This window comes from Phalacrocorax carbo, chromosome 2 (genome assembly GCF_963921805.1).
Source record: "Phalacrocorax carbo chromosome 2, bPhaCar2.1, whole genome shotgun sequence".
NCBI lineage: Eukaryota > Metazoa > Chordata > Aves > Suliformes > Phalacrocoracidae > Phalacrocorax > Phalacrocorax carbo.
In genome coordinates this window covers 60332809-60476987 of record NC_087514.1, presented here as the reverse complement: position 1 = coordinate 60476987, position 144179 = coordinate 60332809, and the positions used below count along the sequence as shown (strand labels likewise).

Genomic DNA, 144179 nt, shown 5'->3' with positions numbered 1-144179 from the left:
CAAAGTGCCCAAGCAGCTCAGCATGTGAACTTTTTTCCCCCCCCCCAGGTTTATCTTATTCCCACAATTCAACGTCTCACCTTTTCATCATATCCATCAATCTCTTCCTTGTTGAGAAACAATTCTGTCCTAGGAATCTCTTGAACTCATTTATACTCTTTCATTTATTCTTACTTCCTTGAACTTTGTTCTATGGCTTTATTATCTTTTATATGAACCATGCTCCAATTTTCTATTTACTTCTAGATCCTTAATGCTATAAAATGTTCTTCAGATTCTAAATCTGTCACCAACATGTATCAGTTCCTTTCATAAACTGGAAAGCTCAATTTTGATTCACCTCTTGAAATTTGAAGAATGTTCTGTAGTCATGCAGGTACATTTTATGTTTTCATCAAACACTCATAACAAGATTTTAAAGCAGGAACGTGTTTTCTCAACTGTATTTCCATACATGTGCCTTTCTAAGTGCATAATCAAGTCAGTTAAAACCATAAACACTGAACTGCACAGTGTCTGGTTCCCATTGTACATAGATTTTTATCCTTCAACTTAGGAAGCAAACAGAAAAGAGGTTACTAGTTATATGCAGTATAGGGCCTCATTACCTAGTCTTTTGAAGTGCATTTGCAAAAAAAATGCTCTAAATATACTAGCAATTTTAAAAAAACTCTTAATTTTGTTAAACTGAAAATTCCACTTGGCACCAAAAATGATCCCTGTCTAACTCAGATCAAGAGTAACTTACACTTTTCAAAGTGCAGTATGTCTCCCATAACACTTGTAAAATGACTGCAGTGATTGTAACAGCTCATTTCCTGGGTGGCAACTTTCCATCAGGAAATCCATCATCAGAACTAACATTGTTTGGGGACTTCATCAAAGACAGTGAGAATTAAATGCATTTGGAAAGACAATTTTCTTCCAGGGTTAGACTTTGGTCTGGATTAAGGCATTTTGTGAAGTTCTTTCTTTGCTGATTTTTTACTATTGCAATGCCCTGCTGAGGCCCACAGCAGCTTAGGGCCATCTCAAAGTCAGTCCTTTATCCAAGCTCTTGGTTTGTTTTCACAGTGATGTTAACTCAAGTTTTCAACACTCAAGCAAACTCCTTTGTGAAGTCACTGCACAGAGCATTCACAATTGCAGCATACAACTGAGCTCTTGATTTCGAACCTGGAACATCACATGGGCCAGCTAGCTGAGATTGAAGGTGCTCATTAACTTTAGTGAGAAGTCTCCAGCTGTGAATATGCATGAAGATAAGATCAAAATGAAAGTAAAAGCCTGAGTTCACACTTCAGTAGAAAAAGAGGGACTCAGATTTTTCTTCCATTTTACTTTTAAAGTCACAAGGTAAATGAACAAAACAAATCTCACAAGAGAAGGGAAGTAAGTTTAGGCAGAAAAAAAGTAGTTTTCTTCTATTTTATTGGTATATGAAAATGTTTGCTACCAGCTTTTATCTGTGTCGGTCTTGTTGGGCAAGGAATCTGTTACTGCAGTGCAGTTCTTCTAACCCCAGTAACACAACTAAAATAAAACTCACTTCTCAAGAAAACTAGCAAATGCCATTCATTTTGGGAGGTAGCGAAGGTACTTAAGTTCTGTGGTTTGGAATTAGTAACTAAACATAAGCACAATTCAGACTTCTTCTGTTGGTAGATAAGTGTTTTAAAAATTAGGAAATGGGACCTTACATAGTAAATAAGATGTGTTCCCTATGAGAGCATTTATCCAAAATTATCCCATCTTAAAAAATGAAAGTGAGAGGAAATACAGTCATCAGCTATAACATAGAAAAGAGATAATTCCTTCTCTGGATGCAGCTCAGTGAGACAACGGACACAGCCTAACTGCTTTCTGTTGCTTCAGGGAGTTGAGGTATCTCCCTTTTCTTCCCCTCCTAATCTTACCTCTGTCCTCTCCAACTCCTCCTTTCGCACTCCATCCCTGTTCTGATCTCTGTGCAGCAGTCACACTTCTCTTGTGTTCACTCTGACACATCTGCTTTTGAAGGCAAATGCACGTTTGTGAAAGCAAGGGGTCGATAAACCCCTTTGACTTGCCATAACAACATGAAATTACTTGTTTCTCTCTCTTTTGGTTTTGTTTTTTTTTTTTCTGCCAGATTTAGTTTATTGAATTGATCTACTGCACAGGCAATGCTTGAGATGGCTCAAGGTTGGGAAGGGTTGTACAGGGAGAAATATGGAAGTAGCATAGATAGGTGAGAAGGATGTTGCTATCTTCCTTTTGAAGGTAGCAAGTTATTAAGTCATCTCAGTTTCCTGTATAACTGCACCACTAGGATATGATACTCTGGAAAGGATAACAGGGAAATTCAATGCAGCAGTGCCACATACAGACTTAATTTAAGGTCTAAATTTATACATCTACCTTAAGTGCCTGAAAATGGAGATTTGCCTCTAAATATGTTAACAGATTTCTCAGAGGATGATTCAACACTCAGCAAAGAACCTAAGAGCCTGCCAACTTCTAAATCAGATGCCTAAAGTTAAACGGGATTAATATATGAATATTCATTCTAGCACAGCCCTGAGGGCCCAGTGCAGAAACAAAGATCTTGAAGTTTCTCACAGGACCCATGTTTTGTAGTCTATGAAGAAGCTGAAGGGATTATTTTTGACCTTGCTAAACAGACAACTGCAAAGGTAGGAGTCTCTTACAGAGAATACTATGCCAGCAACCAATATGCTTTTGTTGAGAGATGAACTCTTTTGCTGCAAACAAAAGGCAATGTAGCCGGCTGGCTATCTGTCTCTGTGATAGTATAGGATTTTAATGTGACTTTGCTGACACAAAACTGGAATAATGTAGAACAAATCAGTCCTGTACTGAAAATGAGGGTCAACTTATACTAATACACTTTCTCATATTATTCTCTACCCTCTCATAATGGAATAGAAAAATTATTAACTTTTCTGACTATTTCTTTGCATTTAGAAACCAAGTTCAACATGCTGCCTGTGTTGCAGACAACAGTCCAGTTGTTGATCTATCAAATACATAGATCTTTTTCCTGCTAGGTTAAAACAAATTCTAAATCTATTACTTTATATGGATTTGTTTTCCTCCTTGGTAGGTGCATCATATTGCTCTAGACTATAATGACCTGGCATGTATCTTCATTTTTGTTTTCACATAGTCCCCCTGCCTTTCATTTACATGCACATGTGCTAAGCTTGTGACACTTACTTTGACTTCAACTCACCCTCCTCAAACCTCCTTTTTTCCTTCTCTCCTTTAGTGGTGAAGTTTCTCAAAAACACTTCTTTCTTCTTTCCCCTGTAGTCAAAAGAGGTCCTTTCCATTCCCTTCAGCTTTGTCGGTGCAGTTGCTGGGTAGAGCTATTTGAGTTGCCTCTCAGCAAGACCCTTTGAATTTTGTTTTGTGCACACTTGGGTTTCCTTTGTTAGAGGTTTCCCACTGTGCATTATGTGTCATAGCACAGTCTTTACACTCTTCCCCTTCCTTGTACTTGCTGTCTAAGGCCCAATAGCACTGCATTCATAAATGTTATATCTTGCAATTTTAACTACAAAGACAAGTCATTCTGGTATATATTTTGAAACTGCATAATCTGAGGGTACAGTTGCATTAGCACCAATTTGGAAATAGACTGGCATTCAGACTACCTCTTAAGTAAATAGCTGTATTTCTGTGTAAGTAAATGCTCAGATATTTATGGTTTGAGGGTACACAGGAGTTGATCTCTAACTTGATCTAAAGCCTACTGAATCAACGAAAAGACTTCCACTGGCAGCAGCTAGCTTTGTAGCAGATCCCTTGTGCAGCATCTGTCCTCCACTAATGACAAATGCCTTGTCCTGTGATGCAGCAAAGAAAAGGAAAGAGCATCTTACTTAACAGCTGACATAGGATGCATCTCTGCTAATTCAGCATTAAAAAATAACACTTTAGCATAAGACGTAAATTTATTTATAAAAGCAAGAATAAAATTACAGACCTTTGCAATTAATTTATAACTGTTTGCACTTTCTAGTCCACAGCAAGAGAAATAACAATAAATATTTAGCAAAAGAAAGTGAATCTGCGTTTAGAGCATTTTAATGTTTAAAAGAAAATTAGCATAGATCACTTCGCTCTGGCTAACACTTTTTTTATCTTCTATCTGTCTGTCCTTGATGGATGTTGTTCATGCTCTTTAGTTTACAGTAACAAGCAGGATTTTAATTTTTCTATCTTCCTTCTCTCTAGTGCCAGGCTGTGATGGATGATGTGACAAAAAGATTAATCAGTAAATTCTACAAATGAATACAAAATAAATTAGTAATATAAGAAGCAGATTTGCATTCTCCTTTGACAGCATTGCAACAGCATCTGCTGCTCTCTTGTTTTTCCCTTTTCCTTATTTAGTCTACATAATAACACTAACTCAGCACAGGGATATCTTGCCTTTTTTAAACTACATAAGTGTACAGTATTGTCCTAATATACTTTGTGCCATTATTTTTGCTGCAGTGTTTGGATGTTATATTGAAGCAGCAGCAGCTGAATGATAGGCAGCAAACTCAGAATCAAGAACTGGATTTCAAACCAACTGCATTCCACACTCTGAACAGCATTTCTCAAACACTGTGATACTGATTTGCCAGGTACCATGTTGCTCCTAAAGACTAACTGTTTGTAACATATGGATCGTGTACATCCAATTGTTATTCTTGGACTCCCCTGAAGGGCAACATTCACCTTAAAAATTGCTTTCCTCAGGTTTAGGGATGTCTGGGTTCCTAAGATGTCAGCTGCAGTTACATGACTGCTCAGAATCCTTCTGGGATCCTCTATCCTTCACGTAGAGAAAAGCCAAGGGTCCCTCATTGTCAAAATGGGCAGCAAAAGCAGTGATGGAGGACCTGAGTATAATTTTTGTATTTTCTTTCCTTATAAAGGTATTTTCCCTTGCATATAATTTCTACTTTAGAAAGGAATTACATAGTATTGCATGAGACCTCTGTTAGGCATGAACACACACACACACACACACACACAAAGATGACTGTGATTCTTTCCTGAAGAAAGAAATAACTATTCAGGAACTTAAAAATTGATGTTTATGGAAGTCAAGCAGGACTAAAATAAATTTGTACAATTAAAAAAGAAATAACTATCTAAAAATCAATAATGAGAAGAAAGCTGGATAAATTTAAAATGTTCCTTCTTACACATATCATATTTTCAGTAGTGATATCTCAGCATTGCAGTTATTCACTCTTTCTGAAAAGCTAATTTAAGGTCAATTTCAGTAGAGGCTCAGATTTTTTCCAAATAAAAGCCTTTTTTTTGTGGTGTGGAGGGAATCTTCTGCAGTCCCTTTTACGGTTCGCTTCAAGATAAGACCATGTTGTTGTTCAGCCTGGCAGGAAGCTTAACATCACCCCACTGGGATGGGAGAGGGAGTTGGGAAAAAAAAAGATAAAACTTATGGACTGAGGTAAAGACAATTTAATAGGACAGAAAAGGAAGGACAAATAATAATAATAATGATAAAATAATATACAAAAACAAGTGATGCACAATGCAATTTCTCACCAACTACTGACCAATGCCCAGCCAGTTCCTGAGCAGTGGACTCCTGGACAGGTTTTCCCCTAGTTTATATACTGAGCAGGACTTCACATGGTGTGGAATATCCCTTTGGTCAGTTGGGGTCAGGTGTCCCAGCTGTGTCTCCTCCTAACTCCTTGTTCACCCCCAGCCTGCTCACTGGTGTGAGAAGCAGGAAAAATCCTTGATGCTGTGACTCTGTGTAAGCACTGTTCAGTGCTTACACATCAGTGTGTTACCAACATTATTCTCATCCTAAATCCAAAACACAGCACTGTACCAGCTACTTGAGAGAAAATTAACTGTACCCCAGCTGAAACCAAGACAGACTGACCAAGTTAAAAAGAGATGGCAGGGCATCCTTATTCTGTAATCAATTTCCAGCCACTGGTTTAGAATTTCGGTCACTTAATCTAACCTTTCGAATTGCAAGGGTGACAGATTTTCTCCCATAATTCTTATATCTATCTTAAGGCTTTATAGTGTTACTTAGTATTGTAGTATGTGAGCATAGATAGCATCTGGTGCAGTTATAACATTTCTTTTAAAAAGGTTCTTAGTCTTAATTTAAAGACTTACATACACAGAGTTCAACAGCACATTGATTACAGGATTTCAGTGTTTAATTATTGTCAGTGTAAAAAATGAGACTCTGATTTCTAGCATAAACTTTCCTCTTCTGGCTAGTGGATTTTGTGATAAGCAGTAAAGTATTGAAACTCCCTTAAACAAAACAAATCTAGCAGCGCAATTTGTAATTTGAATGGCCAGGAATGAGAAGTGCCAGGAGGGCATATTTTGAAACTGAATTACATGCAATCCAAACACCTAAAAGGATGAAGCACCCAGAGATCAAAACTTCAACTCATCCCCTATTCCCCCAGCAAACCAAACAAACCCAATATGTCAGCACAGATTATGAGGTCTGATACAGGCTCTGAAGTTCCATTCATTTTCTTTTTATCTGTTGTATCATTGAATGGTTCAGCAAATGTGGAAGCTCCTCTTGGCAAAGGAAACCTGAAACAAATCTTTCTTGGGCCAGGAACAAAGAGATCATCATGCCTGTGTTCTCATCAGGCAATGATGATACCCTTGGGAGTCAGTAGCTCTCAAAGGGATTATTACAATATCTGTCTCAGCAGGAGTATAAGCTTTGTGAGGTTACAACTTGGGCAGTGAAAATTTGTAAGATACAGAATGGCAAAAACACATTACTGGGGAAATAAGACAAAATGGGTAAAATCTACAAATGCACAGATAAAGCTTTGTAAAGGAAAGGAAATTATTATTATATGCATTTGGGAAATTATGGTCTTAAAGTAGAGAGGAGGTAGAATGCTACTCTGGCTTAATTATAGGAACAGGCATGACAAGAGAAAGGGTATAAGTACAAAAGGTATTTGATTTTACAGAACCCTTGAAATGCAGAGGATACATAAGAGTATGCTCCTAGAAGTAACCCAGAATACTTCAGAGTAATAAGACCACGACGGCAGGGAAAGGCATTTTGTTGTTTATTGGTTTGGTCTGATACTTCTCATGTAGTCTGACAGCAATTTGTTTTCAAGTATAAGCAAAGTGCCCCTAAGTGCAATACTCATACCTGCCACAAATTCCTGAAATCATTAAATGTAAAGCTAAAAGAATTTCATTTTCAGCCAGAGCTGCTGGAGGTGCCTGGGCAAGGCAAACTTTATTTCCAAGACCTAGTCAGTCTGGGCACTTTGGTGCCAAAGGATTATCAGAGTCCCTAGGGGAAGATCATATTTTATGTACCTTAGGTAGGGACAGAGAATATCCATGTACAGCACCAGGAAACTCATGACTTATGGGATTCAAAGTCTATAAAATCTCTCACAGCAGTCCTGCACTGGTCAAACAAGGGTGCTCAATTAAGTCTATGACATAGGTTGTTTTCCTTCCTGTGGCAAGTTTCTCACATTCACTGCTGAGAATGTAGCCTAATTTGAAAAAAACTTTCAGATAAAATGCATTAAAATCAAATTATGTTCTGTTTGTAAATAAAATTAAAGCATATACACTCTTTATATTTTCACCATATGTGTCATACAGGTGTAAAAAGGAACACTTACATGTATATCTCTTTCACTTTCCTCGGAATCCAATCTTTTACACTCTGAGATACACCACAGGCATTATTCTGCAACTTTAAGGAGTGTTTCTCAGTCCATAAAGAAATTAGCACAGTTTTTGCCTTCCCCTCTATATGTTCATCACTGATCCCTCTTGATAGTGTTCAATATGAATGAGGAAACTGGGACATAATATCTGAAAACACATATAAATGTTCCAGTTTCAGTGGAAAATAACAAACAATCCAAGTAATATTTGAAGAAACACAACTCTCTTGTTTCACAGTGACTCCAAAGGCTTAGCATGAACTGGTTTTATAAATAGCAGCGGTTACTGAAAATGCCATGGAGTATATTACAAATGTGTTTGAATTACTGTATCAGTGTTGTGTAAAAGGAAATATGAATATGCAAAAGTCATGCTGGATAATTAAAACCAGAGGAAAACTTGTGGGATTCAAAACAAGTTACAATCACCTCTCCACCCATCCATTTCTGCCCCTTGAAGTTCTCATTGAGGTGAAACTAAATAAATACTAGAAATAGAGAAGAAAGAAAAACAAGAAGCATGCTCAAAGGAAAAGTTACAAAGGAAAAGCTCATATGCTATGGAAGTTTACATTTTCCACTCTTTAACTGAAAGGAAAAAGGGAAGGGAGGGTACACAAACTTCTCCACCTAAGACTTACAGGTTACTCCTAAAAATCTGGGGAGTTAAAACATACCTACTTATTAAGACTAGTTTCAACTCTGTGTTAGGAATACATTTAAGATATCTAGTCATGGTTTCAGTCTTTGTCACCAAACCAGGTAGGATACCATTTAGCTGTCACATGCTGGGACACAGCTCATTGCTAACTGTTCCTTGTTTCTACAGATTTAGCCAAATAAATTGCATTGGGAAGAAAATAATACATATGAAATATTATTATAAAAATAATACCCTTGTCTGCTAAAAACAGATTTTGGGAGGCTGAAGTTGTCCCTTACAGGGGAAGTGGTCATACTTCAGGATTTTCCAGGTTCATTGGAATAGGCAGACTTAAAACAAAAACAAACTAAAACCACCCAAAGAAGGCAAACAAACCACCAACAACACAAAGCTTTGAAGAGAAGCTTTATTAGGTTCCTTTGGATCTGATAGTCAATCTTGAAAAAGTTTGCCTTTCCCTCTTTTTAAGCGTTTGAAATTTTCACTTTACCATTGGCTGTGTAAAACGTACATTGTGTGCTACTTCTCCACTCTGGACACACAAAATTCAAACAGATAAATGAATTTGCAAAGGACCATGATGGAAAAGGATTGTCCTTTTCCTTTAGAGGTCTGAACCCACTACACATAATGAGTGGCTGGCTGGATCCGAAAGATATCCGTGAGAAGTGTCCCTTGGAGCTGTGACTCCCGCTGGGCAGTGCACAGCTCCTGGAGTTAGGGAGCGGTGAAAGAAGGGCTATGAGACACATGAAAGAGGCAGTTTCTGTCAGGTATCACACTTTAATACCAAATGCCTGAGTCCTTGTCTAGTGTTTTAACAGCTGGGAAATCCCACTTGTCATATAACTTTTCTTGGAGTGAGGAAAATAAGTCTCTTTCAGTAACACCTCCCGGTCAGGTCTGAGAAATGGGACATGCGTGACTCACCGCTGCATCCATGTATGTTTGTTGTCAGGTGAGAACTAAAGTTTTAGGAGGGTTCTGTATGGCACCCAACAACTTCACTACATTAACCTGAAGTCCAGAGGCTAAACCTCCTTTAAGCATAGTGCGCTCTTCAACACAGAAAATTAATTTGACCATTTTGAAGCAGATACCCATTATCGCATTTGGCAAATGCATGGTATGTTGATTATGTCGGGTCTCAGAATTCCAATTTTTCATACTGAAGTTTTGGCTAAGTACTTAAAAACACTGGAAATCTGTCAGTTGTAGGCAAGAAAGAGCCTCATAAAAATATCGAATTTAGTGAAGAATGTTTGTGTTCTGGATGTCAGTGGAGGTCACAAGGGGGAAAGGACAGAGTGGAACAGAGAGCTCGTGTGAATGACTTCAAGCCTCTGGGTGAGCTCAGGGCAGACCCTGTGCCTATGAAATAATTTTCTATTGTTAGTCTGCACCGAATGCCTGTAAGCCCACAGCGAAACTAGGCTGTTTTTGTGCCAGACTACTGTTATGAGGACAGTGTATGACCGCTACTCTGCACACGCTGAACAAAGAATTACAGATTTTTTTTCTTTCTCTGTGAAAGTCATCTTAATAACCATTATTGTAAATTTCTACATCAAATCAGTAGAAAAACCTCATGTTCAGACAGGTGTGTTTCTCATGCACTAGAGAACAGAAACCTTCACTGCCTGTGTCCTGAGGGTTAGAGAAGAGTTATTCCTACCCTTGGAAAAGTGACCTGCCCCTGAACATCCGAGCTGAGATTTTTCTGCCTTGGCTTTCTACAAGCCTTTACCTTTACCTGCACAATAATCCTGGCTTATTCACCCTAGTGAATAAGAAAAATGTTTCTGCATGAGAAGGCACATACCTCTGGTTTTCTCTGAGAGAATCAATTCACTCTAAGTATATAATGGGGGAGGGGGGAGATGGGGGGGGGAAAGGGAAGGAAAACACTTTTATATAAACAATGAGAGAAGTTATATACCTGAAAAACATTTTATGATCCCTTGTCTCAGTAAACTCTAAAGTACAGTAAGAATGAGTAAGAGATTAATTTAAAAGTTCATTCAAAATTATTTTATTTTAATAAATTAAATACATTACTTTCAATCCCTGCATTTTAGCATTAGCATCTGAGTGTGATTCATCTGCTGACTGTATTTCTGTGTTATTGGTTGTAGTAATCAGGCTGGTAATCTCACTTTTGGATATTGAAGGGCAGGCCATTTTGGTTTAGGTCCAGGTTACACTTCCTGCTCACTGTCTTCAGATCTGAAGGTGTGAGGCTATAAAAAAAAAAGAGTAGAAAGTACTTTTCACGGGTCATTTGATTCAGCTTTGGAGAAAAGACTGTTGTGATATTGATCACGTCAGGATCTCTTCATCTGCTCTAACCAGACCAGTTTAACATTAATTAGAGAGCATTTAAAAAGCATATTTTTAAAGGGGAATACCTGGGAGGAAGGCTAGATGAAAGAACTTAATAAAGTGTTACCTTAGTTGACATGCATTTTGAACAGTAAAGTGTGTTGTCAACCTTGAATATGATTCACATTCTGCCAGCATGTTCAGGAAGTGGTAGGTATCTTTGTAGCAAAAGTAAAATGAACGTCATTTTGAATGTGACATAAACACGTAAAACAAGTATCCTAACATACAATTTCTCTAAAGAAGCTGTCACTGCCAAAAGTCATTAAATGATTTGTTGTAAAGGAGACCCTAGAGAGTTGCTCCTCTCCTCAGGGCTCACTGACATTAATTATTTACAAAAATCTGTATATTCCAGTGAAACAATAAAGATAAGGAATATTGTCTCTGAAATAAATGGTCTTTAGGTAAAAATATGGTCTTGAAGTCCTATATACACTTGTGCAGACACTGATGCTAAGTACTTCCGAAAAGGTAAGATATAAGTTAATAAATGAATATGATATATCTAGTATGTTAAGAAGGTTTTTCTTAGTTTGAGCTGACCATTAGAACACATAACATTTATTTTTAAATGCCCTCTGAAATTAAGGGTTTTGGTTACTATAAACAAGTTATGGTACAGCTTCTACTAAATAAAATGTAAACTCCTCCACTTGGTAAGTGTTTTACCTAGCTGAAGTCATAGTGCCCCTTTAAAATCCATTAATCCATCAGTGCCTGCCAAATTCTGAATAAACAATATTCACAGACTTTTTTGATAATTCAGGTGGTTCATCATACCAATTCCGCGTGTTGGCAAGGGCCAAATGCAGACATATATCAGCTTGTAAATTACTCTTGGTAGCATGACCCTTTGCCTCAGACAAATGGGTAAACAGATAATATCTGGGCAAATTCAGTTTTGTTCTTTGTATTTGCAAGTGTGTGCTCAGCCTGACTTATTCTGGCAAGTAAATATTAGATTATACTTAACGGTGAAATTCTTGGTTTATCTTTACCGCTATTATTTTTGTGAGAAAAAAAGTGATGTAATATCTGTTAACTATGTCTCACATATCAGCTCTGTCTGTTTTATGGATTAGCACCTAAAATAGCAGTATAAATGAGGTGGATTTACAGTAAAGTTCCACCAAAACAGGCTTGCATTCATCTTCCTAGAGATTGCTCCCAGCTCCACAAAAAATAAATAAACAAAACAGAACAAAAAGCTAGTTACTGTGATTCAACTTGCAGGTTATACAAACAATAATCTCTCCATAATGAGATATTAATCTTAAAGGGGTGTTTGATGTTATCTGGATAACAAGTAATGAAAGATGGTCTTTTTTCTAACAATCTAGATGGTGGGAAAGCATTTACCGGTCTCTCAACAGCTTTTTAAAATACTGTTGGTCTGTTTGATGACTGATGTCCTTCAGTATCAAGGGTTGTGTTGAGAACACAGCATCATGTCTGCCTGCAGGTGATGCAATGAGAAAACACTGGCAGATAAGAACTAATACACAGCAGGGCAAAAACTTTGCACTATGACCCTATGAACTAAGTCAGTAACACATGTTATTTTCAGGAGTTAACAATTCTGGAAAATTAAAAATTGCAATTGAGGATATCAAAGGAAAAAAAAAACAAAGTTGCTATTATTGGTAGAGTTAGGACAGTTACTCCATGATTAGCAATGGAATAATTTTACAGTGTCACCAGAACTCAACTTTTAGTTCCCTCAATCCTACTCAATCTGCACTGATTGCAGTTCTTCCATATCAAAGCATGAACAAATTGCGCTCTCTGTTTAAAGGTTACCTGTGGTATTCCTAAAGATCTATTTTCAGGACCTTATTTTTTATATTATAAATCTATTCAGGAGCCCTCTATAAGTGTATAGCAGTCAGTCAAGCAATCTGCAGTTTGAGAGAAACAGTGCAATGGATTTGAAGTCCATGTAACTCGGTACTACAAGTGAAAGGCATCATCTGCTGGCCATCAGCCCAATAGCAAGGTGTCAGAGACGTGTCAGAATAGGCTCTCAGGCTGGAGGTGAGATTTATGCCTGAAGGGCATATCTTTACAAATGCTGAGTTAACAGAGGGCAACATAATCTCTGTGATATTAAGAAGAATATATTTCCTATTAATGGAGCAGGGACCTTGGTATTGCACATACAATTCTATTCAACCGCATCAAGACCCATTTTGTCTGCTTGAATGAAAGCTCACAGCAAGGTGTATTTTGTAAACAAAGCTTATACAGTCAAAATGAAAATTCAATTCTTACAGAGGAAAGATTTTAACAATAAGAGCTGTAAAAGTCCCCTGAAAGTGAGATTCAGTCCAATTTGACGCAATAAATTGTTTTACCGTTGAACAGAGTCCCACTAACAAGTATAGATTACATGTGTAAGACCCAGTTTTGCCTGCAGCTAATGTACCTAGAAGATGTATTAACTGTGCAGCTCTCCTGTTTGCAGGCAGTAGAAAGAATTTTATTCTATTTAAGTATGGGAGGAAATGGAGAAGTATATGAACACTAAAGCTTAAAAATAGCCAAATATTCAAAGATATTTAGTATTAGCAACTGACTTAATGTTCCAAATAGTCTAAGGAGTGCATACTCTTATCTATAAGTAAAATATGTGTTATTATTTACTGGAATACAGAATAAAAGGCAATTACATTAGCCACAGATATTAAAATGCCAGACAGGGGAAGGGGAGGTGTGCTATGTATTCTGCAGCATGCCTTCTTGGAACTGTTAGTGCTTCATGCTGTAACAGGCTGAAAATGAAGTGTAAACTCATCAGTGTAATTATTTCTTCTCTTCCTTTTGTGGAGGTTGTGCTGAAGGATGGACATCTTTAACTTAATCACTGATTACATTTGTTGCCGTATGAATCTATAAAACAAGTGTGGCAAATCTATTGCTACGCTGAGTCGTTGGGAGCCCCAGTTCCTGTTCTCAAATTTGTAGCTCTGCTGTATGAAAAACAGAAAACCCACTTTCCCCTGCTGGTGGTTTGAATTGCTCTAATTTGTTCTGGTAATGGCGCCAGATGTCACAGTATAAAAGGAAGCCCGACCCGGCAAAAAAGATTGCCATTCTGACCTTCTATTGAATTCTAGAGCTCTTGCCCTTTTTTGTCTTCTGAACAAACCCAGCACTCACAAACATGCTGAATGGAGTGGAAAAAGCAGCTTGACTCTTGTGAAAGAAGTTACAAGCAGAGCTGAGATGGCCGCTTGCCACTTTCCCTGTCAGGGTGACATCTGCCACTGTTTGCTGAGCTGCCTTTTGGGGAGGGGGGGCGAATAAACCTTCACCCCAGCAGGGCTGGCCCTCTCCCCCCATCCCTGCACCTTTGTTGCTGCTTCTCTTTTTTCCAGAAAGGTTTTTATTTTCCCTTCGGTCTTTGTCTATCTTTTAGGAGAGATGAAAACTATGTCTTATGGGGCTTTTACTTCTTCAGCAAGATCCTGACACCATTTCTTTTCTCATACAATGAGCATTTATTTTGTTATATTTACCACTCCATTTATCCTGGAAAAATGGTTTTAAACCTGTAAAAACCCCAGCAGAGTAAATCAAAATTAGTACAGCCAGATGCCTGCTTGCATTGATAACAGTCCACTTTCATGATAAAGGCAGTCACCTTCCACACGATAAAGGCTGATCCACAGCCTTCAAACCATATTTTTGGTTAACTGATCTTTGTCGCGTTCAAGATAATCTGTGTGAAATTCTGTTTTCCTGTTTGCAGGAAGAAGTAACAAAGCTTGCCAGTATTGATTTTGGATGCAAAATGATGTGCATATGTATATGTACATGGGTTTGTATTTGTGTGTGTCTATATATTTCTAAGGTCTTGGACTTACTTTATTTCCATAAATCATATTTATATAAGCCTAAACATGGCTCTGCCACAAAACCGAATACAGAGCAGGATATAGCTGTAGCTCTCACAAGCAGAGAAAGGGTCATTAAAAGAAAAATAAGAGAAAAGATTAAAAATCTTTGTCTGCTTGTAAGAACCCTTGGCAACCCAGTGAGAGCATAGATGTTGATCTGTCCTCCTAACTGGCTCAAATGCACTATTCAGCATTGTCCCGGGCAGAGGCATGCTGCTTGGCAGAGGGCATAATCTCCCAGTGCTACATGAGGCTGCCTGTACCCAGCGAGTGCAGAAAAAGAAGGAATAACCTCTACAGAGAAAAGCAAGTGACAGTCAAAGATATAATGTGCAAATCACCCATAAGAACATTTTAGAACCAGACTATATTCCTTGCTCATGCTAATTTGTATTTGCTCAATTAAAGAAACCCAACAAGCATGTACAGTGCTTTCTGATTATATTCGGCAAGCAGAATTACATGGATAGCTGTTTTGTTCCATATAAAGCATTCAAGTGGGAAGCTTTTCTTTATGCTGAAATAAATATTCTTTTTGTGCATCATGTTCAAGAGAGTGAAAAGCAAGACTAAAGCTGTCTTTGGAAAGTTAAAAGTTTGGAGACTAAAGCTAAAGTGGGCTGAAAATATAAAGGATTTGAGAAACTTAACACTAGAATCTGTCTTGGACACTAAAATACAGTTTAGCGGTGACTACTGAGTTACTCTGATCTGCCCCAGGAGATTTACTGTAGGTAAACATGGGAGGTGAAAATTTTCTACTATAGAAGAAATGTGGAGTTTATTTTATATCTTTATAACTTTATATATATCTTTATAACTTTATATATAACATATATAATGATCTTCATATCTTTAAACTTTATGTCTGTATCACTGCATCTTTTTAACACATTTCATCATCACTGTATACTTCATTAAGCTAGATCACTCATTTTGGGGTTGCTTTCAATTTATGCAGAAGAAGCAATTAAATATTCACATTTTGCGTTGTTCTTTGGTTGCTGTTCTGGTTTTAAAATGGAATGCAGATAAAATTTATGTCAATTAGGGGTTTTCTAGTTCGGATCAAAACCACAATTGATAGATTAGACAATGAAGAAACTTGGGACAAATCTAGTTATTCATTCATCTCCCTGACAATGTTGGAGTTCAAAAAAAAACCCCACAGTCTGCTGAAAGCTGGAATAAAACAGTTTGGCTATTTCATGTTGTATCTGATATGAACTTTAGTCAATTAGCAAACTAAGCTTCCTTTTCTTTGCAGAGTATTGCTGTGCATTGCTAAGCTATTTCTTTGTTTGACTTTTGTCTTAGAAACATGTAAGTGCTGAATTCAATTATTTCATCAGAATCATTCTTAATTTTACAATTCAGAAAGCACAGTAAGCTGTACATAAATGTTAAATACAGTTTTTGGCATGAGAATGAAGCTTCTTGAAATTGCACATACACACACACCAAAGAAAGAAAGAAAACTCAGCAAATATGACACTTGCTGGGCCAACAGTGCTTCCCCAGGGATTCATACTGTCTGGAGATTTCTATCCAACTGTCTTCCTTTTTTCTCCCCTCCATTCTTTTCTATTTATCATCAGTCCACCTCTTCATTTCATAGTTTACACCAGTAACTGACACCCACTAGCGACAGCAAGTTGAGGTCACTAAGGCAAGTGCTTATGTCCTGCTGGAATTGGTCATTGATCTGGGAGTGTGACACACATAAGACAGAGCAAGGTCACTCAACTTCTTTCCCTCCATTTTTCATTTCTCCACAGGTAGCTACTACTTCAAGGTTCTTCCTCCCAGTCTGTCATGTTTTTTCTTATTATACTACTGCATGAAAAATAGAGAGTGCTCCAACCTTTATCAGATATTATCTCCTAAGTATTGCTCTGCTGACAGTCCAGTAACACACACTCTACTACAAAATATCACTGAGGTACACGATTTTAAACATTTTTTTTTTAATCTAGTAACATGTGTAACTGTGGGAAAAAAATTGCAAAGAAAGAAAGAAGCCAACTCATTAGGAATAACATATTAAATCTTAGTGAAAATATGTTGTAGAGGGGTCTGTATCTGCAGGGATGACATAAATAATAATCCAATGTGAAGTAAAATTCACTCAAATACCTATGATAGTAACTTTTGTTGATATAAAGCACTTCAGGATATTCCATAAGTGCCACTAGGCTATTTATCTTTGAGCAAAAAAAGCATTTGGGAGTTGTGCAAGGACTTTTATTTAAAATGGATAAACCTGCATATTAAAAATAAACCTCATGCTCTGGCATGAGTATTCTAGTCTCAAATGTTTAATGTAAAAATACATGCATTTATGTGAATATGTGAAACAAGCTTCGTGGCTTGTTCTTTTGTTTGGTTGACTTCACACTGTTGTTTAATTCTGTGTAGGAGTGAATGGCACATTCATTGACAGGTTCCTAAAACTGTAATTTCTGTCTGACCAGGGTCTGAAGCCTCAGGACTATTTTTAAATTAATCATAATCCAGAAATGAAATAACTTCTCTGAAGGAAGAAAAATTATTGATTGTTTTATTTCACTGATTTTCAAAAACAAAGATTGGATGTAAACATAAAACTTGAGGTCGGCCCTTGTTAGACTCTCTTTCTGATCTAGAAAGGACAGAAAGCATCATGTTTTTACAGATTGTATAATCAACTCAGAATGGGGCCAGAGTTTCAAATTAGGTCCAACCGCTGTAGTCACTAGTGCAAATCAAAATCACTGTCTTTACTAGTTTTGATGCCAGGCTTTCTGATGTTGATGAAACCTTACAAAGGCACAAGAACAGGAATGAAAAAAACACATTCTGAGAAATTTAAAAGATTTCAGGGAAGCATAGAGAGATAAAGTTGTTTGTTTTCTTTTTTAAAAAAAGAGGGTGTTTCCTTCCATATTTCATTCAATGGCTTTAAAAACTACCTAAGACTGAAAATGTTTTCATCCATGCAGTATAACTCGAACTCAAAGTGATGGATAATGGGTAGAAAGATTGGTTAAGGGTAATTATTATATTGTTGAAAATTGACTTTTGGAATAAATTGTTCTGGTAACATTCTGATATTGAAAGACATGATGTTAAGACAACCTCATATGCTAGAAACCTGGAATCAAGGAAATAAAACTGGGATGGACTTTCAGGTATTATTAGACCATTCCTTTACCCAAAGACAGAATCAGCTGAACTTAAAACATTGCTGACAGATATTTGAATAGTCTGGTCTAAAAGCCAAATTTCATTACACAACTTCCCACCTGCATCTAGACCTCCATCATCCTCAAACTTCTTGCTACATCACATTGTAAACTCCTGTTTAAATCACCCCTATCTCAATGCCTATAATCTTATAACCAAGAAATAATACTTATCTATTCTGTTAGATTTTTCCCCTGGTATCTATTCTCATGCTTTCTTGTTTAGAATGACATTCTTTTTTTTTTTTTTTGTGAATGGTGAATACTTTATCCTATTCCTGCATGTTTTTTTCCTTTTTCCCATGTTCTTAACAGACTTCATATCAACAGAAGTCATGTACTGTAATATACTGTCCTATGATAATTAAGCTGTTCTTTATTAAATGCCACAACAACTGGGTAGGTCTTTCTAAATACTCTGCTTGATGAGCTTTTCCTCAGTTCTGTGGAACAATCGTTCTATCTATAACATGATCTTATTGCCTGGGTAGTTCAACATTCTGATGTGACGTTCTTTATCCATCTCTATCCATTTGAAATGTTACTCCCATTCTGATATTTTAATTTCCTTTAAAACAGCTTGTTTTTCCTGTGCTTTCAAGACTCTGACTCCAATATTTGCTTTCAATCATGTTTTGCCATGCTGCCAACTTATATCTAAATTATTGCACTGTTTATTCCTGGGATTGTGTGAAACACCACAGTTAATATTGATGTTATTTAGGTGTGTGGAACTCCCATAACAAAGAAATACATCTCTGCTTTATATGTAAAATTATTAAACTGTAACCAAAGCAAAGCAACGCAATTAAACGGGTTATAATAAATTACAGATAGAAATGATCAGGCCTGTAAATGTGTGCAGTTATAAGAAAGCAAATACACCTAGGTGGCCAGGTTTCTCAGTCTTTCCTCTGGACTAAAAGATACAGGGTGGGGGAAAAGGAAGCAGATACCTATAGCACATAGAAACAGTGTATACACATAAAGAACTCCGTATGCCCATGTTTCTGTACGGTTGTTGTGAGTGGTTTAATTCATCACAGAATCATAGAATGCTTTGGGTTGGGAGGGACCTTTAGAGGTCATCTAGTCCAACCCCCTGCAGTGAGCAGGGACATCTTCAATAGATCAGGCTGCTCAAAGCCCCAACCAACCTGACCTTGAATGTTTCCAGGGATGGGGCATCCACAACCTCTCTGGGAAACCCATTCCAGCGCTTCACCACCCTCATTGTAAAAAATTTCTTTCTTACATCCAGTCTAAATATACCCTCCTTTAGTTTAAAACCATTACCCCTTGTCTTGTCACAACAGGCCTTGCTAAAAAGATTGTCCCCATCTTTCTTATAGTCCCCCTTTAAGTACTGAAAGGTCACAATAAGGTGTTCCTGTAGCCTTCTCTTCTCCAAGCTGAACAACGCCAACTCTCTCAGCTTGCCCTTTAGGAGAGGTGCTCCAGCCCACAGATCATTTTTGTGGCCTCCTCTGGACCTGCTCCAACAGCTCCATGTCCTTCCTGTGCTGAGGGCCCCAGAGCTTGGTGCAGTACTACAGGTGGGGTCTCACCAGAGCAGAGGGGCGGAATCATGTCCCTCAACCTGCTGGCCATTTTCTGATTGTTATGCCAATAGTTCTGATACTTGTTGGCCAATTTCTGCTAGTCCTGTCTCCAGATGATGATATATCCAAGAATGTCAGTGCAGACTTATAATATGCCATGTTTCTCTCTAAATTTGTAAACCTGCTCTAGTGTCACTGTGGAAGTACTGGACCCCCGCCCTCCCCACAACAACCCTTGTATTTTCTGCCAAAGACAACATCACTTTAAAACAACAGCAATGCCCACTGTAGCTGAATAACAATGCTTACAAAATGACTAGAAATGATGTGAACATTTCTGCTTAAGAAAAATCTATTGAAAAGGTGAGTTTGCCAAATCTGAAATGCTTTGAAGAAAGATGTCAATGTTTACTGTCATTGGAAGCTTACTGAAGGCCAGAGCCTACACTTCCTCTCCGAAGCAACTTCCTCTATTATTTGCTGAGTTTCAGAGTAAGGACCCTTCGCATCATAATTTGCAGTCTGAAGGTAGGGCATATTTTGCTAGTTTTACTCCTGTTGATGTAATTTCTGTCTTTTGTCCCTCTTTGAAATATCAGTGCATGAGCACTTCCAACAGTGTGTAAAACAGAACTGGAAAAAGAATTAGTGGGGAAAAGAAATCAGAAGTGTTTGAAGACACAGAGAAACTACTTTGTGGACAATAAACGAGAGCATTCTAGGAATCTCTGAAACAGTGTTATAGTAAATGACGTATAAAATGATAATCAGAAAGTACCATGTGTATGATAAGCATTTAGAAGGAAAATAGCAGAAAAAAATCCACCATAGAACTGTAGTTATGGCAGAAACTGGATAATAGAAATAATAATACAAAAAGGTTCATTGAAATCAAAGGCGCTGCTAAGAGTGCTAGAGCATTAGATGCTTGCTTGGCTAGATTACCTTAGAAGTAATTAAAAATACTGCAACAAGAAAAGAAATAATCTTCATATTTTGCATTATATATACCTGTCTAAAAAAAAAAAAAAAAAAGAAAAAAAAGAAAATGAAAATTGCTGTTCTTTGATGAGCTAAATGGTAGTTCACTAATAAAAGATGAGATGGTAGCTATCACATGCAGCTTTTCTACCATGTAAAGCAGAACTATACATTGGTTTGGGATGTTAGTGCTAAAGTCACCGCTCACAGCAGTAATATAAATAGTCATAACACCTCATCAGTTTTTCCTCTCTAAGCATGAAATAAAATTGCTGAAGCCTGAAGTGAATCATTTATCTCACAAGATGGTAATAGCGGTAGCACCAAGAGTTACAGGAATTGAAATAAAACCTTCTGTTGTCTTAATCATTTTGTGGCTAAACACACAGTGGTGTATCCTGCTGCTTTGTGCCCGTTCTCCCTGGCCCTGGGGAAGAAAAACTGTCACACCACTGACACTGAATTGCTGCAGAGACCTGCCCTTTCCCCACCTCTCTCTGCACTTTTCCCCTTCCCGCAGGGCTGCCTGCTGTGGCATTGCTCCGCCATCCAAGTGCAGGCCATCTCCTCTTGCAGAGGGAGCAACCTGGGAGGCAGGCAGAAAGAGGGACCAGAAACCATCCCCTCACCCTGAGGATTCATGACCTTGCTGATAGATGCCTCTCTGTTACTTCAGAAGCAGAGAGCCGCCAAGGAATGTATGGGGCTAGAAGAATTAACTAATTTTTATCCAAAGTCCTGCGTGTTACCTGTGTTTTGGCAGTTTAAGAGTCTTTCAGTTATCCTCATCAAAGTGTTCACCTATGCAGCTTCAATAAGTAAAATAACTGGGTGTAAGCATGCTTTTTTTGTGATGGATGTTTGGTTAAGAGGACATGACTGTGAGCTGCAAGAGTCATTATCTATTAATTTTGCTGTTTTATTTTAGTAAGCAATTTATAGCTTTTCCAAAATCTTTTTTACATTTTCTGCTCATTAATCGAGTCCCATTTATACTCTTCCTTTTGCATTAAAAGATGTATTGCACTATTTAAAGTCTTAATTTAGCCCATATGTCAAAACTATATCTAAATGAGCCACTTACAGCACTTTTGTATAAATTATGTTATGTAAGTCTTTCCCCTCCTGTCTTTTTTATCCTTCCAGATTAAAATTCTTTACTAGAAGGTAGGAAGGGAGCAAATAAAAGTATAATAAGCAGCAATATTAAAACAAAAACTTGGGACTACGAAGTCAAGTTCAAGCTGTAGAAGATATTTTAACTGCCTCTAAAAAATGGTTCAAAACCTTGCACAAAGGTGCAAGTAAGTGAGATTGTCCCATGTAAACTGGGAAAAATCCGAAGCCTTCATTTTAATTTACATTAATATGGTTTTTCCATATAGTAGCCTATAGTTTTGAAACTTGTAATCCAGGCCTTTTTTTATCTATCTTCCTAATTTGTGTACTTAAGTTATTGCTGCTATCATCATGAAAAGAAGGTGCATACCTCCACAAGGTAATGTCTGGTAGGGAAAAAAAAAAGGCAGAAGGAGGGAAGATCAAGGCAGACCATTATCACAACTTCTTTCTCAAATCTTATCCAGTCTTCCAGCTTCTGGCAGTCCTTAACTCTGGGAAAAAAAAAAAAAATAAAAAAGGCCAAAACAGAACAACCCCCACCCTGCCTTTTGATCTACCCCAGAGTGACTGAGGCTAGGACATATTCTATCTTTAAATAGTTAGTTTTTTATGTCTGGAAACTCTTCCGGAGGTTTTGTTTGTGTGTTTGTTTTCTGGCAAGTAATTTCCTCCTGTCTATATACTAGCTACCTATGCGGTGAGCTAGATACTGGTTTAAATTTTCATATCTTTCCTTTAATGTCTCCACTGAATGGCCCATTGATTCCAAAACAGTGTATTTACAACAGAGTACAGGAAATGTCGTTCTTTTCCTTGGTTGTTTAGCAGCAGGCAGTGACATCTCCCATTGGGAGTAGTACCTTTGCACTGTTCAAATGTGCATATAACTTAGATGCTGATATTGATGTTCAGAGTAATGATGTTTGTCATCTGCTCCACTGCAGGTGTGAGAAGCTCTTTCCCACTTAAGCACTACATAATAAGGTGTCACTCTTGTGGTTCTTCATGCTTCTTTCTTCCTTCAGATAGTTTGGGGAACTTATTTTACTTTCTCTTTTTATGAGCAAATCATGAACTTTGTTAGATTATTTAAGGTAGGTACTCTATTTTTAAGATCTCAATTAACATTAATCAAGACGGGTTTTTGCCCTTAAAACTGTGAGTATTGTCAACATAGGTTTCCTTTTGCTCCCACACTATTTTGTGCTAATATATTGCTTGTTATAAGACACAATATTGCCAGTGGTTATAATAATGATCTTTAACATCTGTTCTTTGCAAATACCAACTGTTCCTTAATTTGGTGCCATATTTAAAAATAATTACCCACTTTCAGCCTTCTAATTTAATATCAAGTTATATTTCATTTAATTGTATTTTACTAGGTAGCTGATTTGGTTTCTTTTATTGTACAGTTGATTTTAAGATTATAACAGTTTACTATTTCTCTCACCCTGGATAAATTTGATGGAGAGAATAGTGCTCCATATTATTTGCTTTCATTGACAACTTACTTTCAAGCCTGGTGAAAAACAAAAAATGGCAACATATTACTGCATTATCCTGAGCAGGAATTTGGATGTACTAGAATCTGAAGGTATATGTACTACATATCTAATGGTGTTGCTCTTTCCTAGTGACTAGTCTTCTTCACAAAGCTGATTTTTCCTTTTTTTTTTTTCTTTTTCTTTTTTTACATATCTTTAGCAATACTTTGGAACACTATGTGCTTTAGCCTTTTACTATAAAGAGATTTTTTAATATAAGGCAAGGCACCTTCATGATACCTTCTTTACATCAGGTTTGGAAATCCTTCCAATCCCTGGGCTGCTGATGCATCTGATGCAAAAACAAGAAACAGAATAATTCTGAACCCAAACCTTGAATGTTATGGGTCAGATAATGAATTTTATAATTTTTTTTTTACATATTAGAACTTTCCTGGACTTATTTGCTCACATCCTAACTTACTGTCCATTTCTTCAAGAAGTGTATCCTAACCAGTCCTTGTACCCAAGTAGAGTCCTTCATACCCCTGTAGTGGGTAACATGACACACACTTTCAACTTATTAATTTTGAGGAAAGGTTTCAGTTATTCAGGCCAATGTGCATTATCACCACCACTGGAAAAAACCTGAGCTCTCCTCCAGATCTGCCCTGCTCCACAGGAAACACTTTTTGCCTTTCTTTGCCTTCAGGATAAGGTTGGAGAAACCTGAAACCACATAAGGATATGATCAGGCTTTTGATATGGATAGTTCAGAAAAAGAAGTGGGAATCACGGTCACTTAGTACAGCATTTTTATAACTTTCTTGACCAGGTTAACATTAACAAATGTTGAAGCCTGGCTCCTATTCTAGCTAGACCTTGGCCTATATTGACCTGTGGCTATTCCAATGTTTCTGCAATGACTTCCATACTGATACTGGATTTATTCCAATTTTCTGCTGAACATAACTTAAGTAAACTTGACAATCATGGACATAAACATTCTCAGAGGAAGCCATGGTCATGCACAAATAACTTTAAAGACAGTTGTAGGTGGTTATCCCTGTTAAGTTTATTGCAGTTCAGATAAAGGAGGCTGGAAATTACATTAAGTTATGAACAACATAGCTTGTAAGACTGTATAAAAGTGACCAATATGGTAGAAATGCAGTCAAATATAGTCAAAATGCATTTTATGTCTATGAAAGGCCTAGATAATTTTTTTTTCTTACAGACAAGGAAAATAGTTTGAATTAATCAAGAACTGAATACAAAGTAGACACAGATACACAATTTTTGACTTTTAAAAATATTAATGAAAAACTAAACTTCTGGTTTTCATGTATACTTATAGCTATACTTCCTGAACAGCAAGACACAGAAACTGAGATTTTAGAGATTTTTTTTCCTGTTTTTGAACTGCTAAAGTCACTGAGCAGAATATTCAAAATCTTATACAAACATATGCTCTTGGAAAATCTCCAGCTTTTCAGAGTCTCAGATACTGGACAATTCAAAGATGACAAGTTCATTGCACCGGAAGTGCTCTGGTCTAAATATACGAACTTTTGTAAGCTTTATTTTTACTGTTGATAGAAAAATCAATCTTCTGATATTTTCCTGATTATGCTTAAAATGAACAGACCGCATACAGATGATTATTTTTTTAATTTATGAATATCAGACTTAACCTTTAAAAAGGGCAGCAGAAACTGTCATTTTTCATTGAAATATTTAGAGCACATATTTTTTTGATGAAGGAACTTACTCTTTTCTCTGTTTGTACAGTACCTAACAAAATAAAAATGCTATTTGTTAGAGTTTCCTAAACAATATTACACATAATATGAAAAACTAATGATGTTATTAAACTGGTAGGGTAGAAATTCAGAATAAATTTATTTATTGAGTTTTTATATTATTGAGTTATTATATTATTTCAGAATTACATTTCTAGTAGTTTGAAGGATTTATGAAATAAAATCAAGCGGTAAAGATGTGATATGAAAGAGTGAGTTGTTTTGTGACAATGTATTGGCCTTAGAAGCAAAAAGGGCAGAAAGTCAAGTACACCTAAAAATGAAATGTCTTGTCTTTGACTTCTGGAGAATGAATATTATTCATTGTAATGGGGAATGGTAATTTTGTTACTTACAAATTATGTCTTGAACAGCTCTACATTCCCTTTCTAAATTGCTCATTTTAAGAATGATTGTAAAATTTTAGGTTGAAAGAAGTACTAAGCTACAATATGCAAACATTTTTGTTATGTGACATTAACAACAGATGAGAAAGCCTTACTACCTTGTTTGAATCTTAGGATATTATTCTGAATACTTTATTTCTGCTTCTTTTTGTGTGGGTTGAGAGAAATTGTACACTGAAACTTCCACATACCTAGCCCTTCACTGGAAGGAGCTAAATGTTGATGTAGATAGCATCTTCCCCCTCACAGCCTGAGGTGCTTTTATTTTACATTGTACCTTGTTCTTTCTTCAATGGTCTGCATGACCACATCCAACATGAATGTACTGTATATGGTATGTTTTACATGTTAAGCCAGGTTATCAGGTTGCATTCTTTTCATAAACAGTGGTATCTCTTCTCTAGTACTACCCTACGTTCATAATTTTAAGACCTCTGCTCTTATCCTGTGCCTCCCCTTCTCTATGCATCATTTCACTCTAGGGTCATAGGCAGTTCATTCTACATCAGAAAGCTGCTGAATATGAAAATCAACCAGCTACCAAAATGTACATAGCTATACAAACAAACACATATGCATGTGTATACATAGTTACACAATTTTACAAATATAAACAAAGATAAAATAAAATGAGATAAATATTAATCTGATCATTGGATAATTGTTTTTATGGTTAAACAAGCTAAAAAAATCTTCAGAGAGGAGTCCAGACAAAGCCTGGTAAGTCCTAGAGCATGTGTTGTTTTCTCAAAACAAAGTCTGTAACCAGTTACAAGCAATGATGTCATTCTACTGAGCTGGAAGGCTGTGCTTGCTTTCTTGAAAGCGATTGTCCTAAGAAGATGCGTGCATTCAATTTATAGGATCACAGACTGACTGATTAATTTTTCCAAAGGTCATTTGGCAATAGAACTCTGATTAAATTATTGTCTTGGTAGATTCCAGCATAGTAGGGTTTTTTTTTCAATTAATATAGAGCCATGTGGGGGACTCTGAAGAAATTTTTCTCTCCTGGACAGGCCTGGAGCATGTTTGTAAGACAGAGTTTACAATGGCACATACCATTTGATTTTGTTTTCTGTAACACAGTTTAAACTAATGAGCTGCAAGTCTTGAAACTGCTACTTTCTTCATAAGAAATACAGTCCAGACTGATGGTAGTAAAGATCTGAAGCAACAGCTGGATTTAATAATTTACTTCACTGAGAAACTATGGTTCTATAGAGATTGGACAATGGAGATACCAATGCTGGAAGAAACCAAGCCAGCAAGTCCATATAACATAGTGCAAAACTATATAGCTATGGTACACTGTTTATTAAGTTTAGCTCTTATACTGATTAAGTTTACCTCTTCATACCAGTTTCAGTGACCTTCCACACTCCAAACAGGTAACCTCCATCACTAGAGAATCCTTCACAGCATACAGGGGCCCTGCATACCAGGATGCATTTAGCTTTCTAGCACGCGCAGCACTCATTACCGAGATTAAGATGAGGGATAAGATAAAGAGCTATACTTATCACTACTCCTAAGTCTGTCATTCTACTGCAAATTAGATCAATTTTCTAAGCATACATACAGTTACATAAGCTCAGAAGTGTAATCAGACAGATAAACCCTGATTTTTGGTACTTTTGGTACATTGGTAACTGTGAAAGAAGCTATGCGTATATCACTCCTGGGTCTTAATTTCTAGATTTACTAACTCGGATTTCCACTATCTCATGCATCTTTGAACAGTTTTATGGCATAAACATTCAGATTTCAAATCTGCATTTGGATACAGGCATGGCATTTCTGTTGAAGAGAAAGGAAGTTTTAACCTTTACAGTTTATAGAATATTCATATATAAAAAACCAAGACATGGAGAAAATTTTTGCCTAATGGGCAAATGTACTATTTTGGGACTGCAATTTAAGCATTATTTTAATTTGTCATATTGGAATTAAAACAAAAGTAACACCAATAAATTACAGTATTACACTAATGAAAGTTTTGCCAGACTTTTTATCTTAAGTGAACACTAAAAAATGTTTCATGTTTTCCCTGTGAAATAAAGATCAAACATTTTAATTAGTTTAATAACAATAATAATATGAATGCTACTTTTAAGTTCTCTAAGGAGCAGGCAAATTTGAGACTGGGCTTATAATAAATGTTACTAGCAATCTCACAAATGCTGGGCAATTTGAGTAAATAATACTGTGTTTCTTTTGCACTTCAGGAAGCAAGGTATTTGGCCAAGGTCAAAACCAGAATGTTGAGCTTCTGTGTTTTGTACCAAACAACGAATGCAAGTCCCTCTATCACATCCTTGCTAGATTTAACTTCCTGAATCCCTAAACCCTTTCTGAAGAGTAGAGTCATCCAGTGGCAATGTTAGTTCCTTCTCCTACCAATCAGCCTCCTTCCCTGTGTGAAACCCCACAGCCTTGCTGTTTGCACAGGAGGTGGGATGGCTCAAGGCAGTGGCCTGACCACTGCACGAGCTGTTCTGCATCTGGCTGCGGGTGAGCTGGCCAGCACCCAAGGCACAGCTGACCTTGCTCCTGGGCTACCCACATCTTCATCTGTCTGGGACCTTGCTGTGCTTCTCATCCTTTCTCCTGACTGCCAGAAAAACTGGTCCTCCATCTGGCTAGAGTCCAAGCTGATCCAGTCACAGTTTGTCCATCTGGTTTATTCTTGGAAAGATGAACTGGATGCTCTTGATTTAGAATAGTAAGTCTCTCCCTACCCTCTCTCCCCCAGCCTACTTACTGACTCTACAACATATTTAATATTGGCTAGGTTTCTGCAAAATTTCGGAGAGGAGATCTGGGTACACACCCCCCACACACACACACCACCACCCCCACACCCACCTACCTCTCTCTTGTCTTTTGCTTTTTGATTCTTGAGTAGCTGGCAGAAAGTTTCATAAATACTGTGAAATTGTCACTGACAAGATTGCTTCTTCATCCTTACACAGCTTTCATGTTTATTGCCAGCTGTTTTGTAAAAACAACTCCCCCCCCCCAAATAGAACAGCTTAAAATTTTATTTTATATTTTTACTGTATTTTCTTTGTCTGTTTGATACACCACTATCAAATACACACAGATATCCCTTCCTCTGTCTGGTGGGTAAAGCCCTTTAACAACACGCATTCATAAAGATTAATTCCATATGAACATCATATTTTTAGTACCAAAGGGTAAAATACATAAACAGATGATGGCTTTAAAAGGAAGAGCCTCTGTGAATATTTTTAGCTTACTATAAAATATCTCGGTGTAACTAGGCTGATTTTTCTCCCCACATTTTATCACACAAGGTCTTGTTTGTTGGTTGATTGTGCCTCTGACTCTTAGAGGTCAATGTGTTTCCATGCTGTTACTCATGTAGCATTCATGTCAGGGTCTTCAGCTGGTCTAATTGGCATAGACTACACAGCAGTCAATGAGGCTAGATAAGTTTACATCTGCCCATCCTGCTCACAGATCAAATAGGAGCATTTTACAAGTGGCAGTTACTCAGTACTATCTCTCTGACCTGCCTTTGACATTTAAAGATAGGATGGTCTTACATTACACTGGCTATAAATCTGTGTTAGGCAATGCTATGTTAACTTTTCAGCAACAGCTATGGTAGCATTTTTTTTTAAAAGCCCACAAAATTTGATATTGTTTATGAACAATTCAGGATTCTGATGTTTAGTCCACATAAACAGACCTGCTGGTTTCTTTATGTTTCCATTGATATTAGTGCAACTTCAAACTGGTTTTTAGGCAGAAAATGCTGTTAACACTTGCATGATACACAGATATTAAACAGGAGAATCTCACTTTGGATATTACAGTGAGAAATACAGAAAAAATAAATCACACTATAAGGTTGATTTCAGATATTTTATGGAAGGTAGAGTGAATTGTTTCAGCCAAGTTATTAATTTGGCCCTCTTTTTGGGAGGGTAAAATGTTTAAACTCAGATTTTTTAAAAATACTTATTTTATTTAACTAAACCAGAAATCCTTTCAGACTGCAATAGGTATTAATATGGTGCAAGCAATCACATACCCTCTAGGTAAAAATAAAAGGAAACAAGTTAGGATTAGTGTCATTATAATGACATTGAGGTTAAATTGTGCCCAGAATGCAAATGCAAGCTCTGTATAAAATTCTATTGTGTCAAGAGTTTACCTCTGAACCTCAACGCAAAATACAGTTGGAAAAAAAGAAAAAAAAAGTAAACTTTTTTCCCTCAACATTTTTCCCTGTGAATTAGAACAACAAATAAAACGGGGGCAATTCCTTAAAAAAGAAAGGGAGGGACTGGGGGGTGGTGAGGGGAATTGGTATCAAAGAAAGCAAGGTTCTTCTAATTTCGTTTTTGCTGTCTGAAGGACTTTTTCTCAGGGTGTAAATGAAAAACCCAGTTTTTTCATTCTAGAAAACCAGAGAGCTCAAAATATTGCCTTACTGCTTTCCTCTATCCTGTACCTAGAAATCAAAAAAATGTAGAGATGAAGAGTGGTCCACTGAACATAGAGTGAGGGCACCTTGTCCTATGTCATCTTCTTAGCAACATTAATAAAAAGAAAAAAATTTGGCCTTCTGCTTTCCTCTGCCTCTTGGTCGAAGAGATAAGATTTGGATCTTTTCTTTAACCAGCAGCTAATCGCAAAGCCTTTTCACTTTTCATAGCTGTCTTCCAAGCTATCACTCAGGCTTTGCTGGTGAGACATGGGATGAAATGTTGACATTAAGAAATTCTTCAGACAGGAATCTTTCATTTTATTTTATTGTGTTCTCTTTAATTTCATTCATTTTTGGAATGGAAATGTCATGGGTATTAATTAAAAGAATAAAACCCCAAAACACGTTGACATTTCTGAAATTGAAATATTTCATTTAGCTTTGTTGAGCTAATCCAAAAAGGTTATTTTTCTGCCACTGAAATTTGTGCATAAATGTCTTTTCCAAATTAGGCTGACCTAGCCACGTAATCTATATTCCAGTTCTCTTACTAATCTCTACACGGGTTTTTATACTGAGAGGTTAAAATGCAGCAGAACACTGGGCTGATCAGTCACAGCTATAGACTTGGTCTTCATGAACTTGTGTTTAATATTTCTAATATTTATTCTACCTGCATGCTTCATTTTTTTTCTACATGAAAATAAGTATACTAATATTTACTTCACTACCTACCGTAGGGGTAGAATAGCCTTCTAACATTCGTAGCAGACTGATCATGTATGTGAAAAAGTGTATAAGGGTTACATCGCTAACCAAATGGAAAGAAATATTTGTCTTGTTATTCTTCAACATATTTTATAATAATTCATGACTGAATTCTGACTTGCACTATATATGGCTTGTATCTGACAGCAGCTGCTGTCCTCTCTGCAGGAGACAGGTGGGAGAATATGAACTGGCTACTTACAGAAATCAGCTGAATTCAGGCTCTTAGGATGTGATCATCAGAATTAGACCTTGGGCTAAAGACAGAGATGAGATGACATCCCCAATTTCATTCAATTTATATCTAAACAGTGTGTAATAGAGAATAAGGGAGTTCCATTGCTTCCAGGGATCATCTTGAAGATTTTCCTACTCTGAATTTGCTCCTGTTGGATGTATCTTCTGATGGGAATATGAACAGGAAAAGATAATAAGGTGTCTGCATATTATTTTCCAAACACAATGTATTCTATCATAACAATATTCACTGAGAAAAGGTAAGTGAAAAGTAATGGAAAAAGGAATAATATTTGGAAAGGTCTGATTACAGCATGTTGTTCAGATTCTTTTAATTAAGAAGGTTATGCACCATTTCCACAGACTTTTCACACAAACTACTACATACACACATCTTAAGTAATTATACTTTGTTGCAATTTATTAAACTTCATTCCCCTCTAGGAAGGAAAAAAAAAAAAGGAAGAAAAAATTTGTAACAAAGAAAGCACAGAATCAGATGGGAAAAATATAAAAACACACAAGTTAATCATTACGTATTGAAACAAATAAGACACAAAGAGATGTTGAAACTGATTTCAAATAATTCCATGAAAGTCTCATTGGTATTGTAGGATAATCCATGCATTTTTATATTTACACTGCCTCATGTGTAGCTTCTAGCTTCTGTTCCAGAGCTGTGATTTATAACATATTTTAGTGGGAACTGAATTTTAGTTGCAATGGAATTATTAAAGAAATGGAAGAAAAAAAAAAAGTACATTTCTTTAACAAAATGTTTCCACAGAATCCCAGAATCCCAGATTGGAAGGGACCTCAGGGATCATCTAGTCCAACTTTTCTGGGAAAGGCACAGTCTAGACAAGATGGACCAGCACCCTGTCCAGACAACTCTTGCAGGTGTCCAACGTGGCCGAGTCAACCACTTCCCTGGGGAGATTATTCCAATGGTGACTGTCCTCACTGTGAAAAATTTCCCTCTGGTGTCCAGCTGGAATCTCCCCAAGAGCAATTTGTGTCCATTCCCCCTTGTCCTCTCCATGGGACTCCTTGTAAAAAGGTAGTCTCCATCTTCTGTGTAGCTGCCCCTTAAGTACTGGTACATGGTGATGAGATCCTCTCTGAGCCTCCTTTTCTCAAGGCTGAACAAACCCTGTTCTCCCAGCTTATCCTCATATAGCAGGCTTCCCAGTTCTTTGATCATCCTGGTGGCCCTTCTTTGGACCCCTTCCAGCCTGTCCACATCCTTTTTGTATTGCGGGGACCAGAACTGTACACAGTACTCCAGGTGTGGCCTGACAAGCACTGAGTAGAGTGGGATAATGCCTCCTTTATCTCTGTGGGTGATGCCTTTTTTGATGCAATCCAGCATCCTGTTGTCCTTCTTGGCCACAGCAACACACTGTTCACTCATGTTGAGCTTCCTGTCCACCATGACGCCCATGTCCCTTTCCACAGAGTTGCTCTCCAGCCAGGTGGATCCCAGTCTGTGCTGCATTCCCGGATTATATTTCCCCAGGTGCATGACCTTACACTTCTCCTTGCTGAACTTCATAAGGTTCTTGCTGGCCCACTCTTCCAGCCTATCCAGATCTTCCTGCAGACCAGCTCTCCCTTCTGGAGTGTCTACTTCCCCGCTCAGCTTGGTGTCATCTGAAAACTTCATCGGGCTACACTTGATCCCATTTTCCAGATCACTTATGAAGATGTTGAATAACATTGGGCCCAATATTGATCCCTCGGGGACTCCACTAGTGACAGGTTGTCACCTGGAAAGAGTGCTATTTACCACCACCCTTTGGGTGCGGCCTGTCAGCCAACTCCCCACCCACTGCACAGACCACTTGTCTAGGCCATAATACATTAATTTCTCCAGGAGGAGACTGTAGGGGACCATATCAAAGGCCTTGGAGAAGTCCAGGTAAACAATGTCCACCACCCGCCCCATGTCAGCCAGGCAAGTTACTTTGTCATAGAAGGCCACCAGGTTTGTCAAGCATGATCTGCCTTTAGTGAAGCCGTGTTGGCTTTTCCCAATCACATGCTTCAATTGACTTGTGATGGCCCCAGGAGGATTCATTCCATAACTTTCCCAGGGATTGAAGTAAGGCTGATGGGCCTGTAGTTACCCGGATCCTCCCTTGAGCCTTTCTTGTAGATAGGGGTAACACTTGCCTTCCTCCAGTCCTCTGGGACATCCCCCGTTCTCCACGACTTCTTGAAAATTATGGAGAATGGCCTTGTGATGATGTCAGCCAGCTCTTTCAGCACCCTTGGGTGGATGGCATCAGGGCCCATTGATTTGTAGGGATCAAGTTCCTGTAGTAATTTATATACTAACTCTTCCCTCACTGATGGAGGGTCTATGTTTGGATCAACTGGGAATTTTGTTCCCAAAGCCTGGGACCTGACAGTGTTGGTAAAGACAGAGGTGAAGAAGGTGTTGAGGACCTCTGCCTTTTCAGCATCATCGGTGACTGACTCTCCTATTCTGTTTAACAGTGGGCCTATGTTTTCCTTGTGTTTCTGCTTGTGGTTGACATACCTGAAGAAACCTTTCTTGTTATTTTTGACATCTACAGCCAGTTTCAATTCAAGCTGGGCTTTTGCTTTGCTAACTGCATCTCTGCACACTCTGGCAATGCCTTTGTAGCTCTTGACGGATAATCCTCCACTTCTCCATTTCTGGTATGCTTCCCTTTTGGATTTGAGTAGACCCAGGAGGTCATGGTTGAGCCAAGGGGGCCTCTTGCTCCACTTACTTCCCTTCCCTTTGCAGGGGATAAATTGGCTTTGTGCTTCAAATAGAGAGTTCATGAAGAACTCCCATCACTCACTAGATCCTTTGTCTTTCATGGAAGCTTTCCACTGAATCCCTCGCAACTGGCCCCTGAGTAAACTGAAGTTTGCTCTTCTAAAATCCAGAACCCTTGTCTTAGGGCTAACCTTCAACACACTCAGCAGGATCCCGAACTCCACAATATTGTGGTCACTGCAGCCAAGGCTATCACTAACCGAGATATTACAAAGCAGGCTTCCTCAGTTTGTGAATAGCAAGTCCAGCAGTGCCTCATTCCTGGTTGGCACATCTAACATTTGTATCAGGAAACAGTCCTCTACACATTCCAGGAACCTGGTGGATGACATGTGAGCTGCTGTATTGTTCTTCCAGCAGATGTCTGGGTAGTTGAAGTCACCCATCAGGACCAGGTTCTGTTGGCCAGAAGCTTGCTTTAGTGCCCCAAGTATTGCTTTGTCAGCATTGTCATCGTGATGAGGAGGTCGATAGTAGATGCCCACTGTGAGGTTCTGCTTGGAGATGACTCCTCTGACTTTGACCCAGAGGCATTTGACAGAGCAGTTGCAATCACGATAGTTGACTTTGACACATTCAAGGTTTTCCTTAACGTAGAGTGAAACTCCTCCACCTCTTCTACCCTGCCTGTCCTTCCAAAAGAGCCTGTAACCGTCCATTGTGATCCCCCAGTCATTTGAGTTGTCCCACCATGTTTCAGTCACTCCTATGATGTCATACCCTTCTGAGTGGGCACGGAGCTCCAGTTCCTCCTGTTGGTTACCTAGACTGCGTGCATTTGTATACATACACTTGAGGTGATTACTCTTCTGTTTCACCTCTTGGGAGACAGCTGAAGAACCTTTATCACCACACTGCTTGGCCTGACTTACCCCCCCATTGGACATGCTGGTGTGAGCGTTTTCACAATGGATCCCACCCCCGAAGTCCTTCAGTTTAAAGCCTGCCTCACCAAGTTAGCCAAGTTATGTTTTCATTCAACATAGTATATTTATTCTGTAGAGTGATAAGATATTGCTCAGAAATGCCAAAAAATTATTGCATTTCAGCCTATGCAAGCCTCCAATCCTCATTTCCCCTTCTTCTCTTGGTTCCATTTGGGTCCACTCAGAGCTGTGCCTCCCTTAAGTGGTGATAGGTAAGACGCACTTTGGAAAAAGCTGAATACCTGAACCCCCATAAAAAGTCCATCTAGAAATGCCAAAAATCCCAACAATAAAAAAACCCAAACAAAACAACAAAACAAAACAAAACAAAACAAAACAAAACAAAAAAATATTACAAATGCTCTCATTGCTCTTTCTCATGCCCACTGCTGCTATTCCATGCCCCACTGCTATGCACCTTCTCCACCTCTTAGTAGTGTTGTTGTGGCTGCTTACTTAGCCTGGAATAATTCTGCTTAGATTGATGCAAATTCCAGGTGCCTGTTCCAAACAGAAGATCCATGATTTAGGTATAGGTGATTTGGGAGAATCGTCCCCCTTGAAACCTTGAGTTCTGTCCCTCTCCATCCCTGTCCCCCTACTGAGTAAATTCAGCGTACTCTGATATCAGATCAATATTTGAATAACCTACCTTATTTCCACCATTATATATTTGCAAAGGTTATAAGCTGTTACTTGAAATTTGGAACTACCATATGTAAAACAAAAATAATCAAAGAATAAAACTTCACTCTTCTCATATTTCAAGCCAATGATCTATAAAAGTGTAAAAACACCATAACCTGCATGATATTCGGAGACTAAATATGGAGATGAACACCTCCTCTTCCCCCCAGTTTTAGTTCACAAAAGCAATATATTCCTATGCAAAAGCGAGATCAGGACTTATTAGATAAGTCTTTACATATGTTGCTTTTATATAGCAGCTTGCCATAAAACTCAGCAGACATTTGACTAACTACATTTAACCTTTTCCAAAATATGAGGCTTTTTAAACTGCTTTCTTTTTAAAATAATAAACTTTATTTGTAGATGAAACCATGGCTTCTTATTCTCTTCAAACTCATATAAATGCAATTTAATCATTAATTTTTCACCTTCTAGAGACAAATATCTTAAATGAAAAAAATCTAGTTTTGCTTTGTGTATAAAGTCTTTTTATTTAGTTTCCTGTGTTTTATGACAGAAATACCCCCTCAGGTGGATAGAACTGAAATCCCATCACTAAATTTCCTCTAAACCCCTGTCTTGGGTAAATGCAGCCCATGAACACAGTAGAATAATAATTAACAAATACATGAAATAAGAAGAAACAAACTATGGTCTTTTTTCCTCTTCCCCCCCCCCCTTTTTTTTTTTTTTTCCCCTGGAGGGGTGTGTGCATTTCTGTCCCCTTTTGATTTTCCAAGATATTTCAAGAAAACATTTTGCCCTTGCCGAAGTATCTGTCTGTATTTGAAATTCTCCTCATACTGCAAAGTGATTAAGGGAAGAACTGTTTACCTGTAGTCCCACTGAATGAACACAAAAGCATGAAATCCTCTGCAATTAGTCCAATTAGGCAAGTGTCAAAGATGAAGATACCATTTCATTCATTTCCTTGAATGAGAACTGACCACTATAGTGTTCTTTATTCTATTTAAAAATAAACAGTGCTCCTAGGGTTCCCCATCATTATTTTTTCTTTAGTTACTGGAAAATTAAATAGATTTTCCTTAAAAAAAGAAAAATAACTCTACTAAATTCTTCAAGTCTTCTTCAAGTCATTAAGGCACATACATATATAGCCACAAAATATGATTGGTCATTATATTTGAAGAGAAATTTAACTTTAAAATAAATTAATAGATATCATATTACAATTGACTGATCAGAAATCAAGTTTTAAATTGTATAGATAATTGAATTCCATTTTTATTATCATGTTCTTACCCCAAAACAAACACTTAATTTAAGCTATAGCTTTTGGATGGATAAAATTCCTATTTCTAATCACAATATATATAATGAAAAAGGAAAAGAATCCAAACAGTTAAACTGGAATTCTGAAGTTTCTCTCTCAGTCCCCAGTGTCTATATGACAACTCATTTATTTATTTAGGTAAAATAAAGTTCACTCAACTCTTCCAAACCTCCAGAACAATTTTGCTCAGGCGATGAGTAGAGCTCCTCATGTGTTCCTTCAGAACGGGGTTTCCCATTCATGGTGATTGTGCAACTAATTCTGCTGTCAGCAAGCAACAGGTCTCCCCTGTGGAGTGAGATGACGTTAAGCTTTTAAGACACCTTGGAGGGAAGGTGTGCCAACTGCCAAGGTGACAGTGGCTCCTGAAAACTACTGTACCTCTCAGATCCCTCTCTGCAGGAAATAACATGGTCTGTGAGATCAGGGAAGAGCTACAGGCTCTACAGAGCTAAGTGTTTTCCTTAATATGTGACAGTCCAAGCTATTTCCTTTCAATGTTAATATCAGAAATTCTGCCTGTTATTAACAGGTGCCTAGATAAAGACAAGCAGAGAGAACACTCTACTTGGAAAAAGTATGTGTTTTCTTCTCAGTTGAGAAAAGTTATCTCATAATTTTGTGAATTAGCCTTCTTATTTGACTTCTTTTTTAAGGTGTAGACTACACAGCTAATTTATTTTTTTCCTTAATGCTGCATACTATCTGTACCTTGTCAAAAGCCCTCCTATTCTGGGCAGTTTGCCTCATCCGTTCTTCAACAAACATTTCCAAGAAACTTCCATTTTTATTTACTTCCTACTACTCGTTTCTGTTCCCTTCGCATGGCACATCTTACTTAAATTGCATCCTGTGACAGGATTTAGCATTCTCAGTAAACGAGCACATCTTGTTTGCCAACTGTCAACAATGGTTTTACCCTTTTCTTACACCTATGTCTAGTTAATTCTCACCTGGCAAATGAAACATCATCCTTTCTGTATTGCTAGAAAGCCAATGAGAAGCAGTGTCATAAAAAAAGCACTGTTTTTCCAGGTGATAAATGGTAACCTATCGCTGAATTCCAATTACACTTCTTCGGTTTCTACAGATCTTAGGAGAGCGTCCTTCTCATTTTTCTATTTCATACTTGCTTTGCCTCACCCTGGGCAGAGCTGATGTCAGACCATGAACCAAAATTATTATACAACAATTTTCACTAATAGCAGCTACCCCCAAACATTCCTGTTTCTTAAACAAACAAACAAGCAAGCATGATAAAAAGTACAGAAGAGATGAAAATGTAATCTTAGTTTATGGTGGCTCCCTCAAACAAATCTAACATCAAGCTTTAGACAAGAATATCAAGTTTTGCCTAGCACAGGCAAAAATGCTTGTGGTAAGACCACCAGAAAGAAATCTTTGTCAGCTTGTTTTTGATATCTAATCTAATAAATAATTAAATAACCATTACTAAGAAGACAGTGTTATCAAAGAAACTGAAGATGTATAATATTATCATGTTTGCTCTGATTTGAGAAAAAAATAGTAGCCCATCTACTTCTTAAAGCTGAAACTGTATATAATTTGATAAATTGTGTGTTCATTTCCAGTCCGATATACTGAAGTGGTTAGGAGGAGATAATCCTCAGGAAGTTATCAGGAGATCATCCTCAAAAGACTGAGAATTAATCCTGAATAATCTCACAAAAATCCAGCTGCTCAGATAGTGTACACAGTACTATTCTGTAGAGTATAAGGCTTTCTGATTGTGTCAAGATGGACATAATGGATGGACAGTTTTCCTGTGTTACTTCAAGCCCATTCATTTCAAGTTTCAAGGTCTGTGATATTAGAGGGTTTTGTATTTATTGGAACCAGCTGATTTGCCCCTGACATCTAGACATAAATACAGTCAATAGCGATTCGGTGTTAGCCAAGGTACCAGAGCTCACATATCCATCAGTCAGAACTGTTCCCTTTGCAGACCATGTTCTGCTCTGCTGTAGTTCTCTGAGCTGGCAACACTATCTAGTTGTGTTTTCTTATAGTGTTACATACACTGAAGAATCACATTTCCTCATTCACCATCTTTTCCGTTCTGGCCAAGATTCCTGAATGTCTGAGTACTAAATGCAGGGCTGCTCAGAATTTACTTTCCGTCCTTTCCAGAAAAAAATATGTTAAAAATATGTGCCAAAGGTACAGAAAAGAGTTTTTCAATTTCTGTGTAGGAAGAGTTGCTAAATTTTCTTAAACTGGATGAGGAAGAAGAAAAAGGGACAGGTAAATTTTCTCGAGATGTCAAAATTTTCTGTTTAAAGGGGGCAATTTCAAGAGAAAAAAAAAAACAAACTATCAGCTGAAGGCATACTTATTCCTTAAGCTACTAATTTCCCTAGTGGAAAACCTAAAATTGTTTTAGAAGTTTTTGGGGTGGGGTTTTTTTTTCAGTTTTGTCATTAACAGGATACATTAAGTCTGACAAAATGTTATGTTTATTGTTTTACCAATTAGGACTTCTCAGAAATCTTCTTGGCCTGAAGGTAATACTGATGTAGCACTAGGCTCTAAATTATCTCATCATAAATATGTCTTTCATAATAATTACAGAAGTGTTACTGTAATCCACAGTTCTTGTTTATTCCCAAAATATCCTTATTTCTTTTTGAGATCACAGGGAATGCACAATGAATATTTGAATAAAGGTTCAAATTTTCCTAAACTGACTTAAGATAAAACGTAATTACTGTGAAGAAATTATAAACTGTTGCATAATCATTCCACAAGATTTTGAGGGTCTTTTTCTTCTTTTATTTATTTTTTAAATGAATATTGTATTATTTTTATTATCTTTTCCATCTGACTATAAAAACCAACACTAGCTAGCAGACAAAAATTAACTTTTCTAGACAGGAACAAGAAAAGTAAAGGGATTTATTTCATGTCTCCCAAAGTATGTAAGGACATAAACCAATACCTTGGGCATGTTTTTTTTTCTCAGCACAAAGATTTTATGATACTTGAAACTTAATTATTTGGGGGTGGGGGGAGAAGCAGTAGGGCAAAACCAAGACTGTTGAAACTCTTTTCTTTGACTAACTTTTGTGACTACTCTAAATTGATCACTTGTTTCCCTGACTAATCTCTAAAAGAGGGCATATCCCTTTCACTTGCAAAATACTCTCACACAAAATGAATTACCTTCCCACCACCTTGGTTACTTGCCAGGGAGTACTTTATTTTTCCACTAGGAAAAAGAAAATCAGCTTGTATTTTACTTGCTAGAGCCTTCTGCATTTTAATTTTGAAGTCTGAATGAACATCAGAGAGGCCTTATGATGTTTTGCACAAAAGTGCCTGTGTTCATAGTTTTACTCAGGGCACCCAAAATAGCATGCAGTAAGCAGTGTCATACTGTGAGTTTTCAAAACTAAAAGCAGAAGTGACTTATACTAGCAGGAAGCTGTAACTCCTAAAGCTTTCCACGGATCTGTGAACTAAAAGAGAACTGCTTACTTCTCTGCATTAGATGTTTAATTCAACTTTTACAATACCCATTTCTTTAAATCAAGAAGGCCTTGAGGTTACCCAGGTAAGATTTCTATCTTTTTTTTCTGTATTAAATTCAAAAATCAAACTTAAAACATTTAGCTGGCTGTCTCCGGTGCAAAAACCACAACAGGCAAAGACAAACTCAGAAGCCACTCAAAACCTCTAGAAGGAGAAATCTGCTTTTTTTTTTTTTTCCCTCAGAGTCCACTGGCTAACTTCCATAGCTGTGGAAATCCAACTTTCTAAGTTGGATTTACCAGAGGAAATACTTACTATGCCTGTTTTGTGTTCAACTTGCACATTAAAATTTTCATGCTGATTATCGTTCTGTTTTTGCAAGACCCCCACCTCTGACAGACTGCTTGTGATTGTTTCATCTACATTTAGGCAAGTGATTGTCACTAAAGTGTGTTTATGAATTCTGAGGGTGACATCAAGAAGAGTTAAAAGTCTCTTGTTTTACAGGAACACTTAGAAATACTCACTGGCTTGCTACTCTCCATTCTACTGTAGCAATAATATATATTTTTTAAAAAACCTTGTCTTCAATTTACATTCATGTTTCTGTTCCCATTTCTTTTTATAATTCCACACCTAGCAACTGAAAAGTCTTTCAGACCACAAAAAAAGGGATATCTCTACTTTTCTTGGATCTCAAGTGTAAAATGGCAATTTGTTAATAACAAGATGTTCAAAGAGAAATGTAGTACATATACGCTATCAAAATGTTTGTATTGCATGTTTCTTTCATAAGCCTTCTATTAGGAGGTACAGCTACAATTTATTTTTCATGTTCAGACTCTCCGATTAGACTGTAGTCAAAAAACAGCCAGTAGAATATAGACCAGAGATATTTAATAGCAGTTGATTGGTTATTAAAATGCTGAATGACTACCATCTTGTTAATTTCTACAAATTATTTTGGTATGGAACTGGTAGGAATTACATGGCATTTGGATTATGTATATTTTTTAATAGATTGTTATTTAGAATCATTTGTCATTGCAAAAGCATTCCAGATAAACTACCAGGAAAAAATTGAACTAAAGTGCAAAAATTGACTTGTGGACTCAGTTTTAGGAGTTATAATGATATATTCCAGTGTTCAGTATTTTTCTGCGAGAGGTGTTGAACTAAGCACTTGTATAAAATGAATACAGGGCTGTGTCTGGAGTTCAGGCTTCCTGCATTTTTACAGACTAAAAAATGAATTAGTGTAAGAGCGAGCAGACAATGAAAATCCATTCTTGGAATTACTTTTAGGTAAAGGAGGGGGGAAGAAAGAGGAATTTGCCCCCAAAATACTTTAAGAAAAGTAGCTTAAAATTGAAGAACAAAATTACAAATCTTCTATGGAAAGCCATGTATTTTTAGGACATAGATTTAAACACTTCAACCTGGTGTTAGGTAATATATGAAATTATAATGCACATTTTACATTCAGAACTCTTAAAAAGTAGAATATTTAAAAAATTAACTCAATATGTTCCCTCTCTGTTTCAGAATGCTTTACAATCACCAACCTGAAGTAAATATCAGACAATATCAGCACATTCAGGTGTTGAAATAAGAAAGCAATTTGTGATGTGCTATACAGGCAGATTTTAATGATGCCCATGCTTTAAGCTACCTATTACTTTTCATCATTGCCCTTAACTCATTGGGGTGAAACATCCATTATGTAATCTTTGCATCACATTCACTATAAATATACTTGGAAACTTCTTGTTTAGCTTAATCAGAAAGATTTGGCTATTCCTTAAATCAGTCCAAATTAAAACACATAATTTTGCCAACAGATCGAACAATACAATAGACAATACTGAATTAAACTATTAGTTCTTTTGTAGGTGAAAACCATTATTCTCATTTTACTTTGCAAGTCACAGGAAGTCTTGATTTCTACCAGAGGCAGTGCAAATGGGTTCACCACAGTCCTGTATGGTTTTCTTTTTCTCTATTTCAACTATGTTCTCAAGCTCTTTTGAGACTACGTGATGATAAAGGAATAAAGGAGAAACATAATGTCTTCCTTATCCATCCTTTCAATCCTCTTAACCCAGCAAAATATTTGTTTCCGAAGATGAATGAATCAAGAGGCCAGAGAGTGTGTATGGTAATCTCAGCTGCCCTGGCTATCCTGAGTATTGAGGGAGGTTTCATTCCAGACCCTGCTAAGTAGACAAGGTACATATCCATCACAGGGGGAAGTTGAGGAGGATGGAGCAATGTCAACAAGACCACATGGGACAGACCTGGGAACATTGGATACACAGATCCAGATCTCTCCACTGCTGCGTTGCCTGTAGCATAAAAGGAACTGCAATTGCTGCTGCTAACAAGTTGCAACTGTTAACAATGTTTGCAAAGGACATTACTCCCAGCCTTTGTCAGGGACACAAACATAGCGAAGACCTTGTAAATGGAAGGCGATATTAAAATAGAATCCCTCATTTTCAGGCCACTGACCTAACTATTAAATCAAACTCCTTTTGAGACAAAATAATTATAAACATTGAAAAAAACAACATAAAGGATATTCAACTGGGAAAAAAAAAGAAAAAAGTAAAGCCTCAGTAAAGGACTTTGTGTCTGCAAATATAGTATTGGAACTAAAAATACGATAATACCTGAAATAAGATTACTAAGGCTATCTTAAGGGAGAACTCTAAAGTTTACATATTCTAATGCAATGGATTTGTGGAGGACAAACTCTTTTTTTTGCATTGGAGCTATTTTTTTTCCTGACTTATGAATGACAGTTGTTGCAACCTTAAAATTGCTAACTAAACGTTAGAGGAAGTGTAAACTGTCACTTAACATTTTCTTGTTTTACTTTTTACATGAAGTTATGACACTTTGGAAGCCAAAAGACTTCCTAGTAAAGTAAATATAAAATATAAATAACGAAAGAATAACTGAATTCAGTGTGACTAAGCACAGCCTTTACATGTTTATTCTGATTCAAATCTAGCCAGGATAAAATCTTTCTGCAAAATAAACCCTTATTCAGTATTTCACAGATCTTTAAGACAGTCAGTGGTAAATAACATGGGTAAATGAAACAGCAACTTAAAGTTTTTGAAGGTTTATTTTGCTTGACAATGTTCTGTTCAAAACTGTTTTTACAACTATATTAAGCAATATTATACATTTTTATTGTATTAGTAAATATTTAAAATGTTCTGTCCCCATTTTCATGCAGCATAAAGAAGGTTTGTGGCTCTTCATTGTTAGAATTTTGATGGTGTAGCCAATCTTATGAGTTCTCTTTAAATACAATGACTACAAAAATTAAAAGGGATTTAAAGAGGCAGTGCTTGGCAAAAGGTAACGACACTATGGTTCCACATTGCTTTCTCGGTAGAGAACCTTTTTAGAATGGTGAATAGGCTATGTAGAATATGCGGGGAACAATTTACATGGCAACATGGTAAATTCCTCCCTCCTGTAGTTCATAAGTTGAAGTGGGATAATGCTCTCTGTCAAAACTGGTCATAAAAAACCAGAATCAAAAGACTTTGCAAAGAAAACTGTATTTATTTAGTGTCTCTTTAATAATTTGAAATTGTTAAATGAGATCTAGATATCCAAACTGGAATTTATGAGGAGATAGAACAAGGAGTTATGTCTTATATTACTTTGTAAACAGATTGTCATTTGCTGCATGCGATCTCAAGTGAACAGAGCTCACTTCCTAGGAGTTTTACCTGTGGTGACTAAACACGAGAGCCAAAACCCGAAAAGACGTGAATCTTTGTTAAATAATTTATCTGTGATTTCTGGACGATTGGAAGCACTCTGAAAATTTCGAGAAAACTGCCAACAAGCTTCATAAATAAAGCTGAGAAAATCATAACACAACAGCATGAAAGAATTTATATAATCCAAAATACTCTAAATGTTCTCTGCATATTTTCTGAGATTTACTAAAAAGAGTCATACAAGCACAAATGCCCATACAAAAGGCAATGCTCTGTGTTACATGTTGACATAAGGAGTATGAATGTGCAAATTGCTACAGAATGTACCTAAGTGCCCTGACACATTTGCACATATTTTTCAGAAGGTGGACACAGAGTAGGAATAGCCGTAACTTTGGTTGCGTTTTGAATTATCTGTGACATTTGAGGTGAGCTGAAATGGGATTTTTGTTCTCTAAATGGTGCAAGTTCCTTCTCTCTTTCATTCTTGAGATGGAGAACACAAAAAGACACCATTGTCCAAAGGTCAATGAGCTGCGACAATGGGTCATGCTCATGACACCCTTCCCAGGTGCCTCAGTTTCCCATGGAGTCCACAGGAAACTTGAGGGAAGGAGTGAAGGGAGAGGAGGACGTGCCGACACGATGCAAACTACAAACCCCGCATATTTGCTAACAAATTGAAAACAGTTCTAGTTTCGATTACTGCACTGTTCAGCTTCAGACAGCTGATCTCTCTGTCTTTCTCAATGAGATGCAGATAGCCATCGGAGAAGATTAAGGGCATTGCTGGTGCTCTTTTTATGTATCACTGATATACCTGGGCTAGACCAAAACTTTCTCTTAACAGTAATTCCCAATGGTAGATGAGCTAGAATGATTTATGCTACTTTATATCCCATGAGGTACCCCTGGAAAATAAAAAGACGTTTCTAGACAAATTAAGATGACAACCAGACTTACAGAACGGAAATGTGCAAGTGTATTGGTTTTCCCCTAACATCAAATTTAACATATAAATTGAATTGGTTTCAAATGCCAGATCATTAGATAGCTGGTGTACATGGCTATTTTCATAAAAGACTGACCCATGAAATGTATAAATAGCATTTGGAAATGTCACATAGAGATAACTGTGCTGATTGCTCAGCTTTTTATATGTATACTTCCAGGAGTGTGCAAATGTTATAAAATCAGACCCATTTTCTGGTGCCTTACATTGTTAAAGGAGAAGCCGCTGCCCGAGCATTCACAGACCATTCAGGAAGTTGCGCACACACCCTACCTGAGACTTTCACTGCTAGGACCAGAGTCCCTTCACAGCGGGCAGCTCCACTGAGCCGACAGCTGCCCCTTTTTGACTCACACACACTCAGTCTCACACGCTTTCTCTTCCCTCAGGCTCGACTCTAGTTTTCCCTTAAACAGCGTCTCCAACACAACGTACGCCAGATTAATTTATTGAGTGGTATGGCCATCAAAACCAGCTCGAGCTGGGTGCCTCCAGAGAGGGACCCCAAACAAAGAAATCCCAGAGCAATTAGACCCTTACAATTTAAGTTTCCCTCACCTCACATGATGATTTTGTCTGAGAGCAATATTTGGGTCTGGGGTCTTCTTGTTCTTTATTAGATCCTTTCTCTGTCTCCAGGTGGGACGTTCCTTAATGGACATCCATCTTAATGGATACATCTTCTGCTGATGGTTGTGGCTACCTTTTCTGTCTGGTTTGCACAGATTTCAGTATATGGTCAGCATATCTAGGTGAAAGTTCACAGCTTGCAGCTTAAGGCTTTGACAAGCCTTTCTACTAGTGGTATGTGTCGGATTCTGTTTGAGCTAGACAGTAACTTCTGGAACAACGTGTAATATTATTCTACTCAATTCTTTCTCTCAGCTACTTTTTAAAGTGATCATCTTATGAAAAGATTTTTTCCCCACTTAAAGATTATGGGAAAACAGAGTCTGGACTCAAAGACTGCCACAGTTTAAGACCAATTTGACAATGTGGAGGCTAAATGGCCTCAGTTGCCTGAATATTTTAATCACAGCTGTATGAATTTAAAAGTGACCCGAATCCCCTGACCTTCGGGCTGGCAGGGGGAGATGGTGCCCTCCAAGAGAAAGACCAGGAAGGTCAGCACAGCAGTCCCCACTGTGTGGTAGAGAGTCTGGTCTGGGGCCATGGGGGCCCTTGGGGTTTCTCTGTTTCCCTCTTAGAGTCCTCCCACATGTACCCAAATAGTTCCTCCTCCCACATAACCCTGGTGTTCCTCCCCTGTGTACCTCTGGGTTCTCTCCCTGAGCAACCCCAACCCCATCAATTACAGGTTCCACAGGCAATATCTGACTGGGACCCCTCATTCAAATCCTCCTAGCCCCCCACACCAGCCCATGGTGTGACTGTGGCTGTGGCCCAGCCCCTCTGGACTTTTCTCCTCTGCTGGCAGATCCCGCAGCCGTGGGGAGGCTGATTGCTCCTGACATACTTCTCTGTTGTGGTGACAGGGCTGCTCCCTTGTGCAGTGGAGTTCACGTTCTAGCACTGCCGGGCCCAGCAAATTTCTCAAGAGGTACATCAGTAGGAGCAGCTGACACAGAGCAGCATTGCAAGCTGCATGGAATAGGATCCTGATCCCCCCTCAGGTGCTAAACCAAGGCCAGATCCTGAACGGTCCTCTTTTGGTGGGCAGAGCTAGTTAGTTCCACCACTAACATCTGAATGATCCAGACAAGTAACTGCCTCCTTTTAGCCACCCAGCATTAACAAAGCAAAAATTTCCTATTACACTAAGTCCTTAAAAACGAACCTAAGAACTAAGTTATATTAAAAAAGAATTCTCAGCAGATAATATTATTTCCTGCAAATGAAATTATTCTCTCAGAAGAAATAAAAATTTAAAGCAGGAACTTAACCCCAAATACAGTGTCTACAAGCATGGGTTTGTTGCATGTGTGAAGCATTCAGAGAAACTGTGAAATATAAATTTATAATCACATTTTCCAGATATATTCTACAAACTAGAAATGTAAATAATTCAAAGGTATGCATAACTTGTAAGGTGTCATAAATCATGGATTTTTGCTTTTCTGTCTATTAGGTTTTTAGTTGTGTGGTTTGCCTTTTTTTTTTCTTTCTTTTTTTTTTCTGATCGATAGCCTCTCCAGAATAATAGCTGATTTTCAAGTGGAGAAATACTGCTTAAGCCTGAGATGCTATAACCTGATTCAGCCTATCTTGGTTTAAAATTAAAACAAGGCAGCACAGTAAAAAGTTTTGCATCATAAAAATGATAGACTGTACTCCTGTGTATTACTAATCATAAATGTCAGAGTAAAAAGTATACTATTTCAGTAGGATGGCTGAAGATAAACTCTGTTGGAATAATTTCAGTGGTCTTTTACACACAGCAACTTTAGGTTTCTAGCAATTTTTAATTGTTGTGTGTAGGCTTTCTTTTTTTAAGTATGTAGGAGCAATATTGACTATACCTGAACCAGGAAAGTGAGATGAGCCTACAGACTCATGTAGCAGAAACTGTTGGAGAATGAACTGACACCAAACTGAAATCATATTCACTTGTAATGTGTGAAAAATGTGATAGGTTCAATATATATGTGAAAAAATCACAGGAAACTATAAAGTGAGGAAATAAAGAAAACTTTTTTTGCTTTGATGTTCTTCCATGTACAAAAGAAACATGTTTCTTTTCTTTCTTCACTATGACACGGTATTTATGATTTACATATGATAGTATGATACCATGGTAGTATGACAAGGTAGTAATCATATTGATCATAAATCATAATAATCATATGGAAGAAAAGCATTCTGGTAATCGTCTGTGTTAAGTAGGGACTTAAAATATGCGAGGAAAAGTTTCCTGAAGATTTTTTAATATACTGGAAAACATGAAGAAATGTCAACTCCTTTGGATAATATTATTTCTCTTATTGACTCTAGAGACAAATGTTTTCTATGAAGTCCTTATATTATAATTCAAAGTAACTTGTACCAAGAAGATAAATAGTGTGTTTTATAAGAGTTTTCAACATTATTTTAAGCTAGTTAATCTATCAAACGTCTTTGTTCTGTTTTAATTTCCTTTACTGGAGTCATGTATCTCTACCTAAAATGCAAATAATATCCAACAAAGGAACTGTGAGCTATACTCCTAAACGCAAATTAGTACTAACATATTTAACAAGATGTACCTTGACCTTCAGTACTATTAATACGAATTCACGTGTGAAAGAACTTCAAAAAATATAATATTTCTGTGGGGATGGCAATAAGTTTAAGAATGCAGTTCATCTGCCCTGTTTGTAGATGTCTTTTAGGTAATCTATTATCTTAGGCTAATTGTCAAGATCCTCTCTGGACAGAAGGAAAGTAGTTTAGACTTTATATGTTAGTTACCTTTCTTGCAATGCAGTAAAATACATATGCCTTTCTCTTTCCATTGACTATTGAGGGAGCTTGCACATTACACTAGGTCTTTAAAATTTCAGGTGCTTAAATTAATAAATGCAGTCCTAAGAAAAAATGGGAGCCTCAGGCTTTGTATTATTAAAAACAAAAAAGCTTCCTATGTCATAAAGAATAATCATTCTCAGGCATGGAAAAAAATTAGATAAACATTTAGGTTATTAGCAAGCATAAAATATCTATGAGTCCACAATAAACACTGAAATATTTCATCTTATAGTCACAGTTTTTCAATAAAAAGGAACTTTATTCCATATTATGTTCTGTTCTTCTGGTAATAAAATTAATTTTTCTACCTCATTTAGCAGTTGTATTTAGCAGGCAATGATTCTAGAACTAGAATTAATTCACACAAATAGTACTAATAAAGGTAAAGTAATAATATTGTAAAAGAAGTAACAAGCAAAGATAAAAAAAATAAAATTAAACATTTTGGACATTTTAACTTTGGCCAAGGCTCTGATATATCTTGTCAAAGTGACAGTGGGTACCTGTGGAGAAGCACTGGATGTTTTTTCCTCAGCAGAAACTGTGAATAAGTTTGATTTAACTGAGGCAGAGAGGCTGCAAATTGATTTCTTGATTCATTTAGGACACAGTCAGAGGTAGCATATAGAAAACCCTAGAGAGAAGAGGACAGCATTATTGTTTCCTTCCTTAACAGGTGTAAAAGGTTGGAACTCTGTCAAGTGACGGCAAGTTCATCTGTGTAAAAGACAATGTAAGGTATTTGCCCATCAGACACATCGATTGGTTGATGCAAGGGAGAACCATAGGTGACAGCCTCAGCAACTTCTGATGCCTTGCTGCTTCCCGCGGATGGGGGAAGGAGATAACCAAGGGATGCTGAGTGAGCCGAGCCCTGCTGCCAGTCATACCACCAAGCTCAGGCATGCAGGCTGCCACTGCACTGCTGATAAATCAGGGGAGGTTTATTAGGCACAGCCTGCTCAGTCTTGCCCTATATTGCTTCATGAAGTTAACGGTTAGTTAAAAATTGGTCCAAAATTAGTTCACAGTTAAAAAATAAAATTTAAAGCAATATATTCTCACATCCTTCTCAAAAGAGAAAATGAATTTAAAGAAAACAACCCTTTTCAAGTTTGGAAAAACTAAAATGGCACACTGTATGGTCTTTAGATGGAAATATATTTTTATTTCTAAACACCAACATATTTATGAACAATGGTCATAAAACATCATGGAAACAATTTTTTGCTTTAAAAAAAAGTTTCAGTTAAGTATCCTGCACTGAAGTTACAATGACTTAAAGATTTTTGGAGGGCATTCCTCTAGTAGTAATTGTTAGTAGTAGTTAGATCTTCAGGACTTCTCCATTAGGTAGCTAGCTATAGATATATATTGGTGTCATGATCCTCTGTTGGGTTGAACAATTTGGCAGAGGTAAAACCCCCTTGCTTTCCAACCAACCTCAGGTAGCTCTGGGTGGTTGGGGGCAGCTGGGCTTAACTTCTGATTAACTCCAATGTGTTATCGTGACTAGGTTCCTTTTACATTCTCGGAAGCAGAATTAAGACTCAAAATGGAGTCAAGTGCCAAGTCGCTTTATCCAGCCAACAACAAGTATGCAAGAGAAAAGGATAGAAAAGAGTGGGAAAGGGACAGAGTTGCGATAGTTACCACCATGCACCCATGGCATCCCGTCAGTTCAATGTATCTTCATATCCAGTGGAGGAATGTTCCAGAACACCCACCCGTCATGGTCACTGCTGGTTTCCCCTTTAATAAGATTGTTCTCTTGCACAGTCGATAGCTGTTTTGCATACCCACGCCTCCCACTCGGCAGTGGGCACATGCCCTGTACTGTCACTAGAGGGTGCTTGAAAGTTCTGAGGGTCCGAGCCCCCCGATATGTTGTCTGTCGACCCTGGACCCGGCACATGAGCAGGGGACTGGGGCCATGCGGTCGGAGACAGCACAGTGCGCACACATTCCTGCCGGGTAGAACTCGCTCGGTTGCTGTGGTGATGGGGCCTCGGTGGCTAAACAGTCCTGCTCGATTGCCGTGGTAATTACACTGTCCTGCTCGGTTGCCGTAGTGATCAGGCTTCCTAGTTAAACTGTCCTGCCAACAATATTGAGACGAGTTTCTGGTCCTTTACAGTTGGTAAGTTTGCATAAAGTTCTGTGCATTTACCACTACTTACCATTTATTTAAAAAATAAACTACGTATATAAAACAAAGGAAACAATTTGATAGCATGTTCATTAAATCACATATAAAATCCTTAATTTGCAAATATAAATTGGGGTTAGCTTTTGATCATTTACAAAATGCTGGCTGTACAGCAATAGTCCACCGGTGAATACTAATGGTGTGTTAAAACCCCATCCTTTTTACTGTTGGAAATTATTTTACACTTTGAACTTTTGAAATACTTCTAAAAATGCAGTAACTATATATATATTCAGTTTATATTTTGTTTTCCAATATCCATGATGTCCTCTAACGCTCCCATTTCTAAATCTGTGATAAAGAAAACAAAAATAGTTACAATGTCTTTCTCTTGTAACCTTTCTGCAGACGACAATTATGGCAGGTGATTCTTTTACCATGTTTTGAGATTAATTTCCCATTTGCTGATAACCTTAAGCAAAACCTATAGAGTTCAATTTACTCCATTAAACTCAACCCAGTCAAAGACCTCTTTCTATAAAAAACAAGAAAGCCAGGCAGAATCTTGGTTATCCGATGGGTAAAGTGATTAAGGTCCAAGAACTTTCTGGCTTGCACTGGTTCTTGTATTTAGCCAGTCTTTGTGATATTTATGTATTAGTTAGGAAATTGTGCTAAAATCTTACCAGAAGACATTATCTTGAAATATTAATTTTCTTTCAGTTCTTTTTATGTCTCTGCTTCCTACACAGAAAAAAACCCTATTGTTTTAGACATATTATCTAAGCATTCTAAAGAGGAATAAGCATTTGGATTTAACAACTTTTTTTTTTTTGGGGGGGGGGGCGTGGGGGGGTGTGGTGTGTGTTCAGTTTGTTCAATTCATAGCATATGATTTCCCCATTCAAACAACAAACAAGAGGGACTGACCAGGGTGATGTTAGAAAAGAAGGAAAAAGCAGCCTAAAGTCATGGTGCTACTGAAAAAACTTATGTTAAACTATAAGTTACAAACTATAAACTATCCTTTAAGAGGATTTCAGAAGAGCAAGGTAGTCATAGAGTAGAATCCTGGAATCATAGAGTCATTAAGGTTGGGAAAGACCGCTAAGGTCATCAAGTCCAACCATCAACCCAACGCCACCGTGCCTCATGGTCCTTTGAGGAGGTAAAAAGGGGACTTCTTACAATTCATTTACCACTTCACACAAAACCCCCTGAATTTTTAATACAGAACAATGTTCCTCTGAGACCTGGTGGAGGAAGTGCTCTTCAAGGTGAAGTGCTTGCATTGCAGATGAATTATGTGGCCTGTATACTGAATCAGTTACTGTTTCCACAAAGATGCTGTTGTAAATGCAAAGTGACTGAATTGCAAGAATCCTGATAATAGATCATATTTTGCTTTAAGCTTGCCTTTTCACAAAACCTGCTTGGCTTTATTTGATCCTAGCTACAAATATTTCTGCATCCAGTTTGATATAAATATTTGGGGAAAAAAATAATCAAGTTTTGTGATCAGCAGAGAAAAATGCCCCCTTTTCCTGTTTCTGTGAAGCAACTGGATTTGCATGTGATAACTGTTTTTTTCCTTCTGATTCTCTTTAACAGAGAAAGATATTTCTTTGAAGCATTTCAGAGAATTTAATCAGCTTGGAATTTTTAAACTTTGAAACAGCTCAGACTTCAACCATTTCCTCAAGGTAAAAATATTTTTTTTCAAGCAAATTGGAATTTTAAGCAGTAGTACTGTTCTATTTATTTATTTTAAATATTGTTGCATGCGTTCTGTAAATCTCACCTGATATCAAGGAGAGAAAATGGCAAGACATCTCAAAAGGTAAATGCAGAAGAGCTAAAGTCCCTTATCTACTCCCTGTTCTAGCTGGCATGTTACATCTTCTTCTTTTGGAGGTTGTGCGTGAATGTTTCATACATTTGTTTCTTTTACTTTTACCTAATCCTTCTTGACACTCTTTCAGCAATGAGCAGAGTCAATGCATTAGATTTGTTGGTTACTCTACAAAGTAGAGCTTATTTTCATGTTCTGCTAAGAAAGCTTGAAACCCTTATATTTATTTTTTAGGAAAATTACACTTTCTGTCCAGTGGGGATTTCTTGTTTTGTTTTCACATTGCTATGCTAGCACTCTGAGCATGGATAACAGCCCTGGCCACTTGCCAGAGAGGGGAATTTCTGTGCCATGCTTAAGATTCCATAGCACCTTGCCAATACCCTGTCCCTGTTTCTATTCCTTTGTTACCGCACGTCTGTGAGGGTGAAATAGTACAATAACATAATCAGCATTAGCGACATACATTTCAGTTAATATTTCAGTTAAGGGCAAGAAGGTCACAGAAGTAATTTGAAGGAAAATGAGAGGGAAAATGTACAGAATTTACTCTCGTGGCTGACAGTTGCTGGTAATAACAGCAAGAACTCAGAACTAAAATATTTTCAATGCTTTTTTGTACATCCTTCTCTATAGCAAAACTGTGAGACCAGGGAGTAATCCCAGTTTATCTCTACATGAACTTTCAGCCAGTTGTCTAAATACTTTAATCTTAGGGTTTTTTAAACAAAGCACTAGTGAAATTATGATGCACTACTGAATGAAATTTCATCCCAAGGTAATTGAGACCATCTCTGTATTTTGAAAATGCCCTGCATGGTAAAGTACCCTTCCATTCATTACACTGGCATATAATGTCCTTCGTGAAAACAGTGAAATATATTTCTCTGATTAAGGCACTGATTTTCAAAGTGTCCTTTTCATTCTGAGTGTCCAGAGGACAGATATTTTCTTTAAAATTAACACTTACTGTTGAAGTCTAAATAGGCTGTAGCATGCAAAATACAAGTTCATATGTTCTGTAACAGCCTTTGAGGGGAAAAAAAAAAAAGAAGTAACAAAAAAAAGCCATGAAAACTACTTTTGTATAAGACATCCTGAATCATAAGACATCTTCTTATCAAAAATGTTTTCCATAAGAGACCTCTAAAAAGTCAAAACATGCTGAACAGAAGTGGAGGTTGGAGAAGGGAAATGAGAGAAAAAACTATCATTAAGGCAGCTGCCTATGTTATCTCACAGCTCATGAGAGCTTCCTGGACAAAGCAAAACTTACCTAAAATCACAAAAAGAAACCCCAAACCTTCCATTATTTTATGGGACAACAAAAGAAATTTATGATAGTGACATATCTAACCATTCCTTGCTGTATTTCACTTTTGTTATCAATCTTTTTATTTCTCTGAATAGTTTTCCACATCTTGTTGCCTTCATGCCATTTATCCATTATTTACAAGGCAAGAATCTATAAAAGGACCCAAACCATCTGAAATGATTGGAGATAGCTGGCATGACACAAAATGTAAATCTAGTGATAAAGTCTGATAGCATGATGAGCAGTGGAATGCCATTCAGGGAGAAATATAGGTGTCAGTCTGCTCTATGAATTAAGTGAGCAGGGGAAACTTTGAGGTTCAACATCCTGCTGAAAGCTGGCACTAGAATTAAAATGCAAGAAAAGAATGAAATAAAGCAACATAAAAATACAATAAAGCTGTAGTGGCAATTCCCATCTGGGCTGTTCTTTTCACATTTGCAGGATTAAAATGAATAACGGATGTACTCAGAAATCTCATGAAAAAGAGCTACAGAATTCATTAATCTAGGGAATTAAATTATATAGAATTGGTTCTCTAAGACATTGGAGCTATAGGTAGATTTGATGATTAAAATGTCCCAAGTTATAGGTAGATTCAATGATTAAAATGTCCCTATCCATTTACTAATGCAAAGTTCCCAAAGAATGTTTATGATATTTATAATATTTACCAATGCTATTTAGGAAATTTGCAGTGCAGCAGGCCTGGTTTATGGTTTTAATCTGCCCAGTTGCTAAATGTTGTATAAAGCAGAAGGTGTGGGGAAGGAGGGCAAAATTAAAAAGAGAGAAAAAGTGTTATTGTTCTCAGAGTTAGTGGCTGATCTCACATGAATTCAAAGAAAAAGATTTTCAGTTCATTATCAAGAGGCTGAGAAGCAAGGGATTAACTGAACTAAGCAAATATATAATTATTTTTTATTACTTAATTTTGTCACATCCGTCTTGACACCACCTAACCTAACAGTTGACTATGCCACACGCTTATTTTAATCCAAAAGAATGCAGTACCCCTGACTAGATCACTCTGCCCATGACAAAACTATTTGATTCATAACACATTGATCAAGATACTTCTCCTTCAGTCTTGTTCTTCCACATCTTTCTTGTTACTTGAGCGGTGTCACTGCAAATTATATCTGTGGACTGGGAACAACAACGATTGACTCCAGTCCCATTGTTTTCAAGAGATATTGCAAAATTCAAAGTATGTTGTCCTCTGTTACTGTTACATCAACATGGCTTTTATAGAGTTTAACAGCTCAGTTTGAGCAACTTTTTTGAAATAAACTCTTAATAAATTAAGAAAATAACTCTTAACATCTCTTAACATGGAAAGGAATACTGTTACCGTAACCTGGTTTCTTGTTCCTTTTCATTCTCCTTGACTTTTTCATAGGCTTACTATCCAACATACAACTACTTTTGAGACAGCATGTGGCAATCAAAGCCCATTTTTCACTAAGGGACTGACACCTATTTATTAAATATATATATAATCCATTAACAGTGGACTTTATAGGCCTAAATAATTTAAAACCATTAATGTCTGCAGGATATGAGTTCTGGCTTATATAAACTAGTGAATTAAGTCTTTGTCCATTCAGTTACTATGGCAACTTTATGGACTTGCCAGTTTCAGCTGGCTTGCAATGAATTAAAGTCAGAAACTCTGACAGACTCCTGAAATAAGGGGAATAATGTGGATAACTAGCTTTAAAGAAGTTAGATACCCATACAAACCTATTTCAGTAATTTCTTTTGCAAGAACTTATTTTGGGGGCAAATTTAAACAATCTGATTCAGTGAATCATGGCGTCTTTGAGCCTCAGGCATATTCATATGTTCATATGTTCATATGCATTGAAGTTGTGCACTCTGCTGTGTAGGAACCAGAAAATGCTCTCAAGCCTGATGAAGGAAAGGAAGTGTCTACAAGGCAGGCATACTGATGGCCAGGTCCAAGGCCAAGAAGTGGCTTGAAAAGTATCCATTCATTTCAATGGACTTTGAAGCGCTATTTCTTCCCTACAAATTTTCATGAACCACTGTGAAAGGATGAACTTTGAAAGAAGTACTGAAAGCCTTATGCATCATTTTCACAAAAAACATGCCTATCTCCATGAAGATGTCTCCTATCTCCTATCGTGGGATTTTCCTAAAATATTACTTCCTAGAGGAAACTCCCCAACTCCTCTCAGAAACATAGTCATTAATATAGTAAGGGATAGGAAATACAATCCATGCTTGTTTTTCCTGCTTTTCTCCATGAGCTGCTAGCTGACTTTTACAGAGACATATAAAAGGTACCAATGTAATTAGCAATAAAATGTACTGAAATGGTCATGACAGAAACAGTCCTGGTCATCTTTTGCTATCTAAACACCATAAGTCTCTAATTTCTATAGGTATGTTTCCAAGGTCAAACACTGGTTATTGTACAGGTGCTTCTATTTAAGAAAATCTGCGCCAGGGGAGGTTTAGATTGGATAGTAGGAAAAATCTCTTTCCTGAAAGAGTGGTCAGGCATTGGAACGGGCTGCCCGGAGAGGTGGTGGCGTCACCATCCCTGGAGGTGTTAAAAAAATATGTACATGTGACACTTCAGGGCATGTTTTAGGAGGCATGGTGGTATTAGGTTGACAGTTGGACTTCATGATCTTAGAGGTGTCTTCCAAGCTTAATGATTCTATGATCCTAGGGTTCTATGATTCCTGTCACTTAGCGCTCACCATGACCCTTACACTATTAGTCATCCTAGTGAGGATTTACTTTTAGTGTGAACTCCTTCTATTTCTACCTCTCTCCTCCACTTGATTTTTGGCGTAAGAAGCTCCTTTGAGTGAAAGGAAAAGTAGGTGATGAAGTTTAAAAATGTTGAGTTTGATTCTGCATTTTAACACGTTAGTAATACTGAGGATACCTGCTAAGCTGGAGATAGAAGAGCTAATGCTACAAAGTACATAAGCACTCTTGAAATAGGCAAAATTACCCTCTGAATGACTCACAGGGACTCTGGCTCAACAATATAATACAGCACGATTTATTTTTTATAATAGGTATCTACGAAGTAAAATATCAAAAGAAATTGGTACAGAGAGGCCTGATTGAGCCACAACGTTGAACAGAGAAGCAACAGAGGGTCACACAGGTAGTGGGAAGATAATGACATGTGAAGCAAGAGATTAAAAACTTGGTTAAAGGTGCAATAAACTGTTATTGCAGATGCATTACAGTGATGGGGACAGAACTGAAGAGTGAGTAGGTAGTTCATCAATCTTAGTGCAAACAGAAAAGCAGGTTTTAAATGAAGAATAAGAAAATAGTGGGGAGGGACCCTCACTGCCTCAGCTTCTCAGTGAGAAAGGAGAATTCAATGCAGGTTAAGAAGAGGAAAAATCATGTAATAAGGTAAAAAACTGGAAAATGGAAGAAATGAATGAAAAGTAAAAAAAAAAATCTAGAGCAGAATATATGGAAAAAAACCAAAATATTTTGCAGAGATAACAAAATATTGTAGAGATGTGACAAGGAAGGCCAAGACCCACTTGTAATTAAATCTGGCAATGCATGTCGAAGATAACAAGAAGGGCTTCTTTAAATACATCAGCAGGAAAAGGAAGACTGGGGATACAGCGGGCCCACTGCTGAACAAGGAGGGGGCCCTGGCGATGCAGGGTGCAGAGAAGGTGGAGTTACTGAATGCCTTCTTTGCCTCGCTCTTTACTGCTAAGGCTGGCCCTCAGGCATCTCAGCCCCCAGAGAAGAGAGGAGAAATTGGGACAAAGGAAGACTTACCATCGGTTGAGAAACACTGGGTCAGAGATCACCTATGCAAACTGGATCCTCACAAATCCATGGGCCCTGATGGGATGCACCCATGAGTGCTGAGGGAGCTGGCGATGTTCTTACTAAGCCACTATCCATCATCTTTGAAAGGTTGTGGAGGACAGGAGAGGTGCCCAAGGACTGGAGAGTAGTAAATGTCACCCCAATCTTCAAAAAGGGCAAGAAGGAGGACCCAGGAAACTATAGGCCAGTCAGTCTCACCTCCATCCCTGGGAAAGGTGATGGAGCAGTTCATCCTGGAGGTCATCTCCAGGCATGTACAGGAAAATAAGTTTATCAGAAGTAGTCAACATGGACTCAGCAAGGGGAGATCATGCTTGACCAACCTGATAGCCTTCTATGATGGCGTGACTGGCTGAGTCAATGAAAGGAGAGCAGTGGTTGTTGTCTATCTTGACTTCAGTAAACCATTCGACACTGTCTCCCATAACATCCTCACAGGCAAGCTAAGGACGTGCGGGTTGGATGAGTGGACAGTGAGGTGGATTGAGAACTGGCTCAACAACAGAACTCAGAAGGTCGTGATCAATGGAGCAGAGTCTGGATGGAGGCCTGTCACTAGCTGTGTTCCCCAGGGGTCTGTGCTGGGTCCAATCCTGTTTAATCATCAATGACCTGGATGAAGGGATAGAGTGTAACCTCAGCATGTTCACTGATGATACCAAGCTGGGAGGAGTGGCTGATATGCCAGAAGGCTGTGCTGCCATCCAATGAGACCTGGAGAGGCTGGAGAGCTGGGCTAAAGGGAACCTGATGAAATTCAACAAGAGCAAGTGTAAGGTCCTGCACATGGGGAGGAACAACCCCATGCACCAGTACGGGCTGGGGGCTGAACTACTGAAAAGTAGCTCTGTTGAGAAGCACCTTGGAGTGCTGGTGGACAACAAGCTGACCCTGAGCCATACTGTGCCCTTGTGGCTAAGAAGGCCAATGCTATCCAGGGATGCATTGAAAGGAGTGTGGCCTCCAGATCGAGAGGGGTTATCCTCTCCCTTTATTCTACCCTAGTGAGACCATATTTGGAGTACTTTGTCCAGTTCTGGGATGCCCAGTTTAAGAAAGACAGGGAACTGCCTGAGCAAGCCCAGTAGAGAGCTATGAAGATGATCAGGGGAGTGGAGCATCTCCCTTATGAGGAAAGGCTGAGATACTTGGGTTTATTTAGCCTGGAGAAGAGAAGACTGGGTGGGGATTTCATCAATACCTATAAATATCTAAAGGGAGGGTGTCAGGATGATGGGACTAGGCTCTTTTCATTAGTGCCCAATGACAGGACAAGGGGCAATGGGCACAAGTTGGAACACAGGAGGTTCCACCTCAATATGAGAAAAAGGTAATGTTTTATGTTCATATTCCTTTTTTATTCCCTGTGGTCCTTGCTTCCTATCCTTTGTGGCAAATAAGAAAAATCTTATTTCCTGTGAGGGTGCCAGAGCAGTGGCACAGGCTGCCCAGGGAGGCTGTGGGGTCTCCTTCCCTGGAGACATTCAAAACCCGCCTGGATGTGTTCCTGTGCCCCCTGCTCTGGGTGTCCCTGCTCAAGCAGGGGGGTTGGACAAGATGATCTCCAGAGTTCCCTTCCAACCCCTACCATGCTGTGATTCTGTGACTCTGTGATTTTGCCATCTTCAAAGACAACTGGTTGTCTAGCTTTCCTCTGTCAAGATTACTAGTTTAGAAGATAAGTAATCTTATCTACTAACAATAAAAATTAGCTGAAATAATATCAGCTGAATACTAGGCGTTACTTTGAAGTCTTTAACCATACTGAATTTTTAATGCAGTTTTCCACTGCTCTCACTGCTTGCCTTTTTTTTTCCCCTCTAAAGTAATGTAATACACCTGAAGAGTCACCAGAGTTTAAGGACCTCAGACAAAAGTGTGTTAAAAAGGCAGCATTTTACCAGGAGTATGTGTGGGTGTTCAAGGCACCCAATAATAGCTAGGAACTTTTCAAAGGCTATTTCCTACATAGTTATAATACATTACAAAACCCACCCAACAACACAGTATGACTTGAACCGTGACTTTTAGACAGGCAAGTTTCAAGACAAATTCTAGCAGTGTTTCTCATTTTCTGATTAATGGAGTTTTAGTCAAAAAGGAGTTTATAATTAATAAAAATGTCACAATATATCTTAATTTGATTCGAGGTAAGGAATATGTTGAATGATAATGTAAGTATAAACAGTATATCCCCCCCCCCCCCCCCCATTCCGCAGGAATACATATGTTGCATGTTCCAAGTAGCAAGATGATAAAAGAAAGTGGAATTATATTTTTTGGATAAGCATGAAAGTAATAGACAAAATTTATGCTCTGAGACATCATAGGAAGAAAAGGCAACTTGGCTATGAAGAGTGTGAAGACATAGGTCTGGGATACTATGCAACTTAGGTTTTTGTTTTGTTTTGGGTTTTTTTTTTTGTTTGGTTTGGTTTTTTGTTTATTTTTTTACCTGAAACTATTCTCTGATGTTATGCTAGGAATATCAAAAAGTCTAAAGTAACTCATATCCTTTAAAAATAACTTTAAAGTCAATAATTTTTGGAGGAGGCAATATCAATAGTTACAAAAGGCATTAGATTTTTAGTTGTTCTTTTTTCTTTTTTAATGACTGTCAGAAATTGTGATTGCATTAAAAAATATTCACAATTTGTAAATCTGATGGGATTTGTTGGACTATACCTGGAATATTTTATTCCATACCTTGAAACAGAACAGAAAAAAGAAGAAATCTTTTCTGAAAATCTTTGGCATGAAATTGATTATACAACACCCTTTATTTGGCCTGGATGACCTAATGCTCTCTTCCTATCTTGTTCTGAATACCTCGGTGCCTGGGAAGTGCTTACAAAGTTTAATGAAATAAAATAAGAACCACATTGGATTAATATATCTTCAGCATATGAGACAGATTAAAAAAAAGGATATTAGCCTTTACCATATTTGATAGAATGAGCGAAGAAAAAGGATAAGATATGTTCCTGCTAACGGAGCAAAAGAGTGAAATATTATAAAAAGGAATAACGGAGAGACAAGCCTCTGCTCATTGAGGCCTAAGCAGAACTGAAACTGAGGTTACTCCATTGCAGGAGATAATTCAAGATTCATCAGCTGAGAACCAGACTAAGAGAATAAAAAGTCAAGAAACAATATTATATTTTTAGCAAGTTTGTCAGTTTAGTCTTTTCCATCTCTACTTCTCACTACTGTGAAAACTACAAATACTCTTCAGTTTGTTGTCTCTATCAAAAAGCAGACAAATTCTATCCTTTTCTGCCTGATATTATTGCAAACTTTTTGAGGGAGGTGCATTTTTTCAGCATGTTTCCAACTGACCTCCACTGTGGCGGTGCACAGGGTGCACATATGTATGTATGCAAGAGACATTGTTCATGAATTTAAATTATGTCTTTGAACTGTATTATGTATCAGAGGAAATTAATGCTGTTAAAAGTAATTGTTCCCTGCTCTATTTACCTTAATATGTTTTATTAATAAACAGAGCACAGAGTTAATGGAAATAAAAAATTATCTTTTCATTTTCCTTGTTTTTTTTAAGTGAAGGCATGGTTTCTTTAACTGCTTGTAAGGGACTGGGTTTTAAGATTATTTATTTACTTTACAAGTGAGTCCCGGTAAGTTTCCTCAAATACAAGCATTTGAATTTAATTTCAGTTCAGTTTCGCATTGACATAGACTGGATGATTTCATTTAAGGGCGTTTCTGATTTACCTCATTTTATGTGGAAAACTGACTCTAAAGCCAAAACCATCAGTTTAACAATAAGTCAAATTATAGCAAAAAGCATCTACTTAACTGAAATGTTGAAGCTTCTTTTTATCCTTGGGCATTTCCTTTTTGGAGGAATTAAATCTCCTTTAAAAACAGGGGAAAGCGGAATTCATTGCACTATTAGTTTTAATGTATGCAAAGAATAATTATGAAAGAAAGCAAAAAGAGGAACCTGAACCCGAAAGAAAGTTTTGGGGGATTTCATGAAGTGCCTTCCTGAAAATGATTTGGCAAACAGATTGAAGTGCGAATCACAGAATGTGGTCCTTTACGTTCTTATGCTGACAAGTGGTTCTCAAGTACTGAGTGGTATCCTGCAGAGCCAAAAATGTTCCACTAGGATTTGCCCACTGAATCAACATCTTATAATTGTATTTGCTACTTCTCTACAATAAAAAGCAAATGCCAGAAGGCAAGAATTTCTGTTTTACTGTGTACATGTGTTAGTTTTTTAAATCAGCAAAATATTTATGCTAAAAGACATGAGTTGTCATAATTTTGTATAGTGCAAACTATCTTTAAAATAAATAATAGTAATAGTTAGGATAGCTACTATTAAAAATAAACATTTGCTAATTTTTAGTGTAGAGAGTGCAGTGTACCACAACTACTGGCATACCTGAATCTTTTAGCATCTTAGCATCTGTTTACTAAATTGATTTCTTCATCAGAATAAAATTGCTGAAGCTATTGAATGACTGCAGAAAATGACAATAATTTTTCATAAAGTTAAGTCCTAAGGTAAGCATTTCAATTTTTCTTTAACTAGGAAGCATCTGGACTAAAGTAGGATATAGCTGTATGGCAGAGTAGTCTGTGAAAAAGAGCTAAATATAATAATTAATTTACCCATGTTTAGACAAAAGACACAGATATTCCTACTTAATTTTCCCTTTTCTTTCAAATAACAAATAACAAATAACCTCTATTCTTCAGTTAATAACATGTGGAAAAACTATGTTTCGAAAAGAAAGAAGAGAAGATGCCACACCACCCAGGGAGAAATCTTAAAGGTTTCATTACCTTTGGGGAATCTGCTGGAGCTCTGTGTGTGTGTCAGTGTGGCATCCTTGGTGATACCTGCTGGTCCCTTTGGGTGACTTCAGTAGACTCCAAAAGAAACCTTTAATTCTTCTTTATTACTTTATGATGTTCCAGACTTAATTTTAATATTATCTTGGTTCCAGCAGAAAAAACAGTAACACAAGCACTCTCAGGGAAAGTTTACAGTAATACTGGATTGTATTTAGCTCCACCTACACACAGTGTTTACCTTAACCAGCACTCCCAAAGGTCACCGCTGCAGAACGAAAGCAGTCTGGCAGAGTCTTGCCCACCAGAAGTTTATCCTTCCCCACACACTCTATTCTGTTGATGGAAATGGTGTGGGTGACTCTTCCGTTGTACCCAGAGACTTTTTAGATGCGTTGAGACATTTTAGCAGTCTGTTTCTAAAGGAGCTCAAAGGAATTGCAATGAGAAAACTTGAGTCTCCTTCTGCCTCGGGCGTGACTGAAGCGTTTGAGGCTGTACTTCCAGCTCTGTGTAATATGATTGATAACAGTGAGTGAAATAATTATTTCATATTTCAAAATCATTATAATCTTTGTTGACAGAGTCACAGCAGTGACAACAGTCACCTAAGGAAAGTCAAACATAGGAATGCTGAACCAGACCCAGAAATACTGAGCTGGTCCCAGCTACATGTATCTCCAGCAAACTGCAGATCAGGAACCAATTGCTCAGTATTAATAATATTGGTGGAAGAGGGTTGAAAAAGGCAAGACACCAGCTATCTTATCTTTTATGATAACATCCATTAATAAATAGGCATTGTGCAGCCAGTTTTATATGACAAAAGTCAAGCAGAATAGAACAGCGCCAATAGTCACTGGCTTTAACTCAGAAAAAGGCTGTTTCTCCATGTTAGTTTAATCATGTCTTTTGGTGATTAATATAACTCCGCTAAGGGAATGAGAACGACCAATGATACTGTAGCATGAGGCTATAAAACATAGAATATGTTACCCAGTCCTCTATACTATCTCCTTTGGCTTGTTGGCTGAACAGAGAACAGCTCTATCACTTGTTTTGTTCAGTCACGGCAGGAAATCTCATCCTTCGGCTTTGACCCTTTTCCCCTCGCTTAAAACAAATGTCTTAGCTTTCCCTACAGTTCCTATAGAGTTTTAATGGGAGACATAGGATTTTAAGAAATAAAAATCATGATTTGATACTGTAAAATGTGTTTTGAATCTCTAGATGGACAGACTTCTGGCTACTGCTTGTCATGTTTTGAAGACTCAGGGTTTTGTCCTCTGAAATGCCATCTGGACTTTTTCTACACTGCCACAGATATTCTAGTAAAATACTAGGATCAGATAATATGTGTTAATATACTACCTGGAAAGATAGTCAGTAAATCATTATAAAACAATAGGAATGACAGGGTTTCTAGTCAGTCAGCTCTACACTGATTTAAAATCCACAGACTTAAAGGCACTAATCGACTAACATATTAATATCTCTAAAGCTATTTTGTCCATGTATAACTGACAGATAATTACTCTGGTGATTCTTTATAATAGTTTGAAGGCCTTCCCTAATGGTACAATAGCATAGTTACAAAACTAAGAAAATAATATACCAATTAGAATGAAGTGAAGTTTATATCACATTCATAATATCTAAGTAATTGCTCTCCATGTGAGTGAAGTGCTGGGTGACTAGAGGAGACACGTGCAGCCATACTGTGTTAATATGCACTACCAGTCAATATAATTTGGCCAAATGTCACATCAAGACATGTGTTAAAGAAGACACTTCTCGAGGTTAAGTAGTAGCTTTTAAAATAGCTAGTCATGTCACAGACTAGCAAGACTGTTGTTGATACAGCTCTAATTAATTAACTGAAGGCCTTATTGCATTTTAGATGTTAGTCCTGATAGCCACAGTGTAATTAAATTCAGCACAGTTATTAAATGTATCAGTCCAAATTTATTTAAAAAAAAAAAGTATGTGAAAGACCCGAATGTAAAAAACAGACTAAATTAAAATATTTAAATTAATACAAATAATAGTTAAAACTAAACCAATATTAAATGATAAACTAATCATAAAGAAAAAAATCAGGCAGATAAACATAAACTGAGAGGCATTATAGAAAAGGTGACCTGAGCTGCAGCAGGACTGGTATCAAATTTACCCATTCACAAAAATCAATCAATCAATCAAACAATCAATCAATCAGTCAATCACACTGTATGTATGTGTGGCATATGACAGCTGTGATATTCAGTAAAAAATGAAGTTCAAATTGCAAAACAAATTATTGCAAATTTTAGTCCTTTCTTCCCACTGTTGCTTTTTATCAGCGCAGTTAAACATTACTGTCACAGTAGTGATTTCTCCTGTGCCAATCTGCGATGGTAGTTATCAGTGGAACCAGAGGGCAAATCCAGCATAGTTGGAGCTAAATATGTCATATTTATTCCTTAGCGGTTTAGTATGCCTTTTTCTAGTGTCTCCAAATAAAATACTTAAAATACACGAAGAATGGAAAACATACATAAAAAAATATATTAGCACTGATTGCGAAAGATCAAATCATATGAAAGGTAATGGGGATTTTTCAACAAAATGAAAATGATAATTAAGAGTTTCTAACACACCAAACCTGTAAAAAATATTATCTGCCTCTATATGAAATTTAGTAATGGTAAGAAGCAGCAAGAATAAGATTAAGTCCACTACTTTGCACACTCTGGAAAATTTTATCATTGTTCTATACAGATGAAAAAAAAAGAGACTACACAACAAAACATATGCATTAATTAAACTAGTTGGTGTGTGTATATATATATATATATGTGTGTGTGTGTGTGCGATTAATTCTTTGGGAATTCTAGAAGTAATACAGCATAGGTATCAACCGTATTGTGTGAAACCTAAACTGGTCAATGAAAATGAGTCTGTATACAGTCTTTTCTGGAAGGAAAATAGAGCAGCAGCACTATATAAACTATGATTATCAGTAATCAGCCATATAAAATGCAACTAGAACAAATAGTCAGTAGACATAGTACAAATGAACAAATGTATAGTTGAAACTATGAAGGTTTCTATCCATTCAGGCTTTTTCTAGCACAGTGATCTGTAGGTGTTAGTTACAAATATCTTTTCTTCTTTATCCTATTAAGTGAAAATTAAAGATAGCAACATACAAGGGAGACAAATTTTAATATAATCATAACAACACTGATGCACAAAACAGAACTTGCAACTGAAACAACACCATGTTAGGCTGCTTGAGATAAGAGATATGTTTCAGAAGCTGCATAATAATGAATTAGATTGGCTTACATGATTTTTTCCACTTCGTTGTTGTTGTTTGCTTGATGTTATTAAATCAAGCAAAGACGAAAGCAGTTTCCACCAAAGAAATGTCTTCCTGTCTGGAATTTTTAGTTCTGCTCAGTAATTTCAAGGACAGAGAAATTTGGTTTTTTGGGAGTCACTGTTTCAAAATCCTACTGTACAGTAGGATCAAGTACATACATGAGATGGTCCAAATGGTCTCCTTTTAAGGAGCATCTACCACATCTCGTGTTATCATGTTCCAGTGTTTTGCTACTTCTTAATTAAAAGGCTTTACTTATATCAAATTATGGGGGTTTTGTGATAAAATTCAGCTGTTTTTTTCCCTTATTCTTCAGCTAACAGAACTAGAATAGGATTTATCCTCACCTTCACTCTAATCTGTTGTTTGGAATTTTTTTTAATGCTTTAGAAGGCTGTTGTTTTTTCCAACCTTAGTCCTTTATTTTTTCTATCAACAAATACATAACAACACTATATCCCAAAGCCTGTATTTTTTAAACCTTTTATTCTTCCTGTTGTTATTCTTTCAATGCTATGCAGGAACAGGTATTATTTTGTAATGTAATGACATAGTCATAATGTAAAATAAATCACTATTATTGAAACAAAGAGTATTCAGAACCAAGTCAGACTACTACCAGGACACCTAAACTAATATCCAGTTTCAAATGGTGACAGAATGTCTCTTAACGATGGTTCTAGAACAAACCTAACAAAGGACTCTGCAACTCTGTGCAAGAAGGTGAATCTGTTCCTAGTCTACAGGAAACTTGTGATTTTCATTCAGTATAAAAGGAAGATACTGCTTTAATAGCTGTAGCCTGCTTGTTACAACTGCAATTGATATTCTCATTACTCTGTTCTAAGTATCAGTCTTTATTATTGCAATCCAACGCAAGTGAGAGAGAGTGGACATGTACTTCCCAAAGAATAGGACGGGAGCAGAACAATGGTCCCCATTTCTTTCATTCCCTTGGGAAATTATTAGTGATTGCTCATTTGCCCATCTCTGAAAATATATTTGTCTTTTTTTTCAATGAGACATTATTGTATTAAAAATTTATCTATTTGTGCATATTACTATAGCACCTAAAAGCTCTGTGCTTTTACTAATCCTCCCTTCTGCTGCATATTATAATTATGACACACAGTGCAAGGTCATTTCATTTACAAAGACCTTACAAATTGAGTGTAAAACAAGAGGCAACTGATGGATAGGGAAAGACAGAGGAGTACAAGGGAATAATGAGACAATACTAGTCACTGTGATAGGCAGCAGTCTCAGCATAGAGTCACCTTAAACACTGTGAACACTTTTTTCCCGTTGAGTAGATAACACTGAATTTTAGATTTTTTTAAGGAAAGACTAGAAATAGAGGACAGAATAAGAAATTAATTTCAGGATATTTTACAGGAGCTACTTCTGAGAGTGAGTTACAGTCTGTGGAATAGAAAGAAGGTGATTTTTTCACAAGGGAACAATTGGATTTATAAAGAATGGCAACATGTGCTGGCCAGAGGCTGGAGGCAGTGTCTCAATGCCAAATGAGTAAGACATTGGAAGCAAATATGCTTTGAAAGGTCCTAAAAGCAAAGGCAAATTGAGTATGTCTGATATAGCAGAGATGAGAAAAACAGAAATACATATAACTCTCAATTCCATTACATAGCTTTATGGTTTTTTACAATAATTTGTCTACCATCTGTATTTTCAGATTAAATTCTTTTTATACACATAACAGTGTACAACATGTCAAAATCTAAAAATGTTTATTCCCCCTCATTTTGTCCAAGACTTGACACTTAAATCCGTATATCATAGGCTATTAACATGAATCAGTAAAGACAAGACACTGAAACAGACCAAAATATTAATTATGGTCTTTAAGCTGCTGATGTCTAACTGCTGAGTGCATTGCTAAAAGGTGGCCAACAGTGGACCAGCGTAACCATATTCTGTACCCTCACTATGTTTGTGTGTATACACGGTGTCTGTCAGATGAGTTGGATAATGAGTGTCTGTTTGGCATTCACTCTGCATGAAATACTGCCCAACAAACCTGAAATACTTTTTTGAACAAGGTGGGCAGTATCAGAACAAGTGGCCAAAACACCAGCTAATGGGTAGCCAGAAGCATTTGCTTTGGTCCAGACTGAACACCTGTCTCCTCATTTAAACAGTGATTGAAATAAATGTCTTTACAGTTCCTCAGAAAGGTATCTTTGACTATTCAGCTTTCATTGGTTGAGTTGTCTGTCCTTTGGTATGTACTGCAATAAAAAAATGCTCATTTTCAAGATTAGTTTCTGTGCAAATTACTGCTTAGCGTAAATGTACCCACTGTACAGAGTGTCTCTCCAATGCCTTTAGGCCTTTTAAACCTCACTCCAGCTTTGTTTCAGAGCCAAGTTGAGCTTTCTTGGCCTTGTCTTCCACATCACAAATATTATCCTTGCAGCTTTAGGAAAATAAGCAATTTTCCACAGAAAACTGAAATGAAAGAGTACCCAAATCACATTCCTTCCATTCAAGTCTCCTCTTGCAGTATTACAGCTTTACAGTTGAAAAACAGAAAATGTTAAGAATTAGAATGCACACTTTAACACCTACAATTCTATGTGACTTACTATTAGAACTCCTTTATCTCTTTCTCAGTAAATATTCATACACAGATTACTTTTTAACAGAATAAAGTTCAACGTAATGTAAAATTGCTGGAAGGAAAGAAATAGTTGTCTATATGACCTGTCTGTCATTTTAAGCAATTATGACATTTCTCTTTGCATAAGGATGGGTATTTATACCATTATTATTTAAGCCATTATCTTAAAATACATAAATACATATTTTATCCTGAACAGGTAAAAGGCTCCTGGATTTTTCAGGCCTAAAGTAAATGCAGCCGAACATTTTTTCCAGTGTGTTGTACAAACTGACTGATGTGATAAATTCATAAACCAGAATGCTCCTGCATAGGATATATGTTGTTCTTCAAGGCTAAAGCCTTGAAAAGAATGGCTAATGACATTGTAAAGTAGGGTTTTAAGACCTGAAATGTGTGTGGTAAGGATTTTTTAAAATTTTCCTTTTTGCCCCATAGAAGACAGACATTCTTAACTCAGCCTTTCACGTTATTTAAAATTCAGAGTTTCATTTACAGTACCAAAAATCACTGAAAAGTCAATAATAGCATATATTTTGTGCAAAGCTTTCATTTTCTAAAAGAATACTTTGTGCCAGTGAAACCAGCTGCACAAGCCTACAGCTTTGAAAATGCATTTGCCCTTTGCTTAATCAAAGACAAGAATGTCAGAGGTGGTAAAAAATTTAGGACAATTTCAATTGACAAGGAAGAATAAAGTTGCATGGTTTTGCTGCTTCTTCATGGCACTCTATGACCTTCGGCATTTTTGCAGACATTTTGCTCAGTTAGGAAAAAGGGAAAGAAGAGGTTAAAAAAAATATCTGCACTGCTCTGTTTCAGCTGTCAGTCATCAGGGCCACTAAGGCTCGATGTTCACCCTTCAGGCAGTTCTGTGACTGCAGCTCAAAATGAGTCCTGCCTAAGCAGAAACATACAATTATTCCAATCAAATTATTCCTAGGCTACACAATGCAATTACCCAGCTTAATTTGGAAGATGAATTAATTGAAGGATAATTTTTCTTTTTTGTATAGAAAGTCCCTGTGTAGGATATTCATAAAGGAAAGTTGAACATTTGACTTTCATGCCAGAGTGTCTAAGAGAATATCTATTTTAATAGAAACAGACTTTGTTTCAGGTCTTTCCTTTTAGAAAGAGGTTTTAACACTGCAAATCAGCTCTTATATTAGGAAAATATCAATATGTAAAAGTGGCAAGACAAAAGTGATGTTTTGTCAAAGATTTTTTCTTTTTTCCTCCTCTTCCACAGATGAAAATTGATTGAAAGAAGGGTTCAGCATGAATTGCTCTGCATTGCTATCTCTCATGCTGATGCTGGTTCAGCTTTGGTCTTGTTCTCCAAGTACGCAGATTCACAGCGCTCAAAACATAGATCTGTCTTTCACAGCATCTCGAAGAGTGAAACGTGGCTGGCTGTGGGAGCCACTTTTTGCAACTGAGGAACAGACTTCAGTGGTGCCTGTGTATGTTGGACAGGTATGATAAGTAATGATTGAAAGATGGTACAAGGTTAGATGCAACGTTGCTGATTAGCAGCTTACTACCTTGACTTTGAAGAGCAAGCATCTCCAGTGTCCTGGAATTATCAAGAAAGGTAGAAAGAGGAGCTCAGGGGGCTGTAATTAGGCAGCACATCTCTCCTCTCCTGTGACTTGACTTAGGGTCAGAGAACTCCAAGAGCTGGAGGTCGTTGCTGTACCAAGGACCTTCCTTAACCTATGTGCGCTGTCAAGGAAAGTCCACATTCACTATGTTACTAAAACTAGTTCCATACACAGCAGATGAAGTTATCAAGCTGAAAAGTTCTTTTCTGTCTTCTGAATGAAAGTTAAGGACTCATTCATCAACATCTGGCAATTTGCTTGTGCTATTTTTGGCATTGCATCAAAGCAGCCATACTGAGTGCAGTGTAGTTTACAAACAGTATTTAGCATGATTTTCTATTACACTAAGTAGCAGCTGATTTACCCCTCATTAATTTTTAATGAAGCAGATTAATACTAAATCCTTTTACCACTGAGAAACTACAGGAATCTGCATGGTTCATTAGATTAAAGTAGGTTTAGTACAATGAGCAATTATTTTTCACCCTCCTTTAAAAATGTACTTTAAGATAATTGTCTTAATGAGGCTTTATCTGCCCCTTTCTTCTATCTAGTATTTTTTATTATTATAATTCATATATTTATTTATTTATTTATTTATTTTTGTATACTAGAAGTCATTGTAATCTTGAGATCTAGTTTTCTTTTCTTTAAGGCATTTTCTAGATGAATGAACCAAAGTAAGTTTAACTGCTAATTAACTAGCACTAAAATTTAATTGGGCCCAAAGGGTGAAGTGCTCAAATTTCATTAATTACTTTTTCACATCCCCTTTGAAGTAACTGCTATGGAAGTGTGATGTCTCACTTCTGAAAGAACAAGTGTAGATCTACTCATTTTTAAATTATTATTACTTTCCCATAGCTGGAAAAGAGTTTCCTATATAAAAGCTTCATAAGTGTCATGTATTTTCATAGAGCTTTAGAAAAATTTCATAATCTTGCCTTTCTATTTCTCACAGGTAAACTATGGGGAAATTTTACTGAAGATTATGGATAATATATTGCAGTCTAACCACTGTCTAATCAGACATACTTACTTGTTTCTTTTTATTGAGTAGAATATGCTCTGATATCAGTAAATGAATAGATAGGCTATCATCAGCACACAAATTTTTAGTAAGTAAGGCACTGAAGGAAACTGCATTAATGAAAATACAAAGGCAGAGAGTCTGTGTTTTTAAGTCACTATTCCGTATCAACATATTTTTGCAGTCAGGTTCAAAGCTCAATCTTTAAATTTCATTTAACATACTCATTAATCCTATTCTATTATAATGTTTAAGAAAAAGAAATGTGTCCATCAGTACTTCAATGGCAGATTTATGAGGGCAAGTACATCAATTCTTGTTCTGCTTTCTCATTTACAACAGAAAAACCATTTATTCTTCCGTGTCTAGCCTAATAAAACAGGAAAACTAAGAACCTTCAGTATGCTTTCTCAGCAAATGTCATCTGTAAGGGACCTCTCATTTAACATGGTCAAGGTCATGAAAATCTTCTGGAGAGAAATGATTCTGAGTGAAGTGGTTCAACACAGGTTATGCCTAAACAACCAGTCCAAGGCATGCTTCCAGTCTCTAAGGGTTTGATGCACTCTGTGATCACACCCGAACCCCATTTTAGGTTAAAGATCTATATATTCATCACCTTTCCCATGTCCTGGGTTCATGAAAAGGAAATGAAGATTTATGGATCAAAAAGAATCTATGGTGCCCCTTAGCCAGATCCTAAATCTGGATGGTATTAAAATGAGTTTGGCAAGACCACTCATAACGGGGTGAACCTGCCCCATATTTTGCACAAAACTGCTTATGCTGAAAATATTTGATTTTAAGTTGTTCATATTTTAAATGGTTCTAAACTCCTTAGCCTTGAAAATTCTCTCTCTTTTACTAGCAAGGGGAATTAACTCTGTGTAATTTAGAGATTAAATACTCTGACACAACTCTGACCGGGAACTCGAATCTGTTCCTCATATCTCAGAGAAGTGTCCCAGTCACAATCTGGATAAACTATCCTTTTGATTCATGAAGATGCATTATGAAAATCTTCAAAAGGCATGGGCAAATAAAATTTAAAATTATTTTTCCAACTTCAGAAGCTATTACAAAATATATTGAGTAGATCCAGTAGGGAAATGTGCCCTTTACACCCCATAGTTACTTCTTTCCCACTCTGTGGCCTCATATCCTACACTGAGCTATAGGGTCAATAAGTGTGAAGACAAACAGTAAGATTATTGAAGTCAACAGGTAGACATTATTTGCGTTTAAAACCCACTGCTTTGTAAGAGGAACAAGCTGAAAGAAAACTTTTCTTTTTTTTTCACGTTGGATTTTCAATGATTATCCAGGCTCTTAGAGATTTTGACATCTTTTATTCTAAACCCAAAATATATAAATAATAAAAAAAAGAGAATTAATGATGGCTATAAAAATTGATGTTTCCATAAAATTCAACTGTGGATGCTTAACATATAAAGAAATTAAGTTATTACTATTTAAAAAGTACTGTTAGATATTGTTTAACATTAACAGAACAATTTTATTAACATCAACAAATGCAGCTGGACCACAATGGTCTCCAGGGCTCAGCTTCATCAGAGGAATCATCATCATGAAGTTCATCTTAGCAAGACAACAGGATGCAGATCACCCTGGAAGGAAATGGAAAATGTCTATCAATTTATTTTAGAATAAATAATACAGGCTTATACCACAAAATGGCTTTTCACCTCTTTAATATTTCAACAGAAATAGAACATCACTGTCTCTCGTATTTACACTTAGTATTGCTAAATACAAAAATATATATAAAACTTACAAAGTACCCTTGTCATTTGTAATAATAAAAAATTTAGGTAATGTTTAATGACCTTTGCATTGTTTTCAGCAGAAGTTTATGGAAGCTGATGAAACAATGAACTAAAGCAAATACTTACATTCATTCCCTTCACTTCGAAGTGGCTGAAGCATCTTTTTTTTCAGGTTTACCATGCATGTATATGTCTGTTATATCAATACTTTAAAACTGAGCTGTGACTGGCTGAAAATGTGACTGAACCATCTTTTAAATATCAGTATCCAAGAAGGCTCACTAGTGATGGGGTTCACGGTAGAATAAAAACAAACAAAGCCTAACATGAATATTTTCAAACGTCATCCCTCCCAAAATGTGGCTTATTTTTCTGTTTTGTACTTACAGCTGAAATCAGATTTAGACAAGCAGGATGGCAAGCTAAAATACATTTTGACTGGAGAGGGAGCTGGAAGCATTTTTACCATTGATGAAAATAATGGCAAAATTTATGTGACACAAAAGCTGGATCGAGAAAAGAAACCCTTCTACACCCTAAGAGCACAAGCAATTAACAGGAGCACTCAGCTTCCAGTTGAACCTGAATCAGAATTTATTATCAAGGTTCGAGACATCAATGATCATGAACCACAGTTCTTGGATGGACCTTATGTTGCCACTGTTCCAGAGATGTCACCTGAAGGTATGAACCAAAATGCTGTGAAATAAAAACTTTATTTCCTGATTTTTTTTTCTAGATAGCTATATTGATATGAAATCTTAATAGCATATTTTATAGACTGTTTTCAGTGAGAAGGAAGCAAACTATTCTAGAAGCTTGGAAATTCGCAGAGGTATCTGCTTAAACTGAAGGTTGTGCATACCTCTACTTAACACCCTGCCTTAAGTATTTAGGTACCTGCATGTATGCAAGTCCTTTTACAGAATCTGAACACATGCTTGGCTTGACTATAGAGAGTTGTCTTTCCCATCAGTGATTCAGCCTTGAAACTGGTACTTGTTTAAAAATATAACATTACCATTTGAAATAGGTGGAGTACTACAGCCAGTAACACTGCAAAGGAGATTTGGGTTTAACAGATTTCACTACTTTTTTGATCAGTATAGCACCCTAGTCTCTAGAAAATTGTTCGGTGTATGTTGTTGCAACTTGTCAGCTCTTCAGGCTTCTACCTGAAAGAAAAGTAGCATGCACATAAATTTTAAGGTCCTCTGACCTCAGCTGACTCTCTTAAGGACATAAATATAAGCACTGTTGAACCGGTAAGTACTCAACAGAATCCTTCAAATCCTTCAGTCTACTCTGATTCTGTTTAATAATTAAAAATGTATCTTTATTATAACCTGTGTAGCATAAATCATATTGTACTGTAACTGGAAAATAATCACATTCACATCACAAGCACTCATGATTTTGCCCCCAAAGATAGGGATAGTCTCCTTCCTATAAGTAATGGGTTCAGAACAGGAATGGTATGAAGCTGATTTGGGTGATGACCACCCTCACACCATGTATCATTCCTACCTATTTACACTGCCAAGTCTCTTCCCTATCAGTCAGCTTCTCTTTGTTTGGACTAGATGGTGTGCAGTGAAGGACTGCCTTCTGATTCCCTAAGCACATGAATCGTAATTTTCCTGTCAAGAAGAATAACTTAATCCCTGCATCTCTTCTTCCCCACCTCCACACAATCAAACAGACCTGTACTAGGATCTGTCACGTACCTGGAAACTTAATACAACAAATACAAAGTAAAGTCAACATCTGACAAATAAACATGTATATATACATATATGTGTACATACACATACGCATACATAATGTGTATATACATACCTTTAAAACCTTAAAAAAAACCAAAGTGTGAATGCAGCTGACATAAATAAACATGATATAGATACTGCTATCTCCAAATAACTATCTTCAAAATCAAAGGAAAACTGGTTCCTTTAAATCTTACAAAAAGAATCCCAGTAATCTTTTAAATTTATACCCCTATCTCTTCTGGTTTTTTCTATTACAAATAATATTGAAAAGAAATTCAAATATTGTGCTACATAAAACTATGTGAATTAATGAGATCATTAATGTAATAGCATCAGCAATCATAAAAGGTAATAAAAATTATGTTTCATTCAGCATTGCCCATTCAACTTTTAGGGCAGATTCAGTGGATCTTTCTCAGGGAGCTGTAAACTTTATCTTCTGCCAGCATGGATAGCAGTTGCAAGAAAAGGATATTCATGCCTGGGGTTTAATCAAAAGTGGGGTTAGTATCCTAATTTATGCCAGGAAGCAGAAGCTCACCATCACTAGCAGCAACAGCTACAAAGGACATCCGTTTAATCAATTTATTTCCTAGTCACCCTGCTTATACCACCCTTTACCAGGGAAATCACTTTTGGGTGTGTGATTGCTTCTCCACTGCCACTTTCTTCCATGCAGACAGACTTATTTGTCTCAAGACTCCTGCATCTGAGCTCTCAGTCAAATAACTTTCTAACATAATCAGTTGCTTGTTCAGAGGGTACTTCTAACCTTTGCATCTTGCTTACTCATTCAGGCTTGGAGCTGGGAAGACAGGTGCCTTGTCAAGAACATTTGCATTTTTTAATGTGTTCATGGTAATAATCAGTATAGTTCATTGTCTATAATTATCTGGGTATTTTTAACTGGGTTTACACAGATTTAGGACTTTGACAAAACCCTTTTTTCTCTTTCTTTTTTTTTTTTTTTTTTTTTTTTTCCTGTGGTAAAGCTTTGTTTATGAGGCACTTGGTCTCTTACACATATGGTGCTAAAATAGCTGATAATTTAGTATAGCTAGATTTATACTGACACAGACCTGTAACCATTCACAGAAGTATTTCAGAAATTGACTTATGATTTTCTTCTATCTTATCTTCCTGTCTTAATGATGAGCAGCTGTCTTAATGATGGCTATCTGGGAAAAAAAGAAAAAAGCTAGGTAGGGTTTTATGTATGGCCAAGCCCAACAGTAGTAATCTTTTCCTGTATACCTCTGTTTCTCACCTGAAACCACCAACAAACAGTTGACACATGAGAAGTTTCAGTCTATATTGACTTCATTTGGCCATAAATTGGTACCCTAAGAATGAAAGGCTCTGTAGTCTTTTTCCAACCTCCTGTGTCATCTATCATATATTTAAATTCCTAAAATATCATATCATTTCAGCATAAGATTAATTAAACTGCAAAAACCTTAATTTATTTTGTGAGATTGCTGTAAGGTTATAGGAAAAAAATTCCAGTAAAATGCAGAAATATATGAAAAAAAAATCAGAAGTAACACCAGCTCCCGTTTGTCAGAATGGATGAAAAATAAAACAAGATCCCTGTGTGCCTCCTCTCTCAGACACAGACTACCTGAAATAGTAAACTCTCAGATTTGCGATCATCCAGTGTATGATATGTGAATCTAGGTCAGTCCTATGTATCTTGAAATATTTTCTACATTGCTTCTTCTACATTAATCTCAGAGATCACTCTTTCACCTACTTCTTCCATGTGGACACTACTACACTACTGGCATACTAATGTGTAGGTCTGGCATACAGAATGTGAGTGGAGTGGTATAAAATAGTATATATCTTCACAGCGGTCAGCTCCAGTGAAACAGCTGAGCCATGCCATGAGAACTTCTCTGGGCTCCCTTACCCTGCTTCCTAAAGGGTAGGGACTGCGCTTCTGAGGTGAAACCTCTTTTTGTGTGCATCCTAAAGCACTAATCCTTACAAGGAAATTAGTAGTCTCGCAGTAGATAGAAACAGTAACCAACTAAAACTTGCAGAGTTGTTACTGTAACAGATCATTATATCAGTGCCTTTTCTCCCAGTAGAATAGAACATCCCCTTGCATAATAAAGGATGTAGACCAGAATTAGTTTAAATGATACAGTGCAGTAAAGACACTTGGCCTTTGCTCTGTTTCAGAGCTCTCTAGCAGCAGTTCAGCTCACTGATGCTAGACCTGGGATCTCCTAGTAATTTTCTCATAGAAAACAAGCTCAGTAAGCAATACTTGGGAAAGCAGTTCACTGTTAGTGAACATTTTGCCTGGAACTAAGAAAGCAAGGCAAGACTAACTCACAGCCAACCACTTGCCTCAGAGAACCACAGAAAAACAGAAAATAGACACAAATAATTTTGCCTAAAGTTAGGTACAAATATCAATATATATATACGCTAATGTGCCAACAAACTAGAATACATTTTACTTCTTTCTTTGCTGTCTTTTATCTTCAGTACTAAATTTTATTAGGATTTTATATGCAAGTGTCAAAGTATATGAAAAGCGTGTCAGCAAACGTACTCTCTTCCGAGAACACAGGACTGTGATTTTCCCTCAGGCATTTGGTACAATTTTGCATTAAGCACCTTCCATATAGCTGTTAAACTTCTACAAATGCAGTACATATGATGGAATGGTTAAGAATCAGATGCAATAATATATCATTATGTTAATATATTAATGTTTTTATAGATTTCAAGCTCTAGTTAGAAAAATGAATAACTATTTGCCATATGAGGACCCTACAGTTTACCTAATGGGTGGCAATATATAAGTGGCACTACAATGTTTTGCCAAAGAAGGGTAAAACCAAGGCTGCAGGAATACAAAGAAAAATCTTAGACAGCAATCAGCTAAATGTAGTTTGCCTTAAATAAATCTAATAAAAAGCAAAAAAATGTGTAAGTATGTTTACTATCCAGCTTAAGACATTACTGGGTACAAAAAACACATATTTGAGGCTAATGCTTAGATCAACATCCTACAGAGTCCCGTATTCAAAAATGTGTGTTTGAAGGCCCACGGACATATTCAGTAAATTTGTCTCTGTCACGATATCCATTTTCACATAAATGTTGTGAAACTCTATGATGGCTGGATTGTCAATTATATCTTGTCGTGGCTGGACTGTCAAGAGGTGGGGTTTTGGGGTTTGTTTATTTAGGGGAGGATACGTGCTCATTGATTGTTTTAAAAAGTATTGTTTGTAACAGAACAATTATTCTTCTCCTAACCTTTGAGTTACAAAAAAATGGCTTTTTGGAGTTTTTAAGTACATAATATTAACATTGTAACTTCTGTCACTCAGATACAAATGTCTAGGTAAACATGATTCTGTTCGCCAAATGGCTTGCTTTTTTTTTTTTGCTTCAGGTTAAACGTATAAAGAAATACAGGCTTCATGGCAGTGAAAAATTAAAAGCTGAAAAAGTATTCTGAACCCAGGATAATATTTTTCTTCTGCTTATTCCATAGTCCATATTTAATATAAAGGTTCATATAGTGATCATGAAATCTTTGTCCTAAAAAAATGTGAGAAACCATAGTCTTCTCTTTACATAGCCTCCTATCATCTCAGTTTAAAAAATAGTCTCCCACCCTAAGAGTGCCAGAGATCTGTTATTGCTCCCAGCAGATTGTCTCCCTCTTTACCAGAGGCCCCTTGCCTTCCCACCTTTCCATCATATCCACCAGCTGCATCTCACTGAGACCAGCTGGGCAAATTCCATGCTTCTGACTTCTGCTATACTCTGGAAGGGTCAATAAGCAAGCAGGAAAGGAGGCTGGGGCTTAGGGAAGCAGCAAATGCTGTTTTAGATTCAACGCTTCTTTCTAATGGTTAGAAACTGTGTAGAAAATAAATCCACTTTGAAATGAATGAGATGCAAAAAACTGTAGTGATAACTTTGCAGTCCTATACTTGTTGGATTTTATTCCTGATTTATTAAATATGGTGCTCTAAACAAGTCCATTTCTAAATGTAGTTGTTGTCACTTGCATTTATTTAGTAGGAAATGGCATTTATAACAGACTGTACCTGTTGGATTATTCATAGTTCTTGATCACTTCCTAAATAGCACTCAATTTTTTTTCAAAGCAACAGCATTCTCGTCATGCTAAATTGTCTTAGAGGATTAATTTGCTGTATTAAAATGGTTTCCATAGACCACAGTTGATACAAAGTTAACAGTTGTGTAGCTAAGGATTTTCTTTACCCCTCAGTCTTATTAAAGAATACTGTTATTTCTGAAGCATATATGTGTCCTGATTAAATATTAATCTGTTATTTTATCTTTAAATTTCTCCAGAGCAATAGGGAGAGGTATACATATATGTAAATTTCTATACACACACCTAATACACACCTAAATATCACAAATTTAGTATTGTATGTTTTGAAGGACACATCGCTCCAAAAGTTGGTGGCATTTAATAACATCTAGTAGTGTGTCTCCACTCTGAGAGAAGGTAACATGCATTATAGAATCACTTGGATCGCTGTTGAATAAATTGTGAGAAAATGCAAAAAATATTTTTTAAAATAATTTAAATATTTCATTTAGCATAAACTTATATGGTAAAGCCTTCTTCATTTTTATTTAAAAATAAAACCGTTGAAGTACTAGAAAACTCAGAAATTCATATATGTGTTTTATTGGGGATAAGTATCAACTTTGAGTTTGTAGTTAAAAAGGTGTTTCTGGTCTAACTCCTTGCACTCCACCATTTCTTCTTCTTTTCTCCTCCAGCATAACTATACAGCTATATTGGTAAGCAGGTGCAACCATGTGAACGTATGCCAGAAATTTTTAGAAAGTAGCTTGATTTCCTGCTGTTCCTCATGAGAAGTGATATTTGTATTCTTATGCAGAACCTAGGTGAGGAAAAAAAGACAAAAATAATGATTATTTCACAAAATTATGCTACTGTGAATATCTTCTTTTAAAGGACAATCATCAGTGATGTGCCATGAGATTGTTGTCGATCTTGTATCTAAGATATAACCATCTTCCAGCTAGAGACAAAAATCAAGCTCTGCGGATTGATTCTGCTGTGCCTTTTGCACTGGGGATTCTGACGTGACTCTTGTCCTGGGACAGGCTCATTAAAGACTCAAGGATAAAAAATATTATCAGAGCCTTGTTATACTTCTTGGCTGCTTTGCTTGCTAACAATTCAATTCTTTATCACCAGTGGGCCTACTGGTGATAAAGTGGCTGTGTTTTCTTATTCTCATGGGAAACTTCCATAAAATGCTTTCAAAAATATACAAGGGGAGTAGAAACAATTTGCTGTACTTCACTCATGTAGCAGAAATTAGGGGAAAAGGTATAAGATGTGTAATATTTTAAGAAATATAAATACAGTGCTGAAAAGTCATACACTTTAATTTTAATTAAAAATTTGAATGCAACAAGGAGAGTTGCAGAGGAAATATTTTCCCTTTTTAATGATAAATTTTAGAAGATGCCATTTCCTTCTTTAAACTTTCAGGACTGTTTGCTAATATAACTGGTATGTGAAAAGCTTTTTAAAGAGTTTATGTTGTTTATGTTCTGTAATGGTGAGATAAACATAATATTTTTTATTTTTTTCCTTGAGGTACTTCGGTTACACAGGTAACAGCTACAGATGGTGATGATCCTTCTTATGGGAATAGTGCTCGTCTACTTTACAGTCTCATTCAGGGACAGCCTTATTTTTCTGTGGAGCCAAAGACAGGTACTGCAAATTGTCTTGTAACTTGAAAACATTGATAAACTAAGATAAAATGGATGTGAGCAAAAATGTCTGTCTTCAGTTCAACACAAAGATCAACTGATATGACCCTACACTTGTACATATTTGTATAGTTCTTACATGTAAAAAAAAACCCAGTTCTTTCTTTGTCTCTAGAGAATCAACAATTTATTTAGCATGTTATCTTGCAAAAAAAAAAAGAGTTGGATTCTGAGTACCCCATCCAACAAATGGACCTAGGAACAATTCTGTGTTAACAGCTCTACACCTCATTATGTGACATATCTACCTCTATGTTGGAGAAACCACAGATATGTGACATCCCTCCAAAATCCTCATTTCTGGGGAAGAAAGAAGGTTATGTATGGTAGGGGAGATATTTGGTGTGTTCTGCTCCCCAGAACTCTAAGTATGCAGAATGGATCTGTCATACTGCGCAGGTGTTGCCAAGAGTACTGATTCCCAGTATTAAGACAGTTGTGCTGCGCATGGTTTTAGAATGTAAACCCATAGCTGTGTCCAATGACACATCTTATACCTATATTATATGCTCAAATGCTGGGAAAAATTGGACGATTTTATGTTATTATATTATACTTTTCATTTTTAGGCGTCATCAGAATGGCTTCCCAAATGGATAGAGAAACAAAAGATCAGTATTTGGTCATCATCCAAGCCAAAGATATGGTTGGGCAAGCAGGGGCATTTTCAGCTACAGCCACTGTTACCATCAACCTCTCCGACATCAATGACAATCCACCTAAATTTCAACAGCGTGAGTATAAGCTACTTACAGTAGTTGAGGCTTTGAGGAAACTTAGATCTACTGAAAATCTATTTAGTTCACTGGTAAGTCTTTTCAGAACATGTCTGTGTTTTAACTTCAGCATACAGATTTAAATAATAATTTTTAAAAATCCCCCACAAAAGCTCAAAACAAAGAGGAAAAGAAAACCTATTATTACAAAAGACCCCAGGCCTGCTGTTTTCATCACTAGTCTTTGTAGACAATTGACTTACTAAACTGCTTTCCATATAGTTTGCCCTAAGCCTAAAAACTGGACAACGGGATATTTAGTACCATTTTCACTCACCTTCTTTCTTTTTCTCCTGTCTTAATTCTTTGCTGACAGATACTGTAAACTTTTTGGCAAATGATGTGACCTTCTCTGTCCAGGGAGCTCCCAGCTGCTGGCTGGGCTGTCAGAAAGCAGTAGTAAAATGTAGTTGGGAAGTGCTGCCCTCCACTGTCTTTTCACCCTGTGGGTTCTCCTTAGCTCTTTATTTACTGGTAAAATGGGGCTGAGAGAGGAGGAGTCGAGTGAAAACGTTGTCACCCTCAGCTCCCAAGATCTATCCCTTGATGGATTAGATCCATTGCTCTCATAAAAGATGGGGGCTTTCCCCAAATTTCTGAGAGCCTCAGGCCATCATAGCTACAACAGCTATTAACCACAGCAGATCGCTAAACTGTGTCAGTATTTGTTTCTTTAGGACTCTATTATCTGAGCGTCTCTGAAGAGGCTCCTGTGGGCACTACTGTAGGCACAGTCTTCGCAGAAGACAGCGACATAGGGGAGAATGCAGCCATGAACTATTTCATTGAAGGAGATAGCTCAGATGTTTTTGACATCATTACTAACAATGAGACTCAAGAAGGAATTATCTTATTAAAAAAGGTGAGAGCTCAGAAACCTTCTAAAACATCTCTAAATACTGGAAAAAATCTCCTCAGGCAAGCTGGATACTTAAAAAAAGCCTATTGCTTTGGATTTAACTATTTTTTCTTTCTTCAGGCTTTGTGATTTGATTAACATATTAAGGAGATAAAAAGAAATATGCTTTTATTTCTGTTTACTTTTTTAACTCATTCCTATTATTTCTGAGCAAAATAGTGGTAATCAAAGTATCCTAATGTTATTACTAGCTGTGCAGCATAGTGTATACCATTGTGAAAAAACATTCTCTCTCTTCTGTGCATCATCTGTAAAATCTTTATCAATAAATTGTACACAATATTGCCTCCCTTCCAACACCTCCCATTAAACCTAACTGAAGCCAGAACATATTACAACGTTAGATAGACAGTGGAATTTTTGTTAAGACATAGGTTTGAAAAGACACTCAGAAACATACCAGTTTATGAATTAAGATATTTAAGAGGCTTTTATACTCTATGACTTATTTTGGAATCACATAGGAAGATTTCTGGGTCATCCAGGTCATTATCTGTACTGATGATGGAGTTTGATAGCTTAGTGAAATCTGGAGCCTGAATGGAATGCTAGAAATTTGGTTTGGGGTTTGGTTTGGTTCTGGGTTTTTTAGTGGGTTTTGTTTGTTTCTTTGTATGTTTTGTGGCTTAATTTGGATTTATTGCATTTCAGGAAGGTTGGGGGTTTTTTAGTATTTCTTTTTTTAATTACATAAGATAATGACCACCTAAAATAGTGATAAACTAGTGTTTATTCTTTAGAGACTAAATTTTAACATACTCAGCTTAACCCCTACAGATTAACTGATTTGCATTGTTTATGTAAAAGTAAAGAACAGTGTTTACTAAGGTTACTCCTATGTTGGAAATACAAGTACTAATAGAAGAAGTTGTTTTTCTTAGGGCTCTGACATTTTACAGGAAGACTTTTTTTACAGTGTTGTTTAACTATAACATTAAAGTCAGCCTACATGTGAAAGCAAACAATGGCATAGCACAGTTTAATTTTAAAGTGTTTTTAAGATTAAAAAGAAATCTTAGAAGTAATTACTGTAGAAACATTCTTAAAAGAAGGGTAGCACTATTTTGTCTTTAATCTCACACCACTCTAGTTCAAAGGTGGAGAAAGAAATATTCCACATCTCACTGTCTTTCTTAACAGAGAGTGGATTATGAGAGCAAGAGGAGATACAGTATTCAAGCAAAAGTTGTAAACAGGTACACTGATGACCGTTTTCTGAAAGAAGGACCATTTGAAGACAAAACCATTGTGAAAATCAATGTGGAAGATGCTGATGAACCTCCAGTTTTCACCCTGGAGAACTATGTGATGGAGATTGCTGAAGCAGCTGTGAGTGGTTCGTTGGTGGGCGTTGTAACTGCTAGAGATCCAGATGATGATGACTGCCCAGTCAGGTATCTGACTTAAAATGTGAACAGGCGTCAAATATTAACATAGTTGGGATTTCCAAAGCCTATTTCTGTTCCTTGCCTTGGCTCATGACTACAGTTAATCATGCTTTCATTGTGATAGCTTAGGCTATTCTAGGTGTGATTTAACGCTGGTAGGCAGCTAAAGACCACACAGCTGCTTGCTCACCCCCCCAGCCAGTGGGATGCAGAGACTATCAGAAGGGCAAAAGTTCATGGGTTGAGATAAAGGCAGTTTAATAATAAAAAAGGAAGAAAGAAAACAACATAAGGAAAAAAAAAACCACCCAAAACTAACAAAACCTCAAGAAAACCAAGTGATACAAAACAACCTGAATTGCTCACTACCAGCTGGCCAATACCCAGCCAGTCCCTGAGCAGCAACAGCCCTGGCCAGCCTCCACCCCCTCCCAGTTTTATTGCTGAGCAAGACATCTTGTGGTATGGAATATTCCTTTGGTCCTTTGGGGTCAGCTGTCCCGGCTGTGTCCCCTCCCAACTTCTTGTGCACCCTCAGCATACTCACAGGTGGGGTGAGAAGGAGAAAAGGCCATGATGCTGTGTAGGCACTGCTCAGCACTAACTAAAACATCACAACAGTGTACTGTTTTGGTCACCAATCCAAAACATAGCCCCAAATTAGCTACGATGAAGAAAAATACCTCAGCCAGAACCTGTTCACTAGGTTGAATCCCACCCCCTAGCTCGAATCTAAATAAACGAGCTTTGTCTGTTCATCTTTGCAATCAGTTTGAGATGGGGTAATATTTTAAACAGTAGCCTGGAAGACACAGTGCCTAACAGCAGAGCTAGGGTACCACAGCCAAATCTGTAAGTGCCTGGAGGTGTTCCAGTCTGTTTCCAATACTCTGGAGATATGGAGAGATGGACTCATTTCTGGGAAGGAGACACAGAACAGCACCACTGACATCTGCTCAGCTCAGCATGACCAAAAATTTACCAATTGCCTACATCTACCACAATTGTCCCGTAGAGGTATTATATAAAAAGGGTCCCCCAGGCTTTCAGTTTTGCAAAATAATATTTTTGCTTTCTGTAATCTGTTTCTTAAAGGAGAAAATAGGTAATTAATCTTTAACAGGGGTTATAATTAAACTAGCTTTTTGAGTTACTTGACTTCACTGTATACTGTGCAATTTAGACAAGCTAGGATAGAGGGACAAATGGATGAGACACAAAATAACTTCTGATGTGTATATGAACTTAGCAGATTCTTAACGACAGAAATATATATATATCTATCTGTAGTTACAACTTCAGAGGTTTAGTGAATGAAAGGCCATTTGCTGTGATCTTTCATGCACTTACTGTTATCTAGTAAGATAGTAATGGGTAAAATTAAATAATAATAAATATAATCTACATGTGCATTTTTTCAGAAAAGAAGGGCTTGGTTTATGGTTTTTTTTAGATGACTGTAGCATTTCCTGTGAAACATTTAAACACAGTGCATGTCTATGACTTCTTAGTTTGAAATAGTTTGATGGAACTTGCTACAAAGTGAATATGTCTGCATAGTCCCAAAACAGTGAAGCATATATTGCAGCACTGAGTTACTTTAAAATGGAGCATGTCACTTCTATGTAAAGATATTTTTCTTGGGCTAAGCGCCATGCACATGAATCTAATTTTGAAGCCATGGCTATCATAAATGACAGTGGTTGCTTATGATACAGAAAACGAGCTGTGTGGCATTGTGGACCCCAGTTTTCAAATAAACAAAGTTACCAAAACTATGCAACAAAACCTCACTACATCAATAATAAAAAATAACTAAAATATATAATAGATTTTGTGAAAATTATCGATAAAGAATCAAATTACCAAAAAAAACCAACCCTCAAACTAAACAATACACCAATGTCAGAAAACCCTAAACAAGCTTTGGATGCAAAGGCTGAGAAATACTAATATTAAAAAAAAAAAAAAAAAAGAAATTGAATTGTAAATCCCTAAAATAGAGGTTCATAAATGTCACATCTTTGGCTCAAATGATAAGAACTTTCACTGACTGTGTTGTGCTGGTTCCTTGATTTATCCTCATACTGATTTTCAAAACAGATAAAGTGTAACTATAAATAACAAGTTATAGAGTCATCCAACTGCTAGCACATAGCCTGGGTTGGAGTCCTAAGTGCCAACAGGAGAGAGAAAGACTCTGTCAAGCACAACTAAAGGTACAATTAAAGTGGGAATAATTGCATGTGAGAGTTCCAAACTGGAATGGTAAAAACCTTTCAACTTTCCAAACCGGTTTTGTTTCCATGAAATAGTCTCTACTAGGAACTGTGACATACAGGGCTTTTTTATATGTCATAAAAAATATTTGTAAATATCCTTTCCATGTGAACCAATATCTTTGGTGTCTTTTTCAGTCCATCTCTGGCCTGTGACCAGTGGTTAAACTTTAACAATTTGAATGGTATGTATGTATGTACGTGTGCATGTGCATGTCTGCATACGGACATAGCATCCAGAGCCTTCTAAGTGGAGACTCAGGAACACTGGACTCGTTTGCAATCATCTCCTGCGTTAGGATTTTGTACCCACCTAGGTGACACCTCATTACAGATAGTTGCCTGTCTTTCTTTATAATGCCCGTTCCCTTGGCATCAGAGCATTTCAGCAATGATAAAATAGATTTGCCATTATACCTCCACTTAGCTGTTAGTGTTATTCATTTCACAAGTGGCACTTTTGCTGTTTCTTTTCAACAAAGTCATTCACCTGCTGTGAGCCTGACTTTAGAAGAAAGAATGAATAATGCATTCCAGATTCAGTTCACATTAATATAGATCTGAGACATATTTAGTTTTATAAAAAGAAGAGCTTTGATCTTGGCAGCAGTGAATTTTAAATGTTTATATGTGTATATTTTTCATGATTTCTGAGTTGTTGCAGCGCACATTTATATGTATATATGCACAGTTCTGTTTTCTCAGCTGACAATAGCTCTCTATGTCCTTGCTTCTGATGGAACACTTCAGTATTAGGGATTCTCTTTACTTTTTTTGGTACAGGTACTCTATTGTCCACGGCATGCATTTAAAGAGATTGTTCAGCATCAATGAACACAATGGAACAATCGTTACAACTAAACCTCTGGACCGAGAGATAGCTTCTTGGCACAACATAACTGTTACAGCCACAGAAACAAGTGAGTAAGAAATTTAAGGAACACTGTGTTTTATATACTGCAGACTGTAATTATCCTCTGAATATGCCTTCTTTTAAGTGGAGAATGCATGCTTCTTTCTCATTATATTACCGTTGCTTGCTACATTAAGAAGCATTATTAAAATGATTAGTTAAATAGAAGTGGAATGTATTTGAGCTCCAAGGTCCTGTGCTCTTTCATAAAAGATGACCTTATAAAAAAAGAAAGGAAATTATAATAGGATCAAGACTGTAACACTTTCAAGTTACACTGAAGCATATGAATTGCTCCTGCAGTACAAGTTCTTATGTTAAATTAGACCCTGGTTAATTTCACACCAGATTTTTGACTAGTGTGAAATTAGCCAGGGTCTAATTTAACACCAGTCAGAAACCTGTGGCTCATTAATTGTGAATGTAAGGCCTAAATCAGCTAGACTTCTCTTCAGTGACAATTAAACCTGTGAAGCATCCTTTATATAGATTTCACCTGTCAGTTCAGTTTGAAAGTCAAATGCAAATTGCCACTGTTTGTGCTTTTGGTGATCTGGTTGCCCTAACTCTGTGACAACACTCTAGAAAATTAACAAATACTGATTTATAAGGCAGTTTAACAAGATTATTAGGATATTATTTAAAAAATAATCACATCCATCCTCAGGAAGGAGAAAAAAACATATGAAACTAAAGTCCAATCAATAAATCAGGTTTTTGCCAAATCCTTTTAGCATGTTTTCTTAATCCTGAATCTTAGTTAAATGTTATTTATTCCTGAGAATGCTTTAAACACATATTCATAAATTGCATTCTTCCCAAGAAGGAGCATTCCATGTATATATGTAGAATATTACTGCTAGCAGTTTAATATAGGATAGTCAGTAGCCATGTTCGTTGAATTCTTTAGTGTTTGGGAATTGATAATATTCCCTTCCTTTTCAGTTTCTTTGTGAGTTTTTAAGCATGAATGTATTTTACTGCTCATGTTGTTGGGCAGCTGGCAGGTGTTGGTAAAATTGATCTCTGGCATGTTTTTGTCATGTCTTGAATGGTGTTATGGAAACACAGCAGGATAACTTAGGTCTGGACTTTTCTGTTTAGTTAAACAATAAAATAGGAAAGAACAAAATGTTACAAATGAATAAGTGCCTCCTGCAGCAAAAGAAAGTGAGTCTTTCACAGTAATGAAAGTTATTGTAGAGAAATCGAGCCCTCATTATCTTCATATTCTTATTCTTTATTTCTTTAATGATAATAAGGTCACTGTCTATAACAGTATATTCAAAAGCATTGAAGTTAGGTCACCTTGGTCTGGGCATACCTGAAATGATTTATATTATGAACTAGTAGCATTTTATTCATTGAAATATAGTCATATCATACACTGTGTGTATGAGACATTTGGTGGATGACATTGTGGCTCCACTGAAGCCAAATCAAAATGCTGTTAGAGTTCATCCACACAAGATATTCATTGCAGCTGAGGCAGATATTGAAACTGCATTATAACAGCAAGATCCCTAGGGGCCTGTTGATGTCCTGGTATTCATAAGGGACACAAATCTTTTGTCTCCATTGTAATGACAGGGATCAGAGCTTAGTAAGAGGAGCTTGTCTCTGTTATTGCAGACTTGTGGTGTGGATCATCTTATCTTCACACCATCGAGCTAGCATGTTTAAAGGTACCCAGAAGTAAATCTAATTTATTGGACCTTAAACAGAAGCAGCTGGAACCTGTAATCTGTTGAGTCTTATTCCACTTTATGCCTAAAATTGTTCTAGCTCAAGAGAAATCAAGTTTCTTTTGGTCAGTTTTTAGTTGGTTGTAATCGGCTTCCACCTAGTACAAGGCTGAAGCATAAACAACAGCATTCTAACCATGCATGAGAGCAAGAAATCCTTAAGTCATCAGCTTAACACTGATTTATTAAGTCTGTAAGAAGATTGACTGACGATTGATTTAGAAGAGGAAGACCTGCTTCAGCTCTCTATCTATTGAGCTATAGACGGACAACAAAAATTCCTGATAGCAACTGGCTTGAGCTTACTTTGATCCTCATTTCTCTATAATCCCATTGGAAAAGTGCACTGCCAGTCATAAGCAAACTTACCCACTAGAGACAAGAGTCATTTTTCCACTGGATCTTGTAAATGTCCTTTCATAGTGGGTTCCAGACCTACTACGTGACTACAGAACTTACAGCTCCTTGAAGGTTTCAGTTGTGGAGCATATCTTTAATTCAATATTTAATTGTCACTCCACATTGGTCATATATACTTTTGTTGATAGAATTCATAGCTTTTTAATTGATCCTTTTTTTAAAGAAAGAAGTTTTCATTTCCTTTAGGAAGTAAAGAAATTTGCTTTACCCTAAATTATGATTATAACAACGACTATTATTATTATTTGCTATTATTACTGTTATTATTACTATTACTACAAGTTTCCTTTTACTGGCTGATGACAATGCCAAGCTTTCTTTAATCCATGCAAGTATTAAGTTCTACTGTGTCTGTAGAGATGGTCATTGCTTTTCTTTTCACACAGCTCCAAAATAAGCAAGTTACTTATTTAGGTCTCTTATAATTAAAACATCAACTTAATTCTTCACACTGATCCAGTCTATTGCATTTGAAATCCTGTTCATTCAGACCTTGTTTTTCCAGTTATGATCTCTCTCATGGACATTCTGACAAAGAGATTTTCTGCTCATTGAAAGATCTTTAGCCTAATGCAGGATACAAGTACGATAACTGTATTCAAATTCTGACAAGTTTTCCTGTGTAAGGGATAAGGACAAAATAAGTGTTGCCCACCGTCTTCCCCAGCTGCAGCCAAAAGATTTTGCTTCACCCAAAATCTTCAGTAAATATTTATGAGTCACTGATTCCCAGAGTGGCTTTTTAACATGTTGCTCCCTTGCAAAACAAAACACCTGTAATTTCAGAAAAATTAAAATCATCCATACTGTTATCTTCCAACAGCAACATGAAAAATTCTCTTCCTTGTCTTTTAAATATATGCTGAGGAAAAAAAACCCAAAAACTACCACAACACAACAACCCAAACGTAGTAAGGAAGTAGAAATAAGACTATTAACAAAACTAAAATAAAAAAGAAGGGTTATTTGATGAAAGAAAACATGTGAATGGCAGCTCTAGGTTGAAAGCTGCCTAAGTGTTTGTGCAAGAAAGGGTAGGCTTTAAAGCCAATACAGAATCTATGAATCTTATAACAAGCAAGTTAGGAATAGCCCAATGTAGCTGGGTCCTTCCCATGCCACTTTATATATGACTGAAGCCACCAAAGGTATTCCATGCCTCCTAATAAGTGTTACAAATTTTCCCTTGCAATGAGAGTCCAGCCAAATCTCTGCCCTACATATCAAATTCTGACTTAAGCAAAAGTGGTTAGGTAGGTCCTGCACTCTCAGTATTATTTCTAAAAAGGATGTGTGCTACCTTTTATATTTATTTAAAAAATAAGCCAAGCACTCTTTCATTGCCTATTTTATTATTATGGATGTTGGGATTCAACAAGACAAATGTAATCCCACAAAGAAGTATTTTTGAGATGACTGTGACAGATCATAAGCTTTGGTAAATTAGCAACGACTCTGATGATTTCACAGGAGGAATAGCAATGTGAAACTGCTGAGTATCTAGCCCTTTATCTCTGTGGTAGTTGCTTTAGCTGCCATTTCCTTTGGCAAAAGACTCAAAGCTATGAGCACAGATTCCATGAGATCCAAGAAAATAAATGTTTGCTCCAGGCAACTAGTGAATTATAAATTTAAAAAGCAATGTATGAACGAACCAAACCTATAGTTTGAAGTGAACAGGTCAGAAGCAGTGACACTAGCACCTATCATGAGGCATATTTTAACTATAATGAATAGTCTTGTGAGTGACATACTTCTGGTTTAGACAGAGCAGACTGATATATTGATAGTGATACAGGTTTATAGATATTTAGTATTCCTGGAATGGTTTAAGATTCTTTTATTTGTTGGAAAAATGTCTTCATTATGGTCCTTACCCAACAACATGTCCAAGTTAATGTCAAGATTACTGTTGCTGAGAAACTTCTTGCCTACTAGAGTAATAAATTACATTGTGGGAAGGGCATATATTTCTCAGAGCTATGCCATGTAAGTGATTTGATGTGTTGATAGGCAAGGGCTTCTGGGAAGTGTTTAGTAGAAAATCATGGAATCATTAAGGTTGGAAAAGACCTCTAAGAACATCAAGTCCAACCTAACACTGCCAAGTTGACAACTAAACCATGTCCCTAAGCACCACATCTACACATCTACCTCAAGAGATAGTGACTCAAACACTTCCCTAGGCAGCCTGTTCCAGTGCTTGACAACCCTTTTGGTGAAGAAAATTTGCCTGATATCCAATCTAAACCTTCACTGGTGCAACCTGAGGCTGTTTCCTCTTGTCCTACTGCTTGTTACTTGGGAGAAGAGACTGACGCCCACCTCACTACAACCTCCTTTCAGGTACTTCTAGAGAGAGATAATGTCTCCCCTCAGCCTCCTCTTCTGCAGGCAAAACAACCCCAGTTTCCTCAACCTCTCCTCATAAGACTTGCTCTCCAGACCCTTCACCAGCTTCATTGCCCTTCTCTGGACACGTTCCAGCATCTCAATGTCCTTCTTGTACCAAAACTGAACATGATATTTGAAGTGCAGCCTCACCAGTGCCGAGTACAGGGGCACAATCACTTCCCCACTCCTGCTGGCCACACTATTCCTGATACAAGCCAGGATGCTGTTGACATTCTTGGCCACCTGAGCACACTGCTGGCTCATGTTCAGCCGGCTGTCAACCAGCACCCCCAGGTCCTTCTTTGCCAGGCAGCTTTCCAGCCACCCTTCCCCAAGCCTGTAGCATTTCCTGGGGTTCTTGTTACCCAAGTGCAGGACCCAGCACTTGGCCTTGTTGAATCTCATACAGTTGATCTCAGCCCATCAATCCAGCCTGTCCAGATCCCTCTCTAGACCCTTCCCACTCTCAAGTAGATCAACATTCCTGCCCATTCTGGTGTCATCTGCAAACTTACTGAGGGTGCACTCAATCCCTTTGTCCAGATCATTGATAAAGATATTAAACAGAACTGGCCCCAAAACAGAGTGCTAGGGGACACCACTTGTGATTGGCCACCAACCAGATTTATCTGCATTCACCACAACTCTTTGGGCCCAGCCATCCAGCCAGTCTTTTACCTAGTGAAGAGTGCGCCAGTCCAAACCATAAGCAGCCAGTTTCTTGAGGAGAATGCTGTACCTGCAGATCTTCCTTCCCTTGGTTTCAGGTGACATATTTATAACCATTTTTATTACATAAACAAAATTTTTTTTTAGCCTAGTCTACACACAACTTTTGTGCCATGAAACTAGTGTAGTTAGGTCTGGCTTTTCCTCATCTGTGGTAGTTATAGTAATATAAACTTCTGTAAATGCAGTAAATGCAGGAAAAAAGTGCCTTAGAGTAGCAAAGTTTGGGGTTTTTTTTCATATGGGAATAAGCCATACTGACATAGCTTTTATATCTAAAGCCACAGTAATAAAGTGGCTTTAGATATATACAGTAAAAAAGTAAACTTTTATAACAGAAGCAGTACAGTTTCTGAGAGTACAAAATGCCTAAGGAATTTGTGCAAGTAATACTTGGAACAAAACTATAAGCTCAGTCTATGAAGTCCGTCAGCAGTAATGTGTTTAGACACACCCAGGCAAAATCAGTGTTCTTTGCCAATATGTGTTTGGAGACCAGTGGATAGAACAGCTCTGTTGTTCCAAATTCAAAGTCTCAGCTTTCTGCTTTGGCTAGGTTCAGGTATCAGTGTCCATTGCAATTACTCCACATCTAGCAGTGGCAGAAATATTTTTGAAGCATATGAATTTTGGTGAAATTTCCTCCCAAATCTTCAAAATTTCAAAATACTGAAGAAGAGGAAAAGCAAGAGAATTTCTTAAAGGATTGTGACCAATTGTTGTGGTATCTATGATGTTAAGTGATGTAAGAAAATGGAGCCACCGCCTCTAGCTGCTCCAGCCCAGGACCTTCCTGCCTTGCCACTGAAGCCCAGCCCAGCACCCAGGGACCTGTGGCCTCTGCCCAGGCTCAGGGATGTGGCTGATATTTACCTGTTTGCAGGCTCAACCCAAGCTGAGCACCTGTCCCAGAGACACACAGACACAGAGGACACTGACACAGCCAGTCACACAGATTGCTACAGACAAGGCACTGCCTTTAGCAGCACCTACATACCGAAGACACATAAACCACAAGGACAGACAACCAAGTCCCCTCCTCCTCTTTGTCTAGGGAGGCAGGCGGTCACTGGTGCAGGCGCACACACATGCGATACTCTCCAGGTTCACAAGCACACACACACTCACGGATCCCTTCAGTATCCACACAGACCCTCTATCCACTCTGTCCACTCCCCTGCCTGGATCCCAGGTGCTTTTATCCACACCATGGGTCCCCAAATCACCAGCTAGTCCATGCTCAATGCTCTTTGGCAAACCCACAGCACTCACACACTTGTCCTTCATGCACCCCACATTTGCAAGTTCACCCTGAGTGTACCAGCATAGATGCCCCTGAGTGCCTGGCCTGGATCCAAGGACCCCCTGCTCACTGTTGAGTCCAGCTTAAAGTTTGCTAATGAAAGCACAAACACCCCCCCCACACACCTAGTTTGGGGAAGATACACTCATGCCCTGCACCCACCATTCGCTCCAGTAGCTGGGATTAATGTGCCAGGGGCACCCACACCCTCATCTGACTCCAGTAGCTGGCACAAATTTTCATTCACACGTGTGCATATCTCACCAGTAGCTGGTACTTAGTCCCTGCACTACACATACACATGCAATGATAGAGAGTTAGGTTATTCAGGGAGATTGCTAAGAAAAGAATTAATAAGATAGATGATAAGACTGACTGGTGATCAGGTGCAGGGCTCAGCCAGAGAAGCTTACTGTCTGGCCCTGTTTTACATGCTACCAGCCCCTTTATACCCCTTTCAGTCTGCCCGCTCTTTGCTCCTGCCTGTGTGTCCCCCATGTGTCTGTACAGCTCCATTGATTCCTATGCCCCTCCAGGTCTGGGGGTTCCGCTGGTTTACAGTCTTATCAGTTGCAAAATCCCGGTTGATCTACCTGGAATTGTCACCCTGGGGTTCCTGGATAGCCCATCAATTATTGTGAGGTTTGTTTCTTGTCACTATCTCCATGTTTGCTTTGTCAGGTCTGTGTTTTGGTATTTTTTGTTTCTGTTTTCCCCTTTTTCCCCCTCCGTTTCACAATTGACAAGGTCCTCAATCTGATAACCTCGTAGGAATAAACTTTCTCACACTCTCATGTGCCCCCATCATTAGTGTGTCTGACCAGGTTTGGTTCTTATCACCCCCTTCCTTATAATTTGTCTCTCAGATTTATGTCCCATATGTTCTTGTTTATGGCTTCCTCCTTTTATTATTAACTCTTGTTGCACCGAATAAGGTCTTTGACCAGATACCCTCAGAGGAGCAGACACTCTCCTTCTTATACCCTTACACATGACTAGTAGAGAAAACTGTTCTGTGTGAACAAAACCTCACTCAATTTCTTCAGATAAGATTTTATTTTTTACATTTAAATCAGTTTCCGACTTGGTAAATAAAAGAGTGAAAAAAAAAAAATTACATGAAATGTCCTTATATATTTCAAGATATACTATTCTAATATAACAGGATGGATTGGTGGGAAAAAAAAAAAACAACAAAACAAAAAAACCACCACCTTTTGTGAACAGAACCCCAGCAAAAAAAAAAAATGTCCTTTTTTATATATGTATAGGATACATTTGAACTCATTATAAAGAATTAGTATAAAATGTGTCCATAGGTCTCACTGACTGTTTTTTTCTCTGCAGAATATAAGTAAAATTTTAAAATTTTCTAATGCCTAGATTATAGCTTTTGAATTCTGTCTTTTTTTAACCATCAGGAAACCCTGAAAAAATTTCAGAAGCAAATGTATATATTCAAGTTCTCGATGTTAATGATCATGCACCAGAATTCCCTAAATATTATGAAACATTTGTTTGTGAAAATGCAGTTTCTGGCCAGGTAAGTGTGAAAGAATTAGCCATCAGTTTTCTCTTTACAATGAAGATTTGGTCTGAGATGTTATTATTTCCTTTAATATTGATTATTTCAGAACTGTGAGTACAGGCTGTATTTTGTCTACTTCCAAAATCAGTTCAGTTGATATATGTAATAGACTGAAATTTAGATTTCAGAAGACTGATATGTATTTTTCCCCATTTAAAACAAAATTGATATATCTCCTTGTTTGTCTACCAAAACAAGTAATAGAGAACTACAGACAGAAATTTCTGAAAAAAGAAAAAAAAAAAAACCAACAAAAAAAAAATCATAAAACATGGATTTGATTCATGCTTATGTCACAGAAGTTAAAACTAGGCCTGGTATTTACAGCAACAGCATAATGTAGCTGGGAAGAACCAGACTCAGAGTCAAACCAGATTCATTGTGTTCTTTGGTTATAAATCATTTATTATGAACTGAATTCAAAACCTGTCTAGTTCAGTGGAAATCTGAAGATCTTTAAGTCACAGCCCTTGCAACACCTTCCCTAGCTGGCAGTTTATGGGATTTCCGTATTAAGCATCCTTCCCTAGTGGTTTTTTAAAATTTCCTACTCACTCCCCGGGCAAATGGGGTCACATCAGTCAGCTGCCCTAATGCCCCAGGTCCACTGCTGACTGTTTTCCTCCGCCCACTTTCCTCTACAGCTTTAGATTTTTTTTCAAGTGATGCAGTTCTACCTCCTAAGCCCCAAACTGTGCAGTAAGCATGCTGCCAGGCTCCACAGAGGAATCTAAAAGAGAACTGAAAGAAGGAAAACAGGATATTCAAAGTTAAAAAAAAAAAAGGTACAAAATGAACAACAAAAAACAAACAACAAAAAGCTATAGGCAGAAAAATCTGTCTATATGGTCAGGGTTTTTTTACCATTTTAAAACATTCTTGGACATACAAAAGAGACCTTTGGGATATTTGTGAAGGTTCCATTCAAATGTTTTGCTATGTTTTGATGTCTGAATCACAGAGCCTTTCTTTTTACACCAGTTTGGTTTGCTTTGACCTTGATCAGTCTGCAGGTAAATAAAGCTTTCTTTGCAGCAAAAGTAATTTCCTTATAGTTTGTTCCATCCATGTATATATTTCTCTATCAGCAGCTGGTTTGTTTGTTCTGTATTTGGTAATTTTCCACTCTGCAAAGGCTACCTCTGGTTCAGAGATACTTGGAGCAAGCCATTTCTTTTGGTCTTTGGGTAACTCATTGGCAGATCAATACACAGGCAAATGCCACTTCATGTTCCTTGTCTTCAAGACACCATGAATTAAATATGGAAACTTGAGATGAATATTTGTAAACCATGTTTTGGACTTGCCTACAATATAAAATCCCAGGTCATTTATTTCCCGTTTTTATTATTTCATAGTTGCTTACTGATAAATAACATCCGTCTGTTAGCCCATTAATGTCTACTTTTCAATAACAGATTAAATATATATATATTAAGTATTTTGAAGATCACTGGAGGAAATGGCACTGTAAAGAATAGTAGTAGTAACAATAATAACAATAAACTCTTTAAGCATAGGATACAGAATTATTCCTGTTTAACACTGTAATACCTGAATGAGGAATGAGCAGGATATTTTTTCCCATTTTACAGACAGGCAAAATTTTACTTTTTTTTCTTTTTTTTCTTTTTTCCATTGCTGTAGGTTTTTGAGAGTCATGGGCATCTTCAGTTTAGCCTTTGGAGACCATGACAGTAATGTTAAATAATCTGCTCATTCACAAATGATCTTAGGAAGAAGAGAAAATTGCTACTAAAGTGCATAATTATCACAGTCAAAGTTTATGAAATTTTATTCAATGTTTGTGATTTAAAGCAGGTTTGATAGCTGATGTATCTCCTTCAGTGCTAGTATTCTTTTTCTTGTTTTACTTTTTACTCACAGAAAAAAAAATATACTTTATTTTCATCAACAAGAAGCCAAAAGGTTCAAAAATCATTTTATAGATGCCCTGGTTGTCCACTGAATAACAAAATTTACATTTCAGAAGAATCAGTTTAAGCAGTTGAAGGGCTTAATCAGGACATTACATACCCTTTTATCTTAGCCATATTTCTGCAATCAATTCCAAACAGCTCAGGAATCTGCTTACATGTTATGAGTTGAGATCAAAGCTTGTATAGATATTCTACCCCATTTCAATTTCTGAAGTAGCTATCTCTATCCATCTATCTGGAAACGAAATGCTGAGAGAGAGATATTCTCAGAGATGTTCTGCACCTTTGGAATTCACTTACTTCCCTGATCTCAGCTGACCTGTGTCTACTTTCATGGGATACTCCAAAATATATTTATATCACCCAGATTATAGTGTTTAGGCAAAAGGAAGGAAAAGCACTGCAGAGAGAAAGATACTGTCAAAAAATAAAGTTTCTTATTTGGATTACTTTTTCTTCATGTCTGCCTGGTTTACAATAAAAGCAACACAGAGTTATGTGTCAAATAGGTTATTTTTACATAGCCTTAGAGTATATGAGGCTATGAAAAAGAATGTGAAACACATCATGAATAAAACTAACTATTTTCCTAATTATCCGAATTCAGAGACAGTTAACGGTAGCTTCAATCTAGAGAAGCCATATTGTTTTAAAGTTCTGTAGAAAGGTTGGACTAGATGATCCCTGAGGTCCCTTCCAACCTGTGATTCTGTGTGATTCTGTGATTCTGTATTTTCTGAAAGATTATAAAAATTCTTTGTCAGCTTTTATTCAATAGTCTTGATCTTCATGTCCCTTTATGGTGGTTTTGTGAGAGTTATGGACATGTTTGGTTTAGCCTCTGAATGACATTCAAACAAAAGGATTACATTTCAGTCTGTGGGACTATAATTTGAAATTTGACAATAGAAATGGAAGTAAAGAAGATAGGTGGTTTTTGGGGTAATTCTAAATCCATTCATTATGTTTATAAGACATTTTGAATGGATTTTTCACTACCCCTTTCATGTTAAAGTTCTGTACTGCCCTATAATCCAAGTCAGCTGTATACTAACCACAACTAAAGTTTTCTTTTGCACATTGAAAAAACACTTTCACTGCACCGGCAGTATTAAACAAGTTATTTTAAAAATAACTCAAACATGAAAGTTGTTATATAAAATAGAATTCTATCTTACTACAGCTATAGCTAGTATCAGATCAAATAGAACAATAAGATACCCAAAACCGGGATTCCCTTTTGATCAGATCTTTTGACTTTATAACTGTATGTAGACATATAAATGATGACCACAATGTGGTTTAATTCTGTATAGTTACCCTTTAAGAATGCTTAGAGTAGCTACAAACTGTTGAATTCTAGAGTCAATATTCCATAAAAATAATGAGGACACAAAATAGACTAAATCTGCCTCAAAGGTAACACTAGAGGCATGCTAGCAGGAATGGGTTTGTCCCAGAAAGCTTAATTTCCAAGACATTAATAAATTAGCCTGCAACTGAAGCCTGAAAGTCTGAAGTAAGCTATACCAAATGTCTTACATCATATGTAAGCAAGCTGACCATCCAGAATGTACCTATTTTTAGGCATGGTAATTTCAGTCCTTTTCATGGATATTGGCCTTTCTTCGTATCATGCAGGAAACATTTCAAGTGAAGACAAGCTACACTGGATGCGCCTACATTCTGAATTAATGCTGTCTTCTCTACTGCGTACTTATTCTGGCAATTCTGAATTCCTGTAATTTGGGGATCACATATGCAGTGACTGATGTTGCAGCTTCCTTAGTAATTTTTATTAGATCCAAAGAAGTGACTATGTATGCATAGTACTTTGAGATAGAGATACCAAAAAAACCCCCAAATTTACTTATTCAGTATTTAGTATATAATAAAATAATAATCAGTTTCAGTGAAAGTGAAGAGTATTCATTTGATATTACTTCTCTACATGATGAAATGTTGACAGAAGAGACGAGGGGAAATCTTTAACCAATTTCTAGGGGTATATGATTAATGTTAACAACGAGCAGTTAGCTAAAACAGATCTGTTCTAACAAATCATGATTTAAAATGATTTTTGATAGCAAAGAAGCAAAAGTGATGGGCTAGTAAGCCAACATATATTATTCTGCATCGCTATGTTCTCGTCATCATTTACAAAAAGCGTCTGATCAGTAGTGATAAGAAAATAAAAAGTTAAAAAGAAAAAAAGCAATGAAAGCATCCCTTAGAGTATAAAAACATGGTGAAGCTATGAAAGCACCATATATTCTAGGAGGCCCTTACGCTAAGCTACACCTGCAGATGCACTGAGTGTAACTTGTGACATTTTGACACAGTGAGCACAGTGGCCCACGGAAAATTCCTTTTTCTGTTTTATATGGACCATGATTCAACAAGATTCTCTCATAGCAGAATGGAACAGGCAGAGTTTATCAGCATATACAAACAAACATAAAAAGGCACCTAAGTGTCATGGCATGAGCTTTATAATCATTATTCCTTTGCTGAGATGTACACCATTTTATTTCCAGTTGAGCAGAAACATGTTACATACAGACAGAGAAATCAGATCAATATTGTGCCAATTTGCTTTTCAAAAAAGAAACAGAAGCAGTCAAAAGGAGAATCTTGGTCTTGAGGTAGAAGGTCTACCTGGAAAATGCAGGTGGTGACTATAGTAATGAACATTTTAATCTTTTACCTGCACTGAACTCTGACGGTCATCAAACATTATTAAGCAATGACAAAAATCCTACTACTTATAAGATCTCTGCCAATTTGAGCAAAACCAGTTCTGTACTCCCAAAACAGGTGAGGGATCAGATCTTTCACATCCTATAGAGCACAGCAGAGCTATTGAAGGATGTTGGGTGGAAAACAAAACAAAAGACGCTAAAGCAGGAAGAGAAAGGGGGCAAATCTGTTCCTGCTTCCTTCCACCTGTCTAATGGGAATGGTAAGACTATATTTGAGTGTGGGACCACTCACAAAAGACTTCTGATTTTACACTCAGAGTACTCGAGCATCAAAATTAACAGTACTTGTTGTTCAGGTGGGCAGTCTATGCCTTAAGCTGAATTTGGTAGAGAGAAAGTGCTTAGAAGCAGAAAGGACAGTAACAGAGAAGTTTTCTTCTTCCTTCTGTACATACATGCATAATTCCAATTCAGTGATACTACTTGGGGTTGAGGAAAAAAATTTCAATGAATTTTCATCAAGACTAGCAGGCAGTCAACTGCTCCATACTCCGTAAGTTGTTATCCGCCAGACAAAAAACACTCAGCTAGAAATTCAGTCCAGAATCATTTACAGAAATTCCCTTCTATAAAAATAACTAATTAATGAGGGATCAGAGCTGTTAACGATATCTTAGAGTCCCCCACTGATGATATTTGTTAGTTGAAAGTGCCCACTAATCAGATGGATGGGGAAGCTGAGTACAGCAGGCCGCATCTTTTTGTGACCTTTGATCAAAGGAACCCCTGCTGTTCCCAGCAGTAATCTTAGTCTCTTGGGAAAGAAACAGTAAATGAGGCCTACCCACCATGAACTTAAATCAGTTTTTCAATAAAAAAATCGAGTTAATTAATCTCAGTTTTAAAGAAATGCATATTTTTGAATGGACTGGGGGATTATTAAAGTTTCTAGACTAATGAGACTTGAAATAAGAAATTTTACAGCAATTAAATTCTAGCCTAGTCAGTATAACAACTGTTATAACCTTGCAGAAGTAACACATAATTCACTCTATTTTCTTTGTTTACATACTAAAATATAGGGGTTTTTTAAACCTTGACTCACAAAGAGTAAGTGCCATTTTTCAGTCTGTGATGCCAGTTTCCCTAGTGAAAGGCTAGAATCTTCTAGGTTAGACGTACAATGCCTAGGAAACCAGAAAATAAGAAAAAGTTTCTTTCTCTATGGGTGATTGTTCCTTTAGACTCAGTAAAATCAGAGCTGCCTATTGCTCTCTGAATATTTTATAGACTCATGAACCTTAGTGGAAGTGATACAGTAAGAAATAAACAATAAGAGCTTGCCCTGTCCTTATGTTCCAAATAATCCCCTGCTTCTAGGGTGAATGCTTAAAGGCATGTGAATATGCTTAGAATAACCATAGGAGTCTTAGGTTTGTGTAGAAGAGCACAGTACAGATCAAAACAATGGAAGGAAGGGTTTTATCAGCTAGACACATACTCCTTAGAATTATATTGATAGTATCAGATATGGATAAAATTTATACATTCTGTATGAAAAGTAATGGAAATTAATAATGAAATGGGGAAAAAAGTATCTAATTCACAACTGCAATAGTTTATGATTTTCAAACATGATAGACTCTTACTAATATACTTTCCAAAGACATTGCTAATACTTGGTTAAATAACTATTAATCAGAATGAAAACTGAAAGCATAAAAATCACATCAATAAATAATTGTTGGGTTTTGGGGGTTTTTTGAAAGTAAATAGATAATTCTTCTCTGCTAAGTTACTAAACTAAAACATAAAAAATAAAAAATAAATTAAAAAATCATATGTGGCTAAGGTGTCTTTGTAGGTTAATTACTATAGTACTAGTCATATTCGGTCTAGCTTGATAGACCCTGAATTTTATGGAGAGACATTTATCCACACAAAGCTTTTTCTTGGCTGCAGCCATGGATGTTTTACTATCAAATCATCATCAAAGGCCAGCAAAGTCTTTTTTCATTTTTTCAGGTATATAGCAGAATATTTTAATGAAAATGTGCCACTGTTTGTGTTTTAGACTGGATATATAGTTTTGTTTTCTATTGCTGTTCATATTGAGTGTATTCTGAGAAATATATTCCCTTATAAAAATGAATTCTATGATTTATTATCAGGTAATATTAGGGATCAGTATTGCTCTTCACTGATTTCTTGACCTGCATGCCTATACCTGTATTTGCATCACATTAGCTATTTTGTTTGCTCTGAGAAAAGGGTAAAAATTTCCTCAAAGAAGCTTCATCTGTTGTACACTGTCACCAGGTAGATCACTGAGCAATCACTCCTTTCATTAGTGGCAATACAAAAATCTCAATGGTCCTCATTTTTCCATAGAGTGAAAATATGTATTTGAAATAAATTTCACATATTAAAAGGGCAGAGTGTTAAGAATACAAAGCTTCTGGGGTATAAGCTACATTTTTCACTCTGCTGTGATAATTTCATCGAACTTAGCTTGCTTGAAAAGAAAAAGAATGTGTGCTGAAGTCTTAGGTCTTTGACTAAAAAATGCTTTAACTGGGAAAATTTTTTCAAAGACACAGATGGAAGGCTGTAGTCACTTCCCTTGACTTACTGCTTTGCTTCTAAAGCACTGCTTGTAGCACTCAGATGCTTTCTGGTTTGGATAAAGTTGAGGCTTCAAGTCCTTCGGGTACAAATATCTACAAGGCATGAGATTACCAATAAAATAGAGACCAAGTTCAAATCAGACACTTTTCTGAAAGTAGGTGGACTTGCATCAGTTTGCTTTCTCTCTGATCAGCAAGGATATATGCTGATGCCCCGGTCATTAAATATTTACTGATGAAAGTAACAAATATAAACTCTTTTTAAGCAGAAATGTTGCTAATTATGTTAACTGTAGTGTGGTTGTTTATTTACAGAGATGAAATATTTTCTTTTGAATGATAACTGTTATTTTTTATTTTATCTTGCAATGACTATCTGGTTTGACATATTTGTAAATGAATGCTATTCTGCTTTCTTGAGAAAAAGCAGCCAAGAAGTTCCATAATCAATCTGTTATAATATCCAGAATCAACAATTCAGCACATGAACTTGTCACCATATCTCACTCATTGTAGTTGCAATATATCAGTAGAATGATGTCAATGTGTTTGTGGGCTGGAAGGAAATGGGTTTCAATAGAAGGATTTGTTCAAATGTAGAATGATATAATTCTCACCTTGAAAAAAAAGGACAAAACACTGTATATATGATTACTTTTTTCATTTATGGAAATTTCATTTACCCCTTGTCTTTTGGTCCAGAATATCTTTTACATTTTCACAGGATTTTAATGTCTGCCTCTCTCAAACAGATGAAAAATAAAAGCAGGGTATTTGTAGAATATGAGTCTTGATGAGATTGTTGACTATGGGATGAGTATATTTGTGACTGCATGACATGCGCTCAATTTGTATTCACAGGTCACATCTCCAGCATCAGCAGTTTAACATACTTGATATGTTCTTTTATTTTTTTAATGAACAGGTAAATGTTTTTATTCTTACACAATTCTGTTTATCTGTGTTTCCAGCTAATTCAAAGCATCAGTGCAGTGGATAAAGATGACTCAGCAGAAGGTCACCATTTTTACTTCTCATTGGCTGAGGAATCCACAAACAACTCACATTTTACTGTCAAAGATAATCAAGGTGGTGTCATTCATGTAGCTCTTTAAGACCTTCCTAATAAAAGATGCTTGCTTCTACTGGTCCTCACACTATCAGTTTTATAAAAAATTTCACGTAAAAATAAATTGTTGTTGTAAGATATGAACAAGTCATGAGGTGCATTTCAAAACAATTCAGTAATACTAAACAGTTTATTTCCCTTTTTCAGCCATGTAACAAAAACAGTAAAAGACAGTTTTATTTCAAGGAAAGGAAAAATGCCAAGATGAAGCGTACACCAGTATTCCTAAAAAATTATTTTCTTAATGTAGGATGTGGTGGGAAATGCCAAGTCTCTTGTTAAAATAGTTCTTGTTAAGAAACCAGATAGCCAGAAAGAGAAGATTGTTGTTAATAAAAGTCTGTTACTTTATCACTTCAACAAGACCAAAATTGTAAACACTGATAAATACAAACAGAATCTTGTTTCCTAATATATTTTAACCTGCATATGCTCATTAATGTTTACATCATAAAATGTCTTCTATATGTATTTTAATGTTATTCAGAACTGATATTGTTGAGACTCTTACAAAGGGTGATATAGAGGGATATTAAGCAAAATCAATCTGAGGTGAAAACATAAGTGCAGTATCAGACGGAACTGCGGGGAGGATGACCGCTTAGAGTCAGTCTGCTGAGGCTGCAAAGAAGAGCTTCTTCAGAATCAGCTAAAGTACACATTACTCGTATTGACATTGCTAATTATTTGACTGTTCCAGCTAGGTGAATAAATCAATGGAAATAAGTTTTGGAAAGTTTAGACTATGTTAAATGGCAAACTACTTCTCTCAATATCTCCAAAGTTAATGTATTAGTATGTGTTTCAATTCCCAACTTCATTAACCTCTCACTCAGTGTCAGGAAGAGATAGCTTATTACATTAAGGTCAGACTGTGTAAACGCCACTAGCCTTTGCTACCTTTGCTCATTCTGCACAAAGTTTGGGCACAGCCATGCACAAGGCAATACATACAGTTCCTTTTGGTGGCTATTAACGGTGAAAAATACCAACCCACCTTTTATGACATGGTGAGGTCAGCCCTCAGTCTCTCCCTTGCTGCTGCATTTCCTAGAAATGGGTTGGTGAATTGGGATAGTCCTAGGCAAAAGAAAGTGAGACTAGAGATCTGGGGTGTTTTACCTCAGAGTTACCTTCTGAATTTTGACAGAAACCTAGAAGAACTTAAATGTGAGGGAGTTAACCTCAGTAGACTGTTTGGATAGATGTTTCATACAGATAATGGTAGAAACATTTTTTTTCTACAAATATGTATGCACACATGCAGTAATTCACCCTGACATGATAGAAAATTCTTATACGTAAACATTTATAGATGTTTCTTCTTTATATTATACACAGATTTAGACAGGTCTAATTTGTTTTGCAGCAAGCTAAGTTTCAGATTTGAATTAGTTGATATGCAGCAGGAGCTGAACTTAAGTTGCTTACTAGGTTTTGTACAGAACTGATTTCTAAACATTAATAGTTAAATACAAAGCAAGGGGAGAGCCTCTAGCAACTTTTCCCTAATTTAGACAGCAGGAGCTCAGCTAGCTCCAGTTTTTGAGCCAGGGAAAGAACTAAAAGACTATTTCAGCAGACTTTTTTCTTGTTTTTACTTCTTTCCCTTGCCACCTGCTTTCTCTGTATGCTGCCAGACACACTTTTGAAGTGTTTTGATTGGTAAACTGTCTACATTTCATCTGTGAACTGCTGGATTGGTAGCAGCTGGTTACATGGAACCATTTTAAGAACCAATTAGTTAGTCTGAGCAGGTGTCAGGTACTGAACACAGTGGGATTTTTTTTTAAGCTCTGAACATTAAAAACAGAGCTCCTAGGTCAAATTTTATTATTGTCCCTGGAATACATAAGTCAAAAATAAATGCAATTATTCACGATTGACACAAAAAACTCACCACATGCCCATGCCTGGTTTTACTTTTTTAACTTTGTTAATATGCATTTTTGCACAGTACCGTTGTTTTTAAACAGGTCAGATTCCACTGGAGTTTCATTGTTGTTGTTAATAAAGTGATAAATGCACATCATGCATAATGATTTATCTTCTAGATAACACAGCTGCAATTTTCACAGCAAGAAGTGGCTTCAGAAGGCAAGAACAGTTTTCTTTCTACTTGCCAATCTTAATTCTGGATAATGGAACCCCACCACTGACGAGCACAAATACTCTCACTATCACTGTCTGCGACTGTGACACCGAAGTTAAGACCTTCTATTGTCGATATGGAGCTTTCATGTATGCCATGGGTCTGAGCACAGAAGCTTTAGTTGCTGTTTTGGCTTGTATACTGATACTCCTAGGTAAGTATGAGTACAAGAAATTACTTTGTTTCCTTTTACAGTAGGCTTGATTAAGTGACAAAGACGTTCCCTTAACTGGAAGCCTGGAAGTACTGTGCTGTTGAGAAAAAAATGCAGTAAAGCAAATGTCTTATTTCTTTTCTGTTTTCTTAACTATAATTCCTTCCCCATAGTTTTCAGTAGAATTTGAATTCTAACACAATGTCCTAAAAGTTGGCTTTAGTTGAGTCATGGTCCTACTTGTTTGTATTGGTCCAAAGACTGTATTGAACCCAGGTAAAGCTGAAGACAGTATTACACAAGGAAATTGGCTAGTATAAGAATATATTAGAAGGAGCAGTATCCTACTTATTCTGCCTTAGGTATGCCAAATGTAGAGCTAAGATCAATATAAAATAATAAAAGAAAAAAAAATAAAAAAGGATGCAATACTCAGAAAACAACTCCAGAAACAGGAAGTTTCTCTGTCAATTAATAAGGTTGCACCTCCAGACAGCCTTTTCTTCAAATGTTGGGTGACACCTTTTCCTTTCACGGGACACCAAATTAGCCTCCATTACATTTGGGATCTTGTGGATGTGAAAAGTGGGTTTGAGAGTGTTTTAAATGCACAGGAGCTGTGCTTGTACCTCTGCAAGGGCCATGCATAGGTGGCAAATGAAACTGCAAACCAGACCAACCACCCAAGGCTGGCTGTACCTGCACTGCATGAGGCAATGGATGCTGCAAGATATATTGGAGTGACAGCACTCAGGGAAACAACTTCTTCACCTGGTGAAGCATGAAGCTATTGCTGCCAAAAGTAATTTCCTTTTTTTTTTTTAAGCAAAAGGATATTCCTGCAGAATTTAATGAGTGATTTGATGACACTGAAACATTATAACAGCAGACACACTGTACTAATCATTCCCCAAAGGCTAAATATCCATCCTGAAAGTCTGCATCTGTCTAAGTTAGTGAGGTTAAGATATGGAGGTTCTGAGGCCAGGAAAGAAAGAGAAGTGAAAGAGCTAGGTAGGTTTGTTATCCAAGGGAAACTGACTGACCTTAGAGCTTCGTCACTGATGGTAGTCACAGGCCTCAAGACCAAATTCAACCTGATGCGAACAAAGCAACAGGGAAAGGCTTCCAAATCCCTGTGGCTTGTGTAATAATATGGCATATCCGTGTTATGCTATAAAGCAGTATATTTCATAAAGCATCATATCTAAAAATACCACTAAACAGTTGATGGCTTTTGTTAGTAAAACCATTTTTCCACTAATGAAACTACAAAAAACTCCGAAGTAAGAAAATGAAGATAAAATCAGGATTTCACTAAGCAATATGGTATCAAATCATTATTATAAATTGTGCAAACCTAGCATAAATTGTTGTTCAACAAAATTTTTAAATAAAATATCAGAATCAAAACAAGAAAACTGAAGCATAATATCTAGCTACACAATTATAATGTCTGGAAAGAAGTAATAGTAACAGAAATTACATTGCCCTAAAAAAAAATCTTTCACTTAAAATTATTCTCTCAAAGTACATGTTAATGAGAGCAAATAAAACTAATATTTTTAAACTCCTATATCACTGAAATACAAAACATTTTTAACTAAACCCTTTTTTTGCCATATGAAGGACATCTATGTAAAGAACATTCTTTTTTCTACCCTTATTATACAATATGACCTCTACCAGTTTATAAATAACAGCATACAACACTGAGCGTAACATCATTAACTACAGAGAAGTTGAGGCTTGAAAATGGAGGCTTGCAGCTCTATTCTGATGCTGTATTTTGATTTGCTGTAGTAGCAAAAGAAGACAAGAAAGACAAGTTCAATAAAGCTAATGGAACTATTTTGACTTTACATCAGTGAAAAAATGAAATTTTACAAGTTAAAAATCACCCATATTCTGCATTATGTCCACAAGGTTATGGCTTATTTTCCATAGCATAAGGAATAGAAACTGGCTGTAATTATTTCCTGTTGTACCTTTGACCTCCTGACTCTTGGTGAGAGCTCGCTGAAATTTCTCCTCAGATAGAACCCTATAATTCAGTCCTACACTTAAATGAGTTGCCCAGAAGCAGCACGCATACCTGTTAATTATGAGTCAACATATTCATATGGCTTTGGGCTCTCAATATTAGGTGACATGCAGGAAACTGCAGAAACAGAATGGCCTACAGAAAAATACATGTGACTTTTTTTATCCCTATGAATAAACTGAATAGATAGGGCAAGATTGAAAACAATGGAAAGGTACTTCATAATTATTATGTCTAGATGGGAATCCTCTTGGGCAGACACTAGCCATTTCTTGACTCCATAGCAAAGTCCAGGGATGTACTAGGTCCCCTAATTCCATCTCCTGATTTCCAACAGAGAAAACAGGAACATACAATTGGATTTGTGGTTTCTAGACTCTGCCTGACTCAGAGTCACCTTATTTATATCTGAGCTTTCCTTGTCGCAGGCAATCTTCAGTAGGGGCACTTGAAAGCAGCCCCCTGATCAAAGTCCCTGCTTTAGACCTGGCAGTAGTGTGAGCTTACAGGAATACCAGTCTGCATTTCAAGTTCTCTCTGACTGTTGCAGGATATCTGGACATGGTCGCTTTGTGTTATGCACTTAAGGGGCTGAGGATCAGGCAAATTGTATTATTGCATTATCCAGGCCATCAGTGGAATTATTAATCAGGATCCTCTCTCCAGATGGAATAAACCTTTGATGTCTACTAAGCCTATGCATATCACAAAAGTCAAAGCAGGTGTATAGATAAATATATTAATCAGAAAGAAAATGAAACTAATCAACCACACTCTTTACAGACACATATTTTAAATGCATTAAATTTTCAAATGTATTTTTGTGATTATTTAAAATGAAATAATAAAATTTCTATACTTAATGTATTTGCCACATATTGGAAATCTAAAGTTTCATTTTCTTCTATTTTCCTGTATCATCATGTATACCATTAGAAGAGTTCACCATAAAAAGGGTTTGGAGAGTTGAAACTATCTGGGTTTTGTAAATACATAGGAACATTTTAGAAATTCTTGTTTCCACTTTTCAAGTTTGGTGTTGGTATGTCCCAATCAAATGAAATAATATACAGTAAATATGTAGAAATGAAGAATTACTTCAGGTCTCTCATATCCCTAAGTGAGGTAAAATCCTGTCATTGTTGGTAGTTGTATCACATTATGTCCTGAGTAAAAAATTACAGACCACAAACTACTTACTAAATAGAACTGTAGTAAGATTTAGTTAAAAACTGAAATCAGCACTCTCTGTGAAAGTCATAGACTATTTCAAAGGGATCATTCAGCTAAAAATTTAATGAAGTAGAATTAAAAAATAATGCTTTCAAATAAAATTTAAAAAAGCTTTCATAAATGAGAGAAACAAGCTGCTCTGATTCATAGGCCTTGGTAGTAAACACTGCTACAACATCACGCAAAATTTAGTGATAGTCTTCAAATTTCCAAAGCAGCATAGCAGAAATAATTGAACCACACCCTGCATAGTCTATGGAACTGAATGATTCAACTAACAGGAGGACATCTTGCTCATTGCCTAATTTTTCATTTGATATTCCTGGGGCTTTGATCTGAGAGAGAGAGATTAAGAACTTAAATTCTGAATGTGAAATTTATATATTATGTGATAAACCAAAGCAGTTTCAAAAAACATAACCTGTGTTTCCATCAGTTTCGAACTCCCATCTACCAAAAGAACTGCTCCATTTCATTCGCCTATTTTATAAGTCCCTTTGTAGCAGTTTTCCCACCACATATTATGCTATTCTCAAAACCACAGAAACCGTAAAAATTACAGCTCTATAAATTTGTTAAGATAGCTTCACTTTGCAATAGCATTTATATCAAGAAATATTGTCATTTTTTAAGTCTGTCCAAGCACATTCAAAGTATCTGGTTCTGTTTACTTTTTTTCCTTGTTTTTCTCTCCCCTGCCTTCCCCTCCCCTCCCCTCCCCTCCCCTCCCCTCCTCTCCTCTCCTCTCCTCTCCTCTCCTCTCCTCTCCTCTCCTCTCCTCTCCTCTCCTCTCCTCTCCTCTCCTCTCCTCTCCTCTCCTCTCCTCTCCTCTCCTCTCCTCTCCTCTCCTCTCCTCTCCTCTCCTCTCCTCTCCTCTCCTCTCCTCTCCTCTCCTCTCCTTTTTTCTTTTGTTTGTCAGTGTTCTTTTTGGCAATTGTAGCCATAAGACAGCAGAGGAAGAAGTCTCCCTTTTCAGAGAAAATGGAAGAATTCAGAGAGAACATTGTCAGGTATGATGATGAAGGAGGTGGTGAGGAGGACACAGAAGCCTTTGATATTTCAGCACTGAGGACCCGGACTGTTATGCGAACACACAAACCTCGGAAGAACGTCACCACAGAAATCCACAGCCTCTATAGACAGTCTCTGCAAGTTGGCCCTGACAGTGCAATCTTCAGGCAATTCATTTCAGAGAAGCTTGAAGAAGCAAATACAGACCCTAGTGCTCCTCCATATGACTCACTTCAGACCTATGCATTTGAGGGGACAGGCTCTTTGGCAGGATCCCTCAGCTCTTTAGGTTCAAACATGTCAGATGTGGATCAGAGTTATGACTACCTTACAGACTGGGGACCTCACTTTGAACAGCTTGCAGGCATGTACTCTTCTCATAGAAATGCAGGGGATTAGTTACTCCTTGGTCTATTGTTTTATTTTCCTAAATCTCAAAAATGAAAAACACCTATGTTTTTTAAAAAAAGGAGATCATCCCACATTTAAGCATGAAAAATAAAAGGCCAAGGGTTTGGGATGGTTATTTTTTTTGGGGGGGTGGGAAATTCTTGAATGTAGAAATCTTTTGAAAAATTACACCAAGTGTGTCATGAGGCAAGGGGATGGAGACTCCCATCTGAATATACCTCATGGCTATTTAGGTGCCCAAATGCAAACTGTGCTGCTTTGGATATCTAGCCCCCCTTCTGGATACTGAAAACCTGGGTCCTGCAAGTACAAAAGGAGGAGTAGAAGCCATAAATGGATATTGTAAATATTTTGTCATCAATAAGCTTTAAACTGTTTCCAAAGTTAAGACAGATTTTTGCTGTTGCAGTTGAACATACTCATTAACCAAAGTTAAACATACATGTTTGTATAATGCTTCATTATATAAATATACTTGTGTGAAAACGTAGACCCTAGATATTCTAATACAATTGTCAGAAGCACTCACAGAATCATCTATTTATTGTTCTTAGGATGATAAAACTAAACCAAATGTCTCTTCCTCTCAATGTACAAATAAAGACTATTACAACGGCAGCAAGTATTTGCTGCCATTTTAGTTTTTAATGGAGCTATTGGAAAATATATAAACCAATTCTTGATTTAGCAAATAAGACAGAAAAAAAGAAATCAGTCCAAGTTAGAATCAATATTCAATGTAAATACTGCAATTGACCACATTATATATTACTGTACTTAGAACAAAATGCTTTCCAAATACAGGCATTTTTCCTTTTATTAAGAGTTTAAAGGATGACTGATTTACCAGCACAGATTTATTTTTTTATTGTGGAATATAAAATTATCTGCAGTAGTCAGTTTTATTATAACAATATTAAAATGCTAAGCTGATGGTTATAAAACTTAATGTATAACATTAGATAATAAGATAATAAAATGCTTTAATGTTAATCCATTTTTGAAAATGATCCTGAATCATTCTGAGAGACTCAAGTCAGATTTCAAAATTAATTTTCCACTGTATTTTTTCCAAGCATTCCATAATGAATAGAAATCTGTCGCAGAATATTTCTTTAGTCTTACTTATATCACTACCCAACAGCAATTTTGGATCTGAGGGTCATAAAATATGTTCCAAATGGTCTGCGTGGAAAAAGCAACCTGCCTGTTTTTTATTCACGTCTCTTCCATCAGGTACTTATTTTACAGAAATTACATCATGTAATCAACTGATATATTTCCATGGCTAAAAGCTGGCATCAGGATAAAGAAAATTGTGACTTTTTTTTTTTTGTTCCTTTATTTTTTTTTAAAGTAAGATTTTAGGTAAGCACTACTGAATTAGAGAGAGCCAGGCAAAGCTTATGCAAGGAAAAAAACAACAACAAAAAAACCCCAACAAACAAAAATCAGTAGTGTAACATACAAACTCTGCAATGTTTGCTACAATTGCTGTTCACTGAAGAAAACCAAGGCATATAGGCTTAGTGGGAAAGGTGCCAGTGCAGAGTTTAAGTTCCTGTCAGCTAAAAATAAAACATGTGGAGGAGTTTGAAAATCAGGAGAGATTTCCAATGTGAGGTTTGGTAAGGGCAGAAACATTATTCATGATATTCATAGCTGGAAAAATACCAGGGTGGGTGTGGGGGTGTGTGTGGGGATTTATCCAACCAGGTGCAGATGAAGCAGCATCTGCTTCATAAGGAAAATCTGGCTTTTGCCAGTCTCATGCTAGGATGCCAGTATGAATGAGCAGCTACAAAACAGCTTTAAAAGATTCACAAGTAAAAACATTGTATTAATGACACTAACATTTGTGTTCAATGACTCCCAAACAGATGTGACAAAACAACTTTTATTTGAGATAATATTGTACATATCAGTAATTTGTTCCATGGTGAAAAAACAACTGTACATGTACTGTTTGTTGGAGATGGTGAAAAGTACATTTTTAGGATTAGGTCTATAGATTTGTGCAGGTTATACCCTAAACAAATCCGTATTCCACAGACGGTCCCAGTGGCATTAATAGAATTCATCATGCTTTCAGGTTGTATTTAGCACAAAAAGGATAATAGTGTCTGATCCTTTCTCAATCCAGAGATTTTGTCCATTTATGTGGGGAAATAGCTTTGAACACTCAACCATATCTGCACTTTTATTATAATTGCCTCTTTTTACTGCAAGGAACTTAAACAATAAAAGATTTCTGCAACCAGTGCATACCACTGTCATGTAATTTTTGTACCCCATGTATGCCATTGTTAGTAACTTCTACATGAAAGACCATAATGGCTTACAATAGATCTTAAATGATCTTTAGCTGAAAAAGCATAAGACTGAGCTCTCACAGCAGAGAAAGGGACTGTTTTGCTCTGAAGAGAGAAGTTATTCCTAGCTGTTACTGGGCCACATCTTATTAGGTTCCTGGTATTCAATTTAAGTCAAACCTGTCCATCTATTTCCACATGTGAGAAAAGAATCAGTGAACTGACCTGGTAAATTCACACTTCTTTTAACATATTGCACTTAATATGGCTGAAAAATATCTGCAAAATCTTTTGTAGAGGTGTCTGCTAATTTAAAGGAAGTAAACATTCTGAGGAAGCCAAATTTAAATGCATAAGGGATATCACAATAATTAATAGTATGAAATTAATAAAGGATAAGAGTTCCTGATGATGCGATCTATTAAACTGTGGAATGGTTCTCTCAAGAGAATCCTCCATTACCTTTATCTTTTAACATTTGTTAGTAGCTAGAATTATCTATGCTATTGGCCGAAGTGAAGAATACAACTTTGGTACCAGATGGTATATATATATTCAGCTATGTATTACCTGCCTGAGGGAATATAAGGATGACTTACTGACTGGTCAAAGGAACTATAGTCATACACATTGCTTTTCTGTATGAGTGCTTTGAAGAGGTGTTCCTGTATATTTCTTTTTCTGTAACATGGTAATGAGAAAGGCTAAGAACTGGTGAAATACTTAACAAAAGATTGGCTTCCTCTTTTAGACCTTGCTCATAGGGATTCAGTGTTGTGTTATTGGGTTTATTATTTAAAAGCTAAGGAAAAGAAGACTATGCAGATATTAATAAATGCTTAGCATTCAGATGTTTGAAGTTAAAAAACAAACGAACAAAATCACTTGATTGCACATTGCAGCTTCAGACTCATTGTTGTGACTGGAAAAGGATACTTTGTTTATCGATTCACCCAAAATAAAATGTTCATTGGATTTTCATTTTGTATATCATGATGTAGGTTTTTTTATTATCATAACACTGAGAAGCAATGCTGCTTGCCACTGAGGATAATCGTAGTCTTTAATTCAAATAATTTTCCTACCTCATTTTCTCACAGATACTGTCATTACACTCCTAGCTTTGCTTTCAAAATTTGCATTGGAAATATGGTTGTTTTAACACTCATTCTTAACTGTATGGGGTAACCCTGTCAGATGAGAGTAAAATATTTTTGAAAAGAGACTGTGCATTTTCTGCTTCAAAGTCAGTTCTAATATATGCTCTCTGAGGAGTAGAAGTTGAAGATTACGCGATTTTACATTCTGGCAAATATTACATTTTACTTTTGATCCAGAAAATCAAAAACAGAATAGAAGTAATATGAAAAAAATCAGTAGCTATTAGTAAAGTCTGTGAGATTTCTCTACCAGAAAATTGGTAAACCTACATTTTATAAAGAAAAATAGAGTGGATAAATGTTTATTTAAAAAGTTGACACATATTACAACAATATTTTGGATGCTGTCATCTTTTTTCAGAAAAAAATTCTTTATGTATGCATCTATATCAGCCTTATTTCTCATACACAGAGTCGAAGGAACAGTAAGATTGAACTATAGTGCACAGAAGGATAAAACATACCTGCAGAGAGATTGCTTAGATCAGTATGAAACAATTTACCCACAGCAGATAGATAATAGCAATAGCCAGAAATATGCATAAGACTCAAGAGGATATCTGCCATCAAAGGCAGTTACATATATGGCACTAAAAGCAAATATTAATAAATAGATTTAGAAACCATCATTACTTCACAAAACTCTACAATATCAGAAACCAGAACAGGATATGAATGGCTTTTAATTCCCCAAACATTTTAATTGTGATCTAGACAACACTTTAATAATATCACAGTTTATAATCTAAACAATAGTCCATATGTGGAGGTTCAAATAGGATTGGTTTGTAGAGAAACAATAACATTACGAATGTCAAAAATATCCCCCATTGATAATAGTGAAGATACCTGAGATATAAGCAAGGACTGGATGGCCTCAAAGACTGGAGAATAGAAAATGGATAAAATGTAACAGCAAAAATAAAGATCATCCACTCTGGAAATAGTTCTTTAAAAAAAATCTGCTCTTCTACTGGGCACTTATCCAATAGAGTAATTAAACAGGACAAGGATATTCTAGCTGCTAAAATAACTATGAGCTGCCAAGAAGATTCAGCCCAGAAAAGCCAAAAAAAAATCAAATATGAACCAAAGCTCTACTAGATAATACAATAGACAAAAGAAAATTTTGACCATGAAATTAGATTGGGATTAGATTATATAACTGTTTAACTACCTGACAGCTCGTTCTCTTTGTCAGACTCTGATCAGCCATTTCTGAGAGTCACAAATTCATGTAAACAGTGATCCAAAGGTAGTTCTAATACTAATTACTATTAAAGTATTTTCATTGGACAAAATCTTCTTACCAATTCATTATTTATTCCATATATACAAACTCTTCGGCAAGGCCAGACAGGTGCCAACAGATGTAAAAGAGGTGATGAAAGAAGTTATCCTTAAACATCTCCTTTTAGAATTTCAACAGTTTAATCCAATATGCATACATTTCATTATACATAGTCAGTGAACCTCATTTCATTGGTTGCAAATACCAATTTACTTACGTCACTTATGAATTCAAAAGTTTACAATGACTTTACAAATATTTTATGAGAATTCTTAAAGATAACAGTGACTTTAGTAATACTTTATCTAGGTTCTTGCTGTCAAAACAGCTTATTCTCACAAAAATCTTACCCCACCTTTGCTATCACTGAATATAAAAACGTCCTAGGTAGCTTCTGAAAGCATTTACATCCACTGCAGTCCTTACCCAACCTTAGCCACCTAAAAATCTGTGTAAGTTATTCAACTTCCTTCCCATCCTGTGTTGCCACTCCCTCAGACATCCCAGAAGTTCAAGGCAGGCTGGACACTCTCCACAACATTTTGCTCTGAGCATTTTCTTGATTTTCCTTTTTGTGTGCTCCTTTAAAAAAACAAAAAGCACCCACAAAAACCCAAAACCAACCAGAAACGGATCTTACCAGGAGTTTCACAAATTATGCTGTAATAAAAGAATAATTTGGACCTTTATTTTCCCTTTACAGGGTACAAAATACCTTTATAGACACCTAATATTCCTGCTATTGTAAAGATCTGGAACATCAGAGATGGTTTCCATCATCTAGTTCTTTTAGTGTGCTATGTTATAGATATTTTACTATAGCTCTTAAGCTCATGATAGTGTGCTGGGAAGGATTCTGTAACCCTTACTAGGGAGCTGCAATGGGAAACATGTCTCTAAGGTAGATATAACCAGGATGGTTTCATACGGATGATCTGATCTCATATTCCTGATAGTTTTCATTATTACTATTTTTATTTTAAATTATTTCACAGTTGAAGCCTGACGGTTTAAAAATTTTTAAGAATGCATATTCCTGGTCTACAGGAATTTTTTAAAGAAAAGATAATATAACCTTTATTCCACTTTGCACAAGAAAATAATAATAATAAAAAAAAGACAGAAATCCCATTGGCTTTTATAGTGGACCTAAACCACCCCAACATCTGCTTGGAGAACAGCACAGTATGGTGCAAGCCATCCAGAGCTTCTGCATACCAGGTGGTAGCTGTTTGATGTACAAATTGGATCAGCTCATTACAGGACCCATGGGCTGGCTAGAAGGTATTCTACCTAAAGTAGAAAAAGATCAATATGGTTGAATGGGTGGACTACAATACAGGTAACAAACTGGCTAGGTCACTGGGCTCAGTGGATTGTGTCCTCCACTTCACCAGTGTCTAGTCTAGTGGTGTTCCTTAGGGGTTGTTACTGAGCTTAACACCGTTTGTCTTCAACCATTCCCTGGGCAATGGTAGGGAGTGCACCTTCAGCAAGTTCATGGACAACACCAAACTGGAAGGAACATTCAATATACTGAAGCTTAGGGATGCCTCAAAATGTACCTGATAAAGCTAGAGGAACAGGCAGCAATATGCTGAAAAGGTAGAGAAACATAACTCTTTGAGTGCTCATGGTGTCCTGCTCTGACAAGGGTCATTTATTCGTATGAATGATAAAATGAATTTGTTAAGATTTACATTAAAGAAACCCCAACAACAACCAAATCAAGAGGTGTCCAAATACCACTAGTAAACTGGAAGACGTAGCAGCTGTTTGAGTGTGGAGTTTCACATGTTAATATGATATTCACTGTCATCTCTTTTGCTTAGCTAACTCAGAAGGGAAAGCAACACGTTAGCCGATTTAACATTCAGTGAAAATTATCCCTAAAGTAATAGTTGCATCCAGAAATACTCTAGCTGGGAGAAAAGAAAAATACACAATAAGTAGCATAACCATCTGCTTATCTAGAAAGCTGTTAGCACAGAGATGAGCTCAAAGTATAGGCTTTCTGGTTTTCTTTTTTTTGTTTGTTTGTTTTTTATGATTTAAGATGTGCAAACAACTTTTTGCTGACACTGTAATATACATAAGTAGGTAGAAAAGCATACAAACTCTTTTCTTAGATAAATAACATAATCCTAAACACAACAATTCTTGCTTATTTCTTTGATTACAGTTAGAAGAAACAAAACATATGAGAATTGCCTGACTTCCTGGGAATTTAATATTCTCTGCCATTTTTCAGAAGTTGACATACCCTGTTAGCCTGAATCCAGGTATACCTGAAGGACTTTTTGTATTCTTACCTTCTTACTACTATCTCTCATGGTAGCTTCCGAAGGGACCGCCAACAGCCTGTACCTTAGAGAATAACGTGGAAGGACAAGAAAGAAAACAGAAGGCATGCAACTCAAAACCAAAATTAGAAATAAAGTCACAAGTCATCTTTGATAACAAAAATTAAAAACAAATAAACAAAAAAAAAAAACCTTTTACAGATCTTGAAAAGCCATTAAAGATTAAGATTTAGAGATGAATCTGAGATATTCAAACATCAATTTTCTTTTCTTTGTGATTGTTTTAAAATGGCACTGTACCTCTGATACAGCCTCTGAGCTTTCAAAAGTACATATGTGGCAACAAAGTGTAAATATAGGAAAACATCATTTTCTGATAAAACAACTATTTTCTTCAATGCTATCTACACTTCAAGTTAATCTTTGAGCATATTCCAGGCAACAGTCCAGCTCAATCTGACATTATAGCTCTCAAAAATATCCTTCTTCTGGTCTCAGATGCCTTTTTTTACTGTGCATGCTTCCTCATCAAAAAAGCTAATTATCCAATTTACAACACATGTTCTAAATCCCTACCACCTGAAACTGATATGCTGAAGCCCCAGTGCATACTTAACCCTATCCTATGCAAAACAAGTAGAAAATAAAAAAGTGCCTACTGATTTTCTTAAAAGGCATTTTTCTTTTTTCTGAAACAGGATTCTCAGCTCAGAGCAATCAATCATACCTACAGTGAGAAACTATATTAGAAAAGTCCTTAAAATAATGTCATTGTGGGGATATTTATGGTGGCTTTTTTTGTTGTTTTTTTTTTTTTTTAAAGTATAGGGCTATTTACTGGTGGTAATGTTTCATGCAGGTTTGCTTAGACTAATGGATGGGAAAAAAAATCACTAAACAGTTGCACTGCTGGAAATTCTGAGTATCTATAGAAGCACATGGGCACATTAAGACTATACTCATACGCTTTAACACTGAGCAGTTTTATAGACTTGTACTGTTCAAACAATTCTGGAAATGTTTGCCCAACACTTTTATGTTAGTGTTATTCTGCATAGATGGGGTAGCCTAAAAACTTTATCAAGAACCTTGTGAGGTGTCTATTAGATTTCTTCACCTCATTGCAAAATATCAGAGTAAAGCAGATGGACTAAGCCCTTGGTTTTTGAAGCACTACTCTAATGCATCTTCATTGTTGCATTATGCTATTTGCAGTGTTGAAAGCTCTCATCAACTAAACTTATTTTGCAAAGTTTTAAAACAATCCTAATGAACTATAGCTAGGTCTGCTGGCATTATTTAGTTAGTTAGTTAGTTAATTTTCTGCTGATTTCAGAAAATAATGTTTTCATCTATTTAAGTAGTGAATTTTTATTGCTTTACAAGAGACCTGAAGAGCCAGTGCTTACTGAGAATTACTGCACAAGCAGCTTCCACTAAGTAGATGATTATATACATCCTTTCATATTCCTATATTAACTTAAATGCTGATTATTGTGGTTCTTTTTCATTTTCTTTCTTTTTCTTTCTTTTTTTTTTTTTAAGTTAAGATGGTTCATATGGGTTCAGGTCTTAGCATGTAAAGCATAGATGTGCTACTGTAGGGTCTATTTTATATACCACAGAGCTTATTGGTGGGAAAATCCTGATATCCAGGATTAGCTTCACACTGTGATTAACTTTTCAGTAGCAGCAGGATTTTTAATTCTAGGTTTTAATAAGTTTGTGTCAGTTATCAGTTGAACACTTTGGTAAGAAATACACTATTTTCATATGAAATGTCTTTATTCTATATCCTTTTTCTTTTTGCTTTTCATAAACCAATTCTCCAAATAATTCTTATTCTTTATTAAAGGATTCATTTCAAAATAGACTCATACAAGGCTTTCAAACTTTAATATTTGTTATTTTCCTTTCCAAGTGATTTTTCTGTCAAATCACACATAAGTCTTAATGCAGCATCCACTGTTAAACAAATCAGGCTTGTTTGTGGCTTACCTATATGTGTTCATCTGGGAGAGGAGAGGAGAAAAATGGTAGATAACAAGGACCTAAAAGTTACTGAAGGTGTGGTCGCAATTTTGGGAAATCATTGGCGTAAAGCATGTTACTGACTTTGGGGCATTAGAGAAATAAGACCAATCATGCTCAGAAAATGTCCACCGTTACAGTTCTAAGGGTTGACTTTTGAATACCAAGCTGACCAGTAACCACCCAACAGTGACCTAGGGCACTGAGTCTATAAAAGGTGACTGCTCTCTGGTTATGAGATAGTGATTTTAATTTTTATTTTTATTACTGTTTTGTATGTGATAGGCTAACGTATCTGATGCTTTACAGTGATACTCTGCTTGAAACAAGTATGGATCTATCGTAGAGCTCTTAAAGCCTATATAATCCAAGGTCGTTCCACGCAGCCATGGCATTTTGGCTAAGAAATGCCCATCAATTCAGTTTGATTATAGGATATTCAAACTCACATCCTCTTTTTTCCCCCCATCTACCCCATTGTAAGTGCAACATCTACCTGCCTCATGAGCTGCTTTTACCTCCAGTTACTAAAAGTATAGTCATAATAAAGCTAACTGTAAAACCAAATTGTTAGTCTGGATATTGATCCACACCCTTCAACAGCTGAAAATTATTACTTTACTGTATACACAGACAATAAGGGCTTCTGTGCAAGGGACCAGTGAGGCTTGATGAGGTCACAAAAGATGCTGTACAAAGTGGTATCGAATGCAGCATAGTCATGTAGTATGCTCTGCTGTAGGAGACGCTAGCGGGAAGGTGGCAACAGAAGAGGGGTACAGGTAAGAGTCTGCACAGGAGATATCCTGACTCTGTCACCCTGGTTCTTGTGTGTATATGTATGTATGAATAAACAGCTGCAGATTATCTTGTGAATATTCCCACCATTTCCTGGGCTGTCCAGATGCCAGCCAGCTGTAGATATAGAAACCATATTACCATTCAAGCATAGAAATGAACCCTTATTCAGAAGAAAGTATGCTAACTTGGTCTAAACCCAGCTCCAGAATGCAGCCTCAGAATCATAACTGGCTTAGGTGTGGCTGCCTTGACATATCTGCACCTGCCTGCCTGTACCTCTCTGCAGAGAGATGCTCTAATATTAGCCTAGCCCTGACTTATTCCATGAGGATTACTATGCTATTAGAGGTCAAATTCAAAAAAAGCAGTTTCTCAGGGGAACAAGCATCAGTATTTTGTGAGTTAACTATTCTAACAGCATCCAATAACACTGCAAATTGCAGAAGTGGACCTTCCATTATAAATCAACTTGTTTCTTCAAGTGGTGCTCTGTTTTCTAATTAATTGGTCATATAAGACTTATAGAAACTCAGGGCTGGAAATTGCTGAAAATTATGGGAGAGCAGTTGAACACTTCAAACCAGCCATGAAAGAACAAAGGTTAAATTCTGCCTTTGAGCAGTACTCATGTCGGGCAGACTCTTGCCTGAAAACATTCACTTTATGAAATAAACTTCAGCTATTTTTACTCTGCACAGAGCACGGAAAGCCAGATAATTTACTGCAGTTGAGCAGATGCTTGTTTTGTCATTATTATTGTTATAAATAAAAAGAATGAAGAATAAGTGATCCCAGCCAATGGAGAAATGTTATTGCTATAAATGAAGAGCTTTGAAATACTGCACAAATTGAGGTATCAAATGAAAAGAAAGCATTACTTAAAAAGATCGCTAAGAAAAAGAATAAAGGATGGATTTTTATAATTTTTTTAAAAAGGAAAGAATAAAGGGGGTTATGGACGGAGCTTTCTTTGTTTCTCCATCACGGTGGGTCTCCTGCTGTTTTGGGCACTGCAATGGTTTCTGTAGGAGAGCCAGGGGCAGACAAAGGGAACTCTAAATGAAATAACCAGCTTCCCCTTAAAGAAGGCAGAGCTTAGGAGCAACAAGAAGCACCCATCTCATCCTCCTTGTTGGTAATGAGGTCAGAGCTTACAGAAAACGCCACCTTGCTCTGAGCAGTGCTGTCCATAGGGAATCCAGATGCACATTCCTGCAGCACTAGGGGGCATACCGAGGCAACTTGTTACCAGTCTCATCCTATAAAGCAATAGACTTCATAAATCAGGGACATTTGTTTGTGGGGAGGGCAAGGGAGGAGAAACCCACTTTCTGCTTGATGGGGATAAGTTTCTACATCGCTGTTCTATATGAGAAACCTTGGTTGAGTTTTCTAGCGTTACAGGAACATGTTTTGGATTATTTCTCAAATACAAAGAATGTGATTTGTTCTTTTTGAACACAGTGTTTTGCCCACTAAGAAAGGCTAAAGAACAAAAACAGAGATTATTTAGCCTAGTGACCTCAGGCTATCTGAAGACTACATGGTTTTCTCAATAAACATCACTGCCTACATGGTGGCTTGCCTGGCTGGCAGTAAGTTAGGCTTGATGATTAATATAAAAAAATGAAACCTAGTGCTCAGAAAGTTAAATTGATAGCCAGAAGGAACATAGTTCCAGACTGAACTGCCCTAAAGCATAATGACCTTTGCCTATACTTTCTGTGTAAGGGGAATAAAAATATTCCCAAATATTCCAAAATGCCACACAAGACAATTCTGATAGAGGCTCCTATGCAGTTGGCATCCTTTCCCTTTAACCTGTTTTGCAAAATTGTATATGAAGGGTCCATTGAGTCCATCAGGTTGCTTGGCTGACATCCCAGGGCAGAGACTTGGCACCATGCAGGAATGACAAATTCTGGTTGTTCAGTATGTGACAGGATTTTTATCACTATCACAGCTGATGGCACCCGCTCATTCAGTTTCATTGAAATTACTCTTCTTTTTATTCATGTTCTTCTTAGTAGAGGTTTCTGCGTGAGATGTTTTACAGCTATTATATCAGCTTCATATATATATATAATATGTATATGTCTTCCTGTTGAAAATTTGAGACAATGATATGACATTCATTTGAATTTGTCAGGTATGATGGGATTGCAGCATGAGCCCAAAGAAGAACAAGCCAGTCTTAGTCTATGTTAATGGTTATTTTGGTGTGTTTCTCTTCCACTCATTCTAAGCTTTCAAACTTTGGCTTTAATATTAACTTCCTCCTTGATTGTTGTCTTATCATTTCAGTTGTCATTGCTTTTAAAATACATTAGGGTTTTTTTGTTCTGTTATATATTAACATCCATCTGTAAGAAGCAGCTGGCAAAGTATCATTTTCATTATTTTTTTTAAATATATTAAATGCTTAGATTTCAAAAATAAATGTTTCTTAAGGACAAACCATTGAAAGCTCAAATATTTCAAAATTTTAAACTATATAACTGAATATTTGTTGTGTTTCTGGTGGGTTTTAAAAATGTTTTGATAAGAAAAACAGGAAAAAGATCACTACAAATTAAAAAACCCTCCAGAAAAATATTAGTTTAAAATACAAAAAAAGCGTTTTTTCTTTCTAGATATGTGTGAAGTCTTAATAATCCATTCTTTTCTCTCTGAAACTTTTGTTTCAGTTCCATAATAGTTTCTCTGACTTCTAGATTTTGCAGCTTATGTTTTTATATTTCACCCATGAGTTTTCACTCTTCTACTATTTCTATGAATGACATTTTTTGGAATGATTACTATATACAGCACACCTTGAGATTTGTATTATTTAACCATTGAGATGCACAGACATACCTAGTGTTGGTAGGTAAGAAGGCTTCTAGGCTCCCCCCTGGCTCTCCACAAGCCACCTTTAAAGGTCTGCATGGAATGCTGAAAACACTCTAATTCTGTTTCACAAAACAGATATTTGAAACTGATTGTTGTACAGTGATATACTTCCACAGAATCACAGAATGGTAGCAGTCAGAAGGGACCTATGGAGGTTACCTGGTAAAATCCCCCTGCTCAAGCAGAGACACCTAGAGTTGATTGCCGTGGGCCGTGTCCAGATGGCTTTAGAATATTTCCAAAACCTCTCTGGATGACCTGTGCAAGTGCTTGGTCACCCTTGCTGGAAGAAAAAACGTTTCCTGATGTTCAGGGAGAACCTCCTGTGTTTCACTGTGGGCACATTGCCTCTGGTCCTGTCACTAGCCACCACTGAAAACAAGCTGGTTTTGCCTTCTCTGCAACTTCTCCTCGTGTATTTGTACACATCAACAAGATCCCCCTTGTAAGCCTTCTCTTCTCCAGACTTACCGGTCCCAGCTCTCTCAGCTTTTCCTCATAGGAGAGATGCTCCGGTCCCTTCATCATCTTTGTGGCACTTTGCTGGACTCTGCCCAATAGTTCCATATCTCTCCTGTACTGAGGAGTCCAGGACTGGGCACAGCACTCCGGGCGTGGCCTCACAGGGTACTGAGTAGAGGAGGAGGATCACCTCCCTCCACCTGCTGGCAATGCTTCACCTAATGCAGCCCAGGACAACATCCGGCTTTTTTGCCACCAGGGCACATTGCTGCCTCATGTTCAACTTGGTGTCCACTCGGAACCTCAGGTCCTTTTCTGCAAAGCTGCTTTCCTGCTGGTCAGACCCAGCATATACTGGTGCCGCCAGCACCACTGCCCAGCATCTACTGGGGAGGCTGTTCCTCCCCGGGTGCAGGAGTTTGTACTTCCCTGTGCTGAGCTGCATGAGGTTCCTGTCAGCCATTTTCTTCAGCCTGTTGAGGTCCCTCTGGATGGCAGCACAACCCTTTGCGTACCAGCTACTCCTCCCAGCTTTGTGTCATCCACAGGCTTGCTGAGGGTACACTGTGCCCCGTCACCCAAACCATTAATGAAGATGTTGAACAGGATTGAAGCCAGTGTTGACCCATGGGATACATACCTGGTTACTGGCCTCCAACTAGGCTTTGTGCCACTGATCACCACCCCCTGGGCCTGCATGCTCACTCAGCCAGTTTCCAATCCACCTTTCTCTCTGCTCATCCAGCTGCACTTCATCACTTGTCTAGGCATGCAATATCCACTGCTCTCCCCATGTCTACCCAGCTGGTCATTTATCTGTAGAAGGCAATGAGGCTGGTCAAGCATGGCTTCTCCTTTGTGAATCCTTGTTGACTCCTCCCAGTCACTTTCTTGTCCTTCCTGTGCCTGGATATGGTTTCCAGGATTAGTTGTTCTAGGCTTTTACTTTTTGTTTATGCTTTATGTTCTACAGTATTTAAATGTCTGTCTCACAGTAAAATCATAAAATCATAGAATGTCCTGAGTTGGAAGGGACCCACATAGATCATCAAGTCCAACTCCTCTCCCTGCACAGGTCAACCCCAAATTTACACCATATTACTATGGGCATTGCAAGTGCTTTATAATAGTGTCAGGCCTCGTGTTGTGACTGTCTCTCTGGGGAACCTATTCCAGTCCTCCACCACCCTCCGTGTGAAGAACCTTTTCCTAATATCCAAGCTAAATCTTCCTGGCACATCCTCCTGCCATTCCCCTGGATCCTATCTGGTCACTAGAGAGAAGAGGTCAGCGCCTGTCCCTCCTCCCCTTGTGAGGAAGCTGCAGACCGTGATGAGGTCTCCCCTCAGTCTCCCCTTCTCCAGGCTGAATAAACCAAGTGATTTTAGCCACTCCTCTCATAGTTTATCCTCTAAACCCTTCAGCAATTTCATGGCCCTCCTCTGGATACTCTCTAGTAGCTTTATATCCTGAATGTACTGTGGCACCCAAAACAGCACACAGTACTCAAGGTGAGGCTGCACCAGAGCAGAGTAGAGCAAAATCTCATACAAGTCAACTTTCAAACTTCTAGAGGAGTACTAGTGACTTTGAGACAATCTTGACTGATTTTCCTATCCATAAAACAGGCTAAATAGTATTTTACTGCTTCATATGGAACAGAATATGTTTATTTTAAATTATGTCCTGAATTGAAAGTATTTTAAAAATTTTTTATTTTTTTTTTCTGGCATATCTAGATAAGTGGAACAGCTTTATCAGTCTTACATCAATTAATTTATTGTACAACTTGACCCAAGAATGTGTTAAAATAGTGCATAATATAAAAAATTTGGTGTATTAGAATACACTTTTCTGTGGCTGCTAGATTGTAGAAGTATCATATTCCAAGCTTAACAGAGCTCTGGAAAATTATCTCAGATTTCAAAGAAAGAAAATAATTAGCTGTAACTTGGCATTCATTGAAATGTCTTTCCAGTCATTTATAAAGGCGTTGATTTCATAGACTAGCTTCCAAATTCATGTAGGCAATAAATTGTTAGCAACAAAATCTGAACCTGAGAACCAAGTAGTGACATCACTAATCTACAGAGAAGCTGGGTGCTTTCCAGAAATTTATTTACAAATTTCAGATAATTAATTCAATGGAAGGCTTGTCAGTGTTCACTTTTCATATCAAGTACTGACTTCTATTAAAATTGTCTATTTTGGAGCACTTCATTTTTGTCTATCCACCATCACAAATACTGAGGGCAGAAAGAGGGTTTTTTGGGGGGGTTGAGTGGGTGGTGCATGGGGTTTTTTTGTTTGTTTTTTTTTTTCCTCTCCTGGCTTCCAATAAATAACATCTGACACTTGTAAGCAGTAATAGCTATTACTCTAAAGATATATTCATTGGCATCTCTAAAATTACCATGTAATTGCTAATGCTATAACTATTTGAGGAATAAACTGTCATGTATTATGTCCTCTCCTTCCCTCCATTTTTTGTCAGTTTAAGCAGTTTTTAGGTACATATGTTATTTTCTAAAGCAAAAAAAAGTCTTTTTTATGCATCAATTTAAAAAATAGCATAGTTATTAAAAAACTATTATTATGTTCTGCTTCAATAATAGTTGACAAAACTGTCAGCTATGTGTTTACTGCATGGTCTTTGGAATTATTTAAAAGAAAATAAACAGCTTGAATTTCATATGCCTGGTGGCATGTATGTATTTGGTGGTTAGAAGGGGCAAAAAAAATAAACAAACTCTCTGACTCAGAGACTGATGAAATCTAATACAGAAAACAGATAAAAACCGAATGTGGACTCAACACCACTAACTTTTTTTGTCAGTGTTTAGTGTCCTTATCACTCAGATCTTCATGAATTCCTGAAGTGGCTTCTAATATCAGTGGAAGAGGCAGCGTCACCCAAAATTTGCTCTCTATACCATCACTGTAGTTATACAAGAACTAATTACACAAATTGTGAAAACCCTACTTGTTTTCTGTCATTAGTACATTTTCGGTAGTATATTTATCTCTTTGACTGGAGGATTTCTGCCTGCTGCTTTTGCTTCTTTTATTCATTATAAGGAATTCAGTTTAGAGAGAGCACACAGCTGTCCAATAAAGCTGTAATAACCACTATTGCAAACAATCTAGTAAAGTCAAAAAGATTATTTGATATATTTCTCTGCCACTTAATTTTTTCTGAGTTACTATTTATTTTCTCTACTAGGTCAGACTTTTAAAACTTGAGGTTAGCATGTGATGAAACTAAACCTAAAATTAGAGTTTTTTCTTCAGCATGTTCGGCATTCTTGCGTTAAAATTCTTGTGCCTTTTTTTTAACTTATTGCTATGTTTTTATAATACAATTTAATTGAAAAAGTATTTTATCCATTTTTTTCTCAAACTTTTCTTTTTTTTTTTCAGTCCTTGTGTTGTGATTCTCTAGTGGTTCATATTTACTTCAAATGTATTACTTGCAAGATTAGATGAGAGAATGAGAAAGATTTCCATAGCTCACAGATAAAGTTGCTCCTCTTTTTTGATATTCTTGTCCCAGGTAGTCTCTTTCTACCTTTCTATTCTGTACTTTTAAAATTGTGTTTATTCTGATGATGTGATATTTGTAGTTAAACAAAAAAAATATTAGGAAAACAGTTTATCTTCTTATTTGCAGAATCAACCAATTGGCACCTACCACATTAAACTTGAACACATACTAATTTTTCTCTTTTTTAAGAAAAAAGGATATATTGCATTTACAGAGCTATGCAGTTTAATCTTCATTTGGCATTGCTTTCAATATTATTCTCTCAATTCATGTGCAATTAAGTGTGTCCTCAGTTGTGGTGGCAGCAGTTGTATGATACATGTGCAGAGATGAATTTCCATTTTATAAATCTACTTTTAAATGCATTATCATAGCTCCTAGAAGGTCAGTCATGGCTGCGTTCCTATTGCACCTAGTAGTACAGAAACTGTGATCCAAACAACGTCTGCTTCAACAACTTCACATGTTAACAACGTTAAAAACAAAATAAATATAGGCTATGAACACACAAGGCCTTCAGGGAAACAAGGAGACAAAATGTTGGACGTATCTTCTGAGACTTTTGTGTAACATTTCCTATCAGGAATGGTCTTGTCCTTTGATTCAGGCCTACATTTTATTTTGAGGACAACTCAAATGGTGCCAAACAGGAGCAAGAAGAGTGCTAATGATTTTGCACTACAGGCTTTCTTCCTCGCTTTTTATATAGTAGTGCAGTATTAGAGACCAAGATCAACGTGTGCATCTTTCTCTACAAAAATAAGCTGTGTTTGAAAAGAAAAAGGAAAATTTTACTTTTAACATGTTTACTGCACATAAGAACTCTGACTTCCCAAACTGATAGAGAAAGAAATGGTATATGATTAATACTTAGTTTTCTTAATCTAAGTTCCAATCCCCAAGGAAAAAAATATCGTTTGGGCCAGGCAAAGTGATCTAGTCTGTTTGATAGAGGTTATTCTGCCAGTCAGATTATGCATCAACACTGCCACAGTTTTGTCTGAAATTTTAGAGACTTCATCTCTTTGAAGAGATGCCACTTTGCCTTCTTCTCATTCTTTGTGATTAAAATGCTATGTGTTGAAACTGTTCAAGTCATACAAAAATGGCAATGCACCTGTAGGGAAATAGACAGGGATCGGCGTCCGGAAGATCACGGGATGTGGCGGACAGATAGACTCCTCCCCATAGGAGTGGCAGGAACAGGAAGCGCAAGAGCTATATAAGCATGTGATGCAGTTAAATAAACGGACATTTTGTATCCATCATATTGATGTCTGTGCATCACTGTCCCCAGGGTGGGTAGAGCCCTGTGTCCCGGAGATATGCGGCCCAAGATATGTTCTCCCACAGAAGCGTACGGCAACACGCATCAAACCTTTTAGGAGGTCTTCAGAACTTTGTCAACACAGATTATAGGAAAAAAAGGTGATTAGTCAACAGTTGTTAGTTAAGACAAAAATCCTGTTCACATGTCTCCCAAATTATATGCGATTTGGGAACTAGGCCTCTTAGCATGGAGGTTGCAAGCCTAACTTTGTCGAACTACAAGTTAGACGAGAAGTGAAGAAAAAAATTCCACTGAAAGTTGAAATCTGTGTGTCTGTATCAGGCTGCCTGTAGCTCAGAGATGTAAAAATAATCTATAATGTCCTGTACATATGTAGGATCTATTTGGAATTTTATGGGATCCTCCTGCCTGAAGCTGGCCATGTTGCAAGACATAATAGGGTCATAATGACTGAACCATAGTGATGAGTTATGACTCATTTTGCCAAATTGAAAAAATAAGTTGCGTTTGGTTTTATATAAAATTGCTATTCTGTGTCCTGTACTCTGTGGCTGGAACTTTTCCCAAGTCTATCTCTTAATCCTTATTTCTGTCCAGCCAATGTGGGTGAATGTAAACTTGGCCTTAAGCATAGTCTTGAAGGTAACATAGATCTGGCCTTCAGAAACAAAATGTTGATTTGTATGGGAATATTTCAAAAATCTACAGAAGAATGAGACCATAGGGGAGGTAAATACTGCATAGTTATGCAATCTTTTCTGGTTTTCCATTACATTTAATTTCCATTGACTTTTTTTTTCTAAATAGTCAGGCATAAGACAATTATTTTAACTTTTTTTTTAATAGAAGCTGCTATCTTGTGTCCATTGTAGCATTCAGTCTATGATTGTATTCCAACAAAGCACCCTGATACCAGTTTCACTGGAAACAAAAGCAAGCAAACAAAAAGGACTCAAAAACCCAACCAAACAAGCAAACAAACACTGGATTTATTTCAAAGTTCAGCATATGCTTATGTTCATTTTCTAGGGGATGAATGAATAAAAACTGAGAAAATCAGATGGATGAGATTTATTGGTAAGAACACTTAAAAGTAAACTAAAATAATTTTTTAGTAGAAAGCTAGAGGCATAGTATTATTAAAGGAATTGTAACTCATTGTTGGACTCAAGAGACCAAGTCCCCAATCCCTTTGAATTTGGAATTTTAAAAAGTCCAGGGGGAGGGGGGGCGGGGGGGGGGGAAGGAAATTAAAAGATTAGAAGGAACACTAATCTAATGTTGTTCAATATTTTGCTACAGCTTAAGGAAAGCCCTGTGGCTGAACCATTACTTCTAATGCTATGTTCCCTTTCTAGATTGTATTCTATTAATGTTCTCTTTTGTACCACAGTGTGAAGGGACATAGGGCTTTTATCTTTTATTTAAAATTAATGAGGAGTGTATTACTTTGCTAGGAAGGGACATGAGAAGAAAATCTTTTCCCTTAGAAAAAGAAACACAGGTTTGTAAGCAGATTTGATTTTTGGTTCTGGATCTTCCTGCCTTGTTAGGTGACCTTCAACAAATTATTTAAAGTGCTTGTCCTGAAGTTCCTGCATTTTTATGCTATACTGATATTTACAAAGTAACCTCTTAGGTGCATTACGTGCCTTCATTAAAATCTACATTGTGATAGCAAAAATTCAAAGTAGCATGTATTTTTTTAACTAATCAAAGGCTTTTGACTACATATCTTCCATTTAGTTCAGATGTGCTGAAGCAATATTTTGTACCTAAAAGACATTGTCATGTAAAAATTTTAGACAATGTTGGTAATTTGAAGTTAATGGCTCTCCAGCTGAACCTGAAACAAACTCAGTCTTCCCCAAAAAGATTCTGTCTTGGAGTATGCCTACCAGTTCATATGACACTCCTTTCATTACTGGATAAAAATGTGGGGATTTTCCCATACAGTAATATCTGGGAAATACCTCAGAGCATCATAGTTCTGACAAAAGGAAACCCTATCAGATGAGATATCCCCAAGGCTGGCTGAAGTTAAGTGTCCATCCTATTAAAATTTACAAGTTAACCAGACTTTCTCTAAACTTAAAAAGTGACTTTTGATACAGTAGCTGCAGGTGTCTTTTTCCTACAGTATGAGCTGTTTGAGAACCCTTTGCACTCTCCTGCACACATCTGAGACCCTGAGACTCTATGCGTGAAATGTAGGAGTCAGTTCAGCAATCTGTCCCTCTCATCTTCCTTCCCCACCACCCTTTCCCAAAGCTAGTGTTCTTGCCAAAGTCTCAGCAAACACTCTGTGAATTTCTCAGACCCATTAGGTGTTCATAAAAAGTATGTTAACTGAGCAAATAAACTGTTTGTTTCTATCAAATGGAGCACTAAAAAAGCTAGAAAACCTCTAAACTAAGTATTTTGACTGATTTTTTTGAAGGACCCTATGCATTCAATTGGTCTAACTTTTTATAGACATCTCTTTTATCCTGAATGATACAAGCACAGGACAACAAATTTATTGAACTCAGCAACTCACTATGCTCTTCATTACAATAAAATTTGTGGCAACTAAATATAAGAAAGCTTAATTCTAAACTGTGTGATTAAGGTAGACAATATGCAATAATCATAGGATAACAAAGAAGATATACTGAGAGAATCAACCTGAATGGGGGTAATGAGAAAACTATGAAATGAATTATTATTGTCAACATTAGTGTCTTCCTAAACTCCAGATAAGAGTTTGAACCATTTCAGATTAAGTTATGTTTGCAACAGTTCATTGCTCCCAAAGAGATCAGGCAGATTGTTCTTTCCATGTGATTTGCCTGTTTGAATTTCTATAGCTGTACTATACCACACTATTCGGCACATATACCACACGGAAGCCCAAATTCTTCATTCACTTGTCAGAAAACTGATATATCATCACAAGTTGCCCAAACTATGGTTTTTTTGTATGGCAATGGAATTAATAGCAAAGAAAGGTAGGAATGATACACACTCATCCCCTCAGCTGGTATGGCATCACCATGTGGGTGAAATCTGATTTGATAACTTCAGAACAGACATACGTTACAGTCCAGATGAAGCCTAGCACAAGAGATTCAGCAATCTCTTACAATTTTACAGAACTCATGTTCATTTACTTAATTTCATCATGAGTTTCCACTTTAACAAAGTTAATTACATGCTCCTAGTTTTCCTGAAGTGAAGGCCATAGCCCCTAATTACCACAAAGATTAGAAGAAAGACACTCATTAACAAGGTCCATTGATATCCAGAATACGTGATAGCACTGTGTCCAAAAAAAAAAAAAGAAAAAAAAGAAAGATCCCGCATAGGTCAACATTCAACAGAGTTTTATTAAAAGCATTTTGTATAATTCAATACCTTTCATCAGTTTATTTGGAAAATAATAATAACATTAATAACTAGAATAATTTAACTGTATTCTTTGTCTGCAAAGTAATATATTTCACCCAATTATATATGGTACATACATATGTTCACTGAATGACCCCCAAATTATAAAATGCAGTCATGTAAATTTTCATCCTCATTCAAACTGGTTTTGTTCTTTTTATCAAGCAGTCTAGTGTCAAATGTCTGAAAATCATTGTTTTCTAGCTTATTGGCAAAAAATTATAAGTTTTTATTCTAACATATAATGGGAAGAAAGTGCTGGAAACCTATTTTCCAAATACTATAATCATCTTGGCTTATCACTGTCCTTATTAATCTACACGCTCTTGTTCTTTATTATTCTTTCTTTTCCAAGTTGGTACTTAAAAAATCATTGCAATTTATTGCTCACAGAAAATGGATCTTCCAATTTTATTTTCATGTTTATTTGTTTTATTTTTGTCTTCATTAAATGCTAAGCCATGTTGAGTCATCTGACTCTTCTAGGTTATTTTACCCATCTTTTTCTACCCAGCATGAAACTCAGCAGGGTTTACAAAATAAACTGAATTTCAGGAGAGGCTTAATCTTTTTTTCTTGCTTGTGTTGTTTTTCATACTTTCTGATTATGCAATTATTATAGATTTTTTTCCCTTAGGATAATCTTTCTGTTTGCAAAGGGAAATATTGCTTAGGATCACTCTGAGCATTCACCTGAGAAAAGTATGCATCTTCAATATATGTTTAATTCAGACACTTACTTACACCCTTAATAGCTACTGCTCAAAAACATCTAACTAAAAAAATTACAGAAACAACTGACCTGGTCCTCTTTTATGCTCTTTGGGCACAGGTAGATTGATACAGTCTTTCAAGACTGTGTTTATACTATACATGTTATAGTATACAAGAAAATGGATAACAAGCAGGTTTTAGGTATTAGGAATTCTGAAGAGATCACTGACCTTTCTAATTCAGGGTATTTTATCCATTTGTGATACACCTTTCTTTTGTTTGTGAAGAAAGTAAGTTTATTGCGTTGTTCAAGACACAAGGACACATGCTTCATTGTGCTACTGCTAGGGTCTAGTGAACACAAATGTGAACATGCAAAGGCTTCCCTGAGTGATTCAAAAGACTGATGTTGGTAAGAATTTCACTAGAACAGAAATTCAGCAATTAATTTAGGGGTGGAGCAAGAATTCTGCAGACATTATAGAGGTATTTTTCAAATATAGAAAACCAGTGAAAGGTACATGGAATTAAGGCTTCTAAATGAGGATCACATTTTATGCTTTCAAAGTGATTTCTTAATTTATTTTTTTATTGAAGATTTAATCTTCAGAATCCTTCAAAAATAATTTACTCTTCTGCACTTCTCATAAACCTAAAGAGTTCACTCATGAAAAATATTAACCACTCAAGTGCATTTATATGCATTTAAAGTAGTTTTGCCTTATAATTCCAAATGAAATACTAGTCATTAATAGAACTGTGGAAAGGCAAGTATTCTGGATTTATAATAGTACAGGGTATTAAGGTTCTCCCTCATATATATTTGGTTGCAGATTTCTACTACAGAAATGGAGGAAGCTTAGATCTCCATTGAAAGGGATAAGAAGTATTTGAAGCCTCCCAGAAGAGCAATAAAAGCAATATTATTATTACTATTGTTTTAAATTAATATTTAAATGACATTTGGGGATTTTTTCCCTTAAGAGACTCACATGAGGGAAAGGACTCAGTCCTTCTTTATAAAAACTCTAGGAAAAGTTAATAAAGAGGGGAAAAATGTGGTAAACAATTATTATGAAATTCACTCAAAAATTACATCCTTTCTATGGCACTATTTGAGCTTTTCAGATCCTTAGCAGAAAATATTGTCCATATAATTCTACAGAATTTTCAGTAGAAGATCAGAGCTTGTCTGCACTGTCCAGAAATATCTAGGAGAAAAAAGCAGCAGAGTGAGGTCAGACAATCTTTTAAATAATGGAGCTTAAATCACATTCCATTAGTGAATCTTTACCTGCCACAAAAACATGTGGAGGTTACACTACCTACAGCAGACTTTTAGTCTTGCTCTGAGTGTACAGGTGATTATTCTTGTACTGCTAGTACTGAATACAAATTTCAACATTAGACTCACTCTCTGGCTTTCCATTGAATGCATTCCATGACAGAACAGTGGTGTTTAACCTGACCAACAGCAGTGAACCAAATGCAGCCAAGACTTCGGCCAGAAGTAGTATGGTGCAATTTGTGGAATTATTTTTATAAAAGTCTTCCTGTGGCTAATTTAATTTCCAGCTATTTTCTTTGTTCAGTACAAACAAATACTAAACATTTCAGGTACCTCCTATAAGTGAATACAAATGAAAAACACCATTTGCATTTTCATTAACATAGACATTTTGTTTTCATCAAATATACACCAAATGACCAATCTACACTAAGTGGTTGATGGCAATTACTTCTGAAATTAGAAAAAGATGTTATTAAACTAGCGAACCTCATTAGCCTTATCTGCATTAAGTATAAAGTAAGTATAATCTTAGAGAAACTCAGAAAGAAATTTATTTACTCAGGGTTGAATTAAAATAATTTCAGTGTTATACAGCAATAAATTACGTCCTTTTAAGTAAGTCAGTAAAATATGGGAACACCACTGGTGCTATTTTGCATGTGCTATATCTTCAAAAGTAACCAAAAAGAGTGCAACTTATTTGCTAAATGAGAATATGTAAGAAGATGCTTCTGAATTGTTATCTTACGAATAAGATGTTTTAATAATGCATTGATTTATCTCCATTTATTCTGTAAATACATTGCAGAACATTATGTGTACACGGGAAAAGTTTTACTCTTCTTACCAAACAGATCTAAAAGGACCCTGCCGATATCTGCAATCTTAGTAACAATTCAGGGTATGCCCTCTGCTGAAGTCACGCCTGTGCTCCAAATGGTTAGTATTCATCCTTCTCTTAGTAGAGCAGAAAATACTCTAAAAAGGCACACTTTAAATTTTTTTCTATTTTGTTTTAATAATGTGAATTTCTAAGTAATTTATTTGTTATTTTAATGAAGAAAGCCTCCTGTACAGGAAGCTAATAATAAAATATTTTTTTCTTTTTTATTTTTCTTAAACATTAACCAGTATCATCCCAGTTTGCCCCCCTAATTTGCAGGTCAGTAAAGAAAAAGCCCAGCTTCTGATCTGTACTCTGAGGATCACTTCAGTATATTCAGCTTCTTAAAGACAAGTATGCACAAAGACTGTGTGCAGATTTAACGTCTGAGGGATCCTCCTCTAGGCTCAAATGCTGGTTGGACTTTCCTAGCTCCGTGTGAAGATGGGGCTTGCTAGCCCAATCTCATGGCAAGGTTGTCAAGCTGTGCCAATGACCTGAACTGCCCTGGCATGCCATTAAGCTCTCATGCAGGTGCATGGGGAGCAAGGCTCCAGCACAAGGCACAGCAGAGCAGGGTCCATGCAAACGCAGCCCCACAGTTGCTCAGGCAGAGGAGTTTTCATGGTGCCCTAGCATAGGGCCCTCACCTCGAGGCTGGGGTATCACCCTTGCCTTGTCCTCATTCTGCTCCAAGGGTTCTCTAACTTCGCTTCATGGAAACACATAATTTCAATATGAGGACTCTTTTTCCAGCTGGTTAGGTCCCTTTGCCTTTACGATACTTTTCTAGAGGGTATTTGAACTGCCTGAGCAGCAAATTCAACATAGTTCTCCCTCCAGTTGGGCTGAACAGACTTTAAACACTGGCCTTTTGCATTAAGCCATGGCTCTTTGAACAGTTCTCTGTGAAAGGAAGTATTACCTCCCGCTGCAATTTGGGTAGAGCCAGATTCAGCAGATGTGAGCAGACCCACTTCTAAGAACTAAACCTTTCCTGAGCCTGACAGACAAATGCCAAGCTTGACTGGAAGCGGAACAGTAGGTACCTCAGGAAATGTCATACAGGAGACTCAAATGCTTTTCAAGGTTAGGTTTGCAACAGATGTGCAACACTTGGACGGGGACTGGGTACATATAGGCCAACAGTATCACAGCAGGCGCCTAATTATATTTACTGATATGGGCCTATAATCCTTAGTTAAAATGTGCACTAAGAAGAATACATGTAAAATTTTCCTGAACTTTTATTTTCAGTGAGCTGTAGATGTCACTTTAAAAATATTTTAAAAATAAAAAGCAACAAAAACAACGTAATTCAATTGCATTTAGCATATTCGTGCTGACCATTATGTTGTACACAGTACATGAAATCTTTTCTCTTAACTTAAAAACATTCCCACACTATAAACCAAGCAACAAGTAACAATATTTTCCCTAAAATGACGTCCCGAGCAACCTGTTTGCTGCTGTGCATGTAAAGCACTAGGGCAAGTGAGACTGACAAGCATTATGCATAATTCTGTTTGACAGATAATAGTGTTCATCTGAGTGTGCACAAGTTTGTGTGTGTGTGTTATATCATTTTGAGAAAGGAGAACAGTTACTTTATCAACAACTCAGAATTAGTTCTCTTTCCTGTGCTTCTAATTTGGCTGTTTTAAATAAAGAGTTAATACAAAATGACAACTTCTTCTAGACACTTTGCTACAGAAAACCTTTCACAGTTCTCCGTTGTAGTTATTCTATTTAGTAGTATGGCACTGAACAATGAAATGAGTTCATAATTATCCAGACCTTTTCTAATATCATGACTTAGCACTTACAGGCTTTTGGGTGATGGTAAAGCAATTATTTTCCATCTATTAACACGCAACCATCTAGGTACAATGAAAAAGCCACAGAGGTGTCTAGCTGGTTGGTTGGTTTGTTCGTTGTTTTAAAAAAAAACTAAAATCCTTATCAGCCTCAAACTATGCAGTATGATTTGAATACGTTGAATACTTCTGTGATTGTTTGAAGGACTTGGTACTGAAGTACCTAAAACAGTGAGAATATGAAGGGGTTTTTGTCCTCCCCAGAATAAAGATACCAAAAGCACAAAACACTCCAATAAGTGCTTATAAAGCCCTTCCACTTCTTGGCTGTCCCAGTGTCAGGAACATGGAGACAGCATATGATCCAGGGAACTTCTGCCACCTCTTGGCTTCCTCCCCATTACACGATGCGAAGTAGCTCAAGGAATCAGAGCAATTCATCGAGGTCATTCTGATAATGCTTTGGACTTGATGGAATGTGTTACTTTTCTGTTGTTTTAAACTTTCTATTTGCAGGCAGTTCAAAGCAGCAGGGGACAGTAAACACAGAATGCCTTTTCCAAGACTCTGCTGGCTCCTTTCTATTTACACAGTTTCTATCACACTTATCACAATGGCATCTAAGCACTTTTCAGTGTTAAAGATGACAATTACACTGACGGCTTTTCTAAACCTATTGAAGCCTGCCACCAGTTGGCACAGCTTCCTCTCAGCTGCTAGATACGGGCTATGAGATTGCCAATAATTTCAGAGGCTGACAGACCAGCAGTGTTTCAGCCCAGGGATCAACCGAACGTATACCCCTTTGGCTAGTGTCTCAGTCTGTCAATTATAAGATTTCATCTCAGAATGCTTCTACATGCCAATTTTAATTGTTGTCAAAAAGCTGGTGTGTGTAGATGCAGATGCATAGCACTGTTACAGTTTACAAGACAGCAGACAAGAGTAGGATAAAGGTGGTGAAATGCCAGATACCTCTGCAAAATTTATGATGGTATGCAGCTGCATTGAGTTTCTATAATATTATTTGAATACAAACAAAATAGACGTGGTGGGACTTTACTCTTAATTACGTTTGTCTTCCAAAAATGACTTAAAAAATGGGAAGTTATTTGTACCCTGTTAGCCATCTTATCAAATTTTCACTCCATGTATATTAAACAAATTGGTCTTTGGGGAATGTGAACCTTTTCATAAAGAAAACAAAGAACTTTTCCTTCTCTGTTTACATCGTGCATCCATCATCAGTGGACCTCAGTAATTCCAGTGCCATTTAGAACGTACATTCTGAAAAAATATCTGCTAATCAAAATGCTGGTTTCCAAATGCTATCCTTGAGAGATTCTGAAATGTCTAGTTATGGATTTAAGAAGTTCGTCTTGCCATGTAAATTTATGTATTGAGAGCATTCAAAAATATCTCTCCAAAAAGTTAATGATCCAGACAATCAGAAGTTAACCTTCTTCACTCAGCAGGATATGGGACCATGAGGAAAGCAGGGTTTCAGTGCCAATGGGCGATTGTCTTAGCTGGTATAAATTTGCATGACTTTATGAAATCCACAATTACTTTCAGGATTTGAGGATCTTCAGCAACAAGTTAAAATTAGATATCCCATTCCAGCCTATCTAAACTATAAGTTTACATTAAAAAAACCCCACCCAGAATGACAGCATAAACAACAATTTGTATATTTGCTAACTATGTTAGTAGAGCACACTGAATAAGCCAATACAGGCATTTTTTTAGGCATTTCAAAACTCAGATAATATCAGTGAGCCTTGATTCATTAGGAATCTCTCCCATTCACCATGATTATTCAAAGCTTATTGGAATTGGCCATGAAATGACATCAGCCAGCTTCCTCAGCCCTCATGGGTGCATCCTGCCAGGCCCGTGGATTTATGGAAGTCCAGTCTGCTTATTTATCTATTTGTTAACCTGATATAAACTTTTTTTATTATTTTGTTTAGGGTTTTCCTCTGTTTACAGATATTTGTCCACAGCAGATTACACTATGGGCAGAGACTGGCCTTTGTTTCTTCTGTTTCAAGGCAATTGACCTTCCTCAGAAATTGCACCAGGAACTAAGGCTGTTTACTCAGGACTAGAGGTGTGGTAGGCTGCAAGACATCTGACAGACATCTGCTGCTACAGTGAGGAAAATAACAACTACATTTTAAGATTTCAGAATGCATCTAAAACCTAAACTAAGACCAAGAATCAGAAAGTGTATTGGGGTTATATTTTAGTGTACTTGACGCAGCTATAGTATGATCTTTGTAATAAATTATATTATACATTAAATTAACTTATTATATTTATCACAGAAACCAGCACAAAGTCAAGAGAAGTTTTGTTACCAGACTACATGAAACTAGAGTTGCACCTTTTGTCTATAGTCATCAAATATTTCCATATTGTATGATGGGAGAAAGACAACAAAAACAAGTGTACACATCCAGAGAAAAATCTTATTTGTCGTTATTTGTCTAGGCAGATTTATGACCTTTGTTATCCCTGAAATGGGGAAGTTCAAACTTTTTAACACTTAACATATGCCTACACTGTTGGTAATAATACGGTTTTCAAAAATGTCCTAGATATGTCACCCTCAAACATAATGTCATGAACTCCCATTTGTTAATCTGAATTAATGAGAAGATGATGTCCAGCTAAGGCTGGAAAAAATAATAATTGTATATTGTTAGGGGTGATTGATGTGCACATTCATATAGTGTTTTCTGAGGAATAAATCCATTATCACAAAAATTTTCTATGTTCCTTCTACTTGTGTAAGCATCCCTAATGGTTTTTAAGGTGTGTAAGAACAAAATTTTGACTAAGCAGAGAAAGTGCAGCTACATTACCCTTCTGGTTCTTTTTTTTCCTGTGGTTTTTTTTTTTAGTATAATAATTGTTGACACCAGAAAAAACATGCTTTGTGATATTTTTGTAGTTTTATTATTTTAGGAGTAGAAAAATTAGAATATTTTCAAAGAATAATATATTACTAATCCATTTTAATACTTCTACAAAGCACATTAGATTTTCTGAGAATAAACTAAAAGCGTATACCACAGTTTCTTCAACTCAATCATGTTCTTCAGTGTCTGGAATTCAGTCTTCCTTGGTTTGGTGGTAATGAGGTGTTTTCATTGATTTTTATATTTTTATTATGACAGTTATAGCAAATTAGTATTTCTCGGGACTTTAAAGATTTCCCTCGAGAGAAGGGGCACAGAACCAGCACCTAGAGACGTTTTTGTTTAAATTATAATGCAATTAATTTTCTTCTATTTTGTAAAGTAGAAATCGATTGGAATATTTAAAGAAATAAACATTATAAAACACCCCAGCTAATTATCTCTCTGAAGATAAATATATAGCACTATTTTTAAAACACTTTCTGAGGAGTAACAGTATAGTATTTTTCTGCAATCTAAAATAGTTATATGTAAGATTATTAAAATTATATTGCTACTTCACGTATCTTGTGCTTCAGAATACATAATCGTAATAGGAACACTGCCTCAGAAGTATGCAGTTCATATTCAGATGGCGGGATGGTTCAGTAAGGTTACTCTAGTTCAGATTAACAGACACAGAACAAAATGTGAAATGCTTCAGCAAGAGGAATTCCGGAGTGTTAAACTTCCCCCGCACACTCCTAGCTCTGGATTGCCGCAGAGGTTGGAGTTGTTCATGGAATGTGGTGTGCAGTAAAATTAGTGTCTTCTCAATGTCTTGTAATCTCTTCCTGACAGATCCATCCTGACTCCTTGTATGCCTTTCCAGACTCCATCTCACACTGAGGGGCTGTTCCTGAGCTTTTAAAAACCACTGTTGTGATCAAGAAACACTGAAAAAGTATAGCAATGCAAAAGGGAAGCCATCACTTCTTCTTGCTCTGTCTTTTATCACTGTGGGTCCCAGGCTGGGAAAGGTTGTGACGCAGAGAGATAATAATAATAAGAAGGTAGCGTATTTATTAATAACCTGGGTATTTTAAAAGGTTGATTGACTTCCAGCTCCTTTGAAGCAATTTCCTACATTTAGTTTATGAACCCATGCCAGTACTTTAACTCTTCTGAGGCTAGGAAAACCTGCTTATGAAAGCAGACTTTCTTGTAATTGCAGTGCTAGTTGCATAAAGTTTTTCTGCCAATCTTTATTCCAACAAGTTTTATGCTATTATTTTAACTTGAAACCCATAGCTTGTGCTGTTCTGTGTCATTAGAAAATGATGGACAGAAGTGCTTTGACACTCGTCAAAACAAAGAGCTGTGAGAAAATTGGAAAAGTGGGATTGTGCATCATCTAGAGCTGGATTGATCTGGTCAAAGTAGAAGAAAAAGCAAACATTTTTTAACCAAAATGTATTGCAAAAATTTATATTTCCTGGCTTTTTTTTTTTCTGTCCTTTCAAAAGCACTTTCAGTTGTAGCTTTAAGAAAATTAACTCAACAGTCAAGGAAGTTTTAATAAAACATTTAAAAATCAATAAGAAAAAAATAATAATCTCTCAATATTCAGGAACAGCTAAAACAAGACTTAGCTCCCCTCCTTCATCCTATTCTCCTTTCACTGGCTTGTGGTACCAAGAAGTTCAGTAAATCAGGCTGTGTTGGACCAGCCACCCGAGTGCTTTTTTGACTACACAACAGGTCTGAGGAACTGCCATTCAGTGGGGGCATTGGTGTTTCTTCCACCTTTTCTGTGCTGCAGGGATATTTTTGTCGTCATCCAGGGCGCTCTAGATTTCACTGATTTCCTCTTCATTATAGTTAGGGGATAAGACATGTGGAGTGTAGGACTCTCTTTGCCCATGTAAACAGCTACTCCTATAAATCTCTGTGCTGCAATTCTGAAATGAAGCCAAGGGACAGAGGGTTAGTCTTCCCCATAATCAGCAACTCTTCAGCTAAGCAGTGGTTGCTGCTAATTTACTGTGTTTACCAGTTACCTAATGTTTCTCCAGGTAGTCCATTTGTGGCCTTTCCACAGCATATTATTTATTACCTATTTCTGTGGTATATGTTAAAGAGGGTATTTTTATGTAAAAAACCCCGACAAACCAAATCAAACACTAAAAATGTGGTTATAAATTTCTAGAATGAATTATACATGTTTGGGAAACCAGAGTTTTTGCTGCCTGTTTTCTTCAGGCATTCTGTAGAAGTACATGTTACACTCACTGAGGCGCAACTTCAATGCATCCACTAAATTCTAGTCAAACATATATATGGGTTATAGTATTACTGAAAACAGATATGGTGGCAGATATCACAGAATCACAGAATCACAGGTTGGAAGGGACCTCAGGGATCATCTAGTCCAACCTTTCTAGGAAGAGCACGGTCTAGACAAGATGGCCCAGCACCCTGTCCAGACGACTCTTGAAGGTGTCCAACGTGGCCGAGTCAACCACTTCCCTGGGGAGATTATTCCAATGGTGACTGTCCTCACTGTGAAAAATTTCCCTCTGGTATCCAATTGGAATCTCCCCAAGAGCAACTTGTGTCCATTCCCCCTTGTCCTCTCCATGTGGCTCCTTGTAAAAAGGGAGTCTCCGTCTCCTTTGTAACTACCCCTTAAGTACTGGTACATGGTGATGAGATCCTCTCTGAGCCTCCTTTTCTCAAGCCTGAACAAACCCTGTTCTCCCAGCTTATCCTCATATAGCAGGCTTCCCAGTCCTTTGATCATCCTGGTGGCCCTTCTTTGGACCCTTTCCAGGCTGTGCACATCCTTTTTGTATTGCGGGGACCAGAACTGCACACAGTACTCCAGGTGTGGCCTGACAAGTGCTGAGTAGAGTGGGATAATGACTCCTTTATCTCTGCAGGTGATGCCCTTTTTGATGCAACCAGGCATCCTGTTGGCCGCCTTGGCCACAGCAGCAGACTGTTCAATCATGTTGAGCTTTCTGTCCACCATGACGCCCAGGCCCCTTTCCACAGAGCTGCTCTCCAGCCAGGTGGATCCCAGTCTGTGCTGCACTCCCAGATTATGTTTTCCCAGGTGCATGACCTTACACTTGTCTTTGCTGAACTTCATAAGGTTCTTGCTGGCCCACTCCTCCAGCTTATCCAGGTCTTCCTGCAGACCAGCTCTCCCTTCTGCAGTGCACTGAATTTGGTGTCATCCACAAACTTCAGCGGGCTACACTTGATCCCGTTATCCAGATGACTTATAAAGATGTTGAATAACATTGGGCCCAGTATTGATCCCTGGGGGACTCCACTTGTGACAGGTTGCCACTTGGAAAAGGAGCTATTTATCACCACCCTTTGGGTGCGGCCTGTCAGCCAGTTCCCCACCCACTGCACAGACCACTTGTCTAGGCCATAACACATTAATTTCTCCAGGAGGAGACTGTGGGGGACCATATCAAAGGCCTTGGAGAAGTCCAGGTAGACAATGTCCACTGACCCCCCCATGTCAACCAGGCAAGTCACTTTGTCATAGAAGACTACCAGGTTTGTCAAGCACAATCTGCCTTCAGTGAAGCTGTGTTGGCTTTTCCCAATCGTGTGCTTCATTTGACTTGTGGTGGCCCCCAGGAGGATTCATTCCATAACTTTCCCAGGGATTGAAGTAAGGCTGATGGGTGTATAGTTACCTGGATCCTCCCTCGAGCCCTTCTTGTAGATAGGGGTAACATTTGCCTTCCTCCAGTCCTCTGGGACATCTCCCATTCTCCATGACTTCTTGAAGGTTATGGAGAGTGGCCTTGCGATGATGTCAGCCAGCTGTCACAACACCCTCGGGTGGATGGCATCAGGGCCCATTGATTTGTAGGGGTCAAGCTCCTGTAATAATTCATGTACTAACCCTTCCTTCACTGATGGTGGGTCAGTGTTTGGATCAACTGGCAATTTTGTTCCCAAATCTTGGGACCCGACAGTGCTGGTAAAGACAGAGGTGAAGAAAGTGTTGAGGAGCTCTGCCTTTTCTGCATCATTGGTGATTGACTCTCCTATTCTGTTTAACAGTAGGCCTATGTTCTACTACTTTTTCTGCTTGTGGTTGACATACCTGAAGAATCCTTTCTTGTTATTTTTATTCTTCTCTAACGTTTGGCATTTTTAAAAAATCGCCTCATCTCTGAAGGTACAATTGTGTTTGATATCTATGAATGAACAGCTTGGGAAATATATTTTGAGAAGAAAAGTAAATCTTGTTGTTAAGATATTTTTAGGTCTTATTGGTGAAGGTCCTATTGTAGACGAAGAACGGAGAAGAAATAATAAATCAGTGATGTCCAAGGGGCAAAAATGCAGGAATCCAATAAATTTTTTCACATGAGCTTCAATGCTGTTTAGAGAATAGACAGTGAAATGATATACCTCCTGTCATTCATAGATTTATCTTTTTAGGGCTGTTCTAAATTATTTAAGTTTAATTATCATGAGATAAATTATGTGAGTTTTAAATATATTTTAAATACTCAGCATGAGGCTTTCAACTTGAGAGCTTTATTTTGGCAGTATAAATAAAGAACATAGGTGACCATACTAAACTCTTTTCCCCAAAACATACTTTATCAAAATAAATCACAGATATTCAAATCTGACAAGTTTTCATTAAGTTTAACAAATACATATTAACTTGTTAGGAACTTTTATGAGATTGTAGTTCAGTAGGTATAAATCAGGACAGTTGTACTGGAACGATGCTGATTTATGTCATACAGTTATAGCCTGTAGACTCATCCTTCTCGTTTCACTCTTGCAAAATGTTGAGTACCTTCAATTTCCACAGAAATCAGAGCTCGTTAAAGGAAAAAAGGATCTTATCAGATACCTCAGTAGGTTGCAGAAATGAACTTCTGAGCCCACAGGCTATAATCCATGCTAATGAAAATATTATTTTGCACTATCCTGCATGGATGTCA

The 144179-nt window shown here is 37.0% G+C and overlaps 1 protein-coding gene across 1 annotated transcript; it reads left to right on the top strand.

The window, feature by feature from the left end:
• The first annotated feature begins 39915 nt into the window (after positions 1 to 39915).
• CDH19 (cadherin 19) lies at positions 39916 to 113339 on the top strand. The gene is made up of 13 exons (XM_064443081.1): positions 39916 to 40032; positions 51934 to 52025; positions 69435 to 69661; positions 72996 to 73290; positions 80023 to 80142; positions 80771 to 80935; positions 81655 to 81839; positions 83037 to 83290; positions 86347 to 86483; positions 94489 to 94610; positions 102896 to 103013; positions 105108 to 105359; positions 109556 to 113339. Exons 3-13 carry the CDS (start codon positions 69464 to 69466, stop codon positions 110044 to 110046), a joined length of 2337 nt encoding a protein of 778 aa, XP_064299151.1. The 5' UTR covers positions 39916 to 40032; positions 51934 to 52025; positions 69435 to 69463; the 3' UTR covers positions 110047 to 113339.
• Positions 113340 to 144179: the final 30840 nt, after the last annotated feature.

What these genes read in the sequence shown, in the direction of transcription:
- CDH19 (XM_064443081.1), top strand. Translation starts at nt 69,464, where the DNA reads ATGAATTGCTCTGCATTGCTATCTCTCATGCTGATGCTGGTTCAGCTT. An exon ending in TGTTACAGCCACAGAAACAA is followed by an intron (nt 86,484 to 94,488) that starts GTGAGTAAGAAA and finishes TTTAACCATCAG; the next exon opens with GAAACCCTGAAAAAATTTCA. An exon ending in TACTGTCAAAGATAATCAAG is followed by an intron (nt 103,014 to 105,107) that starts GTGGTGTCATTC and finishes TTTATCTTCTAG; the next exon opens with ATAACACAGCTGCAATTTTC.